The sequence below is a fragment of the Heteronotia binoei genome, chromosome 17 (genome assembly GCF_032191835.1).
Source record: "Heteronotia binoei isolate CCM8104 ecotype False Entrance Well chromosome 17, APGP_CSIRO_Hbin_v1, whole genome shotgun sequence".
Taxonomy (NCBI): Eukaryota; Metazoa; Chordata; class Lepidosauria; order Squamata; family Gekkonidae; genus Heteronotia; species Heteronotia binoei.
Genome location: NC_083239.1, coordinates 13,075,687 through 13,203,957, shown reverse-complemented (window position 1 = coordinate 13,203,957; position 128,271 = coordinate 13,075,687). Strand labels below are relative to the sequence as shown.

Sequence of the window (128,271 nt, the reverse complement as noted above, 5' to 3'; positions counted from 1 at the left end):
GACCAATGAATTCCCCCCCTTCCCCCGGAAGTGAGTTTCAAAGTTTTGTTGCCATGACAGAGACGACCCTTTCTCAGGTTGCCCCCCATCTAGCTCCGATGCCAGGGGCAATTGAAGCAGGATGTCCTAGAGCAGAGGTTCCCAAACTTATTTGGCCTAACGCCCCCTTTCCAGAAAAAAACCCTCATCGCCCCCCTGGAAATCTTCAGCTCTGAATAGTGCAATGGGAAGGTGCTGCTGCCCAACCGCTTTCAACCCAAAAGCTGCAAGCAGCAGTAAAATGGGGTGCTCTTTGGAGGCTTCCTTGGAAGCCTCTGACAAGCGCAGGCAATGTTTGTCCTGCAAAGAAAAGCAGTGGCATGGCATCACCACCCGGGGCTCTTGGCTTGCCTGCTGGCTGGCGCAATAGTACCACATGGAAAGGGGGCGTAAAGGGGTGCCCAGCAGCACCCACGGCCTACCCTGCCGACTCCCATGTGCTGGCCCTGCAGAAGACACTCTGTGTCTAGGGCATTGCAGTTGGCTGAAATCAACAGAAGCAACCACCTGGTAACCAGAGGACTGTAAGAAGCTTGACGGTCTGCAGAAAACTTTGTGAGGAGAAAGCTACAGGTTGGAACTCTTCAGAGGAGTTTGCGCAATTGCCTCAGTGCTTCCACTGACCTGACCTGAACTGTATTGCTGAGAGAGAAAAGGCAAGCAACCTTGAGAAGCTGTTGTAGCAAGTATTTGCTAGGGTAGACTAGTAAGGTTCTGCGTTTCTTGTTTGTCTGTACACCTCTATTTTTTTATTCTGTCTTGTAAATAAACTGCATCCTCCTTATATTTTAATTGGAAGGAGTCCTGGTCTTCATGATTAGTCTAATTAGGTGAATTCGCACTAAGTAGCAGACAAAAAGGAACCCTCTATTTTTGTTAATTGGAATTTTTCTCTAAATTAGAAATTCTGGAGCCCTCCCAGAAATGTGATGTTTTGACACCTGCCACCCTCTTCTTTTCTCTCCTCCTTTCTCTTCACTTCGCTCTTCTCTTCTCCCTTTATGCTTCCACCGCCTCCTTATTTTTATTCACCACCCCCCAATTGCACCCAAGGCTGCCACCGCCCCCCTGGATTGTTCCAGTGCCCCCCAGGGGGCAATATCGCCCACTTGGGGAAAAACTGTCCTAGAGTATGCAAGTAGGCTTGTATGTAGAAGGCAGTTCAGACAGTCCCCAGTGTGATTGTTCATAATACTGGAACATTAGCATATTTTCTCAGTTCCCAAGTGTGCACAGGAAGTGACTTTTCCCTTTTTCCATGGTGAGGTTGGAGTGTTCGCAGTTGTATGGAGTGCTGCCCCCTGCAGACCTGTTAGGGAATGAGCTGTTGGAAGATGCCTGGGTGAATGTCTAGCCTGGCTAGGGGCCAAGTACAGGGGTGGTCTTTAACACTGTTGGGGTAGGATCATGTCAGCCACATGACCGAAGAGGTGGTGGATCTGGGATTGCCAGCTTTCCTATTACAGTGGGAGATCTCCCAACATCGTCTCCCCTGATGCCCACCACTGCTCAGTAGGCCAGTGTGAGGGAGAAGAAAGCAAAATCAGTGTCACATTGATATCAAGGAATTATTAATGGGGCAAACCCTGACGTGCCATAACATTGCTCTGGCATGCAGTGGAAACTGGAGATCCTAGCATGGTGTGAAATCTTGTTGTTGATGCAGGGCACTCTCACCACTGGCTGGCAACCCTGGGTGGAGTAAATGAAACCAAGGCCCATTACGAAGAAGAAGATATTGGATTTATATCCCGCCCTCCACTCAAGAGTCTCAGAGCGGCTCACAATCTCCTTTACCTTCCTCCCCCACAACAGACACCCTGTGAGGTAGATGAAGATATTGGATTTATATCCCGCCCTCCACTCCGAAGAGTCTCAGAGCGGCTCACAATCTCCTTTACCTTCCTCCCCCACAACAGACACCCTGTGAGGTAGATGAAGATATTGGATTTATATCCCGCCCTCCACTCCGAAGAGTCTCAGAGCGGCTCACAATCTCCTTTACCTTCCTCCCCCACAACAGACACCCTGTGAGGTAGATGAAGATATTGGATTTATATCTCGCCCTCCACTCCGAAGAGTCTCAGAGCGGCTCACAATCTCCTTTACCTTCCTCCCCCACAACAGTCACCCTGTGAGGTAGATGAAGATATTGGATTTTTATCCCGCCCTCCACTCCGAAGAGTCTCAGAGCGGCTCACAATCTCCTTTCCCTTCCTCCCCCACAACAGTCACCCTGTGCGGTAGATGAAGATATTGGATTTATATCCCACCCTCCACTCCGAAGAGTCTCAGAGCGGCTCACAATCTCCTTTACCTTCCTCCCCCACAACAGACACCCTGTGAGGTGGGTGGGGCTGGAGAGGGCTCTCACAGCAGCTGCCCTTTCAAGGACAACCTCTGCCAGAGTTATGACTGACCCAAGGCCATGCTAGCAGGTGCAAGTGGAGGAGTGGGGAATCAAACTCGGTTCTCCCAGATAAGAATCCGCACACTTAACCACTACACCAAACTGGCTCTCCATGCATGTATAGCTTGCTGCAGATTTTCTAAGCAGTAAGCCTTTAAGCTTGACTTTGGATTTCTCTGGTGTATTCATTCTGCAGCTACAATTTTTAAAATGCACTTTTTCTAAATTGGGGGTGGAACATCACTCGCAACGTGTGGGGGTGGCATCGAATTTTTTTTAAAATGCATGCAAGTTTTGCACTATCACAGCTGTGCAGTAGCATCCAGCAAGCACCTTCAATTTAAATCCTGGTGGTTCAGGTTTAGCGCCTGTTTATTTTAGCATTAGTTCATTGAATGAAAGGGAACAGAGAAGAAAGCAGGCAAAGAGGGAAAACTCCTTGGGCATTGTTGAAATTGACCAGACTTTTTCTACAACTGACGAGCAGCTGCAAAGACCAAGATCAGTTTTCTGTATTGCCAAGCACTAGGAGTTCATCTTCTGTCCACCTGTGCAGCCTCACATGGGGACTGTGCTTGCAAGGGCTGGCTGTGAACATTTTTTTTCTAGCTTTAAAACGCAAAAAATGGGGGCGCCCTGCCCCTAAGAAGCCACTCATGCAGAAGTTTTTCCCTCTGAGTGCATCATGTACTCTGGTAGAGATGCCCCCTTCTGGTGTGTTCCAGTTGCTTTTCTTTGTTATTTTTTGGGGGGAAAGATATTGCTTGTTCATTCCTATTAGGAAAGTGATTGATTCAATTGCTCTACTGTTCTTCCTGGGAGAAGGTTCCCTTTCTCAGCTGAGATCTCTCCCTTCTGGAATTGTGTGCTTGTGGTCCCTCCATAATGGCATCCAAGGCACTGTTCAAAAAATGATCAAGATGTACAAAAATGACCTATATGGAGGAGCACAAGTTTTGCCTACTTTGCTTGGGTGAAGCCCATAATGTTGGAACTTGCCCCATTTGCCAACGCCTCACACCCAAGGCTCAAGCCAATAGAGCCTCAAAGCTTAAAGATGCATTATGGGAGAAGGCCCTGTCTTCCTTGATTCCAGCTAAACCAACTGCTAGTCCTGGGTTGACGGTCTGCACTCCACTTTCTCCAGCTGTCAGACCAGGCTCCACTCCCTCTTTGGTCCACTTGGTTCCAGCAGTTCTGATCATGAGAGTGACCCCATTGCCTAATAAAAGAGCTGCTTCGGTCACTTCAGTAACAGGGAGGCACGACCACACTCACCTTTTTTAAGCCCTTCCAAAAAACCTAGATTTCATTCTGAGCCTTCTGCAAAAAAAGTGAGGAGATCAAAGCACAAAGATAAGCCTAGTGCAGGTGCTAAGCAGTCAAAATGAGCAGAATAACCCAAAAACTCGGATCTTGACCAAGAGACTGTTCCAATACCATGTACCCCATCTCCCCACTTGGCTTCTTCTGCAGGCTCTTTCTGCAATCCCAATGGTGATCCCTGATGCAGCCTGAACCAGCATTCCCCCATCATGGCAACCTATGGGCCGCCAATAGCCCTGTTATTACATGTCCCCTTTTTATTTGAGCCAGTGGGAATAACATCAGTCCCAGTTCTATGAAGAACATGATCCTTTAGCATATTACATAGGGAATCATCCTGCTAAGTGCCAGTTCCATACTCCATACCATGGCATTGAGGAAATCTCAGCAACCTCTTGTTTAGCCCTAAGAGTATGTTGGATCCATCACTGGATGATACCATAGGCAATCCAAACCCAATATCTCCAAGTAAGGACCTTTGCCTATACAGCGAGTAGATGCTGTGAATGGCAAAGGCTCTCAAAATTGATATAGCCACCACTGACAATTGATCAAAAGACAAGATCCTGAGCCAGCTCTATTCTGAGGCCCCCAGCACTGTGGCATTCCCAGTTTTGGAAGGTTTGTCAGATCTCACAATTCTGATTTGGGAGAGGCCAGCTTCTATCCAAGCTACCTTTTGAAAGATTGAATAATGGCCTTCATGGGGGTGGGAAAAGGGTGTGTGGGGTGGAATCCAAGGGCATCTATGCTTTTAAGAGAGCCAGTTTGGTGTAGTGGTTAAGTGTGCGGACTCTTATCTGGGAGAGCCGGGTTTGATTCCCCACTCCTCCACTTGCACCTGCTGGAATGGCCTTGGGTCAGCCATAGCTCTGGCAGAGGTTGTCCTTGAAAGGGCAGCTGCTGTGAGAGCCCTCTCCAGCCCCACGCACCTCACAGGATGTCTGTTGTGGGGGAGGAAGGGAAAGGAGATTGTGAGCCGCTCTGAGACTCTTCGGAGTGAAGGGCAGGATATAAATCCAATATCTTCTTGATAACAGGAGCACCACCGACATGGTATTTGTTCTCAGGCAGCTCCAAGAGAAATGCAGGGAACAGAACAAGGGTCTGTATGTGACTTTTGTCGACCTTACCAAAGCTTTCGATACCGTTAGCAGGAAAGGCCTGTGGCAAATCTTGGAACGTTTAGGATGTCCCCCAAGGTTCCTCAGCATGATCATCCAGCTACACGAAGACCAGCGAGGCCAAGTCAGACACTGCAACGACCTCTCGGAGCCCTTCCCAATAGGCACAGGTGTAAAGCAAGGCTGCGTTCTCGCGCCAACTCTCTTTACGATCTTCTTTAGCATGATGCTTCAAAGAGCCGCAGTAGATCTAGATGAGGACGATGGTGTCTACATCCGCTATCGCACCGATGGCAGCCTGTTCAACCTGAGGCGACTAAAGGCACACTCCAAGACAATGGAAAAACTCATCCGAGAGCTACTGTTTGCTGATGATGCTGCACTCGTCTCCCACTCGGTATCAGCTCTGCAGCATATGACGTCCTGCTTTGCAGAGGCTGCCAAGCTATTCGGCCTAGAAGTTAGTCTGAAGAAGACAGAAGTTCTCCACCAGCCTGCACCCCAGGAAGATTATCACCCTCCCTGCATCACTGTGGGTGAATCCGTTCTGAAGACAGTCCAGCAGTTCAGCTACCTGGGGTGCATCATCTCCTCAGATGCCAAGATCGACAAGGAGATTGACAACAGGCTGGCAAAGGCAAACCGTGCATTTGGCCGACTGCACAAAAGAGTGTGGAGCAACAAGCATCTGAAAAAAGGCACAAAGATCAATGTTTACAAAGCGGTTGTGATGACAACCCTCATCTATGGCTCCGAATCGTGGGTTTTATACCGTCATCACCTGCGACTCCTTGAGCGCTTTCATCAGCGCTGCCTTCGCACCATCCTCAACATCCACTGGAGTGACTTTGTGACCAACACTGAAGTCCTCAAGCGGGCAGAGGTTACCAGCATCGAGGCACTGCTGTTGAAGACGCAGCTGCGCTGGGCAGGGCATATTTCTAGGATGGAAAACCACCGCCTTCCCAAGATTGCCCTGTATGGCGAACTCTCCACCGGCCATCGAAATAGAGGGGCACCAAAGAAGAGGTACAAGGACTCCTTGAAGAAATCCCTTAGCACCTGTCACATCAACCATCACCAGTGGTCTGACCTAGCCTCAGATCGCAAAGCATGGAGGCACACCATCCACCAGGCTGTCTCTTCCTTTGAGAACACACGCATAGCTGGTCTTGAGGACAAAAGGAGATTGAGGAAGAATCGCACTGCTACAGGACCAACCCTAAATCAGACTTTTCCCTGCAGCCGCTGTGGCCGGACCTGCCTGTCCCACATTGGTCTTGTCAGCCACCAGCGAGCCTGCAGCAAACGTGGACTATTGCACCCTTCTTAAATCTTCGTTCGCGAAGCCAAGCCGAGAGAGAGAGATCTTCTTCTTCTTTAAATTATTTTCAGCTTGGAAGTGAAGCAATGGGAAAACTGACATAAAAGCTCTCTCAGAAAACCCAGATAAACAGTGACTGATTTTGCACTCACCCTATGCCACTCTGACGTTCCTCTTTTCAGCACGGCATCCTTCCGATTTCCCACTATCTGCCCCGGGGCTTCAGCTCGTGTTGGTGTTTTTGCACGGCAAAGAGAAACTGCTAACCACCAGCAAAAAACGCTGATCTTTGCTGAAGCCCCAGGGCAGATAGTGGGAAATCGGAAGGACGCCTCACTGAAAAGAGGAACGTCAGAGCGGTGTAGGGTGAGTGGGAAATCGGTCAGTGAGTGGAAAGTGGACTGAGTGCTGAAGGAAGGAAAAATAATGCTGAATGAAAAAGAAAACCTGACAGACATGCACTGTGAAAGAAAGGCAAAACACCTATGCATAATAGGCCAAAAGTCAAAAGGAGAGGGTAGCAAGAAGACAGTGCAAATCTGGCTGTGGTCTTCCTGCCTGTTCAGACCTAACTTACTTCCTGTTACTTCTATGTGTAGGTAACCTGGGCTATAAAGGGAAGCTTTGTTGCTGCACCCCCCAAGCAGTGTTGCTCCTGTCCAGGCCCATTTCTACTTCGTTCTCCAGATATCAATTGCCAGAGAATGTTGATTTTTAAGTTTGCCTGGGAGCCCAGGCAACGTCTGTACCCACAGAGTGCTGGACATGTGTTTTCTTTTGCTATTTCATTTGTTGTTATAATGTAGACCTTGACAAATTTTCTTTGGCTCTAGGAGCCATCTTAGATATTTGGGAGCCAAGCATGTTCAGCATTCAGAGTTACGTATGACCATATTTTCTGATTATTGCTACCGCAAAAAATTCTAAACACCATAATGAAATTTCTAGGTGCCACGGTGACCTGGCATCTGGGATTTTTCAAGTCCTGATAACATGTCCTGATAGCAGCCAAAGAATGCAGGCTAGAAGAAGAAGAAGAAGGTGATATTGGATTTATATCCCGCCCTCCACTCCAAAGAGTCTCAGAGCGGCTCACAATCTCCTTTACCTTCCTCCCCCACAACAAACACCCTGTGAGGTGGGTGGGGCTGAGAAGGCTCTCACAGCAGCTGCCCTTTCAAGGACAACCTCTGCCAGAGCTATGGCTGACCCAAGGCCATTCCAGCAGGTGCAAGCGGAGGAGTGGGGAATCAAACCCAGTTCTCCCAGATAAGAGTCCGCACACTTAACCACGACACCAAACTGGCTCTCAAGTGGTTTTTGACAGGGGCACGAGTGTACTGTGTTACATGTGCCAAGTAAGGCCCATATGTCTATCTGTGCCCTAAAAAGCAAATCTTGTTTGCCTAAGGACACATGTTTTATGTTCTGTTTCTGTTTGAGTTCACACTGCAGAGGAAAATGCTCACCCCTTGCCCTAGTGACAGAACACATGTTTTGTTGTGTCTGGAGTAAAAGAATCTTTGGGGACAGAGTAGGAAAGCCTGCTTTACCCTAAGGTAAAGCAGGCTTTCCCAGTGCCACTTAGTCAAATTGGACAGAGCTGCTTCCACTTAGTCAAATTGGACCCACATTTTTAGTGTACTGCAGTCAGTTAAATTCATCTTCTGAAAACTCAGAATTCTCACTTGTAGAGGATGCTGTCTTCTCTGTCTCTGAAGGTTTCTTTGCTCTGCCGGTCATCTGTGTGGGTAATTTGTCGCATCTGTGCATCAGAAGTGAAGGAATGCTCCAGTGCAGTCGCACAGCAGAAACGTCTGACCTGAAGGGGGTGCTGCTTGCTATGTCTCTGCATGAGTTCACTCATCTCACCTTCCAACCAGGCTGATTAATTCTGCCCTGTCTGATTTGCCTGGGATTAGATCGTTCTGTTGAAGCCTGATGTAGCAAAACCAGATATCAAGCCCATCTACCCTCGTTGGCTCTCCTGAGGTTAATGGCCTTTTGGCCACTCCTTGTCTCTAAATGTGTTTCATTCCCCATGTCAGCTGATCATGTAACCATTACATGAGAGTTGGCAACTCAGGATATTTGTTAACCTTCCTACCCCCCTTTCCCCCTTTAGTTTGTGGGTGTGTTGCATCATAGACTGTTATTTCAAATGATAACCTGGCAGGAATGTAGGAGCAGAAAAAGTATAAAATAATTTGAAAGGAAATGTAGGTTGCAATTGTCTCTTCTGACCTTGTCTCTTTCCACCCTGTCCCTGCATAGGATATGATTGGATCATACTCAAATGAAACTAGATTGCCTAAACTCAGAGGAGGCTGCCTGTTGCAGTTCTGCATGGATTCATTTCCTTGGGCCAGCAAATTAGGAGGAAAGTGAGGACAGGCTTCTCTAAAGATGAGTGGTTCTTACTCCAAAAGCCTCTTAGTTGTTTGTCTAATTTTAATTCAGAAAAAGTGCTTCTGCTATCAGATGTTTCTAAGACACTAGCACATGAAGCACTTAGCACATGAAACGCTTGCCAAATTAGAGCTATCATTTGAATTGGATCGTGGGGCTTCCCTCTGTTAAATTTGGAGAGCATCTTTGTTAAATGTCCTGGCCCCATCCATCTTATGTGGGCCTTCCTGTGATAATAGAGTAAGTGAGGCCATCCCATTTCAAATGTCTTTACTTCTCCAGTTTGCATTGTCACTCCTTCAGGACACTTCTAAATAATCTCACAAATAATTTTGACCACTTTGGCACGGTTGTAGAATCCACAGTGATATGTGAGAGTCCTAGTCATCCTCGTGGTCCTTTTTGTCTTGGTTGGAGTGTGTCTTTTAAGAAATAAGACTGCATAATTTGTGCCTGGAATAATCACCGACAAAATGTTTTGGATCTCTCCCCCACCCTGTCTAGAGGCAGGTGACGGCTTTTATGTCTATTAATGATTCCACCCCAAATAGGCCGGTTTGCGTTGGGTTAGAATGCAGCATATGTTCTGCCTGGAGGCAAGAGCCCGAGAGCCGGATCCCCCATTGACTGTGGCGATATGAGAGCTTGTACAAGGAGCAGGCAGAGCAGGCAGCCTCTTGGAATCAATGGCCCAGTGGCCCAGCATTAATCCACAGGACAAAAGAGGGAGCTGAGGCTTCAAAACGCAGCCATCAATAAGCACTTTGTTCTTCTTGGAGTATCTTTTTTTTTTTTTTTTGCACAGTTTGTCTTTTACACTTAACCTTTTTTTAAAATGTGTGCCTTTAAAGGTTAAACTAATTGGTACTGGGGGAAAAAAACTTTAAATAAATGGTGGTAAACACTTCCTAGTGAATAAAGCACATCTGCCTTTCAAGAAATCTGATTAATCTCCGCTATAAATTTGCTAAGTGGCTGAAAACAAGCCGCTCCCTTCTGGCCTTCCCTCCCTACCCCAATCAGCATTATAGGGTTGGTAACGCCTCTTATCTACCTCATAAAACTACTGTAGGGTTTATAACAAGGTGACTGTGTATAGCTAATACCATTGACCACTGAATATGCTTTAAAGATAAGTCCCTCCTTCTTGAAGCAGACACAGAAGCAAGGCTGTTAGTCTCCAAAGGAAATTTGGGAGTTAATTCTGGAACTGGTTGGAAGGGGCCCCTTGCTTCAAAAGACAAGAAGCTAGTCCTTCCAGCTTCTGAGAACAGGCTCAAAAGTGTGTGACAAAATTCTAGGGTAGTGTTGCTCCGCATCACTCTTCTCTTCCTGCCTCTTCAAGAATAGCTGGAGCAGAATAAATTGTGCCAAAGGAGGAAGTCTGTAATTTGCATAATATGCATACAAAGTTCAGCCTGACACACTGGCTTAATTAGTTATGTGTGGTGTTCCAGAAGTGTCTGGAATAAGCACTATTGTCCACCTGCCCAAGAAGATGGAGTGGCCAGTTGTCCTGAAGTTTCATTTTGTTGATTCCAGTGGTTTCTAAAAGTTAATTCTTAGGCATGGGGAGTTGGGAACTGTAGAGGGAGTTTAAGGCTACACACACACACTTTGCCCAATCCCAGTAGGGAAAATACTTGGAGCACTTTAAATATGGGGAAATTGTGCAGGGGAAGGAATTTAGTCCCTTTCCTGAATGTAATGGGGAAAGGCTGCGTACCTGAAAAATGTATATCATTGGGAGCTCTCCCAGTACACATATTGTGGGTGCTTCTTCTTTTAAACCATGAAAATGTTTGCTACTTTCAAATTAATGTCACTTAGCATTGACATAAAAGGGTTGTTGGAATGCTTTACATACATCATTTGGTTACAGTCCTTATGGAATTCTAAAACAGCATCAGCCCCATAGTGCAGAAGGGGGTAGAGAGGCAGCAGGGAGGGGTTGCCAAAAAGAGATTCAAACTTGGGAGTCTCCAGTTCACTGCTTAGTCTTTTAGTCACTGTCCTCTAGGAGCTCGTTCTGTCTGTTTTTGGATTTAAACATCAAGGTTAACTAGGGCTGGAGACATCTGTAACCTTCCCCTGGGACTCCATGACGGGGGCGGGGGTGGTCTTGTAGAGCTTCTTCCTCTTTTGGTTTAAAGTAAAGCCTTTGGTCTCATTCAGAGGATCCCTGTTAGTAATGCACATGGTCTCTACTTCAGTAAATCTGTCAAACAACTTACTGCAACACTTTTGAAGCTTTTTTTTTATTAAACCTCCAAGTCTTAGAGCATCTATTGGGTTGGGTCCCATGGGTTCATCCTGCAAATACCCCTTTTTACTCCAGTGCAAGGAACCACAATTCAAGGAGCCCACTGCCTTCCTCATAATACAGTGTTTCCAAAACTGTGGATTGGGACACAAACGTAGGTTGTAGCCTCTAAAGCAGGATCGTGGGCCAGCCTTCCCTAAAGGCTTCCCTTACCCTTTCCATTTTCATCTTTTGGAAACCAAGATCTGGCCCTGGAAACAGTATCTGTGATGTCATACATTAATTGCTATTTTTTCTTTACTGCATATACATGTTGTTCAAGTAAAACATGCCCTGATGGTTCCTAAAGTGAGTTTCTTAGACTCTTAGGAGGAGATTACAGGGAGAAATGGAGAAGGAGAGGGTGGTCAAAAGTTGCAATGTCGCCTCCATATGCAAAGGCTGTGTGCATCATAGATGGGTACCAAAGTCTTGCCTAGGGTGCAGAAAACCTTAGGCTAGTCCTGGGTGGGTCACCATACCAAGTAAATTTGACCTGAGGGTCACCAAACCAAAAGGGCTGGGAACTGCTGCGATGATACTTCCTTGGAACCCAACCCACCATTGGGAGGGGGAAGGGATAGAAGAACATAATTTGAATTTTAAACTGCCATGTTTGAGTTAAGAGAAAGCTTGAGCCATTTTTTGGTCCCCAGATTTCTCATGTTCTGCCTCTATAATAACTGAAGAATCACTCTGTTCTATTATGAGTCAACAGTAATGGTTAATGTTTGAAATTTTCTGGGATGAAACAAGCATTCAAATTGATGCAAAGGAAGCCTATTTGCATATGTTGTGTTAAGATGCATTAAGGTTAAGTACATCATGTTTATTGTGTTACATTTACAACCTGGACCAGCCTGTCTGAGTGCATCAGGATATAAAAGGTGCTGAGTTATCCCTGAAACCATGTGAGAGAATATTTTGGCAGTGGGTTGGATCCAAGCCATCAGCATGACTCCAAAGGTGCCCTTCTGTCTATGCAGCAAGCCATTCTGTTCCATGGTCACCTTCTCTGAATGGGAATTCAGGACTTTTTTGGTAGCAGGAACTCCTTTGCATATTAGGCCACACACCCCTGATGTTTCCAATCCTCCTGGAGCTTACAGTAGGCCCTGTAAGAAGAGCCTTGTAAGCTCTTCAAGAATTGGCTACATCAGGAGGTGTAGCCTAATATACAAAGGTGTTCCTGCTACAAAAAGCCCTATAGTTTGTGAGCAGAAGAGCATCTGTGGATTCAGCCTCAGGGTTTGAATCCAGTTCTATGAAGCAATGTATTTAATACATGTCACTAAAACATGTAAACAGTTTTTGGGCTGCATCCTGAAGATCCATTAGTGGCGGCATTTCCCCCTGCAGAAGGAAGGGAAAACTCTGCCATTCGTGGAATGGATCCAGCTATTCATTAAATGTGGTGGTTATCAGTTTCTATCTCCTAAGTCAGTGGTAAATAAGAAAATGTTACTTCCCAAAGATGGTGAGACATGACTCAAGGATTTCACATGCCAAGAAACCTTTTGCCACAGCGTGAACTGAAGGCCTGCCTTATCCTACTCTTTGTTAACAGAATTAGCTTCTCAGGAAGTAGCAAATGCTTGTAATTCCAGAATGGGTTGTTTCATTTTAAAGCTAGTTTTAAAAACAAAACAAAAAAAAACCCCTCCTGCATTGGCATTCGAGAGTTTCCTCTGCCAGCTGGACTGAATTAAGCTACATGAATACCCTTATTGGATAACTACCTAATGGTGCATTAGCGCCAAACCAAATGACTTAAAATGTCACTTCCCATTTTCAAGATGGCTACATTTGTTTTAATGGTTAACAGCAGGCTGGGTTACTTTAGTGGTAGTGTTCAGAAACTGGGACTGGCACTGTGGTGGAATGGGGCACTATAGACTGACCATGTTAGAACAGACTGTACCAAATCAGAGTGCGGAGAACTGCATTTGGTACGGTTGCACTGGCTCTGGATATGTGTTCGCCCACAGCGTGTGAGTCAAAGGAACCTGCTCCTACATGAATTAGATTTTTGTTCTTACTGGTAGGGCTTCTTGGACACCATGATATTTATTGTCTCCCACACTTGCTGTTGGAAATGCTGCTGTCCATTTTCCACCTCAAAACTGTGTTCCCTTGAACGGAAATGGAATGGTTGCATGGTTGATCTGTTTTGCTGTAGTTCGAGATCCATCAGCATTCACTTAATTATTAGTTTAAAATGCAGAGCAAGTTCCTGCTTTAAGGTGGTTGAGCATAGTTTGAAAAGAGGAGGATCGTGGCTGATCCTGCCCTGCCTTAGATGGCCCAGCCTAGTGCAGCCTCATGAGAACTTGGAAGCTAAACAGGGATGGGAAACCTCCACCACCACCAAGGAAGTCCAGAGTTGCTACACAGAGGCAGGCAATGGCAAACTACCTCTGTTTGTCTATTCCCTTGGAAACCCTATGGGTGTCACCATAAGAGGGCTGTGATGAGGGCATTTCTCAGTGGTTGATCCAAGTTTCAAAAAATGGGGTCAGGAAAGCTGCTGGAAGAAGACAATCCACACATACTGATTGCTTCTATTTTATTGAGTTTTCCATGCCTAGAATTCACTATTTTTCCGTTTTCTTTTTATCCAGACCTCCTTACAAGGCACTCAGGGCCATGAGCATGGTTCTCTCTTTTGCAATTTTATCCTCATAGCAACAACTTTGTGAGGCAGCTTAGACTGACAGCAAAGTTACTGCTTACTGTTGGATTTTCCACATCCAGTAGATCAATCTGAGGCCCTACCTGCACATCTGAAAATTGTGGGCAAGTTGAATGTAAATATTCTTATTTGGCGAGCAGCTTGCTTATGCAACCTCTGATTTACCCAGATATCATCAGATGACTACAAAAAACCCCCTTTTATTCGCAGAGATACAAATGGGAACATTAATAACTATTGCTGCCCCTTCATATTGAGCAAAATAGATAATGGAACAGTTTCATTCCCATTTCTGATAGGTCAGTGAAAATAATGTGGGGAAAGCCAGTTTTGTCCTATACTTACTTTTATTTTACTTTTATGTTCTTATACAGGAGGTGGAGGCGGCTACAAGCATAGCCAGCTTCAAGAGGGAGTTAGATAAAAATATGGAGCAGAGGTCCATCAGTGGCTATTAGCCACAGCATGTATATGTGTGTGTGTATATATAGATATAATTTTTTTTGCCACTGTGTGACACAGAGTGTTGGACTGGATGGGCCATTGGCCTGATCCAACATGGCTTCTCTTATGTTCCTTTGTGACACAGAGTGTTGGACTGGATGGGCCATTGGCCTGATCCAACATGGCTTCTCTTATGTTCCTTTGTGACACAGAGTGTTGGACTGGATGGGCCATTGGCCTGATCCAACATGGCTTCTCTTATGTTCTTACCCGACAAACTTTCATGGTTGAGTGAGGACTTGAATCTGGATCTTTCTCACTGTTGGTTCAATAACCAAACCTGTACCACATCAGCTCATTTCTTCATGTCAGGTTGCTGTAAAAAACGCAGATGTCTTAAAAACAAAACAAAAAACTAGTATCTCTATTAGGGTTGCCAAGTCCAATTCAAGAAATATCTGGGGACTTTGGGGGTGGAGCCAGGAGACATTAGGGGTGGGGCCAAGATCAAGGCTGTGACAAGCATAATTGAACTCCAAAGGGAGTTCTGGCCATCACATTTAAAGGGACGGCACACCTTTTCAATTCCTTCCTTCCATAGGAAATCATGAAGGATAGGGGCACCTTCTTTTGGGGCTCATAGAATTGGACCCCCTGGTCCAATCATTTTGAAACTTGGAGGATATTTTGGGGACAGGCACTAGATGCTATACTGAATATTTGGTGCCTCTACCCCAAAAAACAGGGGCCCCCCCAGAGCCCCAGATACCCGTGGATCAATTCTCCATTATTTTCTATGGGAATAAATCTCCATAGCGAATAACAGAGTTCCCAGCAGACATTTCCCTCCCCTCCCCCCGCTTTCTGATGACCCTGAAGCGGAGGGAGGGCCTCCAAACCGGGGGATCCCCTGCCCCCACCTGGGGATTGGCAACCCTAATCTCTATCCTCACGCAAGCTATTGAAATAATTTATAATATTCCATATAAATTCTAGCTGCTCTGCTTTAACAACTATGACCTCCTCCAAAGCATTTTGGGAATTGTAGTTTGGTCAGAATGTTGAAACATTTCCCTTAAAAATCCGTAGTCCCTGAACTACATTTCTCATAGTCCCTTATGTTGAGAAAACAACTTCTGCAGCAGAGGGGATCTGAGCACCACGCATGGTCAAGGGGTACACAGGAAAAGCCTCCTCCTCCTGTGTGGCTGCGGAAGGCCCAGCCCATCTCATTCCCATTTGCAGTTGATCCTACAAGTGGAAAGTTTGGGCTGCTTTGGTCTTTGCAAAGCAAGGGTAGGATTACACCCTCTCCCCGCCCCCCCGCCCCCCCCCCCCATTGTAAAACCGCAGTCAGGCACAGGAAGGCAGACAGTGGGTTTTCCAGACAGGTGTCATTGCACCAGGGGAGAATCAGGTAAATAAGGCGAGCTAATTGCTGAGTAGCTATTTGCTGGCTGTGGCAAGAAAGAAGCATTAGGAACAGCTGAGGTTAGAACACAGGGAGGGAGGACAGCAACACCCCCTTCCTCGATTATGGCACAGGGAGACAACTGCAGAGTTGCATCAGAAGGGGCGTCCCCCTCCTGTTAAAGCCAGTTTTTCTGCAGTCCTAGAAAAATCCAAAGTAAATGATAATGCGGTGTAGGAGTCTCAGCACATAATAGGTTGCTGTCAGTCCACTGCATTCTGAATCAGTCCAAAAATTGAGCCAGGGTAGAAACAAGTTGCCATTTAGTGCATTTTAATGCCTCCTTGAGCATGCCTTTGTCCTTCCAACAATCCTAAAATGTAAGGGGGAGAGAGGAGGAGGAGGAGAAGAAGAAGAACTTGGTGGCTGAGTTGGGGATCTGAACACAGGTCTCCTCAACTGACATATCTAGTGAAGTGGGCTTTTCTGCCCTTTGGGCCACAGCTGCCCAGTACAGCAAAAGATAAGTTGAGGTGGTCATCATGCCTGTGTGCCATACTGAATGTGACCATGAATCAGAACAGTGGGGGGTTGGGAGGCAATTAGGCTGTGCTTCTTCACCACCCTCTCCCAAATGGGGTCTAACTTTGAAGCAGGAGATGAGGGATTGTAAAGTTTCCTGCAGGTGTGTCTTGCAAAGAACATGCAGTTTATGGAGTGAAACAGGGAGAGGAAGGATAGGTTGATGATTGGACAGAAAAGGTCCCCTGATCCCAAAGTTTCATCTATCTGTCTGACATTTGAGGGTTTTTCTCTAATAAATATTGCGTTCTTATTAAAGTTATGACAGTTAGTAGTCTTTTTCTGCGTTTCCCCCTTCTCCATTTCATGAGGGCTGTTCAGGGGAAGGGGTTGAACTGGGAAACCTTCCTAGGAAAAAGATAGGCAGGCAAACAGACTCCCTCATAACCGCTGCTTGAAAGAGCCTGGGGTCTGTACCACTGCTCTGCTCAGCAAAATTTGGAGTTTACCTCTAGCTGAAATTACTCTTCTAGCATAGGACTGCTGAAGTTGGTGGAAAATCTGAAGGTTGGAAGAAAGCTCCAAACTTTGCTGAGCAGAAGGTCAGGCGCTGGGCCATTGTCTACCTTCTGGCATTCTACAATGCCCATTTCTGGGGAACAGCTACATGCTATCTTTTAAGATGGTCTGCTCTGGGAGGAAGATGACAGCATGTCACATCAGGGGAATCCTTTGTTTCCCTCCAGGGACAATGCCTGAGGTGGTTAACAAGGAAAAATCAGAAATGTATAGGACAAAACTGGCTTTCCCCACATTATTTTCACACACTGACCTATCAGCAATGGGAATGAAAATGTTCCATTATCTATTTTGCTCAACACGAAGAGGCAGCAATAGTTATTAACGTTTCCATTTTCAGATGTGCAGGTAGGGCCTCAGATTGATCTACTGGATGTGGAAAATCCAACAGGCCTTTGTGCTGCCTTAAGAGAGCCTCTTCCTTACCGCAGCGTTCCTAAACAGGGCCAACAACCTCAGGGTGGGGCCCAGAGTTACCCTTGAATGAAACTAATCTCCAGACTACAGAGAAGTGGCATCGTGGGAGGGTTGACTCTATGGTCAGGGCTTTTTTGGCAGAAAAAGCCTAGCAGGAACTCATTTGCATATTAGGCCATACCTCCTGACATAATCATTGTTTTGCACAGGGTTTTTTGTAGGAAAAAGCCCAGCAGGAACTCATTTACATATTAGATCACCCCCCGATGCCAAGCCAGCCATTACTGCATCCGTGTGCATTCCTGCTCAAAAAAAGCCATTTCTATGGTACACCATAGAGTCTAAGAAAAATGGAAATCATAGAGTGGCATCACATCCCTGCTAATCTCCCTTCCCTCCTGAAGCAAAAGCCCACCCCCCACCCCACCCCCCCACACACAGCCTCCACTAGTTCCCAAAACTGGCTTTTGCTCAGACATTTTGATCACTCTTTCTTCAAACACAATCGAAGGCCTTAACTAATGATATCTGGGTAAGTCAGAGGCTGCATAAGCAGGCTGCTCACCAAATGGGATTATTTACATGCAACTTGCCCTCAATTTTCAGATGTTTCAGAGATTTATGAGAGCCAGATTTCACTATAGTGGGTGTGGTGTCTGTGATTGGGTTAAGCTGTTACAAGGACATCCACGTTGGAGTAGGATGAGGCAAGAAAGGTTTAGAAATTGTCTCCCTGAGGTGCTACTAGCCCTGGGAGGAAAAAAAGAGATGAGTATGCTAAGTATGCCTGGTGGCTTTTAATTCCCTACTGCAGGGGTGGCCAACGGAAGCTCTCCAGATGTTTTTTTTTGCCTACAACTCCCATTAGCCCCAGCCAGTATGGCCAATGGCTGGGGCTGATGGGAGTTGTAGGCAAAAACAAAATCTGGAGAGCTACCTTTGGCCACCCCTGCCCTACTGAATCACAAGGCAAGAGGAAGAGGTGATTTCTGTCAGGGAGATGGCATGGAATTCAAGGAGGGAGTTAAGCTCCCCTGCTTTAGCACTAAATCCAGTGCCCTGCCCCCCCACACACCAACTGTGCTTTAAAGCTACAGGACACATGGAACAATCCAGTCATGGACTCCCCAATGTAAAATGTAGGTTGGCCCAATGTCTAATGGATGTTAGCCAGAAGTCCACATCCTTGTTGAACCTGTGGGGGCTTTTTTAAATTTTGAGAATGTAGCTGTGGCCTTCCATCAAATGGCTACCAGGGGGGAATTGGGGTCCAGGGCTGGTATCAGCAATACTTTGGAGTAGGGCAGTTGCCAGAGCCCAGGGCATTTATGGGGGGGGGGGGGGGGTCACTGTCACTGACATGTACATCTCCTGTCACCTGTCTGCATGCCTTTCTCCACCATTTTGCCACCAAGCTTCCAACTGCCCAGTATTATGTAGGTGGGGCACAGTGGTGGCACCCTTGGGAGCCATTAAAGCAGGACTACCATGCTGCATGCACTAGCCAGTGCTGTCAAGGAAAGGGTTTGCAGGTGGTACAGGCAACTGGCTACGACCAGTGGGGGGCAGGCAAGAGGGAGAAGGATGCCTAACCAGGTGGAGGATGGAAAGCATGGGGGGTGGGCACTGGTGGTGAACAAATTGGGGCTGCTGGACACAGGGTGTGCAGGGTCCCCCCAAACAAGGAACTGGCTCTGCTGAAGTCAATCACAGAATTTGGGGGGTTCCAAGCAAAGTGAGAGAGAGAGAGAGAGAGAGACCTTCCTATGATGGAAGCAGCTGTCTCTGAATGGGTGCTCCTAGGGATGGCGGTCTCCACATGGGACCTGGGGATCCCTTGGAATACAATTCATCTCCAGACTACAGAGATCAGTACCCCTGGAGAAAATGGAAGCTTTGGAGGTTAGGCTCTATAGCATTGTATTCCACTGAAGTTTCTGTCTTCCCCAGGCTCCATCCCCAAAGTTCCAGGAGTTCCCCAATCTGGATTTGGCAGCCTTATTGCCCCATCCCTCACTGGTGGCCATGAGAGACCTGGCAACACTACTCCCTACAACACAAAGGTGAGGCCTCCTGAGCTCTTTGGAAGCACCTGCTGTTCCAGTGACGTGGAGAAAATCTGGGCTCTTTGCCTTGGCAGTGAAGGAAGAAGATCACAAGAAACATAGCATTGGGCACTCTGTTGGAGGACACTGATGTAAGCTGACGCCACAATTCCTGTTCAAGTAAACAGCGCACAAGTGAAACCTCAAAAAGGACTACTTTTTTCTCTGCCTCCCAAATTTTCCTGTATGTCGTAATATTTTTCTCTATTGAACTTCACAAAATTGGTAGTATTCCTCTCTCAGTTATCACAAACACAGGGATGGGGGGGGGGCTGTTTGCAAATAAAAAGAGGTTTTATTAAGATAATGACTGACATTTGTGTGGTGGTGGCACTGTACATCTATGGTAGCTTTTTAAGTGAAACAACAGCACGTACAAAAGAGAGGAAAAACAAACCCCAAATTGGGCTAAATGTCTCTAGTTCTTAGCATCGCAGGCTATTGTCCATGCTATTCAAAACTTCATTCCAGAAAATTCCGAGGACCAGTTTATCTTTGAAAGAAAAAAAAAAGTAAGAATTTCCAACTTAACTGAATATAAATAACGCGCACTGGACATTTTAAAACTTTTTTGATTTAATTACACATAAATAAATATATACAGATTTCAAAACAGTTCGGGTTTGGCCTCCTTCAAGTTCTGCTCCTTGTGCTTTAATCATTTATTAATTTATTATTATTTGTTATTTAATATTATTAGTAACGTTTTGAAAACCTGGGAGGAGAGGTGGTGAGTCGCAATGCATCACTTCTCTTGAGGTCCTGGCGAGCCAAATGAAACTGGGCGGCAGAGGAGGCTTTGCAGGAACGCGATCCTCCTTGCAAGAAACACGACCAAAACTTAGGTGATGGTCCCCCTTATAAAGCCTAGAGAAAATCCACACTGACTGCCAATTGGTCAAAATCTGTAAACAAAGTCCCAGGACCACTCAAGAGCAAGGCTGCTGGTAACGTTACTTTTTCCTTGGTCACAGGGCACAACAAAAGTGGACTTCGGTGGCTATTCCTCTCTCTTTGTGACCCCTCCGGATCTGTCCCATGAGATAACTCAAAATCCATCGACTCTCAGTAGCTCTTGATTCCACCAAGACCTGTTTGCTTTGGTGTGGTTTGGTCAGGCCTTCAGAAACACCTCAACGGTTTTATGATTGTGGGTTTTGAAAAGAAAAATATGAAAAAAGTAATTGCACATATGATCTGGCTTCCAATATGCACTACTGCCAATCAAGAGTGTCAACAGAAACGTATCAATGCATCTGGATTGACATCCATCACAGTGAAGTTCCCTTAGACATTGTCATCAGTCTTCACTTTCTGTTTACTTGATATCTGAGGGGCATCTGTCACAGTCTGTGGAAACATGGCAGGAGGACAGTTCTTAATTGGCTTCTTTCCCTCCGCACATTGATAAGACCAGGCCTCTTATTTAATGACACTGGGGAACGGAAGGACTCTCTTACAGGGGATGGCTGAGAAACTCTGGAGGTTATTTCCGATGTTTCACTTCCTTTTCTGAGGTTTTGGAGTCGCCAACTGAGTGGCCATTCCCTGTGCTGTTCATGAACATTTTATCCAGCCCTTTGAGCGACTCTACCAAGTAGTTCTGGAACGCAGTCAGAGCCGCACAGATGGCTGGCCCCCCAAAACCGTGAGTTATTAAGCTGAAGTGGGTCAAGCAACTCTGAACTCCAGGATCCAAGATGAGCGATGGGCGGCTGTTTCCAAGTGGGGAGCGATCCTGAGCCATCAGATCAGCAAATTCTTTGCAGATTTGCCTGAAACAAGAAGGGGGAGGAAAGAGGAGACAAAAAGATACTATTTATTTCTGCATTTGTAACCCTGTACATGTGGTAGAATTATGGGTAGTTATTCATTATCATTTGCCTCAAGTCCCAGTTGCTGGGGAAAAACTGGGTTTACAATTGTTTTAAGTCAATGACGTGTTAGAACAGTATAAAATTGCAGTAAATAGCCAATCCATAAGAGACTCGTTACCCCCAGCAGTTAAAAATTCTCAAAACAATTTTTAAAGACTTTTCACAAAATCTTTTCAAAATCTGCAGGGAGGTAAATATGATAAAATATACTTAAAAGAACTATTTATTTATTTATTTATTTACATCTCCTTAATGGGGACCTAAAGTAAATTTACAACACTGTTTGCCCCTCCTTCATTTTATATCCTAATAACGTTTCTTTAAGGTGGGTTAAGTTGAGGCAGTGACTGATCCAAGGTCACCCAGCAAGTTTTCATGACAGAGTGGCGATTCAAGCCTGGGTCTCCCAGACCCTTCAAAGGTTCCTGGAAGATACTTCAGCCCTGGAACTGTTCCAGCCCAGCTTCCACTCTGGCCACGGGATGGAGAGATATTTGGTTGCCCTCACGGACAAGTTCTGCAGATGGCTGGATTGAGATGGGTCAGCTCTGCTGTTATTGCTAGATCTTACAGCAGTGTTCAACACAGTCGGTCATGACCTTCTGACCCATCATCTCACCATTATAGGTGTTTGTGGGGTAGTCTTGAAGTGGCTCACCTAATTTCTCCAAGGTTGGGAACAGAGGGTGGCACTGGGAGAGAATGTCACTTAGTTACCCCTTGGTATGTGGGGTTCTTCAGGGGGCAATTCTCTTCCCAATGTTATTCAATATCTATAAGCACCCTCCCTTGCCCAGCTGGTGCAACGATTCAAACTGGGATGTCACCAGTATGCTGATGACACCCAGCTTTATCTGCTGACACCACCAGTCAGCCAGATACCACCCTAGTAAATTTGGCTGAGAGTTTGGAGGCTGTAGTGGGATAGTTGAAAAAGAGCTGGCTGAGACTGAATCCTTCTAAGTTCTTTGGCTGCGGTGGGGAGATTCCAGTTTGGGGTGTCAACTCCTGGATCTTGACAGCATGCCCTTGAGACCAGCACCAGCCATCAAGGGTCTGGATGTCTCTCTAATAATGGCCCAGGTCACTAATGTTGCCAGATTGGTGTTTTTCCAGCTGCACCAGGTCAGGCAACTGGTCCCCTACCTGTCTCACCCTGATTTAACCACAGTAATCCTTGCAACCATCACCTCCATACTGGACTGCTCTGCCTCTCCTGGCATAGAAGAAGAAGAATTGCAGATTTATACCGTGCCCTTCTCCCTGAATCAGAGACTCAGAGTGGCTTACAATCTCCTATATCTTCTCCGCCCACAACAGACACCCTGCGAGGTGGGTGGGGCTGAGAGGGCTCTCACAGCAGCTGCCCTTTCAGGGACAACCTCTGCCAGAGCTATGGCTGACCCAAGGCCATGCTAGCAGGTGCAAGTGGAGGAGTGGGGAATCAAACCCGGTTCTCCCAGATAAGAGTCCACACACTTAACCACTGCACCCAACTGGCTCTCTCTACCCTCAAGAGGGTACTGTACTCAGCAGACCAAAATCTGTTGGTGGTTCCCAGCCTAAGAGATATCTGGCTGTCCTTGACTAGAGCCAGGGCGTTTTCTGCCTAAGTGGAACTCTCTGCCAAATAACATCCCCGCCCTATAGGACTAGGCTTTGATTGAGGACAGTGATGCTCCCTCCTCCTGGCACTTCCACCCTCCTGCCTCCCTGTGAGGCAGTGGCACCACTGGAATCTTTTAGCACCATCTTTAGGCTGTTGCTCTGTTTTACTGATTTTAATCTGTTTTATATTATGTGATACTGTGTTGTACACTGCCCTGAGCCCTGTCCTCCAAGGGGAAGGCGGTTCAAAATCAAATTTAATAAATTAATAATAAACAAACAAACAAACCACACTCTTTAAGGAGCAGCCCCAGACCTGCATTAAAAGGAAAGGCACAAAAAGGCCTAGAGAAAAGCAATGTTTTTGTTTAGTCCCTAGAATTCAATAAGTGACAGGCAAACTAATGTGGGTAAAGAATTCCACAGGTGTCACCTCAAAGAAGGCCTCGTTTTCAATGCTCATCCACCTTTCCTCAAAGAGTGAAGCGCACACCTCTGTAGTAGATCTTTGCTACAAGGCCAGTTTGCACTGGCTGGTGGGTGGGGAGCTGGTCCTCTCTACACCCTGGTTCTAGATCACTTAGGGTTTTGTAGATATCCATCAGCACTTTGAATTGGACTGAGACGCAAACTAGCAGCCCAATTTTTTTTCAGTAAATTACTGAAAGTTACAGATGGAACAAGCATTTTTTTTAAAAAAAAAAAACAGTGTTTTCAGCTTTGCCAATTTCTCTGTTCTCAGGGTCCCTTAATTTTCCTGTCAGTTGAATGGAAGCAGTGCTTGGGAATATTGCTTGCAAACATGTACAGGCCACCGTGAAAGTTTACTCAAAAGTCTTACTGGAAAGTTGCAGGAAAGGAAAGGAAAGGTCCCGTGTGCAAGCACCAGTCATTTCCAACTCTGGGGTGACGTCGCTTTCACAATGTTTTCATGCAGACTTTTTACGGGGTGGGTTGCCATTGCCTTCCCCAGTCATCTACACTTCCCCCCTAGCAAGTTGGGTACTCATTTTACCCGACCTTGGAAGGATGGAAGGATGGAAGGATGAGTCAACCTCGAGCCGACTACCTGAAAAAACCCAGCTTCCACCGGGGATCGAACTCAAGTCGTGAGCAAAGCTTAGGACTGCAGTACTGCAGCTTTAACACTTTGCGCCACGGGGAAAGTTGCAAGAGATCTCTAATTTACAGTGTAGCATCAGAAGAAAACAAAGACTTCAAAGAAGAGGAGCTCTCCCAAGCCCCTTGCTGAACTTTTACCAGAGAAGAATGGGGTATTCCATGAGCAAAACAGCAGCGCAAGGCCCAAGCACAGGTAACTGCCATATTTTTTTTATTAGGCTGGAAACAAATGTTGAGGGAAATCATCAAGCAAATTCTCCTCAGTTGCCTCCCCGCCTCTGCATCCCCAGTTATGGAGTGTCTCAGATGTAAAACTTTGGATCCTTAGATTTCCACTGTCCTTTGACAAGGACTCCCATTTTTTTGAGCAAAAGGGAAACTACTGCATTGTGGACCCCCCCCCCCCCCCCCCCGCAGGCTTACTTGGTTGCTAATAGCATGTTCTTCCGGGCATGGAGTTCACCAGGATCGGAGTGCTGGCGGCAAAGATACTCTGCAGCGGCCTTGGCTGGGAACTCTGTTTCACACACATATCCAAAATCTCGGGCGAGGTGAACAGCTTCTCCTGTGAAAATGGGGGGGGGGGGACTCGTGAGGAAAGGAATCTCTGTTCTACTACAATCCTAGATAGCCTGACAAAACACATAGTTGGTGGGAGTGCAGTCCCTGCTCTCCAAATGACATTAAGAAGGGCTGTTGGCTACTCAACAGTCACCTGACTTTCAACTGTTAAAAAATATATAAAATCTGCATATTATCAATTCCCAAAATGCTTTGGGGAGATACTGAAGGAAACAGAAGTTAAATCACCGTTTAGTAAAACAAAAATCTCTATAATATGTTAACAATCTATCTATCTATCTATCTATCTATCTATCTATCTATCTATCTATCTATCTATCTATCTATCTATCTATTTATTGATTTGATTTATATCCCGCCCTACCCCACCGAGGTGGGCTCAGGGCGGCTTACAACATAAAAACTAACAAAGATCAGTTTAAAATACATTAATAATTACACAATAAAATACATAAAAATACATAAAACTCACATCAATATGTACTATGTACTATGCTACCTTCTTAAATCAATCCTTCAATATTCCAGTATTCAATAATCTGATGTTCGAGATCTAAATATTCAGGCATTCCGATAACAATTAATTATATGCCAACCGGAAGAGGGCTGTTTTACAGGCCCTGCGGAACTGTTCAAGGTTCCGCAGGGCCCTCACCTCCTCTGGGAGCTGATTCCACCAACAGGGAGATGCAATCGAAAAGGCCCTGTCTCTGGTCGCTTTCAGACGGGACTCCTTTGGCCCAGGGATTATAAAGAGGGATTATAATCTATGGTCATGATCTACTCATGCCTCTTGTTTTTTTAAGATGGGAAAACATTTTCACTACAGAAATACCAAGGAAAAGGTATATCTTTGAAGTGAAAAGGGCTAGATACTTATATTTTTTAAAAAGGTGGGAATTCAGAGGAACCAGTAGATGTGTCAATAGAATGTTACAGCATTGATTCAGTTACCTTTTTTTAAAGTTAAAAAAAAAACCTGTCCGACAGCACAGCAGGGAAAACTAGTCGTGAGAGGCTGAGGGAAGGACAACGATACTGATGTGGGGGGAACCCCTGACACCTTGTACCTTCCCATCCAGCTGGCTTGTTAATGCTGAAATGTTGTACCAACACTGCTTGAGAAGGCACATCCCAAGGATAGGGAAAGCCTCTATATTAGAGGGCAGTGGATTCTCCTTTAAAATCCTGCTGTGGTTTAAAAGCCAAGGCAGACAAAACCTTCAAATGGAGGCCACCTGAGATTTTTATGCCATATATTAAGCATTCCTGCTTTGGCGTAGTGAATCATAGGATAGGCCTAATATGCTCCTTTGGCTGGATGTTTCCAAACACTGGCCTCTAGAATCATAAGAGATAGAAACACGTTTCTTTTTTAAAACACACCCACACACATAAATTAACAGCCTGATTTTCTTCAGGAGTGCAATGCCAGACTCTTTTCAGAAGTGCTGAAGACCAACAGAAGGAGGGCAAGAAGAGACATTGGCAACTAGGTTAATACACTGTGGATGGATGGCCTCATCCAGCCAGCAGCAGGGGGCCTGAGATGAATTAGCTCTCTGTCTGTCTATGCAGGGTTTCAGGGGCCGTCTGTGATCAATGGCCATCAGCTCTGATTACTTCCACAGGGATGCCTGAAGATGGATCAATTTCACCGATGAGAGGGCCTTCCCCAGGAATGATGGATGCCCAGCCAGAACGCTCTTGCCCTGAGGAGGTCTCTGAACTCTGAGCAGAGACAATACAGACAGGGACAGATCTCCCTCTTAATCCTCCCTGGGTCCTTTGGAAAAAGAGATCACACAAGAGCCCTCCTACCCTGTGCTCAAAAAAGGGCACAGATTACTGGTTTGCCAGGCCTTCTATAAGCTCCCTTCCAAACAGAGACGTGATTTTCACATGTCCTCCAGCTGAGCAACAGCACCTTTCTTCCTTCCCTTTTCAGCCTTTGTATTCTGCGCTGTTTAAAGAATTATTGGGCCCAAGAATGAGAATTATTCTATGTGGAGCCCAACCCAGTGTTTTTACATTATTCGTTGTTCTGGGCATGAGTCTCGACTAGAAAACGGCTAGTTAACACACACACGCACACAATTCATGCAGAGACACAAAAGGAAGCCTCTGAAAGCATGCACTGCATGTTTACCTGGGGAGTGTGACTTATGATATAAGAATGCAGCAGGAACATCTGTTCCTAGTAGAGGCTGACTGGTCCATTGTGCAGAGACACAAAGGACATCCTCTTCTTGGGTAAGTTACACTGGCAGGTATCTCAGCAATTCAGAACACATCTAGGACAGTGACTTTCAATTTTATGAAATGGACAGACACACACCCGTTTTAAACATACTCTTATTTTCAGGGCTCACTTTAAAGGGACGTCACACTACTTTCTTTCCCCTGCATATCCTCATATCATAGTTAGGGAGTAGCCATATTGGTCTGCAATAAAACAGCTGGATTCGAGTCTAGCAATACCTTAGAGAGCAACAAGATTTTAGGGGAATAAGCATTCAACAGTCAAAGGGTTCCTTTGTCAGATACTAGTAGGAATGGAGATCCCTGAGTCCTTATACCCCATTTATTCTGCATCCTGACTCCTTTCTTTGCCATAGCCTTTGACCTTCAGAGTGGGATATAAAGGCTTGGGGATCTCCATTCCTACTTGTATCTGCCAGTGGGAGCTTTGACTCTTGAATGCTCATACCCTGAAAATTTTAGTCTCTAAGGTGCTACTAGACTTCAGTCCCTCAGCCTCCCCGATCAATTAGCAAAGATCAAGTATATTGGGGAGAGGTCACTGCTCATTGGTAGAGCATCTGCTTGGCATGCAGAAGCTCCCAGGTTCAATCCCTGATGTCTCCAAGGCTAAAAGGATTCAGTAGTAGATGGTGCAGAAGGTCTCTGCTGAGACCCTGGAGAGCTGTCATCAAGTCAGAGCAGACAAAACTGAGTGGTCTGGTTCTGAGGAAGGCAGCTAGGAAGGGGCAGTAGCTCAATGGCAAGGCATCTGGTTACCAAGAAGAAGATCTCAGGTTCAATCACCAGTATCTCCAGCTAAAAGGATCAGCATGGGGCAACATGAAAGACTTCTGCCAGAAGAGAACCCCTGCCATGCTGACATTGATGGATCAAGGGTCTGGCACAATAGAAAGCTGTGGGTATTTGCCCACCCATGTTTAGCATTTATAAATATATCCCATTACGGAGCAACACAAGCTATATTGTATGGTCCGTTTGAATAGCATGTAGAAGCATACCCAAACTTGCTATTGCACCTCCTCTCCCAGTTCCCCTCCTGGCCCAACAGTAAACCTTTTAAAAAGTTGCACCCCCACTTTGGGGTCCCCAACTATGTAGCACTGATTTAGGAAATGACTTCATTGTTCTGCCAGAGTTCCATAAGAGGCTTCTTCATGCACACATATGCCCCCCCTTTATTATGCAGAGCAGGACAACACAAAACTGAATATGACAAATGCCACTGTGTCTGAAGCCATCTCAGGTTCAGGCAATATGAATATGGCAATATAGTTTGAATGATTTTGAAATGTGAATTTCAGGGCTTTTTTGTAGAAAAAGCCCAGCAGGAGCTCATTTGCATATTAGGTCACACCCCCTGAGTCACCATTGTCTCACACAGGGCGTTTTCTGTAGAAAAGGCCCAACAGGAACTCATTTACATATTAGGCCACACCCCAAGCCAGCCGGAACTGCGCTCCTGCTCAAAAAATTGGTGATTTTATTACCTATGTTCTAATTTGTTAACCACCTTGGTGACCCTTTTGAGGGCAGAAATATGGCACCAATGGTTATTGCATCAACAGACCCATGCATGGCTTGCCCCCCATCTTACAAATCTGGTATTCCATACCAGGCATATCTGGTGGCATGTTAGCGAGAGAATCCTTGAGACAGGGAAGAAAGAAGCCTAAAATCAACTGATCTACAGGCTGAGTATAAAGCTGGGCCCATAGGTTATTTTTTTTAAAGATGGGTGCCAGAACTCAAGCCAGTCTGTCCTGCAGAATCCAAGAAGCATAGCCGTTAAGTGGAATGCACTCTGCACTTGTTCAGGAGCAGTCCTGTCATCGTGGTTCGCTGGCATGAAAACAGGTAAGTGGGCAAGATGGCCTTGACTCAGACGAAGGCACTTCAGGCCATGAGGCTGGTTGTGTTCCCTTGTAATTAACTTTGACACCCCCCTTCAAGAGTAGCCAGTGACAGCTCCCAGCTGTCTGGACAAAGTCAAAAGTGTGTGCTAGTGTTTTTTCCTCTGAGTCCTCTTTTCCTTTTCTTCTCATGGAAATCAGCCATTCACAAGAGCCTGGCCCAACTGCCTTCGGGAACAACCGCTGCCTTGCAAACCTGCTCGTTTCATTTGCTGCCAACAAAGGAGATGGCGTTCTTCTCTCCCTCTCGGGCAGCTGCTTTTCCACCACAATAGATTTACAACATTGTGCATTTGAGGGCTCCCATCTGTAAATGATGGCGTCTCACATCAAGGACACTGACTGAAAATCTCCTTCGTTTGCATTAGGGCAGAAGTTAGCAGTGGGCGGAAATCCTCTCTGGGTTGATTTTGATGTCTAATAATTGACCTGTATTCCCCTCCCTCCCAGGTTAATAATGTGTGGGCTTGGCTTCCAGGATCTTTTGCCAGCCCAATGACACAATTGGCACAGACACCTAAGTCTTGCCGGTGGAAAGTTTCACCAACACATATATACACGGCCTTGTGTTCATCTCACCACATGCAAAGAGCCCTGCTGCATCAGACCAGTGGTCCATCTAGTCCATTATCCAATGTGCTTTTTCACACAACAGCCAACCAATTGTCCTGGAGGCCAACCTATGGTATACAGTAGGGGTGGCCAAACCGCAGCTCGGGAGCTGCATGTGGCTCTTTTGTACATATTGAATGGCTCCTGGAGGTTGAGGAGGAACTTAATGCAGGCTTATTCCCAAGTAAGTGTACTTAGCATTGGGACCTCAGTCAGCCTCTGAGTGCTGACCCATAGGTAGGTTATATCTGCTGTGTGTGAAGTGGGGAAGGAGGGGAAAATAGGCAGGCTTGCAAGCTCTTCTTCTCCACCACAGAGATCAAACCGAGAGTGGAGAAAGAGTGTACAAGAGCCAAGGGAGCCCCTGGAAGAAGGGACAGAATTAACGAGGGCGGCACAGGGTGAGATGGCTGGACAGTGTTACTGATGTAACATGAATTTGAGTGGACTTCGGAGGATGGTGGAAGACAGGAGGGCCTGGCGCGACTTGGTCCATGGGGTTGCAAAGAGTCGGACTCGACTGTGCAACTGAACAACAACAACAGGAGCTGTATTTACTAACATTGGTGTCAAGGCAAAGAGAGATGCATAATGATATTAACGGTGGTCAGTGATCTATATCATACATGTGTGTTGCCTTCTCCCACTCGTGCCAAAAAAGAATTCCCAAACCTTTCCCTATGCTGCTCTTATGGGGACTGTTATTCCCAGCTTTTGTTTTTAAAGAAGTCTCCTTCTTGCATGGTTGTGTTGTCAAGTGCATACATATGTATTTTATCTTTCTGTGCAAAGAAAGTACAAAGAGCTTTAAGAAAGACGTGTGTGTAACATTTGTTCATGTATTGCAGCTCTCAAATATCTGACCTTTATTTTATGTGGTTCTTAACATTAAGCAAGTTTGGCCACCCCTGGTATAGAGGCTGAGGCCTTCCCCTGATGTTGCAACCCTAGGAAGAAGAGTCTTCTCCCCTACCCCCTTAAAATTATAAGCAAAATACAAGGTTATTGGTTTCAATTAGTGAAAACAGCAGAGGCTGAAGGGTTAAAATCTCTTCTCGCCTTCCTGCATGGCTCTAATGTGAATTGGAGCTATGCAGGAGTCCAGTAGCATCTTTAAGACCAATGAAGTTTTATTCAGAATGCAAGCTTTCATATGCATGCATACTTCTTCAGACAATGGAATGGAATACAGTGAGCAGAACTACATATAGCTGTATGTGAAATTGGAGATGTATGTGCAATTTAGAGACCACTCTGATCTTCCTCACAGCTGTTTGTGCCTTTACACATGAGAGGAGACACAACACTTTTTGGGGCTAACTATTCTCCCCTCCAAAGGATCCTCTGCGATGATGGTCAAAAGACTTACCTTCTACCAGGGATGTTAACAAGGTCACATTTGCTGCTTTACGTCTCCCAGCAGGTAGGTTTAACCCGATCTTCTCCAATCTTTCCCTTAAACATCTTCCTCCATTTTTCGATTTTGCCCTGAAAGAGGAAAGAAGGGAGATGGAGCCACTTCAGTGGGTGGAAACAGAAATAAAAAGAAGAGAAAGTAAGGAATCTTTTTCTTAAGTACTGTTTCCGTGACAAAAGTCATAAACAGTCAGGGCTTTTTTTCTGGAAGAAAGGTGCCAGAACTCTCAAGAGGGAAATGCAGAAGAAGCACACAGGTGCCCTTCATGAACTTTTATACATTTTTTGAGAATTTTGTTTCCACAAAGAGGTTCTGAAACTCCATTCCGCCATGTTCCCACAGAGAAAAAAAGCCCTGTAAACAGTGAGCCATCACACACTAAAAAGGAAAGCCAAGAATTCAGTGAACAGATTTGTAAAAACATTTAGAGATGATGTGGTGATTTTGAGGAGCAGCTGCCAGCTCTGTGGTACTCCTTTTTATTGTTAAAAGTTTACTTAGTGGGTCAGAATATAAAATATAACACTATCAAAACAACTTTTTCTTCACATAACCCCCCTTCTATTCTACCATGCCTCAAACATGTCAAGAACATAGCTCACCTATCATTTGAGAAGACTGTTCTGGAAGACAACGGGATGCAAACTCGGGATGTGATACAGATATGTTGGAAGATTCCCAGGCACCAGCTGCCTTAAGGATTTGAACAAGCAACCTCAACAAAACAGCAAAAAAGCCAGAACAGCCCCCAAACAAACAATATTATGGCAAAAACCAGTGGGATGTGTTGCAGACACTCAAGAACAATACATTGGAAATGAAAACATGGACTTCTCACGTAGATTCGATGAAATTGCTGAGCAGACAGGTTAAAACGGATAAAAGGAAGTACTTCTTCACCCAAAGGGTGATTAACATGTGGAATTCACTGCCACAGGAGGTGGTGGCGGCCACAAGTATAGCCACCTTCAAGAGGGGTTTAGATAAAAATATGGAGCACAGGTCCATCAGTGGCTATTAGCCACAGTGTGTGTGTATATATAAAATTTTTTGCCACTGTGTGACACAGAGTGTTGGACTGGATGGGCCGTTGGCCTGGTCCAACATGGCTTCTCTTATGTTCTTAGATTCTTTAGAATATTTTTAAAATGAAAACAGGTGAAACATCTAGGCTATATTTGTCAGAGTAAGACAGCTCAGCATGCTTGGACAATAGGAACTGCTACATTGCTCAAGATGTGTATATGTATTATCTTCTCCATTAATGAGATGCCTCTCTTTGAGCCGCCCTGAGCCTGCCTTTGGCAGGGGAGGGCGGGATATAAGAATAAATTTATTATTATTATTATTATTATTATTTGTCCAACCTGGGAGCTTCTTTCTGACTCCTCATTCTCTTCCCATACCCTTTGGAAGCTTCTTTCTATCAGAATATCATTCCTGCCCCACATAGGGTTGCCAGGTCCAATTCAAGAAATATCTGGGGGCTTTGGGGGTCGAGCTAGGAGTAAGGTTGTGACAGGTATGATTGAACTCCAATGGGAGTTCTGGCCATCACATTTAAAGGGACCGTACACCTTTTAAATGCCTTCTCTCCGTTAGAAATAATGAAGGATAGAGACACCTTCTTTTGGGGCTCATAGAATTGGACCCCCTGGTCCAATCCTTTTGAAAGTTGGAGGGTGTTTTGAGGAGAGTCATCAGATGCTATGTTACAAATTTGGTGCCTCTGCCTCAAAAAACAGCTCCCCAGAGCCACAGATACCCACAGATCAACTCTCCATTACACCCTATGGGAATTGGTCTCCATAGGGAATAATGGGAGTGCCCAGCAGACATTCCCTTCCCCCGTTTTTCTGATGATCCTGAAGTGGGGGGAGGGCCTCCAAACTGAGAGATCCCCTGTCCCCACCTGGGGATTGGCAACCCTACCCTCAGATTTTGTTAGAAAATTATCAGTTTCAATTTGGTTTCCTATGTGGTGTCTTGTATGCCACGCTGGAAAGGGTTAATAAATAGGATGGCCAACCACCAGTGGTAGCTGGAGATATCCACGGATTACTTCTGATACCCAGATGGCAGAGATTAGTTTCCCTGGAGAAAAGGGCAGCTTTAGAGGATGGGTTCCATGGTAGTATTCCCAGGGCTATCTCTAAACTGCCTGGAACCCAAGGCAAGACCCCCGACCCCCCCCCCAGCTAGGGTTGCCAAGTCCAATTTAAGAGAGCCAGTTTGGTGTAGTGGTTAAGTGTGCGGACTCTTATCTGGGAGAACCGGGTTTGATTCCCCACTCCTCCACTTGCACCTGCTAGCATGGCCTTGGGTCAGCCATAGCTCTGGCAGAGGTTGTCCTTGAAAGGGCAGCTGCTGTGAGAGCCTTCTCCAGCCCCACCCACCTCACAGGGTGTCTGTTGTGGGGGAGGAAGATAAAGGAGGTTGTGAGCCGCTCTGAGACTCTTCAGAGTGGAGGGCGGGGCTATAAATCCAAAATCTTCTTCATCTTAAGAAATATCTGGGGACCTTGGGGTGGAGCCAGGAGACTTTGGAGGTGGAGCCAGGAGACATTAGGGGTGGAGCCAAGATCAAGACTGTGACAAGCATAATTGAACTCCAAAGGGAGTTCTGGCCATCAAATTTAAAGGGACCGCACACCTTTTCAATGCCTTCCTTCCATAGGAAATAATGAAGGATAGGGGCACCTTTTTTGAGGCTCATAGAATTGGACCCCCTGGTCCAATCATTTTGAAACTTGGGGGATATTTTGGGGAGAGGCACTAGATGCTGTGCTGAAAATTTGGTGCCTCTACCTCAAAAAACAGCCCCCCCAGAGCCCCAGATACCTGCGGATCAATTCTTGATTATTTTCTATGGGAATAAATCTCCATAGGGAATAACAGAGTTCCCAGCAGACATTTCCCTCCCCTCCCCCCGCTTTTGATGACCCTGAAGCGGGGGGGAGGGCCTCCAAACCAACGGATCCCCTACCCCCACCACTGATAATGTCATTGAATCACATGGGGAGGCACCCAATTTAGTCCCCCCCAGAAGGCCAGCACCCTTGGCAATTGCCTAGTTTGCCTAGTGGCAAGGCCGACCCTGAGTATACCATGTTAAGCTCCCTCCCCTCTAAAAACTCCATGCTTCCCAGATTCCATCCCCATATCTCCAGGAATTTCCCAACCCAGAGCAGACAAACTTATGAATAAAAGAAATTTCAGCATTTTCATTTCTAAAATCTTCTTCTCGTGTCACAAGTGTTAAGACATACCACTGTTTTCTTCAGCACCATTTGTTTAATGCCAGTTAGAGCCTGGTCCATTCTGTTCTGAAGCCATTTGGCTGAGAAAGAGTGACTAAAAGTGAATCAATTCTAGGGTTGCCAATCCCCAGGTGGGGGCAGGGGATCCCCCAGTTTGGAGGCCCTCCCCCCGTTTCAGGGTCGTCAGAAAGCGGGGGGAGGGGAGGGAAATGTCTGCTGGGAACTCTATTATTCCCTAGGGAAATTTATTCCCATAGAAAATAATGGAGAATTGATCCGTGGATATCTGGGGCTCAGGGCGGGGCTGTTTTTTAAGGTAGAGGCACCAAATTTTCAGTACAGCATCTAGTGCCTCTCCTCAAAATACCCCCCAAGTTTCAAAAAGATTGGACCAGGGGGTCCAATTCTATGAGCCCCAAAAAAGGTGCCCCTATCCTTCATTATTTCCTGTGGAAGGAAGGCATTGAAAAGGTGTGTCGTCCCTTTAGTCAGTCTATGGGCCTTGGAGGGGGATTCGGGGTTTGCTTCTCTTACTTTGCAGCGCTTTAGGGTTGCCAATCCCCAGGTGGGGGCAGGGGATCCCCTGGTTTGGAGGCCCTCCCCCCGCTTCAGGGTCATCAGAAAGCGGGGGGAGAGGAGGGAAATGTCTGCTGGGAACTCTATGGGTGTTTTCGCACTCACGTTTTACTGGCGCCACGACCCTCCTCACGCCGGCGGATCTGCAGTGATTTCGCACTAGAAGCGCCAGCGCAGCCCATTGCGCCGGCTACTTCCGTCGCTAAGCCAGCGCAAACGTTTTCCTGCATCTTTGCGATTTCCATTTGCGCTGGCTTAGCGACGGAAGTAGCCGGCGCTTCTGGGTGCGCCGGCGCTTCTGGTGCGAAATCCATGCAGATTCGCCGGCGTCAGGAGGATGGTCGCGCCAGTAAAAGGTAAGTGCGAAAACAGCCTATTATTCCTTATGGATATTTATTCCCATAGAAAATCATGGAGAATTGATCCACGGGTATCTGGGGCTCTGGGGGGGGCTGTTTTTTGGGGTAGAGGCACCAAATTTTCAGTACAGCATCTAGTGCCTCTCCTCAAAATACCCCCCAAGTTTCAAAAAGATTGGACCAGGGGGTCCAATTCTATGAGCCCCCAAAAAGGTGCCCTTATCCTTCATTATTTCCTATGGAAGGAAGGCATTGAAAAGGTGTGTCGTCCCTTTAAATGTGATGGCCAGAACTCCCTTTGGAGTTCTATTATGCTTGTCACAGCTTTGATCTTGGCCCCACCCCTAATGTCTCCTGGCTCCACCCCCAAAGTCTCCAGATATTTCTTAAATTGGACTTGGCAACCCTAATCAATTCCCACCATTTTTAAAGGAACTATTATCTGTTTAAGGCCCATTCTGGCCTGTTCCAGGGTGTTCTGGTGGCATTATGGCCTGGAAGGCTTAATAAAGGCACAATATTTCTGAATTTTGATTTCCAATATATTGTTCTAGAGTGTCTTTAATGCATCTCATTGTTTTTTCATTTAATGCCCATTTCTGTTCGTCCCATGGTATTCCAGAGGCATTTTGGCCTGGAAAGAGTTAATAAAGGTACAATATTTCTGCATTTTGATTTCCAGAATATTGTTCTGGAGTGCCTTTAATGCATCCCACAGTTGTTGCAGTGCTATTATTTGTTTAATGCCTGTTCCGGTCTATTCCATGGAGTTCCAGAGGCATTTTGGCCCGGAAAGGGTTAATAAATATGTGCTACTTCTGCATTTTGATTTTCAAAACATTGTTCTGGAGAACCTTTAACACATCTCACTATTTTTTGCAGCACTATTATTCATTTAATGCCTGTTCCAGCCTGCTCTGTCTCAACCTTGACTTTTAACCTGAGGCCTCTTCCCTTCTTCATATTTACTTCATTTTTACACTTCATTTCTACTCCACCTTTGTTTTTGTTTTTTACTTTTACTTACATTATTTACAGTCCACCTTTCTCAACAGGGACCCAAAGCAACTTAAAACATTCTCACAGCATTTCATCATGGCCATTTTATGACTGGCCCCTGCCCTCATGGCAGCCATTTTGTGATCTTCATTCTCAAAAATCCAGAACATCCATTGGCTCAAAATTAGGGGACCCTATACTACATCCCATTTTACCATCACCACCCAATAAAAATCCGAATTGGGGTGGTGGGGCATTACTTACCTCCGGAGGACTCCACCCAGGAGGGAGGCATTGAGACACTCGGGGGGCGACAGTCGCCTCTGGACCTCACCGACAGTCACTTTGTACTTTGAGGTGGAGCTGAGAAGGGAGAGGCGGCCTGGCACAGAGCAGAAGACCTCATTAGGATTGGTCACCCCTCCAATCAGAGTGTCCTTGTTCATCGTCAGGGCAGAGATGGTGGTACCATTGGCTTTTGAGGGAATGGGCACTGGAAAGAAAACAAAATGCATGAAACAGAACAAAGAGGAACTCATGCCACAGTTAATTTGCTAGTCTCTAAGGCAGTGCCCTCAATCTTTCCTTTTAACCATGGGCAACACCCTGGGACTTACAGCTGGAAGTATGCAGCAGGAGTTCATATGACATTACAGCCATGTAACAGGACATAGAGGAATCAGAGTCTCTGAACCTGCCTGTGCTGAAGCAAGATCCTCTCCACCATTTTCCTAAGTGACCTTGGCCCACTGAACTGCTGCTTGTCTCAGCATGCATGCACATTAACAGACGGTACAGAAGCCCTTGTTCTCTTTGCAGCAGATCCTTCAGTGAAGCAGCAGAAAAATGACTGCTGTACAAGAGTTTGTGATACATTAGGTGGGACTCTGCGACCCATGGTTTGAACATCACAGGCTCTAAGGCGCTGAAGGACTCTTACAGATGTGGCAGAAGTATTATATCACAAGCCCTTTTATCAAAGATATCATCAGTACCTCAATAGCAAACCTTCAGGCGGAAACAGACTCCAAGATGATCTGTGACTAGATCTTCTAGGCGTTTTAGAATAGAAACAGCATCAGTGCAGAGCTCCTGCGTGGACTGGGCTGAGCCCTTCTACTCCACACAATTATGCCAGCCAAAAGCCGTTTCAAAGCATATACTGTTTACACTGTTTTCAGGCACTATATGTGACCAACTAGTTTTGTTCTAGTAAAGTTAGACTAGAATAACTGCTTGGATGTCCGGATAACCTGCTGGCTAATAGAATTAAATCAATTTCAGATTCCCTTTAGTTCTCCAGCAGCAGGATGCTCAGGTCTGCTTTGCTCATTACACAAAACACAATAGGTCTGTTTAGGAAAACAAGCATGGAGATTGTCACCAAGGAATACTGTATGCACATGTATTTCACTGAGTGCAGACAAGCTTCCCATATACTCCCCAGGCATGCATGAGGCAGTAAAATACATACATGTATGATACGGACCGATGACAATTTAGGAGTCAGTTTCATGCTATCGCCTACACAGAACTGCTCTCCCTATAGGAAATGTGTCTGTCTGGATTGATCCCAAGAAGAAAATCTGCCTGTAATCACCACTAAGAGGGCTGTGATTTGTGCCATTATGTCACCTTCAACTTATGGTGGGGAGCCCACCTATGAGTTAATGACCTCTGAAACATCCTATCATTAACAGCCTTGCTCTGGTCTTGCAAACTGAGGACTGCAGCCTTCAACTTTTCCTAGGCATTACTGTCTTTTCCAGTGAGTTCTGTCTCCTCCTGATGTGACCGAGAAGGCTAGCTACTTACATTTTTAAGGTCGCACTAACATTAATTATTCTCTTTTATCTGTGGCATTATACCTGGGAAGAAGCTAGACAATTTCCTTCTCCCCCTTTTTTTTGGAGGGGGATGGTTTAAAAACCCCCACAATTTTAGACAGAATTTAATATTTATCGCAAGTGGGAATGCTTTACACTGAGGTTGCTTTGGGAACACACACACTCCTACAATGCAGGTTTTCAAAGGTGCCCTAGCATAACACTCCAGATCTGTTAAACCTCGGCATTCTTTGCAGTTTGCCAATAACGACTGCTTCATAAGAAAATGTGTTCCAACTGTCTGCCCCTTAATGGCTGGATCAACAAATCAGTGCTTTTTTTATATATTTAAAGGAAATTTGCAGGCCCAAATTGAAAGAGCAAAGCCACGCAAGGCAATCAGAAAGGACTGAGCAGAGGGAACCCATTAAGAGGGCCCTCGACAATCAGGACATTGTGAACTCAGGTCTCTCCAAACTTGTTAGCAGCACTATAAAAAGCCAGCACATGTTATATAAAAAAAGAGAGCGCTTTCAGGGCTTAAAGAGATGAATGGAAATCTGCTGAGGCACAGGGAGTTCTCTCAGCAGGAGATCACGCCAAAGGGTACAGTGGGTAGGACAAGTCCAGAGTCGCCAGCCACAAGTTTCCCTTCCAAATGCAAAGGTCCAAACAGCCATTAGATAAAATTCCTTAGTGGATCTATGTAATAAATGTGCAGAACAGGAGGGGGGAGGAATAGCTGTGCAAAACAGGAGGGGGGAGGAATAGCTGTGCAATAGCTGGGCAGAATAGTAGCTGAGACTTGAGCTGCAAGTTTCTGCTTCTTCTCTCAGTTACAAACTACTTCTGCAGGTTGCTTGTTTTCTATCTCTCCCCCCCCCCCCAAAAGCCTCACCCCCTCGTCTGAAACATGGGGGATAACATCGGTGTCCACCTTACAGGATTGTGGTGCAGTTAGAGTTGCCAGCTCCCACGAAGAAGAAGAAGAAGAAGAAGAAGAAGAAGAAGAAGAAGAAGAAGAAGAAGAAGAAGAAGAAGAAGAAGAAGAAGAAGAAGAAGAAGAAGAAGAAGAAGAAGAAGAAGAAGAAGAAGAAGAAGAAGAAGAAGAAGAAGAAGAAGATGATATTGGATTTATATCCCGCCCTCCACTCCGAAGAGTCTCAGAGCGGCTCACGATCTCCTTTACCTTCCTCCCCCACAACAAACACCCTGTGAGGTGGGTGGGGCTGGAGAGGGCTCTCACAGCAGCTGCCCTTTCAAGGACAACCTCTGCCAGAGCTATGGCTGACCCAAGGCCATTCCAGCAGGTGCAAGTGGAGGAGTGGGGAATCAAACCTGGTTCTCTCAGATAAGAGTCCACACACTTAACCACTACACCAAACTGGCTCTCCTCACAGGAAATAGCTGGGGTCTTTGAGGGTGGAGCCAGGAGACTTTGGGGTGAAGCCAGTAGCAAGGTTGTGACAAGCACGAAGGAACTCCAAAGGGAGTTCTGGCCATCCCATTTAAAGGGGCTGCACTCCTTTTAAATGCCTTCCCTTCATTGGAAAGAATGGAGGAGGGGGCACATTCTTTTAGGAATCATAGAATTAGACCCCCTGGTCCAATCTTTTTGAAACTTGGGAGTTCATTTGTGAAGAGGCACCAGATGCTATGCTGAAAACTTTGTGCCTCTACCTCAAACAACAGCCTCTCCAGAGCCCCAGATAGCCATGAATTGATTCTCCATTATTCCCTATGGGGACCATAGGGTATAATGGAGTGCCCAGCAGACATTCAATCTGCTCCCCCCCCACACACACACACTTTCTGTTAACCCCAAAGTGGGGGGAGGACCTTCAGATCAGAGGATCCCCTGCCCCCAACTGGGGATTGGCAACTGGGGATTGGCAACCCTACTATAATGATGTATGGGAGGTGCTTTCTCACTCTTGAATAGGTGCTACAGGAAGGATGAGAATGACCGAACTTTGCACATGGAGGGGGGGGGGGGCCATGTTCAGTCTCTTGGTTCATCCAGCTAAGGCATTTCTCAGGTAGTAACAAGACAGGAGAAAAATTCCTTATGACCCCTTGGAGAACACTTGCCCATCAGAATCAACAGTAAGCATAAACCCAAGCAACCCAGAGGCTTCTGACTGCCAGCCAGTCATGGATTGGTTTGTGTGTGAGTGTGTGTGTGTGAGTGAGAGAGAGAGAGAGTTTCAGGCCCCTGATCATCCTGTTTCTCCCCGTCCCTGATCTAGACACTTCGTTGGTCTTAAAGGTGCAACTTGACTTGCTTTGTTCTACTGATCTAGACCTGTGAGAGGAATTCGCAACAATCAGTTTGCTTTTCTGCATCACAATTCCATGTCATCTCTTCCTTCTGTTTGCAATTCGTATTGACAGCATAGAGCAGAAAGGAAAGTGATTTCGGCAGCCACTATGTGACGCTCAGCCACCCAATCAGCTGCTGCAAAAACAATTTAGGTAACCCAGAAGTTTTTTGTGGAATGCCAAGTGAGCAGCAGGTTCCTGGCTGATGCTGTCAACTGGCAGCCACCACGTAGTAAACAGTGAATACAGGAGCACCTAATGAGTAGTGGTGATACTGAGGAAAGCAGGGATTCTGTGCACAATGCCAGTTTCCACTTGTTTTCTGTCATGACGGATTATATGGTCAGTAGTAGTAGTCATCGTAACAGCAAGGCTGGGTCATTGCCCTAGCAATGCTCAGCCACTACATGCAAATTTCTCACTGCACATACGCCAGTCATGACCTGTATGTGCAAATGGGCATCTGGGGATATAACACCAAAAACATCGCTATAGATAATGCACTTCTAATCCACTTTCCAACTGGATTTTACTGTGTGAACTGGCAAAATCCAGTGGGAAAGTGCCCTGAAAGTGGATTATTCAGTGTATGTGATTGCCGCCTGAGATAACTATCATCCTTTCAATCTTGTTCCAGGGAATGATAGAAGGACTAGAAAAATTGTAGTATTTTCCCCCAATACTGTTAAAACTTCACGACAAAGTTCTGAAGCCACCCTGATAGACTAGATCTTGCGGAGTTTGATTTTTTTAAATAGGAAACACATATGCTGGTTCTATCAACTGTGACTGTTTTGAAATATAATTATACTGCCCTCTTCCAAGAAGCCTTTAGGATGTAACCAGAATAAATATGACGCTGCCGGATAAATAGAGATTGTAGCACCACTGTATTGTTTTAACTTTTTAAATTAATTTATATTTGTACTTATATTGTTATTGATTTTATCTGTCATTTGTGATACCATGATTTCGTATCATGTTCTGTAAGCCGCCCTGAGCCTGCCTCGGCGGGGAGGGCGGGGTATAAATAAAAAATTTACTTACTTACTTACTATTTTATTATTACTTGAATTTCAAGAAGATGTTGAGATACTTTTTATATATTGTGATTTTTCTTAATCAGTACTGTTTGAAGAAACAGGAGATGTCTAACAATCTGTTCTGCTTTATTAACTATTTTACTGAGATAACACCAAACAGATAAAACTTTTCCTCCAACACAATGCTCTATTCACACACTTGATGGTCAAGGGTTCAGAAATCATATTCAGCCACAGCTTTCTCAGATTCTTGTGACCCAATAAGTAGGGCCAGAGGAACAAACAGAGAATATGCCTTCCAGTAACACAGTTTTCAGTGAAAAATGGGCAAATGGCTCACCAATTGCAAGCAGCATCTGTGATGGCTCAGAAAGCAGCTCACATAAATCTTCTAAAAGTGCTTCTTTAGGTCACAGTCAGAATGGATGTAAGAGCCAGCACCCTCAACTTGACACTTTCCTGCCTGCATGTTTGAATTAATTTTTTAAGCTTTCCAAAGAGCGCACTTACTCTCCTGTTTGGGAATTTTTAGAAGCTCATAAAAAAATTCTTCTCCCTCTTAATGCAAATTTTATGCGTGTTTAGAAAATTCTTCCCATCTACAGAGGAAACCACTAGCACTCATCCAATTAAAAAAATTAAGAACACTCCTACTACAGAGGGGAGGAAAAGCTTTGTTATTCCTTTTGTAAAGACCTGTTTCCCAGCACTATCGCGCAATTTGAAAGCAATTTTTGAAATGGACAGGTGATATTCTCAGTTTCAATAATGGACACAAGACTATGCTGACTAGGAAGCTCATCTAGAAATACAGTCAGAGTTCTATTGAGCAAGCACTATTAACCTCAATGTGTTTGCAAAGTAAGGTTGCCAGCCTCCAGGTGAAGCCTGGAGATCTCCCGCTTTTACAACTGATCTCTAACTGGCAAAGATTAGCTCCCCTAGAAAAAATGGCTACTTTGAAGGGTGGACTTTATGGCATTATACCATGCTGAGACCCCTCTCCTCCTCAAACTCTGCCTTCTCCCAAATCCACCCCCAAAGTCTCCAGGTATTTTCCAACACCAACCTGGCAACCCTATTGCAAAGCAAACCCTAGAAGTTCATCAACAACAATATAAATCAGGGGTGGTCAAACTGTGGCTTGGGAACCATATGTGGCTCTTTCACACATATTGTGTGGCTGTCAAAGCCCCTACTGCCTTCAGCTGGCTTGGAGAAGGTATTTGTCTCTTTAAAGCACTTTGCCAAGCCAGCCAGTGGCTTGGAGAATGCATTTAAAATTAAAGCTGCTTTCTTCCCACCTCTCCCCCTCTATTTTCCTTCCTTCCTTCCTTCCTTCCTTCCTTCCTTCCTTCCTTCCTTCCTTCCTTCCTTCCTTCCTTCCTTCCTTCCTTCCTTCCTTCCTTCCTTCCTTCCTACATCTGACATTCATGTCTTGCAGCTCTCAAACATTTGACGTTTATTCTATGCGGCTTTTATGTTAAGTAAGTTTGGCCACCCCTGATATAGATAGTCTAGGCAGTGGTAGCAGAGAGGGGAGGAGGCAAAAAATAGAATCCTGGTGATTTTTTATTAGCATAGCTGCAAATCTGTCCTTGTTCCATCACCATGGGAAAACCCAGGAATTTTTCATGATTCCACAGTGGAATTTTCTACTAGTGTCAGAATGGTAATTTAATTGTTCTGCCAATTCAGAAACAGCAATGTGGTTTTGGGACAATGGAATTTAGAATATTTGGGGAAAACTGAAATATTTTTATTAGCAATTTTTTGTTAGAAACTAGATGTGTTTATCCTCACAGAATCCAGATATTTTAGGGTCGCCAACTCAGGGTTTTGAAATTCCTGAAGAAAAGTGTTGGGGGAGGGGAGTGAAATCTGTGGGGTATAGTGCCATAAAGTCCACCCTACTAATCAGCCATTTTCTCCTGGGGAACTGGTCTTTCTAATGTGGAGACCAGTTATAACTTCAGATCTCCAGTGCCAACCTGTAGGTTGACAACCTTAATCAAGACTGAGCCAAGTAGAGAGCTATGGTCTATTGGTTTTTGTGATTCCAGCCCAATTCATCACCAGCAACTGTATCCTAGATAGTGTCCCTGCCCTCACCAACCAGGAGTTCTGGATGTCATGTTTTGTGGCCTGGGGCTCTGGGGCCTCAAATTGAAGGGGACATGTGGGGAAAGGGTCTGACTTTATCATTCAGCAGTTAAGAGAGTGTGCAAATACTTCATCTAGATTCCCCCAAATCAACTTCCCTTTCCTCATCCAGATCTCAGGGTTTGATCCAAGGTTTTAGCCTTCTTCTCATGGTCACTGGAAAAAAGGAGTCAAAGGCCAAGAAGCCATAATCTTGGGGTCTCAATGCTTGGCTTAAAATATTTTGCTGTTCCTTCCACTCACCAACCCCATCCATGTCCAACAGGATATATCTGTAACCCCCAGGCACAGCCAGGATGCTGAAGCCCCATTCCCTGCCTCTCTCCCCTCATACTGGGCCCTTGGTTTTCATCTCACTAAGGGAATGGGAATTATGAAACACAGGAAACACACATGAAGCTGCCTTATAATGAATCAGACCACCAGTCCATCAAGGTCTCCAAACTGGCATTCCCCACATTCCACCCAACATCTCCCATTTCGGAGTTGGAAATTGTATAAAGAATGCTGCTAGGCAGTCGTTAACCATGAGGACAGACACAAGTTCAGCAATTTCAATCATTTTGCCAGTACAAAGATTCCATGAGGTGGATTGCTGTTCAATTTCTGCCTGTTTACACTGCTATTAAAGACACTAGAACCCAGGTGGGGGTGGAGTGACATTCTCCATAAAGGCATCTATCAAATTACAGGGTATCAATTTCGTACTTCTAGACCCATATTTGCAGCACAAATCCCAATTAAAACAGTAGTCCAGATGTTAAATTTTCCTGTACAAATCTAAGAGAGTCATCTAATCTGCCCAAGACTCACACCACCTGGAAATACAATACGTTGGCCGTCACGGCACCAGAGGATGCCTGTGGGTGTTATGGTGCAGGGTTGTTCTAGCAGAACTCCCAAATGGAAATTCAAATCGGGTTCACAGCAAGGCCTGGTCTGCAGATGCAGCAGAAAGTAGCAGCTGAATAGACGGAAATGTACCATTTCAGAATATGCCTTTTTAAAAAACTTTTCTCCATGGAAAAAAATTTCTCACTATTTCCAAATATATACCAGCTAGGGCTGTTAAGCTCCTGCTGGGGACAGGGGAATCCCCCGGTTTGGGGGACCCCAACCCGCTGGCGCAGAGCGGGCCACTGGGGGGATCCCTGCTTCCAAAGAGCTCTGTTGTTGTGCAACATGCCCAGTGTGATGACATCACCTGGAAATGACATCATCACGCTGGGCACATCACACTGAGGATGCTCTATACTTCGGGTAAAAACTCTATGGTACTATAGAGTTTTTTCCTGAACTAGCGCATCCCCGGCATGATGTTCCCAGTGCAATGATGTCACTTCTGAATGATGTCATTGCTCCACATGCGTGAGAATTATCCCCCCACCGAAGCTAAGACTTGGGAACCCTAATACCAGCAGAAGGGGAAGGGGGGATTCCAGCGCACCTCTCTCCTTGAGGTTCTAATTTTCCACCTGCAGGAAGTTCCTTTTAACATGCGAAAGTGTTTTAAAATGAGCAGTCCATTCTACCACCTTGGACATGTCTACTAACGTTGCCAGATCTGTGTTGGCAAATACCTGGAGACTTTGGGGGTGGATCTGGGAGAGGACAGGGTTTAGGGAGGGGAGGGGCCTCAGCATGGTACATAAAGTCCACCCTTCAAAGCCACCATTTTCTCCAGGGGAGCTGACCTCTGCCAGCTGGAGATCAATTGTAAAAATGGGAGATCTCCAGGGCCCACCTAGAGCCTAAAAACAATCCAAAGAGTCACACAGACTAGAGAAATGAAAAATAAGCCTCAAACCTCCTGCCTGGAAGCTGGCAGTCCTAACATCTATCAGTCCTCCTCACTCTACTGCCTGCATAGACCAGGCCTTAGAAACAGGTGTTATAATTATACCCAGGGACCAATCCAGTTAGGGTTGCCAAGTACAATTCAAGAAATATCTGGGGACTTTGGGGGTGGAACCAGGAGACTTTGGGGGTGGAGCCAGGTGACATTAGGGGTGGAGCCAAGATCAAGGCTGTGACAAGCATAACTGAACTCCAAAGGGAGTTCTGGCCACCACATTTAAAGGGACAGCACAATTCCTTCCTTCCATAGGAAATAATGAAGGATAAGGGCACTTTCTTTTGGGGCTCATAGAATTGGACCCCCTGGTCCAATCGTTTTGAAACTTGGGGGGTATTTTGGAGAGAGGCAATAGATGCTGTACTAAAAATTTGGTGCCTCTACCTCAAAAAAACAGCCCCCCCCAGGGCCCCAGATACCCGCAGATCAATTCTCCATGATTTTCTATGGGAATAAATCTCTATAGGGAATAACAGAGTTCCCAGCAGACATTTCCCTCCCCTCCCCCCCGCTTTCTGAGGACCCTGAAGCGGGGGGGAGGGTCTCCAAACCGGGGGATCCCCAGCCCGCACCTGGGGATTGGCAACCCTAAATCCAGTCCTTGCTCTGCTTAAGTCACTAGGCACATACATAGTTTTCCTACAAGCACAGCTTTCCACAAAGGGCGGTAGAATAACCGGTGGGGGCTCCACATACAACAGCATTGCAGGTGGGAGAGGAAAGGGAGAATTTAGCAAGGTGTGGAGATTGGCACCTTGGTATTTATAGAGCACTTTACTGTTCCTCACAGATTAGTAGCACATGCATTCCTTTAAGGTAGGTCTGTATGCCTCTATTGCACTTGCAAGAAGGAAGAGGCTGATGTCCCTGGTTTTTGCATTCTGGGTTCAAATATTAACTTTGCTGTGGAAACCCTGAGTAGGCACCCTGAGCAAAAGCCTGATGCCACTCAAGCTGCCCAAAGCCAAGATAAAAGTCAGACCCTGGGCACAAAAACTCAGTGATATGTCACAAAGGGAAGGGGAAGGTCTCATGTGCCACCCTGTCCTGACTTCCCCAGTAGGACTGATGGTGGCTTGCTCATCAGAAACTGAGGCCATGCCTAGAAGGGCTCATGGCACTGAATCAGGAGTTATTCTGCTATCTCTGTTTAAAAGCCTGAGAAAAGTGGTCTTGGTTGTTCTGCGTTTATGGGCCTTGGAAGCCTACAATTGATTTCTGCCTTCAGGCTGGCCCAGGCTGCACTACTTTACGCTCCTTCCTTCCCCAATCCCCTTTAATACATTAAACCATAATATTGTAATCATGCCTTACCCGGCTAACTTAACATACATATGATAGACGTCATGACTTAAACATTTCCTGTAGAGCAATATATGTTGCTGAACAGGTTTATGCAAGGGATAGGCAGCTGGGTGACCCTAAGAGGGTTTAACCTGCCCCCCTCCATCCGGGGAATATAGGGAAAGAGTGATGCTGCAGCAGTGGAATTTTGTAGCAATCCTCACTCAGGGGGCAGGCATGTCCGCCTTCAAGCTGCACAAAAATAAGTACTGTTTTTGCACCAATGTCTGCTTCAAATTCCACCACATCCCCAACTCGAGTAAAAACCATTGCCTCACTCACATTCATTTACACTTCTCAAACTCACCTTGGACCTTAACCTACTTTTAATCTACTTTTTAATTTTTAAATGTTTATTAGCCAAAGACTTCTATCCCACCATTGTTGGCCTTCAAGGTACCAGAGAATGCCTGGGGGTGTTATGGTGAAATGAACTAACAGAGTTGCTCTAGCAGAACTCTCAGCTAGCTAAGGCGGAAGGTGACTCCTGGCATATTTCCTATCACTACAGATAATAACAAAATTCTAACAAATGCACACGTACACATTCCACGGAAATTATTTAACAGCACAATCTCTACTGAGCATCAGGAAAATCTACATGCAGCTAATATCCATAAAGGAGGCTGTCTGAAATAATAATTTTCAGGTGCGATCTAGCAGGCACTGTCAAAGTGAACAATTACCAGGTAAGCCTCTCAGGGAGGGAGTTCTACAGCTGGGGTGCCACTGCCAGAAAGCTCCTATTTGACCAACTGAAGACCAGTAGAGTGTTCTGCTAGTGAAAGCATGTACCACAGGCAGAAATAGATTTGCTCTTCTAAAGGAAAGCAGCTCACAAATGGAATGGACCTGTGGGATCCAACCCTAGAAATTGCTCTTCACTTCCAGTTTGCAAACACAGAGATTTTTGTTGTGTCTTTAAAAGGCAGTCTAAGCAGTTGACTCATATACTGCAAACAAAACAAGGCACATGTCAGAAATTCCAGGTGCTGTTTTATAAAATGGGAGAAAGGGATTTGGGGCAGGGAAGCAGGAAGATGAGGAAGATCTAACCTATTCCTCCTTTGCTGTTTCTCTACCTCAGCCATCCAAATAGTTTTACCCCTACCACAGTGGGGTTGTCTCAGCTACATGTTTGTAAGGGATAAACATGTGACTAGAATGAAGCAGGGAGGGGAAGCCAATCTGGAACCAACAAATGGCAGATGTGAGGCTTTGCTGTTCTAATTTTCTATCTTTCAAAGGGAGCTCAATTTTACATAGGGACATCAGAAAATCACTGGGAGATCAACCCAATGATACATCATCAAGTCCAACATCATCAAGTCCAGAGTCCTGTTTTCCATGGTGGGCAACTCAATGTCCTTCTGTTGAGAGCAACTGGTATTCAAAGGTACACTTATTCTGTACAGGGAAGTTCCATTGAGGCTATTAGCCACAGAGGGATCTATCCTCCACAAATTCTCCCTTTTAAAGCCATCTATGCTAGCAATGGGAGGAAGGGATACCAGCTTCCAGGTGGGACCTGGGGATTCCCTGGAATTACAGGTCATCTCCAGACTATAGAGAATAGTTCTCCTCAGGGGTCATTTTGTAGAAAAATAGGTGGTGGAGCTCATCCAGGGATTATTATGCAGCGACACCTACTATTCAATGGACGAGGTAGGTAGGTGGGGAGGAGGAGGGAAGCTCTCAGAAAGGCTCAGGAGCTGTGCTGCTCCTGTGAGCTCTTGCTGAATTCAAGGCCTGGTTCTCCTGGAGAAAATGGATGCTTTGGAAGGTGGACTCTGTGGTATGATATCCCACTGGGGTCTTTATTCTCTCCCGGATCTATCCCCAAATCTCCAGCTGATTCCCAACTTGGATATGGCAACCCTAAAAAAAAAAATTCCCTGCCAGTAGCAACCTAATTGGAGGGAGTGTGATGTATTACCTGATCTCTTCAAATCTCAGAAGATAAGCAGGGTGAATACTTGGAAGGGAGACCCCCAAGGAAGATTCTGTAGAAGAAGTCCATGGCAAACCACCTCTGCTTCTCACTTGCCTTGAAAACGTCTTGTTGAGGTTGCCATAAGTTGGTTGCAACTTGTCAGTTCTTACATACTGTGGCAGGGAGCTCCATAAGTTAATAAGGTGCTGCATATAACACCTTAGTCTCCAGCCATACGTAGTAAACCCTCCATGTCAAGTGATTGTTCTAACTTCCCACTGTCCAGGGAAAGGGGAAGAAAGGAAGCAGGACTGTGACCATTTCAGACACTGTGCTTGAAAAGCCTCCCTCCTCCCCACACACAAGGCACCCCCCCCCTCCTCCTCAAGTGTCTCCTTTCCATTCAAAGGTGTTTTAGAGTTCACCTCATCTCATCTTGCTAGTCATCCGGTAAGGAGGTATTTATGGCTGTGCCCACAGAGGAGGTCAGAGCCTTCAGCTATTATTTCCAAACGGCCCACTGTCATTAGCTTTCCCACCCCCCCAGGGGATGATTCAGGTATTCACTTATCTTGGGTGTACAACTTGAGCAATATCTTTGTGCCAAAGAGATCCCTCAGATTTACCACCCACACATTTTTTTTTAAAATGTAAACGATAGCTTGGAATCTTCCAGAACAGTTAAGACTCTCCCAGATTCCCTGCATCGCTTAGGGAAATGACTAATAGAGAGGGGAATATTATAAGGAACCGTGCTGAACTAAACTATAAAATTCCTCAACAGAAATTACCTCTGCAGAAAGATTAATGAACAGATTTCTTGTGTTTCTTATAAGTGGATACAGTAGTGTGGGGGTATCAGATAAGGCAGAGAGAATGGGGGGCTTAATCCTTTCCCCTTACACTGCTTCCCCAACCTTGTTGTTGTTGTTCAGTCGCACAGTCGAGTCCGACTCTTTGCACCCTCATGGACAAAGTCACGCCAGGCCCTCCTGTCTTCCACCATCCTCCGAAGTCTGCTCAAATTTGTGTTTGTTACATCAGTAACACTGTCCAGCCATCTCATCTTTTGCTGCCCCCTTCTTCTTTTGCTGTCTTTCCTAGCATCAGGATCTTCTCCAGGGAGTGCTCCCTTCTCATTTGGTGGCCAAAGTATTTGAGCTTCCGCTTCAGCATCTGACCTTCCAGTGAACAGTCTGGGTTGATTTCCCTTAGGACTGACTGATTTGATCTTCTTGCAGTCCAAGAAACTCTCAAGAGTCTTCTCCAGCACCATATCTCAAAAGCATCTATTCTTCTGCGCTCAGTCTTCCTTATGATCCAGCTCTCACAGCCATACATTATTACTGGGAATACCATCACTTTGACTACACGGACTTTTGTTGGCAGGGTGATGTCTCTACTTTTTATTATACTGCCCAGGTTCGCCATAGCTGTCCTCCCAAGGAGCAAACGTCTTTTAATTTCATGGCCACAGTCACCATCTGCAGTGATCTTGGATCCCAGAAATGTGAAGTCTGTCACTACTTCCATGTCTTCCCCTTCTATTTGCCACGGTGTGATGGGGCCAGATGCCATGATCTTAGATTTTTTGATGTTGAGTTTCAAGCCTACTTTTGTGGTCTCCTCTTTCACCCTCAACAAGAGGTTCTTTAGGTCCTCCTCACTTTCTGCCATTAGAGTAGTGTCATCTGTATATCTGAGGTTGTTGATGTTTTTCCCGGTAATCTTAATTCCGGCTTGTGCTTCATCCAAGCCAGCATTCCGCATGATGTACTCTGCATATAAATTAAATAAGCAGGGTGACAAAATACATCCTTGTCGAACTCCTTTTCCTATTCTAAACCAATCAGTTGTTCCATATCCCGTTCTGACAGTTGCTTCTTGACCCTTATACAGGTTTCTCAGGAGACATGTGAGGTGGTCTGGTACTCCCATCTCTTTAAGGACTTGCCACAGTTTGTTGTGATCCACACAATCAAAGGCTTTAGCATAGTCAATAAAGCAGAAATAGACGTTTTTCTGATACTCCCATGCTTTCTCCATAATCCATTGAACGTTGGCAATTTGATCTCTAGTTCCTCTACCTCTCCGAAACCCAGCTTGAACTTCTGGTAGTTCCCGATCTACATACTGCTGAAGCCTAGGCTTGTAGGATCTTTAACATGACCTTGCTGGCATGTGAAATGAGTGCAATGGTGCGATAGTTTGAACATTCCTTGGCATTACCCTTCTTTGGGATTGGAATATAAACTGATCTTTTCCAATCCTGTGGCCACTTTTGCGTTTTCCAAATTTGTTGACTTAATGTGTGCATCACTTTAACAGCATCATTTTATAGGACTCTGAATAGCTCAACTGGGATACCATCATCTCCGCTTGCTTTGTTGTTAGTAATGCTTTCTAAAGCCCATTTTATTTCACACTCCAGGATGTCTGGCTCAAGGTCATCGATTTCACTGTCATGGTTGTCCGGGACACTGAGATCCTTCTTGTATAATTCTTCTGTGTATTCTTGCCACCTCTTCCTGATCTCTTCTGCTTCTGTTAGGTCCCTACCATTTTTGTCCTTTATCATGACCATCTTTGCACGAAATGTTCCCTTGATTTCTCCAATTTTCTTGAAGAGATCTCTTGTCCTTCCTGTTCTGTTATTTTCCTCTATTGCTTTGCATTGTTTCTTCAGGAAGGCCTCCTTATCTCTCCTTGCTGTTCTCTGAAAATCTGCATTCATTGAGTGAATTTTTCCTTTTCACCTTTGCCTTTCGCTTTCCTTCCTTACTCAGCTATTTGTAAAGCCACTTTGCTTTCTTGCTTTTCTTTTTCTTTGGGATGGTGCTGATTGTTGAGTATAAATGAGGAAAGAAGAAAGGCAGGGGGGGAAAGCACTAGGCCAAGTTAGGGTTGCCAGTCTCCAGGTGGGGGCTGGAGATCTCCTGCTTTTACAACTGATCTCCAGCTGGCAGAGATCAGCTCCCCTGGAGAAAACAGCTGGTGAACTCTATGGCATTGCACCATGCTGAGGCCCCTTCCCTCCTCAAATCACACCTTCTCCCAGATCCACCCCCAAAGTCTCCAAGTATTTTCCAACACAAACCTGGCAACTCCAGGAGCATGGAAACATGGGGGTTATAGTGGGCAACCAAATGTGTTGCCAACTTTGAAATGTAAAATTCCTGAAGAATTTAGGGTAGGGCCTACAGAGGGTGGGGTTTGGGAAGGGGAGGGACCTCAGGGGGGGTATAATACCATAGAGCCTACCCTCTAAAGCAGCTGTGTTTCTGAGCCTGTAGCCTGGAGATAGTTGAAATTCTGGGAGATCTCCAAACCCCACCTGGAAGGCTGGCAACTCTAAAAGAAACCCTGGTTTTCTTCCCACCCCCCACCCCACTTTTGGAGCAGTTGTGTGTCTCCTACCTGGAGGCCTGCATAGGGTGGCAGAGAACCAGCTGTGCCACGCCACGATGCCATCCCCTGTGACCAGGACATGCCCAGATCTACTGTTTTATTAGCTGTCCACCACAAGTGTGTAGATTCTTCCGATGCTGGTCTCCACCCTGGCCCAGATTTATGCTTACCCTGCAATCCTATCCTCAGAAGTTCTGCTTTCTTCAATGGGACTCCCATGGAAGCATACAGGGAACGGCAGCTTTATGTGTTCCGTGTTGTTCGGCTGTTTTTCATGTTGTATTTTGCCAGTGTTTTTAAATCTGCAAATACTTATGTGCTGAATCAACTCTTGTTTCTTACCCAGGGCCACTTTGGAAGGGATCTGCCAGACTACAGAAGCTCCAATATATCAGCTAATTTGTCTACCTTACAGGATTGTTGTAAGGATAAAATAGACACACAACACAAGAACTGAGTTCTCTTGTCCTTCAGTCAGTCAGTTTATTATTACAGTCATTGACCAGAACATGTAAGTCATTTAGAACAAACATTAAAAGTACCTTATAAAAAGTCCCACAAAGAGTCTACATATTTACGATTGGATGACTTGATGATTGAGGGTTGTCCTTCTATGGAGCCAGCAGTCACAACTGAGTTATCAGATGGAAGAGATTTGTGCAAAAGAGCTGGAAAAATTTCCCCTTCGGGAGTCTGGACAAACAGGTTTGCTTTCATGCTCAGGTGCTAACTGATCATCCTATCTGGGGCCCTGAGAAGGAATTTCCCCTGGGGTCAGATTGGCTATTTATTTATTTACTTATTTCTCTCTTGCCTTCCTCCAAGGAATTGGATTCAAGAAGGGAACAGACCAGTGGTGCTATGGTTTTTGGGGTGTGTTTTCCTCCCCCCCCTTTTTTTTTTTTTGCGTAGAATATTTGTGGGATTTGAAGGTTAAATCTGTCAGGTTTTCACTTCATAAAACATCAGCCTAGTTCCTTTTTCTTTTCAGTTATAATAATTTTGCAGCTCCTTCCTGATTAATATAGCAGTATATGCCTAAACATTTCAATTTATGCCTTGGGACTCATCAGGGGTGCAAACCACCACACATGCTCCCCTCCTTTCTTAGATCAAATTGGATGAAAAAGGACTTAAATATTGCTTTTCCCCTCCAGCTTTTGGGTTATTGTTTATTAATTTTTCAATAGGTTACACCTTGTTCAGCAAAGAGAAACAAATGGAAATAAATGAAACTGGAGACAAAGGGAAATGCTACTTTGTCTTAACCCCAATGATCTCTCCTCCCCAAATTCTCCTACAAACCTGAAAACAGAACCTTTCTGTATACTCTTTTGATCAACAGGCAGAGAAATTTCTGTCATGCAAGATGATGTCATTTATTAAAACATTGTGAGTAGATGAATATTTTGGTTATTTTATAAAAGAGGGCAAGCCTTTTCTTTTTATTACTTTTTATTTTGAGCTGCAAATACATTCTTGTTCTGTTACTCTGACATGGATGGCTCAGACTAGTCTGACCTTGTCAAATTTTGGAAACCAAGTAGAGTCAGCCCTGGTAAGTACTTAGATTGCAGACCACCAAAGAAGGCAAGGTTACTATGCAGAAACAGGCAATGGCAAAGCACCTCTGCTCCTACTCTTGTCTTGAAAACCATATGCAGGGGTGTCAAAAATGTGCCCCAGAGGCTGAATCAGGCCTCTGGAAGGCTCCTATCAGGCCCCCAAACAATTGGCTATAGTTTGCTTCCTTCTCCCTCTCTCTTGCTTCCTTCTGCATCATAGCTTGCTTTTGCCAGGCTCGCTCAATTGCATAGGAGCTACAGAGCAAAGCTTCTATTTTCTCAATTGGCTGAGGCTCCTCCCTTGGGGAGGAAGGGGGGGAAGGATAGCTTGCTTTGCCAGGCTCTCCCAATCGCACAACAGAGCTACTGAGCCTCTTCCTTCTATTGGCTGAGGCTCCTCCTCCTCCTCCTGGTCCCATGGGGAAGGAAGGAAAGAGCCAGAGCTTCCTTTGCCCAGTTCCCTGGATCCTATGGGAAAGATACAAAGAAAGCATCCTTAAGACCAACAAGTGTTAATGTTTTAATTATGTTTTATTTTAAGTTTTTAAAAAAATCTTTAATTGTGTTTGTCTGTGCCCTTTATAAAGTTTATATCTAGTACCTGGCGTTACATTTTTTGACACACTTGACCTTGCCCAACAAGGTCTCATTTATGTCAGATTCAGCCCTTATTACAAATGAGTTTGCCACCCCTGCCGTATGGGGTCACCATAAGTCCGCTAAGCCTTGATGGCACGTTCCACCACCAATTGTTTGTTATAATCCTCCATGGGTCTATTGAAAGAGCAGAATATCATGATTTTTAATATTAAAAATAAATAAAACCACTTTCTCCTTTGTGCAAAAAAACACATGTAATGTGGTGAGTTCCATCCATATTCCCTGCCTCACAGCTTGCACTGCGGAAGATATATAGCATTTCCCCCTCCCCAACACTCCTTTCATACAGTATTTCATCCCAGGAAGACAGAGTTCTTCCCAAGATATCACAGTCCATTTTAATATGATGAATACATCATGTGTGGTGGTACAATTGTCATGACCTTTTACTTATGACTGTGTGGTGTGCAGCAAAGCATGCATTAAAAACCCACCTAATGTGTTGTGCCTCTGTGAGCTTGTGACCCTTTCCTTCCGGTTCTTTTGACATCGCTTGCATGTGTGTCACCAAAGCCCTTGGACAGCACTTGGAATTATTTGTAGACTGTGCATTGTCCAACGCCAGTACAACATGAAATAAAGGTCCGAGTCTACAAACCAGACAAGAGTATGGGAGTTTTGTGCCTGGAACTTCCAGCATTCCTTCAAACCCTCAATGCCACAGACCTGAATCAGAACCATGGGATAGAAAAGGTAGAGAAAGAAGTACTTTTCTTCCTTTCTCACAATACGAGAACTTGTGGACATTTAATGAAATCGCTGAGCAGTCAGGTTAGAACGGATAAAAGGAAGTATTTCTTCACTCAAAGGGTGATTGACACATGGAATTCACATGGACGGCTTCAAGCATAGACAGCTTCAAGAGGGGACTGGATAAACATATGGAGCACTGCCTACTAGCCACAGCGTATTGTTGGAACCGATGCTTTGGAGGGTGGACTGTATGACATTATACCTTGCTTAGGTTCCTCCCCACCCCAAACTCCATTCTGCACAGGCTCCATCCTTAGTTCTCTAGGAAATTCCCAATCCAGAGTTGGCAACCCTTCCTGATAATGGGAGTTTAAAAAGTCCTGGATATTCTGTCTAGTTCCCTGAGGTAGTAAGCTGGCCTCTGGATTGTAACCATAGCAGGTGACTCACATTTTCAAATGTTCCTCCATACAACAAAGTAATTCCACAAAGGCATCTGACAGAGGGGCTCCAACCTAGTTCCTCTGTATTGCTGGGATACTTTTTGATGGAAGATGAGTCTACTGTGAACTATCTATGGTCAGGTCACCTTCCCCTCCCCACCAGCAATGTTTCCATAGTTCTGTGAGCTTTGTGGCCCTGATCTCCATGGACATAGTAGATATGTGTTTACTTCTGCAGTGAGTGGTCAGCCAAAAAGCCTTATCCAGTTTTCTGCTGAGCAGTCAGTCTTAGCTATGAACCTGTAGGCAACATCTTATTGTGGTTATGCAAACTTACACACACACACTGTGGCTAATAGCCACTGATGGACCTCTGCTCCATATTTTTATCTAACCCCCTCTTGAAGCTGGCTATGCTTGTAGCCGCCACTACCTCCTGTGGCAGTGAATTCCGCATGTTAATCACCCTTTGGGTGAAGAAGTACCTCCTTTTATCCATTCTAACCCCACTACTCAGCAATTCATTGAATGCTCACGAGTTCTTGTATTGTGAGAAAGGGAGAAAAGTACTTCTTTCTCTACCTTCTTCATCCCATGCATTATCTTGTAAACCTCTATCATGTCACCCCGCAGTCAACGTTTCTCCAAGCTAAAGAGCCCCCAAGTGTTTTAACCTTTCTTCATAGGGAAAGTGTTCCAAACCTATAATCATTCTAGTTGCTCTTTTTTGCACTTTTTCCAATGCTATAATATTTTTTTTGACCAGAATTGCACACAGCATTCCAAATGAGACCACACCATCGATTTATACAGGGGCATTATGATACTGGCTGATTTGTTATCAATTCCCTTCCTCATAATTCCCAGCATGGCGTTGGCCTTTTTTATTGTAATCGCACACTGTCTTGACATTTTCAGTGAGTTTTCTACCACGATCCCAAGATCTCTCTCTTGGTCAGTCTCTGCCAGTTCACACCCCATCAACTTGTATTTGCAGCTGGGATTCTTGGCCCCAATGTGCATTACTTTGCACTTGGCCACATTGAACCTCATCTGCCATGTTGACGCCCACTCACCCAGCCTCAACAGATCCTTATGGAGTGCTTCACAATCCTCTCTGGTTCTTATCACCCTGAACAATTTAGTGTCATCTGCAAACTTGGCCACTTCACTGCTTACTCTCAACTCCAAATAATTTATGAACAAGTTAAAGAGCATGGGACCCAGTACTGAGCCCTGTGGCACTCCACTGCTTACCGTCCTCCACTGCGAAGACTGCCCATTTATACTCACTCTCTGCTTCCTATTAATTAGCCAGTTTTTGATCCACAAGAGGACGTGTTCTTTTACTCCATGACTCTCAAGCTTACTAAAGAGCCTTTGATGAGGAACTTTATCAAAAGCTTTCTGGAAGTCAAGGTAAACAATATCTATCGGGTCTCCTTTGTCCACATGTTTGTTCACCCCCTCAAAGAAATGTAACAGGTTAGTGAGGCAAGATCTTCCCTTACAGAACCCATGCTGAGTCTTCCTCAATAACTCGTGTTCATCAATGTGACTATTCATTCTGTCCTTGATAATGGTTTCTACCAACTTTCCCGGTATTGAAGTCAGACTGACTGGCCTGTAGTTACCCAGATCTCCTCTGGAACCCTTTTTAAAGATGGGGATGACATTTGCTACCTTCCAGTCCTCAGGAACGGAGGCAGATTTCAATGAAAGATTACATATTTTTGTCAGGAGATCCACAAGTTCAACTTTGAGTTCTTTCAGAACTCTTGGATGTATGCCATCCGGACCTGGTGATTTATTAGTTTTTAATTCGTCCATCAGTTGTAGGACCTCCTCTCTTGTCACCTCAATCTGGCTCAGGTCTTTCACCACCCCTTCCAATAGAAGTGGTTCCGGAGCAGGCAAACACTTCTCATCTTCCACAGTGAAGACGGAGGCAAAAAATTCATTTAGTTTCTCAGCCATTTCCCTATCCTCCTTCAGTAATCCTTTGACCCCTTGGTCATCCAAGGGCCCCACTGCCTCCCTGGCTGGTTTCCTGCTTCTAATATATTTGAAGAAATTTTATTGTTGGTCTTTATGTTTTTTGCAATATGCTCCTCATAGTCCCTTTTTGCCTGCCTGATCACAGTCTTGCATTTGATTTGCCATTGCCTGTGTTCCCTTTTATTAATTTCACTTGGACTAGCTTTCCACCGCTTAAAGGAGTCCTTCTTACCTTTTACAGCTTCCATTACTTTGTTTGTTAACTATGCAGGCCTTCTCTTATACCTGTTTGTACCTTTCCTAACTTGTGGTATATATTTTATCTGTGCTTCTAGGATTGTGGTTTTAAATAGCCTCCAAGCTTCCCCAAGGTTTTTGACTGTATTTACCTTTCCTTTCAGTTTCCTCTTCACATGCCTCTGCATCTCAGAGAATTTACCCATTTTAAAGTTAAATGTGGTTGTGCTGGTCTTTTGGGGCAACTCCCTATTTATACAAATAGTGAAATCAATAACGTTATGGTCACTGCTCCCAAGCGGTGCGATCACTTTTACATCTCTCACCAGGTCTTGGGCATTACTTAGCACGAAATCCAGGATCGCCACTATCAGTATGTATGCCACTATCAGTTCAGCAAAGGAACTCTCAGTTCACACCATCTGCTATAATTATTAAAAAAAAATACAGTCAAGGCTGCCATCTCCTTTGCTCTCTCCATACAACAATAAGGTTTTCATAACTTTGCAATCATTTTGATTCATTACAATTCTGCATGCACGTAACAGCAGAAAAACTCTTCAGAAACTCTCATACTGCCATCCAATATCAGGTGAAGAGGAGAGATTGGGGGTGGGGGGGGTGAGAAAGGTATCCAATGTACCCATGTCCCAAACAGCTGATCACAGAGTGTTTTAACTGGGGCACAATGTTGAGAATAGACACAATGGCTCCCTATCCAGTTAGAGATATGCCTGCATCTGGCCTCTCGGATCAAGGCCATCATCTTTATTTAGCCTTTTCCCCCCCTTATGCAGCTTTTATTTATTTATTTAAACTGCCCTTCCCAGAAATCAAGCTCAGTGTGATTTAAAGGTAAAGTAAAAAGTAGTCCTCTGTGCAAGCACCAGTAGATTCCGTCTCTGGTGTGACATTGCATCACAAAGTTTTCACGGCAGACTTTTTATGAGGTGGTTTGCCATTGCCTTACCCAGCCATCTACTAACTATTTATTTATTCATTCATTCATTCATTCATTCATTCATTCATTCATTCATTCATTCTGTTAGATTTATATCCCGCCCATTCTACGAAGACTCAAGGTGGCTAACAACGTAACAGCAAGCTGGGTACTCATTTTACCGACCTTGGAAGGATGGAAGGCTGAGTGAACCTTGAGCCGGCTACCTGAAACCAGCTTCTGCCAGGATTGAACTCAGGTCGTGAGCAGAGCTTGGACTGCAGTACTGCAGCTTACAACTCTGCACCACGGGGCTCCTTTCAGTGTGATTTACAGTAGTATAAAACCAGCAAAACAATTAAAAACCAAGGAAGCAACAATAAATGTTGAGTTTTAGAAGAAAAACCAGATGGTGTCCAAGTCCTGATGGTGTCACTATCTCATGGGGGTAGGTGGAAAAAGTTAGAAGTGGGAGTGCCAGTTGGAACCATTGCTAGTGTTGCCAACCTCCAGGTAGGGCCTGGCGATCTCCCACTTTTACAGAGATCAGCTCCCCTGGAGAAAATGGCTGCTTTGAAGGGTGGATTTCATGGCATTGTACCCTGCTGAGGAACCTCTCCTCCCCACCCTCTCCTGGATCCATTTCCAAAGTATCCAGGTATTTTTCCAATACAGACCTGGCAACCTTAACCACTGCTGCTCTCAACCAAATTCCTGGTGGGACATCTCTGCCTTACAGGTCCTGTGGAACTGTAAGAAGTCCTGCAGGGCCCAGATGAAACTTGGCAGAGAGTTCCACCAGGTTGGGATCAGGGCAGAAAAAGCCCTAGCTTTGGTTGAGGACAGCTGGGTGGCTCAGGACCCACCAACAAAAGGAGCACAAGGATCTCTTGGGAGAAGAAGCAGCATGCAGTCTGCTAGCTTGTTACCTAAATCTTCTCACACCTCTCACTATTTTATCCAATTAGCTAAAAAAAATTGCAGGATGATTGACAAGCTCCAGCTTTAATTGCGGGAAAAATGTAAACTGCTTTAATTTATTTCAAATGCTTTAATTGAAACTTACCCAATTGCTCATCTTTCTGCGGTTTAACTTTGCCTCCCCAGGTGACCTTGTGGCTTACCCACCCACCTACCATCATTACCACAAAATGTCTATTTACTCTACTTCGTTTATTCAGTGCGGGGTGGGGGGAGCCTCCATTATTACCTTGGCAAGGTGTATGGTGAGGAGGGGTTTCTGTGGGGTTTGAAGAGTATAATCCATTTTGCGAATAATGTGCTTGAGAAGTTTTGCCTGTGTTCTCTAAAGAAAGACCTGGATTTGCTCAGCTTTGGATGAACATAAAACTGAAAGGCAGGGAACAAAGTCTTTTGGAAAGGCTATGTAACTAGCCTAAGCTGTGGCCTTGTCAATTTGCTAAAATGTATTTCAATTTTCCAGTGATGAGAGACCCTTCGGCAAAGATTTATCCTTGGCAAATAATAGTCATAATAATGCTGCTTTTCCTAGTGCAGAATTAGCTGCCAATCTACAGGACACCTGATACGATGGTTTTAAAGCTGCTAACCGCACAATGCAAATATGCCTTTCCCATCTGCCATTTTGGAATTTCTTGGTTGAAATGGCTCCAGGCTAAAGGTGCTTTCCTCCACCCCACCCATGTCACAGTACAATATTATGAAACCATCGGCTTGTGGTCCTTAACCTTATGCTTCCAGGGGTGCACTACACCTGTTCCTTGATTAGATTACTTTGAAGTAAGCAATCGGTAACTTCAAGCCTTTTTTGAACCTGGGATTTTAAGCCATGGGTCAGAGTCCCTTTCCACGAGCCCTGATTTGTGAACTCCAAGGTTGCCAGCAATGCTTCAGCAAATGCTTGGAGATTTCTGAGGGAGGTGCCTGGGAAGGGTGAACTTTGGGGTGGATGTGATGCCACTTGTGGGTGACACTCTAGGAATTCCTCCAATCTCTATGGTAAATACCACAGAGTAATGGTGAAATTCCTAGAGTACCACTATGGAGGCTATTCTCTGCTCATTTTTATTCCTATTCTTCAGTTCCTTGAGGACAGGAGACTGGGGCTGAGGCAGGGGTCTGTTTGCCATGAGTGGGCAAATGGCAAGCCTAGTGAACACCATCACAATCACACATTACTTGCATACTCTCTTCTATTCCTTGTATGTGTGATTCGCACTGTGGTTGGAACTGTGGCAGTGTGTAGAAGAAACTTAGCCTCCTCCTGCCATGTCACATTACCCTAAATAGAAATGCTCCAGGGAAGGTGCTACTTGGCCCATTGCAGAATACTTTCCCCCTCAGGCATTTCTGTTCAAGAAAAAATGCGATGGTGGAACTAAGATTCTGCTCCTTGCCATAGCAGGAACAATGCACATAAGGAACAGAGGAAAATAAACAAGTAACATATTACCATGATTCTGAGTTCACAGATTGAATAAAGGGTCCCCAAGCTCTCTCAACCCCAGTGTCTCATAGAAATAATCCCTTAGATCTGACGCTGCGGTTATTGTGAGGTTAGTGGAAAATGGACACAACAATGCTACCCATAGCGCACATTTGCCAAACATTGTGGATAATGTCCAAAGAAGAAAAAGGGAACTATAAAAACATATGGTTTTGCATGTTGCTTGGTCAATGTGCATAATCTTCCAAGCCGCATATTGACTGATGCTGCTGCATGATAAAGTGGAGAATATGCATATTGACCACGCAATGTATGAAATGCCCTTGATTATGCTGAAGAGTCATGCATGATACCCAGAACACCATTTGGAGTGGTGATTAATAGGCAAAATCTCCTGATCAGGCTTTTTTTTGTTCATCTCCTCCAGAAATTTTGCTCCAGTTTTGTATCTAAATTGGATATTTTTTGGAACACCTACAAGATGTTACAAGATGTACACCTAATTGTCCGCTTTGTGTTTCCTCCTACTCTGCTCAAATCTTTCCCTGATCTGATTTCTTCATTTTTAGACAGGTTGCAACCGAAGCATCTTAGCACGCTTTGTGGATACAACAGTGCACCCTGTTGTCCTTCCCGTCCACATTCGGCTCCATTTGCCTTGTGTCGGTTCCCAGAGACACCACTCCCCCCCAACCAGTGGCAATGGAAGGTTTTTGCAGGTGTTTAAATAACCCAAATTGGTGGTAAAAATATTGGCACACAATACCAATATGTCAATACTTTTTTTTAAATTTGGGAAAAATCTCTGGGTAGGGGGTAGGGGCGGGGGGTGGGGCTAGGAAAGTGCAGGAAATGACTATGTGGACACTCAGTTGCCACCGCAAATGCAAAAGCATTTTCATTGACAATGGAAGGAACATGGAACATTGTCACTGTGTGGATTGAGGCAAATATCCGGTTAATGAACACAGCAGCCAGAGCTTCTCTACATTCTTCAGTCACCTCTTCCATTAACACTCCGCACTGATTTACCACGCTTGGTCCAAGAAGCTCAGGGTGCTATACCTGGCTTGGGTTGATCCCATTTCCCTGTACTGCACTTAACTCAATTCCAGCATGGAACGGTGGCTGAATGTGGGAGAGCCAGGTTCAAATTCCCACTCTACCCTGGAAGCTTGATGGGTGACCTGGGGCCAGACACTTTCTCTCAGCCTAACCTACTGCACAGGGCTGCATATTTTATTGTATAAAATGGATTTATTATTGTATAAAATAAAGGGAGAATGATATTGTAAACTGCTTTAGGTCCTTACAGGGAAGACAAAAAGGGTGTAAATATTGAAATGAATAAATAATATCCACAATACCTAATGAATACCTATTACAGACAAGGAACAGTATTTATGTGAATTTTCCATTCATTTTCCATTAAACCCACATTAAGCACAATATATAATCTGTATCAGTTTTGCACGGTCTTCCCTGAAAAGAGTTGGGAATCTGACCAAATCCAGTCATCTTTGCCACTTTCTTGTTCGTGCAGAAACCAATGGGGTACTTGCGTACAAGCTCTGACTCATTTCCTCTGAATGTAATGATTAAACCTGAATGTTTTAATCTAAATGAAAGATGCTTATCCTCATTGGGGCTGATCAAAATTTTGATGACTTTGATTTGGTACTGGAAGGATTAAGGTTAAACACATTTCAGACTAATATAAAATATTATAATGAGTTATTGAAATGTCTGAGCTCTTAAGTTATTGTATTACTTTAAATTGCTTGGTCATCATTTATTATGAATGGATATAATTAAAAATATAGTTATAATATTACCAAAGGGGTGCAGCACATTCCATACAAAAGAAGGCTAATACCTTTGGGGTATTGTTGTTTAGAACAAAGAATGGGGGGATATTTACTAAGTTATAGATGGTGTAAAAAGATGTGTGAAGTGAACTGAATGAAGCTGATGGACACCTCTTTACTGAATTAATTATTAATTTTTGGAATTCACTGCCAGTGGAGGTAGCGGCAGCCATGGGCATGGATGTCTTTAACGGGGGGTTAAACAGATTCATGAGGAGGGCCATCAAAGGCTACAAGCCATAATGACTAATGGCAGCCTCTATGTCCAGAGGCAGCAAACCTTCCAAAATATTAGTGCTAAAGGGCAGCACGAGGGAAAGGCCTTGGCCTTTACGCCCAGTTTGTTCGCCTTCTAGGGCAGGGACTGCTATGTGAAACAGGATGCTGGACTTGATGGACCACTGATCTGATCCAGCAGGCCTCCTCTTGTGTTCTTATTAAAACTTTTTCTCCCTCACATAACAGAATTTGGGGCTGACCAGGTGAGCAAATTGGCAGTAGAAAGTGCTTCTTGCTGCAATGTGTATCTAATTTAGGCTAACCAGCATTGGTTTAGATGGCTTTTAAAAACAAAAAGATTAGACGAATAGGTGGAGAATGGCTCATCAACAGTTATTCCACATGACAGTTAAATGGATCCTTCATGTCCAGAGATAACAGCTAACACATTTTTATCCCATGTTTCTCTAAGAAGCTGAGGGTGGTATATTGGGCTCTCCTCCATTTTATCTTCATGACAACCCAATGAGGTAATTAGGCAGAGAGACAGTAAAATATTGGGGATAAAATACTTTGAAGTATATTTTTATTCTGACCTAACCTCCATGGAGCTCAGGGTGCCATACATGGTTCTCTCTTCTTCCTGGCCACAACAACTGTGCAAGAGAGGTTGGACTGAAACATGAATGGCCCAAGGTCAGCTAGTGGGGCTCAAGGCAGCATGGGAATTTGAAGTCATGTCTTCCAGATCTCTCTGGCTCATGTTATATATACATATACACACACACACACACACACACACATATATATATATGTACACACTATGGAAGCAAGCCCCTGCTGTGCCATAGGGACTTCCCTATCTGGCTCTGGGTGAGTCAGGCTCTCCTCTCCTCAGACCTGTGTCTGTTATGCAGGAACCATGGAAGCTGTTGTGAGACTTGGCACACAGAGATTAGCAAATTAAAAATGGTAAAGAGCGAGATAAACAGCAGGAGGAGGGTTGGCCAGTACAGACTGCATGACACTGAAGCAAATCGAAAAGTCAAACGCTGCTCTTTTGCAGTTACCAGTAGCTGAAGGAAGTTTCCCAAGATAAGAGATTGTTTCTGGATGAACCTCATTCCTGAGAGCATTGCTAGGGGCCAGGAAAAGGTCACCTTTCGTGTAGCTACCATGACAGTGCAGATAACTGGCATCACGTCCTTGTGCTTAAGGTTGCTGGGCCAAAGATTTGAAAGAAGCAACAACAGGAAGGGACCATTTTTAGCACCTTTTGTTAGTGGCACAATGTGCTCTAGTGAGAGCCACTGTCAGCTAGATCTCTGACACCTGACAACCTTGTTGGGTAGGTTACGCTGGGAGTGTGTAACTGGCTGAAGCTCCCCAGTAAGCCCTTCAGCACTTCTCCAATTCAAAACAGTGCATTCTGCCAGAAGAGATATTTTTCTCCCTCTCTCTTCATCCTTAAGCTTGGAGTCACATCATTACACGAAACTGGTTGGTAATCAAGTGAGGATGCTCCAGGGAAAGAACTTACTCATCCCAATGCATAATTAATTAATGAAATCTGCAGCACAAACTACTGGTTTAGATGGCCGTGGACCAGATTGGACCAACTAATGGATTAGCCATGAAACCTCAAAGGAGACAGCAGATTCAGAGGCAATATACCTCAGAATACTAGATGGGATGCCCAAGCCAATTTAGACATAACACGAGGTGGGTGGGACTGTACATGTGAAGGGTGTTTTATGCATGCTCAGCATGTCACACTGAAATGGGGCTTAGCTTTGTGGCCTCAGGCAGATGTTATCTGAAAACCAGCAACAATGGTCACGTACTTACAAGATTGTTTGGAGGGCAATAAAGATTTTAATGCACTTTGCTAGACAAAAACACCTGGGTACTGGCAAATATGTGTAAAGGTATCAGAAAAGAAACCAGAGGAAGGTCTGGATTAGGTTATTGATGACTCCTTTCCCCACTCCTGCCTTCTGATAGTTTCCTTCCAATATGTGACAGACTTTTCCCCTTCTTCAACTTGTCTCCTTGGAGCCTACTATCTCATTTTTATCCCATCCTCTTTTTATCCAGTCTTTCTTCTGTGGAGCTCTGGGCAACAGGCTAGGTTCTCTCCCCGCCCACATTGTTTCCTCACAGCACCATATGAGGTAGGTTAGGCTGAGAGAAAATGGCGTCCCAGTAAGATTCAAGATTGAAAGGGGATTCAAATCTGGATTTCCTCTATAGTCCAGCACTCTCTAACAATTTTGCTGCACTTTGTCTTGAACCAAACCACATGATTCTCTAACCATGGTGAGCAGACAGGGAGAGATAGAAAAGAAAGTTTAGGAACAGTCCTTTTCACATGCAGGCATACCCACACACTCCTGTGACCACAGGCCTGTTCAAGGTGGGACTTCATTCTCCAACCACAGAATTTGGTCCAAAGTCCCACATACATACAAACACACACACACAAGAGTTGACGAACTACAGGAAAGGGCACGCTGAGCTGTAGAGGGGAGTTTGCCTCTCAACAAACACTGTGTTGATTCCTTGAAGCGCAATCACATTGAGAGCACCATTTTTCAAAAGAGTTGGAAGTGACCTGCTTTAATTGTCATGATTATTAATTTGCAAAGGAGAGCTACCCAGGAGAACCTCTGCCAAAATACCTGCTTTTTTTAAAAAAAATTCATACCTGCAGCTAAAACAGATTCATTCATACACACACACAACCTGCACACCTCTAATTAAACAAGTCGTAACAAGGTATGTGGAACTTGGTGATAACAGTGCCTCAGAGGTGTGGCAAGAGCTGAGGGGGAGCCCATGGTCATGGCGCCCAAAGGACTTTATCTCACATTCACACACACACACATCCACACCTTGATGCACCATAATTAGATATTTTACATATTGGGCAGCCTAAGGGAGAAACCTCACTTTAAAGTTTCCTTTGTTTTGCTTATTAGGTAATTTTATACTGAGCTCAAGAAGCATGCATGGAGAAGGCAGGGAGAGTTACCTCTCTGCAAAATGCTCAATTTCAAACAAAGGCAGGGCAACTCATGAGGAAACCTTTAGCACCTCTTTATAACAGAACTAGCTAAAAGGCAATGTATCTGGTCCTCCTATGGTTGACAGGCATCTGAAGATGCCTGACTAACCACCAGCAGGAGAATTTGCAAGGAGGGGGGGACATGGGAGGGGGGCTGCTGTCCAACAGCATTTTCTTTTTTTCTGGGAAAGCTTGGAGGGAACATCTTGCTTCTCTGGGAATCAACCAAAATATTATTAAAAACTCTAGATTCCTAGATAAGCAGGAGAAAAAAATTAAATGGCTGTCAAGCTAATAGTATGATGTCGCTTCTAGGGGAAATCCAGAAGCGACATCAGTCCTCTCTAGGAATTGTCAGAAATGCTAAAGTTTTAACATAAAGTCCTCTCTAGGAATCACCATAGAAAATACCTAGAAAGCGCTGATGTCACTTCCAGGAGAAACCTGGATTCATGCCATCACCAATGGCCACTGCCCCATGCCTTCCCTATTCTCCCACTGGTTGTCAGTCAGGCATCTTCACATGCCTATTAACCCTGGGAGGACCAGATACATTGCCCTAAAATCCTGGGAGGAAAATAAAAATAAACGATGTAGTATATGCACAGATGTGAAGACACAATTCTTCATTTCAATCATACTCTCTCTCTTCAAAGTCTCATCATGTATTTCTGGGGGCAGGTTGTGGGTCTTCATAGGCTCATAAACCAGTAGTCTCCCTACAGATTACTGATTTATTCATTTTGACTTATAGAACACCCTCCCCAGGGCTCAGGGTAGGAATGCCAATCCCCAGGTCTGGGCAGGGGATCCCCTGGGTTTGGAGCTTCTCCTTGCTGCCAGCCAGTGGGGGAAACCCTCACCTCAAACAGCCATGTCAGCAATTGTCCACTTTTAAAGCAAAATTCTTTGGTTTGAACCCAATTTTACCATAGAGTTTGCCCAAAAAGTAGAGTGTTGCCATGCAACATTCCCAACACAATAACATCACTTCCACATCCAGGACATCCCCACCCACTCCCAGAAAGCCCCCCCCCCCAGATCTCCCTGCCAGCAACACAAAGGGGCTTGGCAACCCTAGCTCAGGGCAGTGAACAACAATTCAATGAATAAATATATTAATCAATTATAACCAAATTAAACAGTAGAGAAACGATAGTGAGTCAGATAGCACATAAGTACCCATTCACATCATTTCCCCAAGAGAGGGGGTGAAGGAATGGAGGAGGCCAGGCTGGAAGACAAACTGTTGCTTTCCTCAACCATAGGTCTGTTGGAACATCTGTGTCTTACAGGCCTTGTGGAACTGCACTAAGTCCTAGTGCATTAATGTCATTAGGCAGACAGTTCCACCAGGCTGGTGCCAGGGCTGAAAAGTCCCTGGCTCTGGTTGAGGACAGCTGGATATCTTTCAGGCCAGGAATCACCTGCAGGTTTTTCTCCTTGGAGCATAATGCTCTTTGGGGGTCAATAGAAGTGGGGGCGGGGATTCAGACATCATATATTAGATGTACACACACCTAATCTGTTTTGGAACTGAGTCCAGGGCCTCCTCCTTGATCTGTAATATGTTTGTCCATATCCAAATTCCTGCTACAGAAAGTATGCACCATATTTTTTGGCCAGCGTACCACACAGTATCCTGTAGAGTCCTATACTTGCCAGCCCCAGCCCACAATGCCAACTGGGGCAAGCCAGGTTTCCTGCTCGGTAGCCTCCATCGCCTGCTCCCACACAGTAGAATGGGCGAGGGGGAGAATGGGGAGCCCAGCATCCTCCTGCAATGGAGGCTACTGTTTCCAAATGCATAATCCAGGCATACACAAAGGGTCCGATTAGATGGTACATTAAATGCTAGATCCAGGTAAGCTTGACTAGAATTGCCAGGCCCCCCTGGCCACTGGCAGAGGAGGGACAGGCCTGCTAGCACCATGTTGCGAAACTCCTGGAGATTTAGGGATGGAGCCTGGGGAAGACAGGGACCTCAGTGGGGTACGATGCCATAGAGTCCACCCTCCAAACATCCATTTTCTTCAGAGGAACTGACCTCTGTAGTCTGGAGATTCCCAGGCCATAATGGAGGCTAGCATCTCTACATATGACCCAGTACTCACTGTCAAAATAATGTGGGGTGAGCAAATCTTCCCAGGAGACACATGGAACCAGCTGTAAAACAAGCGAGCCACCCTCCATGGCCCTTTTCTGCTAGCAAAAGTGCTCAAGGTGGAATGGAAGGAATGATGAAGCCCCTCCTGCTGCCATCGGGCCTTCTCTATAGCGGCCCCCCTACTGTGGAACCAACTCCCGGAGGAGGTACGGGCCCTGCGATGTTTAGATCAATTCCGCAGGGCCTGTAAGACCCACCTCTTTAAAACAGCCTTCACTTAATACCGAGCCAAGAAAGTCCTGCTGGATATGTTTTATGTTTTAATCACTGGATTTTATGAAAGATCTTAATTATAGCACCACAATCTTAAGTCTAATGTAATTTTAATGATTTTAAGGATGATTTTATAACTGAAATTGTATATGAATCTAAAACTGGAATTTATAATTGATTATTGCACATGGCTATATTGTACACTGTATTTACATGTTGTGAGCCGCCCTGAGCCTGCTTGCGGGGAGGGTGGGATACAAATAAAAAGTTATTATTATAATATTATTATTATTATATGTTGGGAGGGACAGTGGCTCAGTGGTAGAGCATCTGCTTGGTAAGCAGAAGGTCCCAGGTTCAATCCCCAGCATCTCCAAAAAAGGGTCCAGGCAAATAGGTGTGAAAAAACTCACCTTGAGACCCTGGAGAGCCGCTGCCAGTCTGAATAGACAATACTGACTTTGATGGACCATGGGTCTGATTCAGTATAAGGCAGCTTCATATGTTCATATTGCACTCAGGAGCTGATTTGCCCACCTCTGTTATTTTGAAGTTGAGTGCCAACTCAATGTTAAGTGCAAACTGGGTTGGGGTTTCCCCCAACTGACCTTGCATTTAACATATCATCTAATTAGATCCCAAAGGATGATGCCTCTTGGGCAATTCTGAAGTCCCTTCTGCTTCACTGGAGCAGAGGAAAGGGGGGACTGGCTCTTTGCTATGGAGAAGCAAGTGCGTGTCAGGGAACACAATGGCTGGCACCACAGGTACCATGTTGGTGATCGCTGCCTTAAATGAACACATGCTCAAGCCTCTAGTCCTCCCCCAACTCAGATGGCTACATCCCCAGGCCCAGAGGTACCTGCTTTTTAATTCTTATTTCAAGTATCGACAACCTTAAAATAGCTTGACAACACACCTGCTTTGTGCAGGCCTGGGCAGGCAGCAAAACCAGAAGGTTTTCTATGCCCCAGGTAGCCTACTGTACATGGCTGTGGGGCAGAGTTCAGCATGCATGGCCGTGCAAGCCCGAGCTCTCTCTTTGATATGCAAGGTACCTCAAAGGAAGGAAGCAAGAAATGCTAGTAAAAGCCAGAAACTTAGCTGGGAAAGATTTCTTCTTGTTCAGTTTTTTACTCCCACCACATTCAAAACATACACTATCTTAATTTTTCATTGCCTTCCCAGACATGGGCTTGAATTTGGCAAGTAACATTTACCTTCGCTGGCATGAAAATGGTTCTTCAAACCAGTATCTAGGTGGTAAGTCAGTCTGGGTTTCAAGGGCTCTCAGAACTTAACTGGAAGACTGTGAAATTCTGGACTTTAAAAGTTGCCAAGTGTCAGACACTGCCATAGAAGACGTTTCACAATCAAACAGAAGGACTGAGAAAAGGGATTCCACTGCTATTAAACAGGGACAGCAGTGAACTACAACACACATTGGTATGCCGCCCAGGGCTGGAATCACCTTTTCTTTTCCAGGGTCTCTGAGCAAGCCGTTCACACACACCCCTTTTCCCCAACCTACCACCGGCTGCCTCACAGTCCAATTACTCCTTTGCTAAACAGATTGTGTTAAATACTCACTGACTCAGTGTAAGTATCAATTTGTGCAATGGGAATATGGATCCACTCCAACTAGATCTATAATTACAGCGTTCTGCTAAAGAGACGAGGAATAATGTACCCTGGGGGACCTTCATCCAGGCAGATCTTCTTGTTTACAAGCTTGTGCAGAGGTCATTGGCAGAGTGTTCCCTTCCTCCCATCTCTGCTTTGCTTTTATCTAAATCACATGCCTCCCCCACCTTTCCTATACATCCATTATTGGAGTGCCTCCAGAGCTGCAACCCAACAGTCTAGATTTCGTGATTCCAAATAAAATACGTAAATAAATCACAAAATTGTTTCCTAATGACAGAGAGATCTCTTTTTTTTCCCTCATACTTCTGAAGTCCTGCTTGAATGCTCCCCTGAGATTATCTTTCTGCCTCATCTCCCCAGCAGCCATCCCTGACAGGTATTTATCCACCCTTTAAGGGGGGAAAAAACTTCAATTAGGCTTCCTCGATAAAGGACAAATAGCAGTGGGGATGACAATTTTATCAGACAGTTGCCAGCACTGAAAAAAGACAGATGTGGTAATACAGGGGAAAAAAAATGGGCTGTTTGTCACAAGCAACTTGAAATCCGTTTGTATGTTTCCCACATTTGTAGTTAGAATGCTGAGTCTTCACTGGCTGAGCACAGTGGGTTTCAAAATGGCTACCCTGCAGAATGCTTGTCCACATTTATATGGTCAGCTGAAGTGCTCTGTGCATGCTGCAGAGGATTCTGGGGCATGTCCTTGGAGGGCCAAGCTGCCATCTTGCATAAACTCTGATCACCCAATGCTGTCTTATGCATCACAAGGCCAGCAACAGCAGGCAAACAAGCTAGATTGCAGCCAGCTTGTATAGCCTTTGCTGAAGAACTCTCAGGAGGGACCCTGGCTCAATGGCAGAGCATCTGTTCGGCATGCAGAAGATCCCAGGTTTGATCCCTGAAATCTCCTGTTGAAAGAATCAGGTCATGATGTGAATAGATAAGACTGACCTTGATGGATCTGATTAAGCAGGGCTTTTTCTGTAGAAAAGAGCCCAGCAGGAACTCATTTGCATATTAGGCCATGCCCCCTGGTGCCAAGCCAGCTGGAACTACATTCCTGTGCGTTCCTGCTCAAAAAAAGCCCTGTGACCCAGCATAAGGCAGCTTCACGTGCACAATGTGCAAAAAGCTTTTAAACAGGGGCAGACTAGCTATTGAACTTTCTGGGAAAGCTCCTGGTGGGCTACTGCCCTGGAGGGCTGCTTTCAAGCAGAGCCAAGCCCCAGTATTTTCCCAGCACTGCAAGGACCACTCAGAGTTCCTAGGAACAGATTGAAAGCCAGGATGCTTCTACACAAAGGATTTGCTCCACCCAGCTCACAAATAAGAACGAGGTTTTTACACATCATCCCCTTTTCAGCTATGCTTTTTCTCTTGCCTCTCACGGTTTGTGCCGATGTTTCTGAAACCTGCTTTGCTCCAATCTTTTCTGAAATATAGGAGTCAGAATGGATTTCTCCGCAGTGTGGATGGGAAGGTGCTGAATTCCACACACCTCTGGTCCCATTTTCACTTTCCCCTTGTGCCTGCCGTTTTCCCCATCAACACATAATACACTTACTAGCTTTTTGTAACAAGCTTGCAAAAAACATTCTGGTAATGGCCGGGGCGGAGATGGCAGGCATTAGAGGTTAAGAATGAAGAACAGAAAATCACAATGGGGAAATGTACCCATGTGGACACAGCCCCATTTGACTAGAATCTATCTTGTATTTAAAATTGCCTTTGTTGGATTTGGACCTGGTTCAGTGATGTTTACAAAACATCCCGGGGAAAACATCATCTGCAAAAACACCCACTGAAGATGAATTTAAAGGAAGGCCTTGAAAGATTATATAAAGGTAGCAATTTCCACAGAACCAATTAAATGCCAGGCTATCCTGAACTCATCAGGAGGGGAGGGATGGTGGCTCAGTGGTAGAGCATCTGCTTGGGAAGCAGAAGGTCCCAGGTTCAATCCCCGGCATCTCCAACTAAAAAGGGCCTAGGCAAATAGGTGTGAAAAACCTCAGCTTGAGACCCTGGAGAGCCGCTGCCAGTCTGAGAAGACAATACTGACTTGGATGGACCAAAGGTTTGATTCAGTAGAAGGCAGCTTCATATGTTCATTGGCAATCCTTTCACTCCTTGGGGAGGGACGGTGGCTCAGTGGTAGAGCATCTGCTTGGGAAGCAGAAGGCCTCAGGTTCAATCCCTGGCATCTCCAAAAAAGGGTCCAGGCAAATAGGTGTGAAAAGCCTCAGCTTGAGACCCTGGAGAGCCGCTGCCAGTCTGAGAAGACAATACTGACTGTGATGGACCAAGGGTCTGATTCAGTATAAGGCAGCTTCATATGTTCAGAAGCTAAGCAGGGTTGGCCCAGGTTAGTACTTGGACAGGAAACTGCCACAGAAGTCCAGGGTTCCTACACAGAGACTGGCAATGGCAAACCAACTCTGTTCATTTCCTACCTTGAGAACCCTGTGACTTGACAGCACTTTACACACACAAGTAAATGCCAAGAATCCTACACATGCCACAAAACTAATCAAATGCTGAGATTCCTACACATTCCAGAATTAGGGCTTAACAGGCATACTAACTAACCTGAGACAGAACCGATGTTGCCTAGCGGATGGCTTTGTACAAAGGACCAGAGTTCAGATCTCATCTTAGCTGTTGGTGGCTTTAAGATACTATCTCTGAGCATCAGTTTTCCATCTGCAAAATGGGAACAAGAACAACAAGAAGAAACTACCTCATGGGTCTGTTGTGATTTTTTTGTAAAAAGAATCAAGTATAAGCATTGGCCATCACCTGGCATTTTATGCATCGCTATGTAAATCAAGAACCACTTAAAAGAACCTCAAGAATGGGCAAAAATCAGAACCGGCAAGGTTTAACCAGGAGAGGTATGCATCAGCATTGGCTTTAATTGGGACAATATTAATCAGGGATGGAAGGTTTTAATTAGCAGAGTGCACAGTTTTGGTCTGGGGTCCCGACTCCCTAGCCTGTGTCATACTTGACACAGTCATTTGTGAGTTGTGGGATCTTCACATTTCCAACACACACAGTGCCTGATTCAGATCTGGACCACAGTATGCATGGAGCAGGGTCTTCAACCTCCCCCCCACCACCACCACCACCATTTCATTGACCTGAAACAGTCCCAAGTGAAGTGGTGTTTCGGCTGGTGGGGAAATCTTTATGCGTCCCAGAGAACATGCAAGTTTTCCCAAATGTTTGGATAGTTCTATATAATATGGGACATAACGGGGAACCCCCCAAAAAATGTGTTAGGAATGCAACAATATGTTAATCTATTTGCACTGAATTTGTTCACAAATGGATTCATCAGTTCAAAGGGCAAGCACTTCGTCAACTGAAAATTCACTAGCTGGTCATCACCCCTTGCAGGTATGTTTCTATGTCATTTGTCAAACCAAGAGGTTTAGAGAAATCAGCTGTAGTGGTTTATTTCCTCAGATTTATGTCCCAGGAACAACTGCTTCTGAGAGAAGAAAGAATTTCTGTATTTTATTTGCCAGATTTATTATTTAAAAGGACAAAAAAACCACATTTGATACTAAAAACTGGTTCATTTGAATATCATTACATTCCCTTCCCACACCCCTGAGTGCATTGTCCAGGGAAATGCACTAACTTTTAAGAAATCCTATCTCATATAAATCTGCTCAACTCAGATTTATTTGACTTCTAATCTGGATTGGATTTTTCTAACATAGTCTTTCACTAGCAGCAGAACAACAAGTCAAGTGTCAGGGAAACTTGCACATGGCACATCAGAGGGACACAAAAGGTACCTCCAAGCTACGTTAATATGTTTGTGGTTGTTAACATAACTTTCTATTGTGTCGTGTGTTTTCAAAATGTTGTCCAAAAAAACATGTAAAATTGAGGCTTAGTAAGAGCAGAAGCTGGGCAGAATGGCATGAATGCAATACCCTCCCCAGCCTTGTACCTGCTACCTTATGGCACAGCACATGGATGCAACAATTGAACACAACTGGCAGGTGGGGAAAGAATTTGACACATGTCCCACAGTGGCCAGACAGCATTTACCGGACAGCAGAAAAGCCACATGGCACATTTGTAATACAAATGTCATAAAGATCAAGGCAAATTGTTAATGGCACCCCTTGCTGTTGTGGGTAGGTCTGCTTGGTCATGTTGGAAAATACCCGGAGACTTTTTTTTGGGGGGGGGGTCAAGGAGAGGGTGGGGTTTAGGGAGGGGAGAGGCCTCAGCATGGTGCAAATAAAGTACAAACATGCTTAAAACTCTTGCAATATTTTGTTTAAAACTGAAAGGTGGGGGAATAGTGGGATTTTGCAATGCAATTTTAAAAATAAAACATCAAGAAAAAGCACAAGGATCACAGCAGAAAACTAAAAATATAAAATGCTCTCAACCTGTGAAAACATGAAATGGCAGGGCATTGCAAGCTCCCCCCCCCCCAGGTCTACTCAGATTAGCAATGGCTCTCCAGTATATTATCTCCCTTTGAATGTTGGTTAGAGTACTCACTAGGCACTAGTTCTCATGTCCATTGAGAAGAGACAAAGCTGGCTGAAAGCATTAATGCTTGATTTGCAAGGACACAACTCCAGGAAGCTTCAGCTGGCCATAGGAATGCTGGGAAGTTAAACAGAGCTCCACTCCATTGAAACACGTACAAAAATTTGCAAGGAAAACGTGGAGTGGATGCCCTATTCATGTCTGCTCTGCCCAGAAGCCCGAATGGAAAATCCATTCAGCATTTTCTTTGTAGCTTTGCTTTCAGCTTTAGCCTCTGCAAAGAGAAGGAAGAAGGAACTGCAAACATGGACAGCCTCAGAGCTTCAAAGGGTGAGGGCAGGAGCAGGCGGAGGGGGGGTGGGGAGAAGAGAGCCCCATGGGCCTGACTGAAGCCCTGGGCAAGCTGGTTTGGCTCGCAGGCTGGACATTATAGACTCTATTCAAGGGAACTGCACTGCTGTATTTTTTATTTATTTATTTTAGGGAATGGGAAAATCTCCAGGCTCCACTCCCCAAAGTCTCCTGACTCCACCCACAAAGTCCCCAGGTATTTCCTGAGTTGGCAACCCCATGGAAGTGATGTCACTGTGTTCTTCAACACCCTAGGAATTTCCTCAGATTCCTCACAGGGATCAAGGAAATTCCTAGAGTACTGCAGAATGTGTTGGTGACGTTACTTCCAGGTATTTGGGTAGAAGTGATGCCATGGCATTGCACAACACTCTTTCCAGCAATCTCCACCCCTTGCTATGCTCCCACCAAGTAGGGTTGCCAATCCCCGGGGGGGGGGGGCAGGGGATCCCCTGGTTTGAAGGCCCTCCCCCCGCTTCAGGGTCGTCAGAAAGCAGGGGGGGGAGGGGAGGGGAATGTCTGCTGGGAACTCTGTTATTCCCTATGGAGATTTATTCCCATAGAAAATAATGGAGAATTGATCCGCAGGTATCTGGGGCTCTGGTGGAGCTGTTTATTAAGGTAGAGGCACCAAATTTTCAGCACAGCATCTAGTACCTCTCCCCAAAATATCCCTCAAGTTTCAAAACGATTGGACCAGGGGGTCCAATTCTATGAGCCCCAAAAGAAGGTGCTCCTATTCTTCATTATTCCCTATGGAAGGAAGGAATTGAAAAGGTGTGCGGTCCCTTTAAATGTGATGGCCAGAACTCCCTTTGGAGTTCAATTATGCTTGTCACAGCTTTGATCTTGGCTCCACCCCTAATGTCTCCTGGCTCCACCCCCAAAGTCCCCAGATATTTCTTAAATTGGACTTGGCAACCCTACCATCAAGCCACCCACCATGGGCTGGCAACCCTAGTCAGAGCTAAATAGCCCCATATAGCCTCTGTTGAAGGGACAGGATACTTTTCCCCCAGGCTGCCTGCAACCTTCCTTTTGGGCCTGATTGTTCCTGTGTCCTTAGGTGAAAGTAGAAAATCTCTGATTGAAGAGTACAGTGTGCGGAATCAGTGCTGCACAGCTGCTGAAAAACTGTCATAAAGCATGCCACTAAAAGACAGTAATTGGTTTTTCCTCCCACAGGTAGGATTCTATCGCTGACCCACCAAAGTTGCTGGGAGGGACAGTGGCTCAGTGGTCGAGCGTCTCCTTGTAAGCAGAAGGTCCCAGGTTCAATCCCCGGCATCTCCAACTAAAAAGGGTCCAGGCAAGTAGGCATGAAAAACCTCAGCTTGAGCCCCTGGAGAGCCGCTGCCAGTCTGAGAAGACAGTACTGACTTAAGGCGAGGGAAGGTGGCTCAGTGGTAGAGCATCTGCTTGGGAAGCAGAAGGTCCCAGGTTCAATCCCTGGCATCTCCAAAAAAGGGTCCAGGCAAATAGGCATGAAAAACCTTAGCTTGAGACCCTGGAGAGCCGCTGCCAATCTGAGTAGACAAGACTAACTTTGATGGATTGAGGTCTGATTCAGTATAAGGCAGCTTCATATGTTCATGTATGTTCATATAAGCTAGCATTCAGCAATCCCTGGAGGCTCTGACCATGCCCACTGTTATCATTGATCTGTCTCCTCTACGAATGGCTCCTGTTTCCTCAGGGAAGCCTTCAGCTGCCACTTTTCCAGCAATTCAAGTAGTGGGTGGAGACAGGCAGAGAACAGGGTGATGCAACCTGACACCAAAATAAATATGGCTGCAAGGGAATTAATTCTGCTTGTTGCCAATTAAGGGCTGGCTCTATCCTCTCTCTCTCTTTTTTTATTTACTGGGAGTTCTGGAAGTACAAGGCAAGAAACAGCTCAGCTGTTCTGAAGCCCAGCAAAGGCCCTCCCCTTTTGGTGATAAGGAAAGAAAAGGTCCCCTGTGCAAGCGCCAGTCGTTTCCAACTCTGGGGTGTCGTTGCTTTCACAACGTTTTCACAGCAGACTTTTTACAAGGTGGTTTGTCATTGCCTTCCCCAGTCATCTACACTTTCCCCCCAGCAAGCTGAGTGCTCATTTTACCGACCTCAGAAGGATGGAAGGCTGAGTCAACCTCGAGTTGGCTACCTCAAATTTGCCCTTTTGGGGCAAAATTATAGAGAGGGCTGTGGCGTTGCAGTTACAGGATTTTCTGGATGACACTTCCACCCTAGATCCGTGCCAGTCCGGCTTCCTCCCGGGCCATGGGATGGAGACAGTTTTGGTCACCCTCATGGATGACCTCCGGTGACATCTGGATCGAGGCGGCTCGGCGGTATTGCTGCTGTTAGACCTATTGGCTGCGTTTGATATGGTCGACCATCGGCTGCTGACCCGCTGCCTCGCCGATGCAGGAATTCAGGGGCTAGCCTTACAGTGGCTCTCCTCCTTCCTTGAAGGTCGGGGACAAAGGGTGGCAATTGGAGGGAAACTGTCTCAGAGACACCTACTTAATTGTGAGGTGCCTCAGGGGGCAGTTCTCTCTCCCGATGTTGTTTAACATCTACATGCGCCCCCTTGCCCAGATTGCCCGGAGGTATGGGCTGGGTTGCCACCAGTACGCTGATAACACCCAGCTCTATCTATTGATGGATGGCCAGACTGACGATGTCCCTATAAATCTGGACCGGGCGCTGCAAGCCATGGCGGGTTGGCTCAGGCTGAGTGGGCTAAAGCTGAATCCAGCAAAGACAGAGGTCCTTTGCATAGGTCGCGGCGGGCCAGGAGGGGAGATCCCCCTACCAACCTTTGACGGTGCGTCACTGATACCAGTGCGCAGGGTCAAGAGCTTGGGAGTGCTACTGGAGCCTTCCTTGACAATGGAGGCCCAGATAGCTGCCACTGCTAAATCCACCTTTTTCCACCTTAGGAGGGCGAGGCAGTTGGCCCCCCTTCTTGGAACGCAGCGACCTGGCAACTGTGATCCATGCAACGGTCACCTCGAGGCTGGACTACTGTAATGCCCTCTACATGGGGCTGCCCTTATACCAAACGCGGAAACTGCAGCTAGTGCAGAATGCAGCGGCCAGGCTGTTAGTGGGACTACCTCGGTGGGAACATGTACAGCCTAGGCTGCGGGAACTGCACTGGCTGCCAATTGTGTACTGAGTTTGTTATAAGGTGCTGGTTATTAACTTTAAAGCCCTATATGGCCGAGGACCTGCCTACCTTAGGGACCGCCTCTCTCCATATGTTTCTCAGAGAGCACTGAGATCTAGTTCTCAAAATCTTTTAAAAATCCCTGGACCAAGGGAGGCCAGACTGAAAACAACGAGGGAGCAAGCCTTCTCAACAATGGCTCCCCAATGGTAGAATCAACTACCAGAGGAGGTGCGAGCCCTGCGAGATCTAAATCAGTTTCGCAGGGCTTGCAAAACCGCCCTCTTTCAACTTGCTTTTAAGATGGAACCCGGGAAATGACATCTAGCCATCCTATACATATATTGAACTGTAGCACCTTAATTGATAATCTATAATGGTTTTAACAGTTTTGTTTAACTTAATTTATGAATGTAATTTAACTATATTTTAACTGTCTTTTATAGTAATGATTGTATTTTATTGTAATCATGGTATATACCATGTCCTGTGAGCCGCCCTGAGCCTGCCTTGGCGGGGGAGGGCGGGATATAAAAATAAATTTATTATTATTATTACATGAAAACCCAGCTTCCACCACGGATTGAACTCAGGTCGTGAGCAGAATTTAGGACTGCATCCACCTTCTATTTTCCTTCCTTCTCTCCTTCCTTCCTTCCTTGTCTCAAACATCTGGCATTCATATCTTGCGGCTCTCAGATGTCTGACGTTTATTCTTCATGGTTTTTACGTTGAGCAAGTTTGGCCACCCCTGCCATAGGGTATAATGGAGAATTGATCTGGGGCTCTTTGGGGGGCTGTTTTTTGAGGTAGAGACACCACATTTTTAGCATAACATCCGGTGCTTCTCCTCAAAACATTCCCCAAGTTTCAAAAATATTGGATCAGGGGGTTCAATTCTATGAGCCCCAAAAGAAGGTGCCCCATCCATTATTTCCAAATGGAGGGAAGACACTTAAAAGGCATGTGGTCGCTTTAAAAGTGATTGCCAGAGCTCCCTTCAGAGTTCATTTGTGCTTGTCACAACCTTGCTTCAGCCCCAAAGTCTCCTGGCTCCATCCCCAAAGTCCACAGATATCTCTTTAGTAAGACCTGGCAACCCTACAGCATGGCCAGTTAAGAACAAAATGGACAGGGGACAATGGGAAAGGTGAAAACGTTCCCACTGTCCACTTTATCAGCAATGTTAGTCACATTAAAAAGGAGTGCTGTAATAGTTAGAGTGACAGAGAAGGAGCTGAGTGTTCAAATCCTTACTCTGTTTTGAAGATCAAATTGTGACCTTGGGCCAGTTCTCCCAGCTTAACCTACCTCCTAGGGCTGTTGTGGGGAGGGGGAGGGCCCAAGCACCCTACCTTGAGCTTCTTAATAGAAGGGCAAGATTTTTAAAAAGTAGAATGGTTGAACTGTAGGAATGCCCAGTTTGGAGCTTTTAAAGACATTTATTTGTTAAAAATATTTATATCCCGCTTTTCCTGTTGGCTCAAGGCAAGCTTCCATCAGTCTGTGTCTGGTTTCTAACAATGGCTTTGGAAGTGAGAAAGATGGACATGAAGGTGAAAAGTCCATCCCTTCTTCCATGTCTTCTGCTTCTGGAGCCCAGAGATAGACTGTCTCTAGCCAAGGAGGTTCCCATTTAGCTACAAAGAGCTATCAGTAAACTTTTCCAGTGAAAAGAAAGAAGTGAGGGCTCTGACCTGGATAGTCCAGGCAAGCCTGATCTCAGATCTCAAAAGTTAAGCAGGGCCAACTCTGGCAAGCACTTAGATGGGAGACCTCCCTGGAATACTGGTAGTTGGGAGTCAGGAGCAGGTTTTATTCAACCACCTCTCTTAATATCCTCCAGACCCGCAATATGGGTCAGTCATCAGAAGTCACCATGACTTCCAGGTGCACACACACAAAATTAAAAAGAAAAAAGAAAGATGTGAAGGTTTCTCAAAAATTCTACCTTGAAAATACTTATCTGAAATCTTGAAAAGGCAAGAAATCAGGCTGAAAAGAGCAAGTGCCTCAAGGCACCAAATGGCAAACAAATCAAACTGCTTTCTTTTTTTTAAAAAATTCAGATTTGTGCTTTAAAAAAAAAGTTGCAACAAAACAAAAACCTCAAAGACGTGTGATAACAGATCATAACCCCCCTCCAGAAAGGGGTGGTGGTTTTTTGTTTGTTTGTTTTTTACTGAATCATACTTTTTGCCAAGAATCCGAGCTGGGGGGGGAGGGAATACCCCAACGCTGTAATTACAACCAAATTTTCCAGACTCGTACTTCTTTTTTTCTTTTGCCGAAGCTCATTTTTTACACATTATCTTTTGCTCTCTTGGCACCCACACAAAAAAGCAAATGGTTACATATAATGAATGCACAAAACACACACTGTGTACCCGGCTGGTAACCCATTCCTTATTCAGTGGTATTTAATGAAAAGCCTGTTATGTTCTAATTAAAGAGAAAATCATTACAGTTGTTAGTGTTCAGCTCGTTTGTTGAGGTTTTTTAAAAAAACATAATGACATTTTTATCTGCAAGAAAAACCATTTCCTTGCAAGTGAAGCTTGCAACATTGCTTGCTTCTTTTGAGCAATAAAAAATGACTGTGTAAAATCAAAGATTTCAGGTTTTCACGGCTGGTAACATCATTAGGGTTTGTAGAATCTTTCGGGCTCAAGTGCCGTGTTTTACTCTCAATGCACAGCAGCCAAGAAGGTCAGAGCGCCTGCTCCGGCTGCAACACCACTGAGGATGTTCTCCGCAGCTGAGAATGAAACGTCTGGAAGGAAAACTTTCTCCAGTAGAACACGACACTTGAGCCCAAAAGATTCTACAAACCCTACTGTGTAAAATGATCCTAAGAACTGCATCGTTGTACCTGTGCCTCTGATCATTGTACTACAGCATTTAACATAATTATACAGTGCAGTCCTAAACAGACTTACACCTTTCTGTGTCGACTGAAGTCAATAGATTAGAAGATTATAGATTAACTCTGTTTAGGATGGCACTGATAGTGAAGCAGAGAACGCTTTTCCCCTTCAGGTATATAACAGATACAATCCATAACAAAATTATGTCCCTCTAAGCCCTTTGACTTCAGCGGACTAAGAAGCGCATAATTTTGTTTAGGACTGCATTGGAAATGTCCACGATTGGCACAGGCATGATGGCTTAAGTGGCCCGAGGGGATCCTCCTCTTAGTTCACCAGGATATTTTAGATGACTTTTAAACTAGGCACATTCACAGAGGTAGAGAGGACTCTTAGCAGCTGTCAGAGAGCCAGTTTGGTGTAGTGGTTAAGTGCGTGGACTCTTATCTGCACCTGCTAGAATGGCCTTGGGTCAGCCATAGCTCTGGCAGAGGTTGTCCTTGAAAGGGCAGCTGCTGTGAGACCCCTCTCAGCCCCATCCACCTCACAGGGTGTCTGTTGTGTGGAGAGGAAGATAAAGGCGATTGTGAGCCACTCTGAAACTCTGAAATTCAGAGTGGAGGGCGGGATATAAATCCAATATCATCACCATCATCAGCCATGCTAGAATTGAAATCTCTATATACAAAGGCTGTATATGTCTGACTACCAGATGATAGACGCAAACAATAGGGAGAGGCTGTAGTTTCAAAACCTTGCCTGTGAGTGCCCCAGAAGCTGGCCCATTATTGGAAATGGTTTGTTGGACCTCGGTCTGTCCAAACAGCACAATTCTTCAATTTGGAAACCTCATGGATGGAAGACATGCCTGTTTATATATGACTAGGGCTGCCAAGCTCCCGCCAAGGGCGATGGATCTCCGGATCTGGAAGGCCCCAAGCCCCCAGCAGAGAGCAGGCTGCCAGGGGGATCCACACCCCCAAAGAGCCCTGTTGCCATGTGCCATCCCCAATGTGATGACCCGGAAGTGATGTCATTACACCAGGGACATTGCGCCAGGGATACTTTGAAAATCACAATAAAACTCTATGGTACCAAAGAGTTTTATCGTGAATCCTAGAGCATCCCCACCATGAAGCTGTAGGAATTATGGTAAAACTCTATGGCAGAGGGACTTGGCAACCCTATATGACATAGAATCGGGGAGATCATGATTCTGCTAACAGATAAGGTTACTCACAGGCCTGGAAGAAAATGTCCTGTCCCAATAGAGGCTTAATGTATGGAAATGGGTAGCTGAAGCTTTCCATGGCATGGAAGTAAATAATATCACATTGTAAATTATATCCCAGGAAACTGTTTAGCCTCCAAGATCTGACGGGATTGAGATAGCCTGCGCTATCCAGGTCAGGGCTTTTAAAAATTGGAAATTAATGAGTATGAAAAACAAAAGAAAAATTGGAAAGAGAAGCTGTCTGTCTGCTAAGTGGGACTTTGTAGTACACATATAGCATAAAGATGGACTTAGCTGGTTGGTTTTTTAACTGAGGGATACAGTGCTATATTAAACACCCTGCAGAACTCCACTGTCAAGACAATTTGCAACTGGTTATGGAAGAATAATCCTGCACCAGTGTTACATGTGGCTACTTACCAAGTGTGCACCTAGAACTCTTCCCAGAATCCCCTGCAAGGCCTAACAAGGCTGCCACAACAAGTGCATAAGGATTCCTCAGCAGACATGATCCTGTGGAAAGGGCTTTCTACGAGTACAATGCTTGAAAATCACTGCTCTCATACAAACTTGAAAAACACTTATGAGCCTAGCCTTTTATAAAGTGAGCGTTTCCTGCATGATCAGCAGAAGGCATATTCCAGAAGCATCAAAAAACTTCTTTGCATGAAGCCTTCAACTCTCTAATGCAGCGAGTTGCACTAACTATATGAGAAGTTTGCCATGGGCGTGCTAAATGTTATATTTGTGGCAAACATAACATGTAATCCAGCCCGAATTTATGGTAGCAAGAGCTTCCATGCTTTAAGGAACGGCTCTATTCTTTGCAAAAGCCTTCACTTCCTCTGACGTGCATATTAACAGCTGAAACACAAACTTTCCCCTAGCGTTACATTCTCCTGTTCTGGCAAGCCACTAGGAGGATGAAATTTGGGTAGCCTAGAGCCTTTATCCAAAGGGCACATCTATAATTACGTACAATAAAACAGGGGAATGAGCCTGATTCTCTCCTAAGATTGTAGGCTGCATTAAGATGATAGCTTTTCTCAAAGAGTTGAAGGCAATTGAGAGAATAATCTCATGGTTTAAAATGTACATATTTATTTCCTTTGCCTTGCTGTGGCCTCAGTCAAACAAGTTTGGTAGGTTTTTGGAAGCACTGCAGAAACTTGACAACCTTGCATATCAGAGGCACAAGCAGCAACCGCTCTTTGGAAGTGAAATGGGTGTCAAGCTTCTGAGAGATGCCAACACCCACAACATTTGTCTAGAGAGACCCGATTTTGAACAGTTAAACCAAGTAGAGGTTGTATTTTTTTTTGTATAATCTGAGGCAAATTTTGTATAACCTGAGACTTCATGAACCTGCAATTCCCAATTGTTCTTTTGAAATAAGTTGATGAGATTCGTCTCAAGTGTTTGAAGAAGAAGAAGATATTGGATTTATATCCCGCCCTCCACTCCGAAGAGTCTCAGAGCGGCTCACAATCTCCTTTACCTTCCTCCCCCACAACAGACACCCTGTGAGGTGGGTGGGGCTGGAGAGGGCTCTCACTGCAGCTGCCCTTTCAAGGACAGCCTCTGCCAGAGCTATGGCTGACCCAAGGCCATGCTAGCAGGTGCAAGTGGAGGAGTGGGGAATCAAACCCGGTTCTCCCAGATAAGAGTCCGCACACTTAACCACTTTGAGTCATAAATGTTTCTAGATCTCCAAAATCCCAAACCCTGAAAATCATGGGCCTTGAGGGTGAGGTTCAGTGATGTCTTACTTTCCCAATGAAGGTCAATCTTGGCCCATGTTTGATTTTTTGCACCCTGGCCTATAAGAAGACAATCTTGCTGACTTTGCCTGTCTTCTTTCCCTACTGGGGCTACTGCAACTTAGATGGGAGGTAATTTTTATCAGGAAAACTGCACAGGGGAGAAAGTTTAAAAAATCTTCTTGCCCAGCACTGTAATGCTGAGTCAAGTTGTTCTCCCCTTCAGACCTGGGCAATACTCCCTCTAAGCTGTAGAGTCTTGTGAGCAAAAATTCTACTTTGTGAGCTACTGGCATTAAAGTTATGAACTACTGCATAAATGAATTTGCTCTGGGGCCATTTTTCCTGAGCTAAGACAAAAATGTGTGAGCCAGAGGCTAAAAAACTGTGAGGTAGCCCACACTAAGAGGGAACAATGGTCCTGGGTTGTATATTTTAGTCAAAAAACATATCAGAAGAGCTGACCCTTGATCTCAACTAGAACCTTTAGACTGAAGAGGTTCTCTGAAAGAAGCACGGTCAGCCAGAAGTCAGCATATGGCTGCCTGGACTGGAAAGACAGTATGAGGCTGATGAGCTTGGGCAGAAATGTCCTTTAAATGTCTTTCTCCTTCCACCTTGGGGCATTTAATTCTTGCGCTTCCGCCAATCTTTCCCCAGATTTCTAAAAAAAAATACTCTTGAGTTGTCACTCTTGCACCAGCATGTAACGCACAGTTTGCCTGAAGGAACATCCAAAACATTAAACTCATCTTTCTCTCTTTGCTAAGATCTTGAAGTCTATTAAGCCTCAGCTCTGATTCCCCTGTCATTTTCCCCAAGAGCTTCAAACGTTTCCCATCTTTGCTCTGAAAAGTGGCTACTCTTGACTCTGACCTGATCCCAGAACCTTGTTTCTCCTATCTGGTTCTATCTCCGGCACTGCTGGCTCCCTTAGCCTATAAAAATCTCTCTAGCTTGCTGAAACTTTCCCCCAGACTCTCCTAATGCTGAAAATCCTTGAATAGCTTGGAACTAGGGTTCCCTGGCCCCTTCTGGCAACTGGCAGGAGCAGAGAGTACTTACTGGCAGTAGGGGAAGCCTAAGCTGGTGACACAGAATCATCCCTGGTGACATGGTGATGTCATTTCTGGTGTATGCCAGAGGTGATATCATCATGTTGTTGGCAATGCAGGACACTCTGGCATTTGGGCAAGAACTCTATGATTGATATAGGCTTTCCAGGTCTCTCCTGGCAACCAGTGGGCACTGGGGGAGACTTACCAGGAGCAACAGGGAGGCCCATGCAACATACAGTGATGTATCCATGTCACTGACCACATGACCCAGAAGTGATGTCATCATGTCCAGGATGTCAGGACAATGCTCTGGTATTTGAGCAAAAACTCTATGGTAAACTGTATGGTAAAGGGGTCTGGAGAACAAATCCTATGAGGAAAGCCTGAAGGAGCTGGGTATGTTTAGCCTGGAGAGGACATGACTGCGAGGTGATATGATCACCATCTTCAAATACTTGAAGGGCTGTCATATAGAGGATGGTGAAGAGTTGCTTTCTGTTGCCCCGGAAGGTTGAACCAGAACCAAGAGGTTGAAATTAAATCAGAAGAGTTTTCAACTAAATATTAGGAAGAACTTCCTGACAGAGCGGTTCCTCAGTGGAACTGGCTTCCTCAGGAGATGGTGGGCTCTCCTTCTTTGGAGGTTTTTAAACAGAGGCTAGATGACCATCTGACAATAATGCTGATTCTGTGAACTTAGGGGGAGGTATTTGTGAATTTCCTGCATTGTGCAAGGGGTTGGACTAGATTACCCCGGAGGTTCCTTCCAACTCTATGATTCTATGAAATTTGACTTCTACCATATGAGTTTTTGCCCAAATACCAGAGCATCACTCTGACATCCCAAATGTGATTACATCACTTCTGGGCCACATGATGGATCTCCCTTTTATTCAGGATATGTTTCCTCCTGCAGGTCAGCTAATCGACAGCAGGTAAGGGGGAGTCTGGCAGCAGGAGACACTCACCTCCACCAGGAGGTCTAGCAACCCTAGATTGATTCCTTTTTTTAACCTTGGTATTTTTGTCCAAATACCAGAGTGTCCCTCATCATTGGTGATGCGATGACATCACTTCCAGTGTACACTATTTGGAACCTACTAGGAACCTGCTGTGTTGACGATTTTTTCTCAGAATGTTCACAGTCTACATCAGATGTCTAACAGCTTGATAACCCAGCCTAGCTGGATCTCATCAGAGCTGGGGTGGTAAGCAGTGTTGGCAGCCACAGTTAGTTATTTAGATCAGGGGTGGGGAACGTCTGTCCCGAGGGCCGTTTGCGGCCCTCGAGATCACTTGGTCTGGCCCTCGGGGATTGCTGGGCTGAGCAAGTCATGTGGCAGCCTCTCTGGGGCCCAGCTGGCCGGTGAGGACAGTGCACCAGCCACACTGTGCAGCAGCTTCCCTGAGGCCCGGCTGGTTGGAGCTACCACCAGTTCAATTTGCACTTGATTATCCCAGATGGTAAGACCTAATATGCTAATGAGTGTGTGACCTATATGCTAATATTAGGGGATATGGTCTAATGAGTTCCTGGCAGGATTTTTCTACCAAAAAAGCCCTGGACCTTGGCATTTGTCTAGGGCGGCAGGTCAGGGGGGGGGGGGTGCCAAATTAGGCTCACCCCACATAACATCAAATAGAAAAACAATTATTTACATTAATTTTGCTGCCCTGAATTGTTCTCCCTCGGCGGAGCACTGTTTTTTAAGCTGATAATTTTGTATGGCCCGCGAATGATGTTATAAATATCCCTACGGCCCTTGGCAGAAAAAAGGTTCCCCACCCCTGATTTAGATGGAAGACCACAAGGAAGACTGGGGTTGCTGTACTATGACAGAAAATGGCAAAGCATCTCTGCTCCTCTCTTGCCTTGAGACCTCTATGGTCCCAGGGTTGCCATGAGTTGCAACCTCACGGTACATAATTATTATTACATTGGATGTCTCCCGGTATGTTTTTTTTCCCAATAATAAGAGGTTGTTTTCTTCTCTTGTATGGACATGGTCCTTAATCTTCATTCAATCTGAAGAAGATGTCAAAGATATTCAAAAGAGTTTGTACTCTTTATTCAGAGTTATATTACTCTGAATAAAATAAATATTGCGTTTTCATATTACTGTACTGCAAATAGAGTTGATAAAATTACAATTTAGCTTTGGGTCATACTTTGATATGTCCTTCTGTTGAGATTTATACATTCTAGATATTTTTCATTTGATCATTCCTGCCTTTTGGATATTCTGGGCAGTCCTGGCTCAGCACTTATGTTTTGCCCTTCAATAACTTTACAACATTTCAGATTTCTGAGACCTGCCAAAACCAAAATACGCTTCACTGATTCATCATCTGACTGAAACTTGTTGTTCAGATTCTTTTAAAACCTGGAGCTATACCTGGAAATTTATATTGCTATGCAAAATCTACTACAATATCCTGCTTTGTGGTTTCGGGGGTGAAACCCTGGAAGACCTTAACTCAAATGAAACCCCAGTGAATATTGAATCGAATCAATGTAATGCTGCAGTAATGAAGAAGAATCACAGTTTAACTTTGTAGAATTCCTTTAGAGCAGGGGTGGTCAAACTGCGGCTCGGGAGCCACACGTGGCTCTTTCACACATATTGCGTGGCCCTTGAAGCTCCCTCAGCCCCATCGCCTGACTTGGAGAAGGCATATCTCTTTAAATCACAAACAAGTTTGGACACCCCAGCTTTTGAGGAGTATGGAGATAACAAGTTGGATTTTGCAGCTCTGTTATATGAACAGGAATATTTTCCCCTGGCTCTGGAAGCCTTCCTCAGACCTAAGAGTCCCTGGCATCCAGAAAAGATCTGGCAGGAGCATCACCCTTTACAGAAAAGATCTACAGGATGCTACCCAGCGTCAAGTGCTTTGAACCCCTTAAATTGTTCCAGACTTGCTTGTTTATGTTTGTGATTAAAAGAGCAGTGAATTTCAGGTTTGCATGAACAGAACCACTGTAAGCAGACTGGATATAACAATATTCCCTTCCTAGGTTTTGGCAAGGCTGTGTCTGAGGTTGCGTGTTAGGTTTGGGGGTTGGCGTGACTGAAGAACTGCCTTGACAAATTGGCAACAACTCACAAGAGAAGCGTGAGGATGATTTAGAGGTCTGGAAAGCAAGTCCTAGGAGGAAAACCAAAAGGAACTATGTCTTAGCCTACAGAAGGGAGGGAGATTAAAGGGGGGGGGCACATTGAGAGTTTTGAAATATTTAAAAGAATGTCAGAGAGAAGAAGGGGAACTATCCTTTACAGCATCCACTGGGGATCACAGAATGCAAAGCCGGGGGTGGGAATGACAAAATGATGTGTTTGGGTTAAGCGTTAGGGAAAAGAATTTCAGCAATGGAACTGGCTGTTCAGGGAAAATGCAGAATTGCCTTCCTTGGAGGCTTGGGGAAAGGCCTCTCAGACAGGTCTGGATATCTCCTACTGATCTCCAAGCAAGAGAAATCAGTTCACTTGGAGAAAAAAGTTGCCAATCCCCAGGTGGGGGCAGGGGATCCCCCGGTTTGGAGGCCCTCCCCCCCCCCGCTTCAGGGTCGTCAGAAAGCGGGGGGAGGGGAGGGAAATGTCTGCTGGGAACTCTGTTATTCCCTATGGAGATCCGCGGGTATCTGGGGCTCTGGGGAGCTGTTGTTGGGGTAGAAGCACCAAATTTTCAGTTTAGCATCTAGTGCCCCTCCCCAAAATACCCCCCAAGTTTCAAAAAGATTGGACCAGGGGGTCCAATTCTATGAGCCCCAAAAGAAGGTGCCCCTATCCTTCATTATTTCCTATGGAAGGAAGGCATTGAAAAGGTGTGCCGTCCCTTTAAATGTGATGGCCAGAACTCCCTTTGGAGTTCAATTATGCTTGTCACAGCCTTGATCTTGGCTCCACCCCCAAAGTCTCCTGGCTCCACCCCCAAAGTCCCCAGATATTTCTTGAATTGGACTTGGCAACCCTAGAAAAAAGCCACTGTGGAAGGTGGACTGTATAGCATCGTACTCCTTTGAAATCTCTCATATCCGCAATCCCTGCCCTCCTCTGGCCCCATCCACGAAATCTCCAGGTATTTCCCTGGAGTGGGCAACTCTAATTCAGCCCCAAGCTGGACTTAGAATTCAGCTTCCTTAAGAATCTGGACATGTCCCAGGAAATCTGTGATTAGGCCTTGCTGTTGGCTGACAGCCACTCCCCCATGTCCCCTCTCCTGCTGGTCTGCTTTGGAGTAGGGCTACATCATAGGGGAAGGAGAGCATTTAAAACGCCACACCTTTTAGGTTTGCCAGCCTCCAGGTGGGGCCTAGAGATCTCTCACTTTTACAATTGATCTCTAGCTGGCAGAGATCAGCTCCCCTAGAGAAAATAGTAAATACAACTGGAGCCGGTATGAAGAAAAGCAGTATAAGATAACCACCGGAAGCAATAAAACTTTCACGCAAAGCGTGTAAATATGTGTTTTTAGTGAAGTAAAACAAAACCAAAACTAAGGAACGCCGAACATTCTTGAAATTTTCCCCACAAAGTCTCTCAGCGGTCACAAAGAATGATAGCTGTTTCAAATAGGACTTAACGAAGACATGGGTGAAGTCTATAAATTCTTAGCATTCCACTCGTGATGGTACAGAGAGAATAAGGAACTGCTTCTAAAAGGACTCCTCACGGTTTCAATAGTTCTTCCTCAGCCTCTTTCTCCCGACGTTACACGGAGCTACAGCTCTACTCTTTACAACATGGATCCACGCATGCTCTAATTTGCTGCTACCGGCTCCCTTGGAGAAAATGGCTGCTTTGAAGGATGGACTGTATGGCATTGTATCATGCTGAGGCCCCTCCCCTTCCCCTGTTTGCCTCTTGGGAATATACACATTGCATTCAGACTCCTGCAGGGTTTCCTCCATGGGCCAAACAGCTGCTCCAAAAGGCCAGTTTGCCTCAGGACAGTTATTTTGTGTAAAAGAGTTATATCCTCCCCCTTGCAGACCTCCATGGCCTGACCCAAACCTTGCTCTTTCCAGCTGCTTCTTTTTAAATACCCAGGAGGCTCTAATGAGGCCTATGCCCCTCAGCTGTGATTTTTTTAAAAAAAAGATTATAGTCCAGAATATGTGTGTAATGCTATGAATGGCCAAACAGGATTTCCACAGTCTAGGGCAAGACTTCAGTGCCCAGCATAGTTCCTGCACCTCTCAGGAGACTCAGAATAAATAATGCAGACATTAATTCAAAAATTGCTAATTAAGAAACCATTATTTGGATGGCAAACTGTTCTTGGCGATGGGCTCACCACTAAAATCTGAGAGGCTCATGTATGTATGCACATAGCAGACATATGCCAGGGAGGACTAATACAAATCATTTCCTGTTTTCCCAGAACAGAACCCTTTTATAAAGAATCAAGCTACATCAAAGTTCAGACCAAGCAATTGACAAAGAGCTGGTAGAACTGAAAATACAGAATTTACATATAAATGACATGTTGCTTAATAATCCACGCAGTTTCTTCAGCCCAAATACTGAGTGTGGTAAGTCTATTTTTTTAAAGAAAGTGGTACACACAAAGTCTCACAATGTGTAATAAATATACACAGGAACACCCTGGCAGTTTGTGGTTGTTGTTGCTTAGCACACTGGCAAAAAAAAATAAATCTGTGCATTATGTATACTTGGATAACTGGCACCCATTCACTTCTATCATTTCCTTTTTTATAAAGTACTTCTATGAAGCCTTTTAAGCCTACACTGTTTGCCCTCTTTACATACTGGTTGTTCTAGCTCCCTACCTACCCCTTAATTGACCTTCGTTTGAACATCTCAGTTTCTTTTTTTAAAGAGCCATATCTAAACTAAGCCACCTCTGGCTCTGGAGCCGTAAGTTACTGATGGCTACCTCAGTGTTCACAGAGATCAATCTCCCCATGATGTGTGATTGTCACAGGCTGGGGCCAGGCCAGGCGAAGTCCAGGGGCAGTCCAAGGTCTGTAGCTGGGTAGCAAGGAGGGTCCAAAGCGCCAAAACCGAATCACCATCCAGTATCGTAGGTCAGAGGTTCAGAAGCCGAAGTCAGGGGGTCCAGAAGTCAATGCCAGAGTCAGGGGGTCCAGAAGCCGACGTCAGAAGCCGAAGTGGATGCTAGAATGTCAGGCAAGTGACTAGTTGCTTCCACAAAGCCTTCTCTCAAAGCCCACATCTATATAGCCCTCTGCTGTCTGTTGCCCATTTGGGCTAATTGCTGACTCAGAGGGCAGCCAGGATCCTGCTGAGACTCAAGCACCCTCACTCCTAGAAGGGCCAGAATCCTTTCAAAACTCAGGGCTCAGGGAGCGTCTTGCTCCTGAGCGTGCCGCCCTCCTCCGATCCCTGAGGTCCTGACGAAGGCGGTCACGCACACCAGCCACCCGAGAGGGCGAGGCAGGGGGGCTTGGATCTTCTCCAACAGGAGGCAGGGGCGCTGGTGCAGGTGGCAGGGGCACAGTTTCTTCTGCAGGCTCGGCTTCTTCTGCAGGGCCCCCAGCACCCATGACAGTGATGGCGTTCCCAGACAGAGTCAGTGTCCATGTGTTTCGTTCACCTGTCTATTTAATTCTTTATAATTTAATCTAATTTTTCAGCCCAAAAGGGACTCCCAAAGCATCCTAGGTCAGGGGTGGCCAACAGTAGCTCTCCAGATGTTTTCTGCCTACAACTCCCATCAGCCCGAGCCAGCATGGCCAATGGCTGGGGCTGATGGGAGTTGTAGGCAAAAAACATCTGGAGAGCCACCGTTGGCCACCCCTGTCCTAGGTTTATGTAATGCAAATAGCCGTTGCTCTTAAGTTGATGAGAGAAAAGCTGTGATGTGTGAGACTGGTAGTTCAGATCTGATCTCCCCTATAAAAGCAGTTAAGTAGCCACTCAAGGTTGACTCAGCCTTCCATCCTTCTGAGATCAATAAAATGAGGACCCAGCTTGCTGGGGGTAAAGTGTAAATGACTGGGGAAAGCAATGGCAAACCACCCTGTCAAAAGTCTGCCAAGAAAAACGTTGTGATGCAGCCATGACCCCTTGGATCAGTAAGGACTCGGTGCTTGCCCCACTCCCACCCCTCTCTGGGAGCTCTGCCTGCACCCTGCCCTCCCATATCTAGTGTACAAAGGGTGACTCAGTGGTTGGCCGTTGTGCAACCCAACCTTTACCTTTTAGCCTAAAGCAAATCACTCTTTCAGCCTCAGTCTTCCCACTTGCAACATGGGATGATCATAACTACACCACTCTGTGTTACCGGACTCCAGTAAGGATAACTGTGATAACTGAGCACTGGCAGAGCTAGACAAATGCTAATGAGCTTTAGATATAAAATATTCCTCAGCAAGGGAGAACCTTTGCTCAGCTGGATCCAGACACGGTGGAGGACTGCAGTAGTTGCTTCCGTACACTGCGCATTGTTTCAAAGAAAAAAAGTGAAACTGTCGTTCACAAACATGGTGTGCACTGCTACAGCACACCTGCTCATTTTCAGCAGGTGTGCAAGTATGCTTTGTTGTGTAGAGTCACGTTCTGTGGTGTTTGGAAAAATGACAGTTGTTTTTTTCTGAAAATGCACCCCCCCCCCCAAAAAAAAGCCTGGTTGTGCATTTTAAAAAGCCTCACTCCCACCCCTCTTTGGGAGCTCTGCCTGCACCCTGCCCTCCCATATCTAGTGTACAAAGGGGTGACTCAGTGGCTGGCCATTGTGCAACCCCTTCCAGATCTATGATTTATACCCTCCTGCAACCACGATTCATTTTCTCTTTTTCCCCCCTCCCTGTCTGACAAACTGCTAAAGGAACTTACGTGCAGGGCTTGAATATTGCATTGCCTGGTAAGATCTTCATGCCGCTGCAGAAATTGATCACCTCCCTTTACCCTCCCAACAATGCTCTGATAAAAGTTTTTTATTGGGAAAATATTTTATGCAGAGTTGAGCTATTCTAATGACAGGGCTTGGTGGGCCTGAAGCAGTTGGAAGAACTGGGGCAAGGAGCAAGTAGTAAATTAGGAAAGGCAATGACACCCCAGACGCTCTCCCTGTCTCTCTTTGTGAGTGCTGTACTGAGCATACTTGCACTATGGCAAATATTTATGGCTTGCTCCGCTGGTATTGGCAACCATGATCTCTTTTCCTAAATACCACAAAAAGGAAGTGAAAGGAGGGAAGTGCATGTGGAGTGCACCTAACACTCACAGCATAGCTTGGTGACAATTATAGCTGCAATGAACAGTCTCCAGTTTTAATTTAGGGGTCAAATGAATAATCTTAGTGGGATACCGTTTAGGTTGTACAGATATTCAATACCGTTTCTAACAGGGTTGAGGGTTTCACATTTTTCTTTCTCCTTCCATGATTGGTCACATGGGCAATCCTATCCAGTCAGGGAAAACATCATGTTATGTAGCCAGTAGCAGCAGGTGATGTCTTGGCACCACTGAGGGCAACCAATATGAATAAACAAATGTTTGTTTTCTGCACAGAGTGCCCAAAAGTGGATACTTTCCCCCCGCAATTAAAAATGATTGCAGAGGAAAAATTTCGTTTCTGCACTGCTCTTATCTGAGACATAGATTTGCTTGGGAAGTTCACTTTACCCATTTAAAAAATTCTTATGCAGAGAGCACTGCCTGTTCCCATACAAACTTGCCCTCGGAGACCCTGATCTCAGTGCCCCTTCCTTTTGACCAACATTGAACCTGAGATGCAGGTTTCTCTGTGGTGGCATGAAAGAGATCTCATAAAACTATGTATGCGGAAAGGGGACAAAGGGCATTTTCTAACATCATACTAGAATGTATGGGTACCCAGTGCAGTCAATTCAAGAGAGATAAAGCAAGGAACTGCTTCACTTCAAGAGTCAGTAACCTGGGGAACCCACTGCCACTCAATTTAGTAACGGTCATTGGCCACTATGGCTTTAATAGGTAGATTAAACAAATCCATACAGTGTAGGCCCCTCAACAGCCATTACAGCTGAATGGGATGACCATGTTCTGAGGTAGTAACCCCAGGAATATTAGTTGCTGGTGTGGGAGAGGCAACAGCCCAGCTTTTAAGCCTTCTGGTGACATCAGATGGGCTATTGCATGGATGTTGGTGAAAATGGGCCATTGGTCTGACCCAGCTGGGCTGCTCTTATGTGGCAGCCCAGTCAGGGAATAACCTGCTTAGAGACACTCATGTGTGAATTCTGTCTTACCTCATATTCCATGCTAAAACATTTTTATTCTCTCAGGTTTTTTGTATTCATTTTGGCTTTAATGCTTCTGGTTCTGAATATGGTTCATTAATAGCACCATCTGAAGCAGAGGTAGACCATTCTAAACCCATTGGCTTGAATGGATTTGGAAGGGTCTAAGTCTATTTAGGATTACACTGTGAGAGTTTCTAGGATGATTTTAACAGCATTGTTTGGGGATTGTTATACTGTTGCTGTGAGCAGAAAGGTAAGATAACCTTTTTCCGTGAGCAGAAAGGTAAGATAACCTTTTTGAAAATAATAAGGAATAATATTAAACATGAACATCACATGTGGATTGTCACAGAATTCATGCTTGTATATAAAGCTTTTTAAAAACTGTGTGAACCCACGGTATACATGCATTGAAAAGCCACAGCCAATCTGAGCTTTTTCTGTACATGTACACACAGTGTGGATGCACAATCATGCTCATGAGGGATATACACCTATTAAGTGGCTTTCATGCTGCCTTCTACACGTGTAAGATTTTAGCATAATTAATACAATTATTTTACATTATATTATTATTTAGATCAAAATGGTACTTATGAAGAAACAATGTGTTCAGTTTTTCATTCTTAGAACAAAAATTCTGATAAGTAACAGAGTCTAATCTGATGTGAACAAGCTGTCCCTTTGAGAGTCATCTTCATTTCAGCAGTTTCTAAAATTCTGGCTCCTTAACTGCTAGAGCACATACCACTTTCTGATATTCTGAGAGCCAATGTGATGTATTAGTTAGTGTCAGCCTAGGATCTGAAAGACCCAGGTTCAAATCCCTACTCTTCCATGAAAGCTTGGGCCAGTCACACGCTCTCAGCCTATCCCACCTCACTGATTTTCCTTTTGAGGACTGGTTTGGGTGAATATATCCCCCCCCCGCCCCCAAAAAGTGCAATTCCAAATCACCACTGCAGACCTCAGTGGCAGTATGAGGCTATGAGCATATATAATAGGCTCTTGATTATACTGGACAAAATCATGTATTTATTCATGTGTTTCAAGATTATAATCCTGCCCTTCCTTTTTGAAAACAGGGTGGCTTACATTTTTTAACACATGTATAAAACATCAGGACGCCATTAAACACAACTAGAAACAAAAACAACGCCACGATCCATTGTCTGTTGGGAGTGCTCCCGAAGCAACTGTATAGGAGCCTTGTCTTAGAGAACATTGGAAATAGCATGCATTTAAACCGTATATTAAAGCATGAGTGAAAGCAAGCAAATATGGGTTGGTATGGAGTACTAGTAAGAAAGTAGCCGAAGGTGGCACTTCCTTCTCCTTTGAGCTCACTGCAAGAGACAGTACCATTAAAAAATTTAATTTGTGCCCTGATCCGGATAGCCCAAGCAAGCCCTATCTCAGATCTTGGAAGCTAAGCAGGATCGAGTCTAACAAGTACTTGAATGGGAGACTTCCTTAAAATACCAGAGGTGGGAAGTAGGTGCACTTCATTCAGCCGCCTCTCTGATTATCCTCCAGGCCCCCGTAGAGGCTGGTCACCATAACTTCCAGGTGCACATATGTGCACAGACCCAAACATGTTTTAAAAATTTAAAGAAATTTAATTTGCTTTCACCCTGGCCATCAAAGTCATGAAAAGTGCTACAAATTCAACAAAAAGACTAGCATCCAAAGTTGGGAGGCAGTGAAGACATCCCTTCCCTGGATTGCCATTTGGAGGGGGGGCTGGCCCTAAAAGAGGGCATCTGGGGAGATGCAGCTTTCTTTTCTCAGTATCTACCAAAATCCCTACTATGAGCCTTTAAAGGGATATGAGGCCTGTCATTGCTTCCCCACTGATTGCTTCCCCATTGCTTCCCCACTCCTCCACTTGCACCTGCTGAGATGGCCTTGGGTCAGCCATAGCTCTGGCAGAGGTTGTCCTTGAAAGGGCAGCTGCTGTGAGAGCCCTCTCCAGCCCCACCCACCTCACAGGGTGTCTGTTGTGGGGGAGGAAGGTAAAGGAGATTGTGAGCCGCTCTGAGACTCTTCGGAGTGGAGGGCGGGATATAAATCCAATATCTTCATCTACCTCACAGGGTGTCTGTTGTGGGGGAGGAAGGTAAAGGAGATTGTGAGCCGCTCTGAGACCCTTCGGAGTGGAGGGCGGGATATAAATCCAGTATCTTCTTCATCTTCATTGCTACATCTGGTCCCCTTGACATTACTCACAAGGGTCAGAGAATCAGCCTACACAGTCAGCTGAACTGATCAGATAAAACTCTTCCTGGAAGCTAGAGATGGAGCTCCCCTACAGGTAAAAATCAGCCTGTATAGAAAGCCAGCATGTCAAGCTAGGTGCAAACTCCTGACATCTTTCTATGTCTTCTGTCAGTAATGATGGCGGCGTCTTCCACACAAATACAGGGGTTTATAGTTTCCCTGTTGTTGGTTTGGCTGCAGCCAAAGCAAGCAGCAGCAGCCCTTCCACATCCATGGCAGATTCCCCTGCCCCAGTCTCCCAGCATTGAACGACTCCCTTCCCCTGGGCCAACAGGGCTATAGGAGTGCCCTCCAGAAGCTTTTGCTTCTTTTTCAATCAGCACTAGAGTATCATTATACTGATATATCATCATATCATGAGCCCACTTCGGTGGGGTAGGGCGGGATATAAATCAAATAAATTAAATTAAATAACAGTAGATGTAGCTGGTTCTCTTAATTCCCAGAATTAACTTTTTCAAAATGTAAGTCTCTATTCCCTTTTGTTGCGCAAATATACCTTTTCCCTTATAGCTCTGTAACAGAAGGGACTAGAAACTTACTTTTAACAAATTAAAACTGAGAATTCAGAGAACTTGTGACACCTGTTGTTACAATGGTATATTGATAGAACAAAATTCAGTCGCTGACAATTTTCAAATAAGAAAAAAAAAAACCAGTGATGGCGGAAGGAAATGGCTGCCACAGGGACAGGATCAGGGAAAACAAACGACTGACACATTGCCAGGAAATATCTGAATTTTCCTGCCCACACAGCAACCATCCAAGTTTCTTTCCTAAAACTTCTGAGTAAAGCAGGTTTGAGATGGATCAGAGAAAAGCCAGGGGAACCCCCAGAGGTATACAGTGTACCATGATGCTGTGAGGAAGCAGGGGGGAGCATCCCAAAAGCATTGAACTTGGGGCAAATAACCCATGCAGAAGCCATCAGTAGCTTTGGCTTGGTTAATTCGCAAAGTCTGATAGTCAAAGCACACAGCCTCCATTCAAGTGAGAAGGGCAGCTGAGGTGGTCAGCCTAACACCAGTTGAATAGAAGCCCTACTGTTGTTCTGACCCTTTCCAACAAATCTCTGTCCTTTCCCTCCTTTCCCTTACTGTTCTTGCATTTTTCCCTACGAAGCACTGAAGGCAAGGCTCATCTTTACTGATGGTGCATGATTCTCTGACAAAAAAAAAACAGGATGTAAACCAAAGAATGAACTCCCTAGAGTCGTAGCTGTCTCTCAACAAGGACACATCAACTCCTGGTTTTTAAAAAAAAAGCTGAAAACAAAATAATAATAAATTCAGGGAAAGGGCTTGGAAGAAATAGGTCCATACAACACAACTCCTACTCTGTGCCAACCTGTAGTCCCGGAGACAACTGTATGTTAGCCATAACTAATTCTGCCGAGAAGGAAGCTTCTGGCAGAGTTAACATTCTTTTAGAGGATCCAGTAATTCTGCCTGGGAGATACAAATTATACCCTGCTGCTCAGAGAGAATCTGTTCGTATAGCATGAATGCGACTGAAGAGCTTGGCCATTATTTTTAGATTTGTCTAGATTTCAGCATCGGGAAGGAAACTTTTTAGGTTTTTGTCAGTTTGGAATCCAAGCTGTTTATAGGAAGAAAACCAGTATGAATCTTGTATCATTAGGTGGTTTTATTGCATAAGCGCAGAAAAATCCAACAAAGATAAGTTTTGTAGTTTAGTTTAGTTTATTTATATCCCACCCTCCCCGCTGAAGCAGGTTCAGGATTTTGTGTGTATGTGTTTTGCTTTGCTTTGCAAATGGAATCACTACTATTGTAAAAATGAATGAATGCTGACTTTTAAAAAAACAGAATCAGAGGTAAAACATTCTTATCCTTATGTCTGGGGGATATATTAATGGTTCATTCTAAATGCTGGGTAAATTGTTGTCCATAAAAATCAAATGCACCTTTTGAGCAGCCACCAATCCTTTCAAATAGCAATTTGAGGAACAGGTATCAAAACAGCCAGTGGCAAGGAGTTCCTCAGAGTCATTGCATGCTTTATTAATGTGTGAAATTGATTTTGCTTGGACTCTTTTTCTAGCAGGAGCTCCTCTGCGTATTGGGCCACGCCCCCCTGATGTAGCCAATCCTTCAAGAGCTTTGAGGGCTCTTAGTACAGGGCCTACTGTAAGCTCCAGGAGGATTGGCTACATCAGGGGGGCGTGGCCTAATATGCAGAGGAGCTCATGCTAGAAAAAGAGCCCTGCATGGATAGCTGTGTTTGCACATTCAGATACAATCCCTTTACACCTTCACCATCTCTAAAACCACTCCTGACTTTGTTAGCCCTTACTGTCTCATTGTTACTGCCATTAGGGTTTAAGCCTTTCGTCATAAAGAAACTTACTGCATGCACACAGACACGCACCTTTAATTCCATTGCCTTTTTTGTCTCTTTCTTTTCTCGGTGTGCTTGGAACTAAAACCTCCAGTGCCCAGTTATGCATTCTGAAATCCCTTTGATTTACTTAGTTTATATCTATATTTTTTCACTAATGGGGACTCAAAGCAGGTTACTGTATCCTCCTTTCTTTCATTTTATTCCCACAATAACACTGTGTGGTGCAGATTAGTCTGAGAATGTGACTGACTCAAGGCCATCCAGCAGTTTTCCATGGCAGATTCAAACCTGGGTCTCCCAGATCCTTGTCTGACATTCTAACCACTACACCACACTGGCCCATTGAAAGCTGGTTTAACTAAATTTGTGCTGGGTTGGGAACTGGGCTGGACTCTATGTAGAACCCATTTAAGCACATCATCCACCTCAAACATTTCTGATTTTAAAAGGAGCCACTCAGGCATGTGTGAATTTGATTACTGTAGGGAAGGATGAGGAAGGAAGTACTTTTCATCTTTATTATCTACGTGGAAGTTTGAATGCACATTGCAAAGTCCAGGGGATAAAAAAAAAACAAAATCCCTGCTGATGCTGGTATGACAAATTGCCTGCTTATAAGTTATGTAAGGCTGATGCAAATTGTGGAAGGCAAGGGCCTGTCTTCTTTGCTAATGATGTATACATTAGTACCAAAACTCTCCCCCCCCCCCCCCCAGTTTCATAATCTTGCAAACTGACAACAATTTACTGCCCATATGCAAGTCATTTTAAAGCATGATATAAATATTGTATATGCCTATATTTTTTTTAAAAAAATGTGCAATTGTGCCAATACAGACCCTGTCAATATGTACATACTCGGTATGTTCCTTTCCAAGAATCTGCCAACCAAGGGCTGAACAAAAAGCTACTAAATGTGAACCTCTTGTGGTTAACCACTTGTGGGTGCTTTGCTTTTAGCCCTGCAGACCCGTTGCAATTAATATTTCCCTCTGTGAAGGGATTTTCAGTTAAAGAATTAACTGCAATCCTAATAAAAGACCAAAAAGAAAATGAAAGTTCAACCTATCTGGAAGTGTTTTTCCTTCTCCACATTCTCACGCATCCATTTGTTCTACCCCCTCATCCAAGAGGAAAGTGGAAATATTTTATATTACAACTAATTGAGGTAGAGCGTTTCTATTTCCTTCTTGATTTTAAGAAAATAAATATATCTATTTTAAATAAACGTTAGGGTGTTTAAAAAGTGTCGCCTGTATGGAAGGGAGGGGAGAACGGAGAGGGGGGGGGGACTTAACGCATTCCTATTGCAATCCTAAACACACTTGCTTGAGATAGATTCCGGTGGGTAGCTGTGTTGGTCTGAAGCAGCAGCAGAATGCAGTTTGAGTCTTTAAGACCAACAAAATTTTATCCAAGGTATAAGCTTTCCTGTGCATACACACCTCTTCAGATACTTGGGAGTAAGTGCTACTGAATTCGGCGGGATTTATTTCAGAGTATACGTGTCCAGGCTTGCCCTTCAAGAGGTTCTTTTTCACTGATTAATAGAGAAGAGGGTTTTTTGCATCTGTTCTTTTTTTTTTTAAGTACTGGGAAAGCACATCAACAGTAGTTCTGCGAAATACATTCGTAGTTATTTGTGGCAGTGGAAGCGGTGCCTTCGGAGATACATAGAGAAGTGCTGATTCGGGTGGGGGGCTGTGCTGGCCCAATCCAATGCTGGCTTACTCACGAGTCAGATCCGCAACAGGATCGCAGCCTCTTCCTGAGTCGCGTATTCAAAAAAAAAAAAAAATCCCGTCATGTTCAGTGCAATTTACTCCAGAGTATGCCTTACGCTGCACTTCTGTGTGGGCAAGCGATGGGAGCAAGCGCTGAATTCGGCAGAACTTACTCCCGAGTAAAACAGAGCGAAACTCGATCCGCAGCGGCAATGTCTGCGACATGCTACTCAAATCCATGAAATTCGTGGAGGCTGAGGTTTCCCTTGGGAGTCAGCATCGCGGCCTGAGCCCTGATGGGGCAGGGAAACTGGTCCCCCCCCCCCCCCCTTTCTCTCTTGTTAGCTTTAAGTAAGGATCGGTTTGATAGAGTTTGTCTGAAAACTCGCTCCTAGGCGCCTTTTGGAATGTACCCTCTTGCATTTAGTGGAACTTAGTAAGCACGCTTAGTCCACAGTCAACAGGGGAGGGACGGTGGTAGAGCATCTGCTTGGTAAGCAGAAGGTCCCAGGTTCAATCCCCGGCATCTCCAACTAAAAAGGGCCCAGGCAAATAGGTGTGAAAAACCTCAACTTGAGACCCTGGGGAGCCGCTGCCAGTCTGAGAAGACAAGACTGACTTTGATGGACCGACGGTCTGATTCAGTAGAAGGCAGCTTTATAGGTTCATGATCCGAGACGACTGAGGGGCTGCTGGTTCCTGATCAGCTACATCTCCTCCCTGGTCAAAAAGAAGGGTGGAGAAGGAAAGCCACCCTGGCTTCGTATTCAGTCCCCCGTCGGATTTTATGCTCTTTTTCCGAGGACTTCCCTATGCAACGAAGACACAACAGCGATGCGCAAAAGCACTGAAGAAAACCCGCCGTCTTCCCTATTGGCAATATGTATCCCGCAAACTCATCGCGCGGCTGCTTTGCTTTACATTAAAATTCGGTGGGTCAATTTCACCCTTGTGTTCAAATCCCTTCCGCGGTAATTCTTCCATTATCTCCGGATAGTATTCCACCCCACACACAAACACACACGCAGCCCACAGCCCGACGGAGACTCAGCACACGTACTTGCTGAAATCAACCAGATTTCCAAACCTGCGGAGTCAATTTCATTATAGAATTTCATTGAAAGTAGTCAATTTCATTCTAGAATGGGGAAATGTTTTACCGTGTCCCTCCATTGCTTTTTGTTCCACTTCCTAGGAATGGAATAACTTCCTTGGCAGGTTTGGGAGCTTGTTTTCTGGCGACCAGATATTTGTCAAAATCACGCCACCCCCTCCCCCCCCCGCAATTCTCACAAGCGGGGCAAGATCTCCAGAGACATTTTGGGTGTTGCCTTAAACGCTGCGATCCTGTGGAAGGGGTGGGGCGCTTGCTGTCAAGGAGACGCGCACAAGATCGGCTTGAAACGTGATATATAAAGTTGTGCCTTTGGTAAGGAACTGTTTTCAAGTGATGTCCTAGAAGGGGCAGAAGCAAGATTCCTCCCCCCACCCCCAATTTCCTTTTCTTTCTTTTTGGTAACTTTTACATTTTTGGTATTTCTGGGTCAGACTTGGAGAAGCCTTTTGAAATGCAGGATCTCCCCCCCACACACACGCGCGCGCTCTTTCTAGGCGCTAAAAGGCCTCCTGTCACCTTTGACTATTTTTCAAACCCGTCTCCTCTGAAGCCAGAAAAGCTCATCACACACCTGGGCCAGCCAGTTGAATTGCTTCCTGGATCTGTGGGCAGGTATTTTTCTTTTCCAGAAAGAGGAAACTGCTGGGCCATGTGCCAGAGGCAATGATGGCATGTTATGTATCATCATAACAAATACGGGTCAGAGCAAGCCAGATAAATGGTTAATTTTCTCTTTCCCCGTTTTTATACACAGGGGGACTGAACAAGGCCATAGCGAAGTGAATAGCCCTGGCTGTGTCATCAGACCCTGGAAGCTAAGTAGAATCAGCAAGGACTTAGATGGGAGACCACCAAGGAAATCCAGGGTTGTTAGGAAGAAGCAGGCAAGAGCAAACCACCTGCTCCTCTCTAGCCTTGAAAACCCTATGGTCTTGGATGCCAATCTAGCACACTATTATTATAGCAAACTGTTACAAAGGCAGCAACTTGGTAAAGAACATGCCTTTGAGCATGTGCATGGGTTGTTTTTTTTTCACTGCATCACATTTTGTTTCTTTTCCCTTGCCATTCCTTCAAAAACAGAGTGGCCTAGGTGGTAAACCCCTCTCTGTTTTATCTTACAATAAAACCCTGCGAGTTAGGCTCAGATGAAGGAGAGTGAGAGAGGCCTGAGAATGCTAGTAAGCTTTCACCAGTTCCCACATAACCAGCCAGGAGGGGATCCCACAACGGAACCTGCTTGTGACCCAGGGTTTGTCTATTAAGGGATTTGAACAGGCTGCCCTAGTGAGTCAAGATGATGCTAACCATGAACTGGGGGTGAGGAGGGAGAGAGAGAGATCAGCCGGAGGTGGGGGGAGGTAATTCAACAACAAAATATCTTAGCCCAGATTTTATAGGCAGAGAACTCAGCTTATGATTGTTCTTCTAATGGGCTCAATTGCCTAAGAAAATAACACAGTTTCTTCTCTCTCGCTCTCATATACCCACATGCAAAAGATGGAGGGAAGCTGGCTTTGAGGCAGACTTTCAAAAGCCGAGTTAAACCTTGTTTGGAGGGGGAAAAAATTATCGTGGGGTTTGAACGCCATTCCTTTGGGTGGCAATACACTTTTAAGAAAAGCCCATGCACAGTCAAACACGCACAGCAAGCACTCGACTGCTTTGTCTCCTCCCCTAAAAGGGTCTAGTGCTTGACCAAGGATATGTTTCCTCTGTAACACCGAGCAGGCAAAAACTCAACCCCAAAAATGAAATTGGATGCCTACAAGGCTGAGGTTACAAGCATAAATTAAAAAATTAAACAAATATATCTTTAATAATACAGTGCAGTTTAAAAGTTAATTAAAACAAAATTGGCCTTTAGCGATGCTTGTAAGTAACCTCAACCTTTCAGGTACCCGATGCTCTTTCCTCTGTTCCAGTGTCAACAGAACTTGGTCTGAACATGCAAGTTTCTATCCTCTCTTACCCGACCGAATCTCTTTCAGGGGATGCCAAGCATTTATTCAGGAGCAGCAGAAATGCATGTGGCAGGAAGATGGGTTCCAGTATAGTGGAAGGCTATTAAACGTTGTATAGTGGGCAGAGTGTCAAACTAGGATCCGAGAGACCTTGATTTAAACCCTTGGACGTTTGTTGGTAGCCCTTGAGCCAGTCACGCACTCTCAAGCCTAACCTACCTCGCAGAGTTGTTGTAGGGATACTGTGGAGGAGAAAAGAACAATCTGATTTGCATCCCCCATTGGAGAGAAAAGTAGGGCGTGAATTAAAATAAAAAAAAATAAAATAACTGGGAACGAGTGGTGGGTTTTTTTATCTCCAGTTTAGGCAAAACGCTTGCTCATAAGGATTTATTTATTTATTCAGTTTTTATCCTGCTCTTCCCCTTGAGTGGGGCTTAGGGCAGGTTACAGCATATCATAAATCAATTTTAAAATTAAAACATGACTCAATAAAATTTACCTCCATACAGCAATAGCATAGGTTACAAGATGGCATCAATGTGGTTAAGGTACTCCCAGAGTTTCCATTTTATGTGTGTTCAGATATTCCAGTTTCTGGGGTCGAATTCTCGATAATAGCAGCATGAATCAACACATGCAGGTAGGGCAAGAAGGGAGAGCAACTAGATAATGTTGGCAAGGGAGGGTAGATCTTTTTTAAATCTAGAACTATTTCCAAGCGTTTTATTTCACTTTTATTTACATGGATGGGACCCTCCCAACCCATATGCCCCATTAAATGCACATTGATTGCAAGATGCTTTCATGCATAGCACTACATGCTCAGATTGTCCATCAACTGAGTACTTTTTAAGGTGATTCACTGTCCAGTTTTCAACTGATTAATTATAAATATGTTTTCATATGGCCAAAACCTGAACACAAATGTAAGATAGAAATCTTACATATTGACAAAAGCTACCGGCCACTTGTTGAAGAAACAGAAAGAAACGTCCGGAAGGTTTTGTTTTTCTATTACCCCTCAAAAGGGCATCTTAGAAACCAAAATGGAACAATTGGGATTAAGATTATTAATTTTGGTTGATTGATCTACCAGTTTAAATGATTAAAACTTGGACCATTGTTAGAAGTGAAGAGCTACTGTGTGTGAGAACGGTTCTCGCACATCTGTAATTCAAATCCTATACTAACACTGACTAAAATTGACATATGTTCCTCTCCTGTGAAACATTAGTTGCTTTCAGATGTGCAGACGAATCACACAAGATGATCAGGATCAATCCTCACCTAAGAACAGGTGTCACTCTTCATGAGGCTGTAGCTCAGTGGTGGAGTATCTGCCTTGCATGCTGAACATCCCAGGTTCAATCCATGGCATCTTCAGTTAAAAGGGTCAGGTACAACAGGATGTGAAATATTTCCACCTGAGACACTAGAGAGCTGCTGGCAGTCCAAGTAGACAATACTGGCTTTTATGTATCAAGGGTCTAATTCTGTAACCTCTCCTATGCAGACAGGTTGGATCCAGCCAGCTTTTTCACTCATTCTTGCCACCTCCCCATCCTACATCATTTTTGTCCTTCCTCTTCCACATAATTTTTTGTCCATGCAGGTCACATGATCCTTAGAAGAGCTTTCATGATCCTCACTGGAGACCCCTCCTTCCTTTCTCACCAACAGAAGTCGTTGGATCCAACTCGGTGAGCTTTGCTTCTAATTTTTTTTAAATGAAAAGTTACAAAACTAAAACTAAGCATCTGTTAGTATGATTTCCTGCTCAACGCTAACATTTATTACAAAAATCAATTGTAAACATCCTGAGGCAGGGACTTGCTTTCTTGGACCCTACAAAATGTTCATTATCTCATGAAGCATGCCTCCACCAACAGGAGCCAGCCTGCTTACTGAGGTCTTCATCTTAATCTGCCTCTGATTGGTCTGTCTTGGGAAGAGGGGCTGGTGGCTGCCAAGGACAGGGTCTTCTCTACAGTGGCACACAGCTTGTGGCATGGCCTCCTTCCAGAAATCTGCTAGGTGCCTAAACTCTTTTGAGCATAGGGGTCAAATGAATGCACTTTTATTTAGACAACTTTTTAAACGTACATGGTTTGTTGCTTATTTAAATTTGTTTGTTGTTTATTGTTATTGTGGTGCTTAGACCAAACGTACATACAAAGTTTCCAGGATTGTTTGAATTTGTTATTTTAACCCAATTTGTATAATTCAGATTGAATATTTGTTGTCCTAGCCTGTTGTAAATTGTATGTGTGCAAACATGTATATCAGACAAATGTACCTGTGTGTGTGCGTGTAGGTATATCACCACTTGGATGTTAGCTGCCCAGAGTGGCAGAATACATTTATTTCATAATAATAAATTTTGATCTGGTGTGAATTTTGCACTTACATGTTCATACTTGAACACAGTAAAATCTCAATAAAATAATTTTAATCCTGCCCTCTGCAAAGTGCTCATCTTACATCAGCGTATCCACCAGGAATGCATAGTCTGCTCCTCTCTAAAGAATTTAAGTTAGCATAGATGACTCTTAACTACAAATGGGAAGATCAGAATAGCACCAAACAGAAGGTCTTCTAGACTTCACTTTCCAGCCAGACACAATCACTTTTTAAAAGTGGCAAAGTTTTATCCTGTTTGGGAATGCTTTGGGAACTGGAAGCTTCAGTTTAGTACTGTTCACATTTCAATTTTACCTTTGGTAATTTTTGTTCTAATTTACCATCTCTATTTCACACTATTTAATTTAATTCCAAAGCTACCACAATGGCCTTCTAGAATATAACTGTGGCTATAAATTTAAAAAGAACACTAAGAATTAGCACTGTCAAAAGGGAAGCACCACTCTGTCTTTCCTCTCATTTGAAAGCAGCTGTTGGAATACAACTGCAAAAGATATTAATGATGAATGAAACAAGATGCATAAAATAGAATTCTGATTCCATCTTCCCACCAACCCCTGGGGATTTTTGCTGTTGCTCTCATGGGTGTTTTAATAGATTTCTCTATGTTATTGCAGATTTTTATCTAGCCAATTCAAGTTTGTTTTGATGAGATTGCAGAGGTGTTAGCCAATCTCTCTCTTCTTCTTTAGACACACACACACACACATCATTCCAAATAATTGAGCAGCCTGGAAACAACATTTTTTCCCCATGCAATTATAGCTTCTTTGCTAGAACATTTGACATTCCAGCGTCTATCAGATGGGATACTGAACTGGGGTTTTTTCCCCCCCTGTATGGCGGAAGCAGGGAGAAGATAGGTCAAAAACATTCCATCAGTCCTTTTGAGAGCCTCCAAGCCAGTGAAAGATGAAATTCATAGGGACATTTCCCCTCAAGGGGAAACAAACATTCAGACCTGGATTTTTTTTTTCATTTGTAGACAAATTTACAACCTGACTCTTCACACGTTTCTTAAGAAGCCCATCTGATTTGTAGATCTTGATCCCATGGGAAGTGTTTTAGCATGGGGTTTACATCCCTGAAAATCCTAGTGCCCATGCCATCTGCAAGTGATCCATCAAACCTAAAGCTCTGCAAAGATTTCACCAGTGGGTGGGTGCTGAACAGAATATACACTCCCTGCCCACAGATACTCCCTGCCCCAAAGGTCTTGTAAATAAACTATGCCTTTATCCCTCAAAAATAAAAATCAGTCCAGATTTGCAGCTAGCGCCACAGTTTAAACACACAGTTTGTACAGGCTAAATAAAGAATTATTGTGGGCATGTTAATCTTCACTATATAGCGCAGAAAGAATTCAACGAGAAAGCTAGGATGGTTTTGTGCAGAATCATTGGCTGAAGACTGAATGGCTTTGACCCACCTCCCTTCCCCCATACTGGAACTGGGACACATCGAGAGTGCTGAGTGGTGAGTACATTAAAGAGAAAACAACCAACAACAGCCAAAAATGCCTTGAGGGAGAAAACAAACCCAAGCCTGTTTTTAAAGGGAAAAAATCACCACAAAAGCCCTTATCTCTCTCACAGCAGAGGAGTAAATCTGAGGTTCTGATCCACTCTGGAGGAAATGAAGCACTGGTGTTCTTGTTGAGAGGGCCAAAGCTGGTGATTCTTTGGCCCAACTGCAAATAGGGGAGGGCTAGAGGGAAAGGGGAATTCAACACCTACTTAATTTCTTGCATTTTTCTTACAGCCCCCCCACCCCACCCCATATACAAACATACAAGTGCTTGCATGGTTAGTTTTTAGTACTGAGAAGGCATCAATCGATGTAGCAGGCAATGCTCCTTGAGAAATTGAATCTCATAGGGAAAAGAGAGGGGTGGGCTTTCTTCAGAATCCTCTAGCAAAAGCAGAGTTTTAATTGAGACCCAAATGTGAAAATTAAAGCGAGCGGATGAGCTTAGGAGCAGCAAAGAAGGAGACAGGAGAAGAAAAAGGAGGTCACCTTGGGGATTGGCTCAGAAGCTTTGGATCTGTTACATTTTTAAAAATACAGCTCCCCTTCCCAGCCAAATGAGATGAGATCTCTTACCTTTCTTGATCACAGACTGGTCCAAAAGATTCATCCCTGTTTCATCCACAGCCTTAAGGGAAGGGTGGAGGGGGGGGGGGAGAGAAACAGGCAAAGAGGTGGTTGATTCAAGGATTAACTTGTGCTTGAGAAGTACATTATCTCCTCCTAGATAGCTCGATATATGTAATTGTGCTGTAATTAAAATAAAGACAAAAGGGTGGGGGTCCTCCTTTTACATGGATCAACATCCAAAGTTGAGGCTTGCATCAGGTGGTACTGGAAATCTTCAAAAATATTGCGCTACAATGTCCTGTTTCTCAAGAGCATTAAAAGGAGAGACGTTTGGTTGTGTTTTTGTAGAGGAGGAAAGCTGCATAGCATTTTCAGTTTGCATTTGAACAAGTCAGAGTTATTTATGGAAAATGGGAAAACTCAAGAAGCATTCCAATTTGCTCTTTATACCAAGTGATTTAAAAGTGATTTGGCATCATTTAGCTAAAAGTCAAAACATTTTTAAGCCCATGGATTTCATTAAATAGCTGTTGAAACCTCTTGGGACATTTGGCTCCAAGTCAGGCCTCATTTACTTGGGAGTAAGGCCCACTGATCGTGTTGCAGAAAAGACAGCCTTTTAAGTCTATTACAGCTTATGAAGTGGCACCTTAAAGATCGATTATAGCCACCCCCTCAAAAAAAAAAATACTTTTCCATACTGGTGAAGTGGTCTGTAGCCTAGGAAAACAAGATTCTGCCACAAAGCTGTTTTATTTCAGATGAATAAAGTGGGACCTACTTCTGAGTAAACCAGCCTCACCTCAGTCTATAAAAGCACTTAAATTGGACTGAGCCCAATTTACCTCTGTGTTTAGAGGGAAACAGAATTTTGTCAACAAATTGTTTTCTTTTTCTAATTTTCTCCCATTTTCGGAACTCAAAACCGGACTGAATTTTAAAATGGAGTCAGTCAGCATAATTCCTTGCAATTAGGTTTGCTGTTTTTCTGAAAGCACGAAGTTTGACTTTATACACGCAAAACCTACTGACACTAATAGCATTCAAAAAGTTTGTGCTGGGCCACTTTTTCAGCCCCTCAGAAACCCCAGCAAGCTGCCCCATTCCGAAGAAGACCGCTTCAAAATGGCTTTTAGGAGCTCAGCTGTTAAGAGCTGCTGCAGTCCTTAGAAAGTGGACCTTTGAAAAAGCACCATTCAGAGTCTAAATGTGGAAACGTTTTTGAAAATGGAATAAAAAAAATATCAGTGGTAAATTACAGAATGATTTGGAGAACCCTGTTTAAACACACACTTTTTAAAAAAACACACACTCAAAAATACCCAGATAATGCAAGACAAATACTAACCCAGGGGCACAACCAGCGCAATTTACTGGAAAGTAAGCCCTACTGAGTTCAACGAGACTTTTCCTTAAGGGAATACAACACTGCCCAGCCCCCCAAAAGGAACGAGATTCCAGCAAAAGTGCATTGTAAAATCCCACCTAATTCAATTGGAGGGGATTAAATCGCACTTCTTAAACTGGGTTTTTAATGAAAAGCCACGTCGTTTCAGAGCTCAACTTTGCCCTGATCATTTGCTTGGCGGAGCCCACCTTCTCTACAGTCGAAATGCGGAGGGTGGGGGGGAGCGGGGGGAATCAACCGCCAGGAAAATTTGTGCAGCTTTAATTCGGAATGAGCCTGGTTCGGATGTGAAGGGGGGGGGGGGGAGAAGAGTAGGAACGACGACCCTCCCTTCTGCCAGGACCCCAGCGGTTCGCCCGCCCGTCGCATTTCGTTTGGTTTAGGACTGCACAGTTTTGTGCTCCTGGTGAGAAACCGGATCGGGGCCCTCTTATACCCATCTCTCTCATTTTCTCCGCTGGGAAGTTACAGGCAAAGGGAGACGTCGAGGGGCTGGGGGAAAGCCGGATAAGTTTGGAACAGGGAAAACCTGAGGTTTCCTTTGCCAGAATCCCGAAGCGGAGGGCGCCGGAGAAAAGATTCGCATCCGGTCAGCCTCCGATCTGTTTTTCTCTCCGCCCCGCAGCCCCATATTTTATTCTGCACAAATTTCCAATATTTTTGCCACGACGTCAAAAAAAAAAATCGCATATGTTCAACGGGGGAACAAGACACATTAAAAGGCCTTTGGATGTGCTTAAAAAATACAACCAGCGTTTGACCAAGGTCATCTTCCTCTTTTAAAAGCCAATCGAGGTCTCTAGCACGACGGGGAAAGGTCTGCTTTTTCCTCCGGATTATGACAATAATGGACTGGGAAAGATCTGAGAAAGGATGGGATTACTCCAGTGGAAGCCCATTCATTGCGACGGGAGTAACTCTGCAGAGGACGGAGCGTGCTAACTTTCCCTCCGGGAAAGGAACAAGGAAATCTCCCCCTGGGGACGTTTCCAGGGTGCAGAACAGGGGGGGGGGGGGGACAGTTTGGCTTCCCGAAAGCAGTCGGACCCATCAGTTTTTTTTTTTTCTCAGCCGGCTGCCACGCCAAAGTCCTAGAGTTCCCTGGGCTTCTCCCCTCCTCCCTAGGGAAGCACGCCTAGGATTGTGGCCCTGATGCCAAAGGAGACGGCCAGAAGAACCCTCTTCTTGTTGTTCTCGCCAGCCCGTTTCCTTTGCCTGCCTCTTCCTCCCCAGTGGGCCCGATCCTGCTAGCTCTGGGGGAAAGAGTCTACGTCCTGGGCCTTCCTTCCGAGGCAGCGTGCGCTCCTACTCTGCCGAGGGAAGCGAAGGATCACGCCGGGCCCGCAGATCCAAGCCCTGGAACACCCGCACTGGATCTGGCTGGGAAGGCAGAAGGCCAGAGCGGGCTTGCTGGACGCGAGAAGGCACTAGAGGGCCATTGCAGCCCATGCGCCGGTGGCCCCGACGGTCCAAAGGCCGACCCCCCCCCCGCAGCCCCCCAAGCGCTCAGCCATTGCGAGAAGCGACCCTTACCTGGATGTCGTCGAGGCTGGGGTGGCCGAGGCCGTGGAGGCCGAGCGGGCCGTCGCCCAAGGCGTGCGCGCCGTCGGCCAGGCCGTGGAGCAAGCGCGGCACTCCGGGGTAGTCCCTGCGCGGGTCGAGGCCGAGGGCGCGGTGCGTCTGCGAGAGGAGCCCGGCGGCGGCGGCGGCTTCCTCCTGGCGCGCCCGCTGCGAGTGCCAGCCGGCCTGCTGGTGCTGGTGCATGGGGTTGATGGCGCCGTAGGGGTCGCCCAGGTGCGGGTAGGCGGCCTCCTGGCTCTGCGAGTAGGGCAGCGGCGGCTGCGGGTAGGGCGGCGGGAAGTAAGGCGGCTGGAAGTCCGAGGCGGGCGTGTGGCACAGCGGGGGAGCCGACGAGTAGGCCGCCGCTTGGTTCAGCGACGAGAGCTGCGAGAGGCGGCCGCCCGTCGAGCTGCCGTTCAGGCCGTCGGAGCGCTCCTGCAAAGGAGACGGGAAGCGGCGGGAGGTCAGCGGGGAAAGCGGCGCCTGCACAGCCCGCCCGGCTCCCTTCCGCGGTTCCCCGAGGGCGCCCGGCCTGCACGAGAAGTGCTCGGCGCGCCTCTAGGCAGACGCAGCTTCGGGGCCCGACAGCGCTTCGGGACAGCCCCCCCCCCCCCCGGACTGGCGGGAAAGAAAAGGAGGCCCCAGAGCGCAGCCGGCCCCCAGGGAGACGCAGCTCCCTTTCCTGCTTGGAAACAAACTTGACTTTTGGCGGGGCTGGGGGGGGGGGCACCTCAAACCCCGAAGGCGCACCGGCAGACCGAGTTGGGGATGGCGCCGGGCAAAGAGCGAAGGCACAGCGCTGCTCCCCGGGCAAGTCCGAGGGGGCATCGAGCTCCTCTTTGTTTACTGCCTGCCCCCCACGCACCCTTCTCTCCCGCGCCTTGTTTGGTCTCCTCCTGCGCAGGAAACCCAAAGAAGACGACCTCTCCGCACCAAGCAGACGCGTCGGTCCCCTGTCCTGGCTGGGCCAAACAGCCCGCGGGATCACCTCGGAAATTGCCCTCGTCGCTTCTTGCAATTCTTTCTCTCCCCCCCCCCCCCTTTGTATTCGACTCGGCTGACTCTTTGCTTCCCATCTCCCCCGCCCGCCCGCCCTTTGCCAATTCTCCATAGGAAAAATTAAACCGTCCGCCAGGGACTTGCCGGAGCCCTGACATCTGGCCAAAATTAAAGGGTGAAATCTTTCTTAATTTGCAGGGATTGGGTTGCCTCAATTAACTCGCGCCCAGAAGAAGCCCGAGAAGGAGGGGGAAGCATCTCACCGCCCCCCCCTCCCAATACGCACAAGCGCAAGCAATCCAACTTACCATGGCGGAATACGTGTGAACTAACATCTGGGCGGCGGCGGCGGCCAGAACAATTCTTCTAGGAAAGTGCCCGCAACTGGGGGTGCGGTGGGGGGTGAGGATAAGAAGAAGAGCCACGAAAGAAGCCCCCACCCCCCGGAACGCGACCCGTCAAACTCTACCCGCGGCCTGCGCTTCCATGGGTGTCTCCTCCTCCTCCCAGGCTCCCTCCAAGCGAGAGATCTCCGAGGGGAGGGGAGGGGAGGGGCGGCCCGCAACGCCAAGCTTCCCCTTTAAAACCTGCGCCTGCCTCCCGCTCCCTTCTCGCTCCCTCTGAGCCCCGTGCAACTCCATGGGCGCCAGTTATAGAGGCGGGAGCGCGCCTGGGGGAGCGGGAGCGCGCTTTAAAGAGACAGGGCGCCCGGCGCTTGCCTGGCCGGTCTAACCCGAACGTGGGTTGACTCTGCTTGGCTCAGGAGGCTCACGGAGGGGGGAGACGTCGATACTTGGCAGCCTGAGCTCCTCCCCCCCCCCCGCACACACACCCCGTGTTATTGCAAAGGAGAGGATCGCGGAGATCCTGTGCTCCGAGCTGATTGAACGAAGGAGAGGCTTCCTTCCGAGTAAAACGACCTGAGACTGGGCTGTGCGGCAGCGATCCGAGGCGCACTGATTGAGGCGTAAAAGCCACTGCGTATATAGAGGAGGTGGGATCTGAGGATAGTTTTATAAGATTCAGCCTCAAGGCTGCCTTCAAATTAGAGGGAAGTGAATCCCATTGAACGCAGTGGCGTTTCCCCCCCTCCCCACGCCTTTTAGGAAACATCCTTCAGATCTGGCTGCACCTTTCTGGCGCATGTTAGAGTGAAGGCCACAGTTTAGGGTTTGATGCATTCACAGCCTCTGGGTTTAAGCCTCCTGTCTGTCTACAGTCTCTCCAGCCACGGGAGTGGGATTGTTTCCCAGCAGTTCAACATCTGCTAATTTCTAGCGTTTAATCGTGGGTGTGTAAAACTTGTATGCGGAATACATGGCGTCGTGGTCAGAGTGTTGGATTAGGATCAGGGAGGCCCAGGTTCGAATCTCCACTCTGTCGTGGAAGTTCGCCAGGTGATCTGGGGCAAGTCAGACACAGAGGCTCTTAGCCTAACCTACCTCACAGGGTTGTTGTGAGGATACAATTGATGTCAGTCGCTTTAGGCTGCCATTGGGGGGAAAGGTGGGGTATAAATGAAGTAAAAGAAATTAAAAAATTAAAAATTAAAACTATATTTACAAAAACTTCCAGCCTTTTGTTGATGAAGGCATATTGTGGGAAATTCTAGTATCTCCTCCTGCCTTCCTTAAGTAAATCGCTTAAATATCTGGATACCGAAATGTGTTTTCATAAATGTGTTTTTTCCCCTTCCTTGGTAGGGTTTGGGCGGCATTTTGATTTCTTGCCTTGTTTAATTGGATAACATTGGAAATAAACAAAGCCACGTGTAAATTTGCAACGGGCAAGTCAGTGTTGAAAAATCTTCGCCGGGGGAGGCCTATTTGAAAGCGACGGGAAGAGGAGCTCCGCATATCTGTTCCGTCCCCGGGTGGGTGAGCGTCCCTGAGATGAGCCGCGAGCCGAAGCAGAGGCGGCTTCTGTTCCAAGGCCCTCCGGATGGGTTGAGGAGCGCGCAGCGAAGGTGCCCGGCGCTTGGAGGCAGCTTCTCGCCTCGCTCTCCGGTTGAATTTTATAATTCCCCTCCCCCCTCCCGGACTTCTTCCATGTAAAAGAAAAATGAAATCCCCCGCCCCCTCCCCCCCCCCCCGGCAGGCACCGACTGCAAAACACTGACCCACCAGGCAGGAACCCTGGAAAACTGACCGCCAAGAGCCTCTTCGCGGCTGCTGAAATTGACAAAATCTTCATGTCAGTTTCTCTTTGAAAAATTCGCCGCTTCAGATCCTGTTTTCTAGTCCGGGTCTCCCCCGCCCCTCCCGCGCCCCGCCCAAAAGCTACAAGGAAAGGAGTCGCCGACGCCAAATCTAACCCCAAATCTGTTATTGGCTTTTTTAACAAATGGAAGAAATATTTCCTTATATATATAGATTGAAGAGAGGAAGGATTTTTATTTGAGAGCTCCGTTAGCTTTCATAGCGCTTATTTGCAATCCTATGCACGACTGATTTGAAAGAAAGATTAACTGAACTCAAGAGGCATTACTTTTGAGTAAACAGTCCTTAGGACGAAGCTTATTCCAAAGACCAGCGGATAAGAACATTGCAGTGGGTCTGACTTCAAAGAATAAGCATTCCGTGGCCCATATTTTAAAAATTCAATCCTTGCTGTGTTACCTTCCTTTATTCTTGCAGCCCCAGGAACCTTCTTGTTCCCTTCCGTCTCTTTCGCTCTTTAGGAAATACCGTTTTGTTTTGTCACATTCCCAACCAGTTGGGGGAGAGAAGGGCGGGGAGAAAAAACAATTGACCGCAAAGACAGATCTGGGAAGATCTCTCGGCAGGGCGAAGTGAAGAAAACACGATCCTGTCTTTGGTGTCGTTGACTCCTGAGCCTAGCAGCGCGATCCTAAACAGAGAGTGATTCTGTGGAGGGGGGGAGGGGGGAGGGGGGGAGATCGCCGGAATCAGTGGCTAGCGGCTCTGGTCCAATGTGAAATGCAATCAGACTTCATCTGATTGCACAGACCAGAAGTGACTTAATCGCTCATAACGGGGCAAGGAAGCAAGAGCCAAGAGCGGCTACCCCGTTGAAATGTGGCATCCGACGAAAAAACGTGTCTTCACCACCCCTTGCTTGCCCTTCAAGAAAGGCGCTTGCCCTAAAGCCAGAGGGGCTGGTGGAAGCAGATCCAGTAGGAGGATCAAATCTGCAGATCGCCTCTGGGTTTTTGCAGCAGGGTCCTGGGGGGAAGGGCAAGAACATAAGAGAAGCCATGTTGGATCAGGCCACTGGTGGTAGCAGCTACAAGCATAGCCAGCTTCAAGAGGGGGTTAGATAAAAATATGGAACACCGTGTGACACAGAGCGTTGGACTGGAGGGGCCATTGGCCTGATCCAACATGGCTTCTCTTATGTTCTTGCCCTTCCCCCCAGGACCCTGCTGCAAAAACCCAGAGGCGATCTGCAGATTTGATCCTCCTACTGGATCTGCTTCTACCAGCCCTTCTGGCTTTAGGGCAGGTGCCTTTCTTGAAGGCATCTGTGTGTGGGGGGAGGGGGGGAGCCCCGATGCTTGTGTGTGTGTGTGTGTGTGTGTGTGTGTAAATTTCTCCCTTTCTCACAATACAAGAACTCGTGGGCATTCAATGAAATTGCTGAGCAGTCAGGATAAAAGGAAGTACTTCTTCACCCAAAAGATGATTAACGTGGAATTCAGTGCCACAGGAGGTGGTGGCGGCCACAAGCATAGACAGCTTCAAGAGGGGGTTAGATAAAAATATGGAGCAGAGGTTCATCAGTGGCTATTAGCCACAGTGTGTATATATATGTGTGTGTGTGTATATATATAATTTTTTGGCCACTGTGTGACACAGAGTGTTGGACTGGATGGGCCACTGGCCTGATCCAACATGGCTTCTCTTATGTTCTTACCCTTCCCCCCAGGACCCTGCTCCAAAAACCCAGAGGCGATCTGCAGATTTGATCCTCCTACTGGACCTGCTTCTACCAGCCCCTCTGGCTTTAGGGCAGGTGCCTTTCTTGAAGGCATCTGTAGCGGGGGGGGGGGGAGCCCCGATGCTGCCTTCCTTGCTTCGCAGGTGCAGTAATCGGTCGATTCGGTATAAAATCCGGAACCGAGCCTGACCAGCCATGCAAGCGAAGGACTGACCCCGGAGTCACGGTTACAGATCGCACAGAACAGAAGTGACCTAATCCCACCAGAGTCCCTGAGAAATAATTGACGCTGGCAAACCCATATCGGCGAGTTGGGCGCACACGAGGTGCGCAGGCCCCTATCCGTTTGTGCTATGTTGACTACTGCTATAGACCTCAGGAAGGTATGGCCAGAGTTCAGTGGCAAACTTCACAATTATTTTTCCGGCAGAGGCTTGGTGAGTCAGGGCTCCCTTCAACAGATGCAAGAAATGTGCCCAGAGACTGAAAGACTGATTATTAATGTACAACCTTGTGATACATGATTAAATAACACCCCCCCCCCATTGAAGACAGTGGGTGTGGTAAGTAAACCTGCACAGGATCTCTTTGCGCATCTCTAAAGGTGTGCTTCGTCAAAACGGAGAAGCAAAACACGTGTGCTTCTGACAACGTCTGAACTCCTGATATAGCCTACAATATGCTCGGGACTCTGTCTCTTAGGCGCACCAAACCGTTTTGTGAGGAATCGCCCCCTTTCTGACTTCTCCCCCTTTTTTTATATAGATTTCCTTTGTGGCTCCGAGTTGTCATTTCCGCGCATCTGTACAGGGGCCTAAAATCTGCCCCAGGAAAGCTCCTCAATCCACAATTGTTCGATCGGGACGCCCCTTCGGAGGACACGACCCCCGCCCAGGTATCCAGGGATTCACAGCTCGTCTTTAGCACCAAACGTCCAGCTACAACTCAGAGAAAGTTTCCCCTTGGCTCGCCGGATGGGGCCGGAGGTCGCTTCCTCGCGTTGCTTCTTGCCGGGAGTTCCCCTGCCGCTCCCCTACGGCTTCTGCCCGCGGAGGATCCGCTTCGTTCTCCCGGCTAACGGCGGCCGAAGGAATGGTGCAGCTTGCCTCCGTAGAGGCCCGGGCCGGCAGCCCCGCATCTTGCAGCAGCGAAGCCCGCGAGCCACGAGCGCGTTGGAGGCAGAAGAAGGTTATTTTGTCTGTCCTGCATTTGCTGCCGATTGGTTTCGGTCTGAAGGGGGGCGAGATTCTGTCTCTCTCTCTGCCCGTCTCGGGCTCTCTCTCCACTCCATTCGGACGGCTCGGCCTCCTCGCAGATCCCCTCCCACCCATCCACCCCCCCCCCCCACCCCAAAGCCTCCCAGCGCCTTCGCCTCTTTGCTTCCAAAGGGTGCTGGGGTCGTTGTGGACCGTTTCTTGGGACTGAGCCAGGAAAGCCCCATAGGTGGGGGTGGAAACGCGGGAGTCCCCTGGAAATCTGGAATCCGATCTCTCCCCCCCCCCCCCCCACTCCCGCCTGGAATAGGCAGAAAAGGACCGAGACATTTCGCACGGTCATTGCATTAGCGAACGCCTCCTTCCCCGAACAGGCGAGGGACTGAAAGCAAATCGCAACAGTTTCTTGGAAAGTTCAAGGAGGCGAGCGAGACACGCCGGGCGCGTCGCTGACTTCGGGGTGGATTTGCAGAGCGAGCAATGACGTCGGGGATTTGTCTGGAGCGGAAACACAACCGAAGAGAAGCGCCGCGGAAAGACCAGCTGGAGACATTCCTCGCGTGCTCGGGCCAAATGATAGATGACGGTGGCTTTTTTCAGCCCCCCCCCCCGCCAGAAATGGAGGCCGGCTGGGGCCACCTGGCAAAGGGGGGGGGCTCTTTCTCTCCCCTTCTCGCCCCCCCCCCGCTCCCTCCTTCCTATTTGGCCTGGATCTCCCGAAAGCGCCGGCTTCCCGCCAGCCAAAGTTCGCCAGACCCACCTGGGAGAGCGTTAGGCCACGATCCCAGGAACACCGTCGTGGGAGTAAGGCCCCCCCCCTCCCCTGCAACCTGAAGGAGCCGCGAAATCCTCTCTTCGAGTGACCCCGGCTGGCTCCATCCTTTGCATGCTTTCTTGGAAGTAAACCCAATAGAAACCAGTGGGGGTTTCTTTCCTGCTCTTCCTCTTTTATAAAAGCTACCTAACATCTGCATGCCCCTTTTCTTGAAGGCTTCTCCCTGCCTGCCGGGCTCACAACGACTCCCAGAGTGGGCAGAGGGACCGGGCCCGGGCCCACACTTTCCTACCCCCCTTTTCCTCGTCTTGCGGAGCTGGGGGGGGGGGCCGGAAAGACCCCTGTCTCTCTCCCGCGGGCTGCTCCTGAACGTGGCGCTCGGTCACTCGACCGGGCTTTTGAATCTCCTCCAGCGTCTCCATCAATCAGGGCCAGGCCCGGGGGGCAGAGGGGCGCGTGGCGGGGGCGGGGGGGGGGCTAGCAGCTGGGGCCGTGGATGCCCGGGGGGGAGGGGAGGGGCAGGTGCCTGGCGGCGGCGGGGGACAGGAATTGGAGAGAAGGAGAGCTCTGTTCTTCATGTTTAAAGATTATTGTGATTTTTTTTTATCACTTATAAATATTACTATATTGTGTATCATTCCTTTCCCCAGCTAGTTCGCGGGCTGCAGCTCCAGCATGTCTTCCTAACAGGTCCTCACATCGTGATTAGGATACTCCGGAGTGTATGAATAGGACCAGGCAACCCATCTCCCTTTCTCCTCCTGGCCTGCTCGTTTCCGCCGGGCTCCGGTCTGTGTTCTTATTATCAAGGGACGCAGCGATGCAGGCAAATGGAGGCAGGTTGCGGGGGCACATTCCCCAAGGACCGGGGAGTTTCTTTTGCCCAAAGGGGGCTCGGGTGGGCCGGTCGATCCCCTCCAGGGAGAGTCCCGCGGCCCCTTCGCTGCAAGTTGGCGCCCACCTCCCGCCGCGATGGGGAGCGGGGAAGCCCCGTCGAGTCCCCCGGAGAAGAAGCCCGAGGACTGCTCTTCGATCCCCCGGCGCTCTTCAACTTGGTGGGGCTGCGTCAGGAGGAAACCGCCTTGGCCGCGGTCAGGGAGACGAGGGCCGCCAAGTCACGTCGCGGGGGTCGTGCCGCTTTCCGACTGCGAAGCCCTCCCAGCGGCTTCCGAGCGTCGCTAGAGCGTTATGGTGGCGAGTGGGACATTTCCTCGGCCCCCTTAGCAGCAGCACCGACAGCGAGTCCCCCATGAGCCGCGCCAGACGGTTCGAAAACGTGAGAATATCTCGCCTTCGCGTTCCAATATCGTTGGCCAGTTTGGCTTTGGGAGGGATTTCCGATTTGATTCGGTTTAATGGCTTCTCAGAAGTTCTCCCGACTGCTGCTTGATGAGAGCAAAGGCATGACCCCCAGCCCCGCCAGAGTTGACGGGGGGGGGGGAGGGTGTCTTGAGACGTGAAGGGCTGGCCTGCCAAGGGACCTGGCGACCTGCAAACCGATTCGTTTTGGGAGATCCCGAAGGGGAGGAGAGCTGCAGGACGCTCGGCCGACGAAACGGATCTCGTTGGGCAGCTTTTGCAAGGGGCGACCCACGCCTGGAAAGACGCCTCCAAAGGATCAGCCGTCGCCGGGTCTTCCCCCCACCCCGCACCCCGGATTTGTCCCCCTTTGACTTTAATGGGATTCCCCTGGAGTAAAGGAGACGCTCCCACTGGCTGAGACGGGAGAGGAGCGCTTCCCGTCGGAGGGAGTGGTGGCATTGGAAAAAGCGCTTCTCTTTGGGTCGGCGGGTGCCCTGGGAAGGACTGGGGATTCACGCGGGCCGTTTCAGGCCTCCGAGTTGCACACAGCCCTGCGGGGTAGGCCGCTCTACCTGATGGCCGTCTTGCCCAGGAGAGGCTGAGGCCGCTGAAGCGACGCGCCTGGCCCAGACGGCAACGGAACCGAAAACTTCTCCGCCAGCAGCAGCAGCACACACCAGTTGCGCTGCTTTTTCAAAATTGTTGTGAATAGTTACATCCCGGGGATGCCATTTAGCAGTAATGCACCATCTCAGGCTCTTACACTCCAGATGAAGTCGATTTGGCCTTTGGGGGATTTAAGAGCCATTTTCTTTGAAAATGCGATCAGGATCGGGGCGACAGAGGCGATCTTGTGCGAGCAGAAATCCTGCGTTGCGAGGAAGGGCGACTTTCTCCGCCAGTAAAGCCCCACGTTCAATGAGAGTTTATCCCCAAGTATTAGCGCATTTTAGGAAAAAAGAACTCCCCCGTGAAAACCCGCCGGCCTTCGTTTTCCTAAATCCCAAGGCGGGAAGGGCAGGGGCGGCCTTTCCAAAGGGGCTCGCGGCCCCGATCCGAGCCAGCCTCTCCTTCCACGGGGACGCCCTCCCAAAGAAGCCCCGAGCAGGACTGGAATTCAGGGCCGGAGCGCGCACGTGCCCGGGATCCGGCGGGGGCCTGACGCGCTCCTTACTCGCAAGTAAACCCACGTGGCTCGGAAGCCGAGTCCCCCCTAAGTCCGAGGGGACGGGAGGGTCGCCTCTTCCCTGGGGAGGCAGCAGCCCCGTCGCGTTCGGGGAGGGGCCCTTTACTCGCGAGGAAGCCCGCCCCGCCCCAGCCTCCAGTTACCTGCAAGCCGTAACGCTCCTCCTTCACGTTGCCCGCCTTCCAGTGCATCCCGTCGGGCCAAGAAGCGACGCCGACTCGTCGAGGGGGGTCCCGGGCGTCGCCCTCCTCCTCGGAGGAGCCCCCCCAGCCACGGGCAGCAACAGCGGCACAGCCTCGTAGCCCCTCGGCCCGCCTTTATGCCACACCAGCCTGCTCCCCCCAAGCCCCGGCTGGGCAGGCTGGGGGGGGGGCGGCTGGCTGCCCTGCTCTGCTGGGAGCCTCCCCTCCCCTCCCCTCCCCTCCTCCCCCGGTTGCCAAAGGGCCTGGAAGGGCAGGATTAGCCCGAGCACTTCTCTCCCCCCCCCTCCGTGGATTTGGGGAGGGGCTCTTGAGGAAACTCCGCCGCTAGGAAAGTTGGGCAGAGAATTTGGGGAGGGGGAGCGCACAGCTAGAAGCCACACCCGACGACTGACAGTCACCGACGAAGTGGGCCTTGGCCTCTGACTCCAGCAATGCCAGGTGCATATGAAGGTGTGCTCTCTTCGTATGCTCAGAGGCAGAGCTGTCTCTTCTGGAAGGACAGGCCCTGCTGGGTTGCCTTGGCTCCCTTAGAGACCTCTCCCCCCCCCCTCCATCCTCCTCCCCCATTTAGCTACCAGCACAGAAGCTCTGGACAGTTGATGGTCAGTGGGGTTAACTGGAGGGATCCGCTGCCTTCCTTCTGGGGTCATCGATGCTCTTCAGGTGGATCAGAGCAGGAATAGATCCGGGCTACATCTCACCTTGTATTTACTGATTACATTAATTGAAGACAATTTATTTGGGGGCCTCTTTTCATCATTGGGCACAAGCATAGGGATATTGCTCAACCCGAGTTAGTTTGTCACCCTTTAATTTTGTGGAGAAGCCCAGGGAGGCACAGCTGATACCCAGACCCAGGGGGCTGTCTGTCAAAGGAAGCTGACCAGAGTCAGCCCTGGTGAATACTTGGGCAGGAGATCAAGGAGGACCTATGCAGAGGAAACCTCCTCGGCTCATCTGTTGCCCTGGAAAAACCCTATGAGGGGTCAATCAGAAGTCGATGGCAACTTGACAGCAATTATTAATTATTACTACAACTGATGAGCATGCTGGACCTGGAAATTGGCCAGAACTGGAGGGGCTCAGGCTTCAGTAAGGACATGCAGCAAAGAGAGAGGGGAGAAATAACGATGGGGTTTCACTGGGCAACCCAGGACAAATTGGGGCTCCGCCCTGAGGTGCATAAAAATTGTTGGGCTAAGGCCAGGACGGAGTAGGTGTTTCTCCTTGTTGTCTCCCAAGTGTTGGTGCAGGGTCTGCCCTGCAGAATGTGGCTTTTGGCTGTCCCTTGCGTTGTGGAGTTCTGCCTCTTCCAGGGGAAGGGTGGGGGGGCATTTGTGTGCAAGCGGGTAAAACGCTTTAGCTTAAACTGTAATACACTGTGATGTGTGATAGACATTAACAAACACAATCCCACATTAAATTTAATTTCATTCCATTCTTCCTGCCCCGAGCCATAGTCCCCCCTTCATTTTCATTTTTCCCCTGAATTCCCACAACTCAGGCCTCTTTGATTTCCAGGTTTAATTAACAATGCTCATTAAATGCATTTTTATTCCTTTCTTTTAATATTGCTCCACCACCTGTCTTTAGACGTTGAGGGCTGACTGTTTATTCTAATTTATTTCTATTAAATATGGGCATTAAAAGGAGCAATAAAGAGGGGGGGAAGGAAGAGGAGAAAAGACAGATGCACAAAAGGGGGAGAACTATTCTAATGGGCCTTTATTTCACGCACACCCCTTTCCAATTTCCAAACAAAGACAGACCAACATGTATTTCAAGGATACAGCGCTTGGAAGGTCAGTGGAACCCCGTTTTATTTTCCATCACTTTGATTTTGTTTGCAATTTTTTAAAAAATGGATCAGATGCACCTTATTTTGCAATGTTCTGTTCTGTTCTTTCAGGGCATCATCCATCTAGTCTGGATAAAGCCAATTTTCTATTCATCAGGAAAGAGTCAAAACAGTGCAGAAAGCTTCGGGGAGGCAGGCTGACATCAGAGCAGGGGGGGGCAGTTGTGGACATTTCTCTGTACAAGAGGAAGGTGTCTGGACCGATACTCCCTCTACGCAGTGGAGTCTTGTGAGCAAAAATTCTACTTTGTGAGCTACTGGCATTAAAGCTGTAAGCTACTGCATAAATTATTGTGCTCTGGGGTCATCTATGCTGAGCTAAGACAAAAATGTGTGAGCTGGCTCACACTAACTCAGCTTAAAGGGAACACTGATCTGGACAGCAGAGGCATCAAAAGTTGACACGCCATGCCCTACTCACCCTGATTTGTCACAAATGCGGAGTGGAACCTCCATGTACAGAGTCAGTACATCTGAATCCCAGCTTGTTGGGGAAGACCAGTGCTGTCGTCCTCTGCTGATGGGAACCTCTTCCGGTGCCCACAGAAGGGTGGATTATGCCAAGCATGAGATGATCCAGCCCTGCAATTCTTATGTTCTTGAACATTTGAGGCATTAAATGGTCAGCGTTGCATCACTTTTTTGGGGGGGACAAAGCACAAGTAACAGCTTTGCTGTATCAAATTATCGGAGACCTGCAGGAAAGACAAGCTCTGGGCATCTGCCTTAAAGTGAGCCGTAAGATGTGTAGTTAGTGATCCCCAATGTGGTGCCCATGAACACCAGGGTGCCTGCCAGGGTGCTTCCTGGTGATCTCTTTTGCCCAAAGCAAACTGCCAGTCTTGGCTTTCTCCCCATCTAATTGGAGCAGGATGTGTTTCAGAAAAGGCCAGGAGGCATCTGCAAGGGAGCACCCATTCAGAAAAAGCTCCAGGGGAGAAGCATGCTGAGCTTGGCACCTCCAGATGTTTCCTGGCAACCCCCCCCCCAAAAAAAGCAGGCTGGATTTCAGTTTTCCTTTGCATAAAGAAAACATCCCTGCAAACAGAAAACCAGCACAGCAAGGCGAAAGTTTTGCTGCACTGGTTTTCTGTCAGCAGGGAGCATTAAACAGAGGAGAACATTTCAGAAAGTGGAGCTCTCCGATCCTCCGCCTGCAGTTTGAAGCAGCAGAATTCATGATAGCCTCTGACCGTCTCATCTTTCTGCATGTGTGAATCATGAGTTCTGCACAGGGCAGGCCTCTCCCCTCAGCCAGCTGGCCTGCCTTTCCTGGATCCATCCCCTGGGCTCTGAAAGCATAGGATGGACCCTTTGCTGGGATCTTCTTCCGTTCAGGATTTGAGGGCGCATTTCCTAGCACACCGTCAATGTTTTTCACAATTCACATCACAAACGCAAGGAAACTTGCTTATACTTTTGTGCTACTCATATCCTTGAAAGTTTATTAATCTGGAATACATTTTTTTTGAGGGGGGGATTAAATTTTGATGAAACAATACGTGAACAAGAATTAGTCATAATAATATTATATTGAATGAAAGGGAGAAGGGAAATGACAAGACGACCACTGTGTGTTTATAACCAGTAAGTCCTCTCAGCCAATATCAGAGAGCAGAACAAAAGGCCTATTAGAAAAGCAGCTAGTGTAGAGTAGTGGTTAGAGCTGCAGGCCAGGGTCAAGGAGACCCGAGTTCAATTCCTCACTTAGCTACAAAACTTACTTCACAACATAGGGCTAGTCACTCTTTTGAAATTTCTAACTTACCTCACAGGGTTGTTGTGAAGGTAAAATGGAAGTGACTTTGGACTGGTAAACTTGCTGTCAGCTTAACCTAGTTCATGGTGTTCTTGCAGGGATACATTGGGGAGAGGAGAGTAGACAGTTGTTAAGTATATTCCTTTAGCAGGACAGCGGGGGTTTGATCAGGAACAAACACAAAGTATTGTTTTAAAAATCTACCCAGGTGTGTCTTTTTGTCCAGTTTGAGATCCCAGATTTCAACATGCCAGTTAGAGAGCAGAGAAGGAGAAATATTTAAAATAAATAGGTCATTCACTCAGAATAGCTACCACTCTCCAGTTCTGTATGTATTGTTTTTAATCCCACACTTCCTATAAGGAACTCAGAGCAGCATATATGAATCTCTCCTCTTCCATTTCACCCTCACGACAAGCCTGCGGGGTAGGTTAGGCTGAGAGAGAACCACTGCCCCAAGGTTGCCTAGCAAGTTTCTTGGCAGAGCAGGGATTTGAACCTAAGTTTCCTAACATGCTAATGGCTGCAGCATACAACCACGAACACTGATTAGAATCTTTAAGGAGGGACGGTGGCTCAGTGGCAGAGCATCTGCTTAGGAAGCAGAAGGTCCCAGGTTCAATCCCCAGCATCTCCACTAAAAAAGGGTCCAGGCAAATAGGTGTGAAAAACCTCAGCTTGAGCTCCTGGAGAGCCGCTGCCAGTCTGAGTAGACAATACTGACTTTGATGGACTGAGGGTCTGATTCAGTAGAAGGCAGCTTCATATGTTCATATGTTCACTTTTCAGACATACAATTGCGCTACTCTGTTATCCATTGCAAGTGCCACAGGATCATGAAAGAGTTTTGAACACTAAGTAACCTATAAAACAATCTGAAGGGAATTTGAAAACATCTCTAATTGATGAGGATTTCAAAAAGCTAAAATTTCCCACTTAATTTAGGACAGAGCCTTGTCCTCGACTAATACAGGCTGGGAATTACCTTTGTGAATGCCCCCTCCCCACATACAAAACTCTCCCTGTGTGCAGAAAATTAGCATAACTGGGAGAAAAACATCTAGCCCAGCTTCCTTCCTGATGCACCAGTTTTCCTCCTGCATGGAAGAAAGAAAATTGTTTTTGAAGGGATTAAAAATGTGCTTCTCTCTCCTGCAGTCTGAAGGAGTCCAGTTCAGGATGGACTAACAACTTGCCTTGAGGAAGGGGAAGAGGGCATGTGCTCTTCACCCAGGTTTCTCAGAGTAGGGGCTATGGGCTGTCCAAGGAGTCAATCAATAGAGTAGCAAAACTCCCAGGCTCAAAAGGACATCCTTTCCCACAAACAACATAATGCGTAATGCGAGTCAATCTGTGCTAACTTTGGCTAGCATAGCCACGGCCAGCTTGTGAAATCTCTTGGTTATACACCTGCCTAGTGGCCACATCTCTCCATGTGCAAAACGTACACACCTAGGCTGAGTAAATCGCTGGTCTTTTCTACAAGCATAGGGGAGAAATACTTGTACCGCGTGATGGGTCATATTTATAACAGAGTGTATGTCAGATGTTTAAATATCTCTAGGTATGCGGTCTAAACTCAATCCAATGGCCTGTCCTTTTCAATAACTGCCTGCTCTTATGAGTATTGCATTTATTTAGTTTGAAGTCTATCTTTGTTGCTGAGACTTATGGTGGATAATATGCTCTGCCCAGTAGCACGGCCTCCAAGGCTTCATGAGGAGAGTCCCACCCCCTGCTACTGTTTTATAATTATCTAGTACATTATTATCCCACCCATCAAACTCAGAGCAGCATGCTTGGCTCTCCCTTTATTTATCCTCACAACAACCCTGTGAGGTAGGCTATCCTGTGTGTGACGGGGTCATCAGCTGAGCTTCATAGCAGAATTGTAATTCAAACCTGAGTCTCCCAAATCTATCCGTGCAGCACTCCGACCACTACACTGACTCTGCGACAGTGTTTAACTGTGGGTACTTGGAGTTGAACTGGGGGACTGTCCATGTTTCTTCCCCCACCTCCTTTCTCAATTAGAATGGGCAGTGTCCTTTATACATATATCTATAGCAGACCATCAATGCTTGTGAGTGTACAGAGCCCTATGCCCATATATGTTTCTTTAGGAAATTTATATATGAAGAAGCCTTTAGAAAGAAGGACTTCAAATGAGAAAGGAAGTTATTTTGCCTCTCCAAGGAAGTCTTTCATTAATGTAAGAGTGACCCCTAGTGGCAAACTCTGAAAAATGCTCTCAGAGCATAATTTCTCTTTCCCCACCCCAAAGTCCCTTGTTAATATTCTAATTCATTTTTGATTTTTCAGACCAGCTGCATATCACAGTGATGGTGAGAAGAACAGAAGGTAAGGATACAATTATTTTCCTCATTCTCCTTCCTCTAGAAAGAACTCTTTTTGCCAGCGAGAAGTGAACATCTTGAGGTTTGGATCCTAATATGGTTTTGCAAATGCCCAAAGAGAGAAAGATAAAGCATTTTTTTTAGCAAGTCCTAAAATGGCTTCATATTTTTCCATCTTTCACATTTTAATCATGCCTTTCCTTCAGTGAGCTCATGGTGGCAACCTGGCTCTCTCTTCCTCAGCCCTGTGAGATAGGCTTGGGACGAGAGTGACGGGTTCAGGATTCCCAAGTATATTTTCTGTCTAAGTCTTTCAACCCTGGACCTCCCTAGCTTCAAGTTCAACAAAATAGCACCACGATAGTTGAGGGGGGGAGATTGTACTCATGCACATTCTAATTTTGCACACTACCATTTTGGAAACAGCCGTGCATGTGCCCAGAAAGGCAGCACATTGCCTAAGCAACAATGTAGGATTTCCTTTCCTTGCACTTTTCCCAGAATGCCTTATTTTGCATTTTGTATTTTCCAGTGGCAGCAGTGGCGGCAAGGAGGGGATTTATTACATTTATGAAAAGCTTATCAGTGTAAGCAAATGTAAAGGTTTTGCCTAGCACCAGTTGAAGGTGGAAGCCTTCAGCTTCCAAGTAGAAGACAGCAGGCTCTGAGCAGGAGCAGACAGCAGTCGCAACCTTGGCTGCTGGGCCTAGTAAACAATGGCCAGCATGCAAAAAGCAGCAGGTGAGCTCCAAATCCAACTTGCTTTTACTTTACTTTCAGAGCAAGAAGAGGCAGCTCCAAATGAGTGTGCAATGCAAGCAGAGGAGGTGTATGTGTGATTCCTATCACCAGCTTGTTCATATGGAATGTGATGGCCTTGCTGCTTGCATCTCCATGGGAAAGACAGAATATAAATGAAGCAAATTAAATGCAAATAAAAGATCCCTCCTGCCTAACCTGAGCCTTGACTTCCCATTTCCTCAGAATTATAATATTGTCTTCATCGCAAGAAATATTGTGTCAACCCACTGCTCAGGTCAGAAAACTTGATTTACAGGGTGCTTTCCCAAGTAAAGCGGGAGAATGCATTAAAATACAGAAAGGAGAGGCAGACAGTGGGAGCTGCAAAATCTCTTTACAGGCAGGACACTCCTCAACCAAAGACTGCACAGATGCTGACTGTGGAAAGGCCTCCAGGAAGCACTTCCAGGGGAACAGGGGTGACGTCTGCAGATGGCCCTGAGTTCAAGGTCTGGCTCCACGTAAAGCTCTCACGTATCAAGTTGGAAAAGCACTCGCCTGGCCTGAGAGCCACTGCCAGTCACAGCATGGTCCTGAGCTACCAAGACAGGAAATCTGACTTGGTAGGAAACAGCTTCATGTGTTCGCAAGTCTATATTGGGGGTGGGTGGGTGGGTGGGTGGGTGGGAAGAGTCTGAACCCTAACTGCAAGTACTTACTGCTCAGATTAAAAGCAATTGACTAGAAAATGTTCAATGTTTACATTTCAATACCCTTCAAAAATAAACAATTGCCTGGCTACTATTTCTTCCTTACTTGCCACACTTCAATCTAGGCTTCCCAATCCCCAGGTCCCAGCGGGGGATCCCCCGGTTTTACAGGCTTCCCCCCTCTCCCAGCCAGCTGGCCGATGGGGGGAGCCCCACCCCCACAGCCATTATGGACCTCCATGAACGATTCCCATAGGGAATGATGGGGAATTGATCTGCGGGTATTGGGGGCTCTGGGGGGGCTGTTTTTTGAGGTAGAGGCGCCAAATTTTCAGTATAGCATCTAGTGCCTCTCCCCAAAATACCTCCCAAGTTTCAAAAGGATTGGACCAGGGGGTCCAATTCTATGAGCCCCAAAAGAAGGTGCCCCTATCC

The 128,271-nt window shown here is 46.0% G+C and overlaps 1 protein-coding gene across 2 annotated transcripts; it reads right to left on the bottom strand.

Annotated features, from left to right (window-relative positions):
* Positions 1 to 19,377: 19,377 nt before the first annotated feature.
* On the bottom strand, positions 19,378 to 112,235 carry TFAP2E (transcription factor AP-2 epsilon). Of its 2 annotated transcripts, XM_060258264.1 has the most exons (8): positions 112,140 to 112,235; positions 110,806 to 111,267; positions 107,871 to 107,922; positions 72,319 to 72,432; positions 35,955 to 36,183; positions 30,450 to 30,568; positions 24,135 to 24,276; positions 19,378 to 20,879 (listed from the first exon to the last, which is right to left on the bottom strand). In XM_060258264.1, exons 1-8 carry the CDS (start codon positions 112,164 to 112,166, stop codon positions 20,591 to 20,593), a joined length of 1,434 nt encoding a protein of 477 aa, XP_060114247.1. In that variant the 5' UTR covers positions 112,167 to 112,235; the 3' UTR covers positions 19,378 to 20,590. The 2 variants fall into 2 exon arrangements, with proteins under 2 accessions (XP_060114247.1, XP_060114248.1); XM_060258265.1 differs by lacking the exon at positions 72,319 to 72,432.
* Between the last annotated feature and the right edge of the window lie 16,036 nt (positions 112,236 to 128,271).

Coding starts and splice junctions, on each gene's coding strand:
- TFAP2E (XM_060258264.1), bottom strand. CDS start 112,166: ATGTTAGTTCACACGTATTCCGCCATG. Junction 111,268..112,139: donor TTCACACGTATTCCGCCATG/GTAAGTTGGATT, acceptor TCTCCTTTGCAG/GAGCGCTCCGACGGCCTGAA. Junction 36,184..72,318: donor CAACATCGGTTCTGTCTCAG/GTTAGTTAGTAT, acceptor TTTTCTTTCCAG/TGCCCATTCCCTCAAAAGCC.